Genomic DNA, 144,179 nt, shown 5'->3' with positions numbered 1-144,179 from the left:
CAAAAGAAAAATAATAATTTTCTTTCACTTCAAAAATACACCTCTATTTATGTCCCTGATCTTTTTCTTCTTTCCCTTTTTTTAATAACTGTAAAATGCTTGAATTTTAATGTGAACCTAAAACTGCTCTAAAAAAAAATCTATTTTAAAATGTTTGAATGCTTGAGTACAGGGATTGTGTTTTTTTCATGTCTAAGCTTGATAAACTTTTATTTATTCTATCACATTATGAATAAATTGGAAAATATGATACATTTAGATCTCCCAGTGATTTTAAAAATGGATTCTTAGTAAAGGAGAATTTCACAAGTCCTTTCCAATTCCAAATTTTAACTCTACTGTCTGGAATAAGAGAGATAACTGATTATTTATTCTAATAAGAGAAGTACATTAATTATTTACAAAATACTTTCCACTATAAGGAAAAATCACAATGAATAAATTTGGGAAGAGGAGCATACACAGGTGTGGGGATCTTACATGCAACTCACACACAGCTCCTTGGGTATCAACTAGACTGCAAAAGAAGCTGAATTGCAGCCATGTACAATTTGGGAATACCCTGAAAATTTTAAGACTTTTGAATACTCTTTGTCCCAGAAATTCTACTTCTAGGAAGTTATCCTAATGAAATAGGCATGGATGTGAGTGAAGATGTGATAAGGACAATCAGTAGGGTCTATTGAAAAATTTAAAAAAATATCACACAGGGGATGATTCAGTAAACTACTATAATATTTTCCTATGAGGGAATATTATGTGGCCATCAAAAATTAATACAGAACAATGGCAAATGGTTTTATATATATATAAAGTTAAAAAAAGCAAAAAGTTTAAACAGTATATATAGTATAATCTGTTTTATTAGAAATATATAGTCATAATTATGGATAGATATAGATATAAATAGAACAAAGACTTGAAGGACATACTAGTCAAAGTTATCATTCACCTGGTCTACTGCAATAAACTCCTAACTGTTTTTCATTATCCTTGGCTTCTCATAATCTTATTTCTAGAGTGCAGTCATATAGTTTCCAATCCTATCATGTCATTTCCAGTTAAAAATACTTAAAAGTGTTCCTTCTCCTTTTAGAATAAAGAGCATTCTCCTTCTTGCAATTTGCCATGATTGTTGCCTGCCTAGTTCTCTCTCTCCCTTCTTGCCACCCTCCTCCAGATCTATTGTAACTCCATTGTCTGCATTTCTTACAAGTGCACCCCAAAATTTAGTTCTGCCAGACAAGAGTGAGATATCCTTATCCTCCTGGAACTAAGCATTATTTTCATTCTTCTTGATTTATACAGTTCAACAGTCTTCCAAAACCCCATTCCTAAAAAGGAACTTTTATTTTCTATCATACTAAGAAATAGGCAAAAAGATTTTTCAATCAACCCTGAAGCAAGGTCTTGGCTAAAGAATAAGCACAAAAGCACAAAAGCAGTTGGCCTCTCTCTGAAGGGTTCTCTAGCAAGCTGTTCAGCCTGCCAGAAGAACAAGAGTAGGGCTGCTCCCATTTAAGCATAGAAAGCAGAGAATCTACCTTTTCGTCCCTGTCTCTGAATCACGATCATAGAAGAATGTTGTACATTAGCAACAGTCATATCCTCCCTCATCATATCTAGCATTCACACCAACTGTGTGTCTTTAGTACATCCTTAAACTTCTTAATACATCAGTTTTCTATACCACAAAATGGGAACTGAACTCAGTGATATGTCTATTTCCACATTTTGTCCTGATAGCTGTAACTCTAAAGCTTGCTGGCCTCAGGGTTCACCTTAACTTGGTTTCACCTGTATACAAAATTAAACATGAAGGGCACACATTGATTTGCCCTGGTCCTATAAAACCTTAGGAATGGATTGGAGCAATAGATGCCACAAAGAAAAGGCTGCTGTGAAAAATAGCATGTGGCAGTGGCAGACAAGGCAAAGCATTTAGCCAAATGCATTCAAATCCACAGGCCAAATCTGGGCAGCCCAAATGTTTCATAAATTTGAGTGGCTGGGTGAACCTCTGAAGTTGTACAGGGTGTGGTGCGGGCATGTGTGCATGTGTTTGTAACCTGATTGCAAAAGAAAGCTCCCAAAATGCAAACCACCCAACCCCCCTTGTGTGCCTCAGGCCTACACTGTTCAGGGCTACACTGAGATAAATTCAACAATGGATTGTGAAATGGGGCATCTCAGGAGGCTGATAGGCTAATAGACCCTAATCCTCACAATACTCCACATTAAAATTCCTTTGAGAAAGGCATTCATAAAAGGGAAATAACACGTCCTGCAGGGAGAAACCAAGGTAGACAGTGAACTCTTTCCCTCATAATTTTTCTTACTAGTCTTTCTGATTTTACAGCATGATACGTTCTGAAACTTTTAGTAAAATGGAGGTTTCTCATTTCAGCCTAACTGCTGTTAATCTGTTCCAAATGTTAAAGTTGCAAGTAAGGTCTGGTAACCATCGCTGTAGTGAGTTGATAATAGGAATAGAGCTGATCACCATCTGGTTTGGTTCAGAGTACAACTTGCTGCCTAATACTGCAGAATTTGAGTTGGAAGTCCCCCACATTTCATGAATGCCACAAAAAAAGAATTTAAACAAACAGTACTCCCCAATAGTCATATGTCCTTATTTATTGCTCTATAGGTTTGCTAAATATGGAATATCACATTACTAATTTTGGCAAATTCCAGGGTACATAAACAGGCCAAAACCTCTTAACATAAATTATGCCAGAGCTGCCTAAGGATAATTTGAAAAATTCATGGTGCTGGTTTTCCAAAGTTATGACAGAAAACCATTTCAGAAATAAGAAACAAAATTTGAAATTGGATTCTTATTGCATGCCTCCCTTACCAATGCTGCTGTTGCAGATCTATGAAAATGTACTTGATTCCACCACATTATGAATAAATTGGAAAATCTGATCTTTCTAGAACTACCAGGGATTTTTAAAATGCATTCTTGACTCAAAAGGAGACATTTCACAAATCCTTTCCAATTTCAAATTTTTCTCTTGTAAGTGTTAAAATAATTCTGGGAACAATCTAGCTTTATACAAAGGCACCTTTCTTCTAATTAGATTAAATATTAGTAGGTATTATATTCTCTGAAGAGTTCAAGAGTCCAAACAATGAATATTTAAGGACAAGGACCATGTTGATCTATTCTCCTTGTATTCCCAATGTTCTGAATTACTCCTGGCACATAGGTGTTTACTTAATGAATGGAACCCAAAAACTCTATGTGGGAAGCAGCAAGTCTTTGAATAACAATTTCCTATTTGCTTGAAATTTCTGCAAACCAGAGAATGTAAAATCTCTGTAAATGACAGGCATAACATCTATACTGTCAGGAGATCTCCATTTCCTGAGACTTGCTGCTCATTTATTTAGGGATGCATGCCCCAAAATAAAAAGCAAGACAGAGACACACAGTGAGGGATATAGCCCACTCTGACAGACCTTTTTCTTTATATGGTTGTATGAGTACAGAATATCTTAAGGCGTTCCCTCTACCACAAAGAAATAAAATTTACTTAGACATGACTTTCTCAGCTAACAAAGACTTCAGAAATTCTTTCTGAAATTGTTGTCCTAGGCCTCCAATTTTTTAACTATATTAATAATTTGTCATTTCATTTTAAGAAGACAGACTTTCTAATGTCCTCATTAATACTTCTAAATCTGTAAAGGCTAATTCCTTTGGTTAAACAACTTGAAAATAGTCACAGATCTGCAAGGCTGAAGTAGACATCCTCTAATCCAGCTCTCTGCATCCATTTGTAAGCAGAGCCAGGTAAAAAAAGTATCACAGAAGACACAACTGTAGCACTCCTGTTTATGAAGACCTCTCAAATAGATTTTGTGAACATCTACTGAATGACCGTCCAGGAATCCTGAGTCAGTTCCTTAAACTTCATTTTCCTTCTACACCTTGTGGCCTACCCATCTGCTAAGAGAACATCACTCATCTACTAGCCAAAAGCTAATGTCTGTGAAGCATGGATTGTTGTTGTTGTTTTTTAAAAAAACAGTATGATTTCCATAGTAAGAGCAAGGATGAGGTGAAAGAGCAAACTTCTCTCCCTCTTCCTTCTTTTTTCTCCTTCCTTTTCAATCTTTAAACTCCTTTCTTTTCAGGATCTACACATCATATCTCTATTGGGTATATGCTTTGTCACCCATCAGGCATAATTCTGCAGAGGGAGAAAGTGCCTCTGTGGTACATTAAAACTTGTACCAATAAATCCCCACAGTATCAAGAAAATTTCTTTGTGCCATGATGAAGACACCTTCTAACAGCCAAGAAAGGAAACGCCAGTCCACATGTGCACCTTAAAAGAAATTTCATGTACTTTGTTTTTCCTTTCCATCTGACAGCCCTGAAATCTGGGAAGCTAAGCAGAATTGGGTCTGCTTAGTACTTGAAAAGGAGACAGTTTGAGAATACCCAGTACTATAGGCTCTCCCTCCTCTCACCCCCATTACTACATGCATTGTGGTGGTAGAGAAAGCATGTTGAATTCCAGATAAGCAAGTTCAGCTCTAAACATCTAAAATAGGTTTTCTTAGTGAAATCTATTTATCTATATAGGTGGAACTCGTATATGGTGATGGGTTACTGAACTTGAAGAACTAGAATAAAGTTAAATGTAAGCACTATGGAAAATACTCTGAACTTACCTTCTACTGTTCTCCCCTGCAATAGTTTGCTCTGTTCCTTCATGACTGAATTGCATTTTCCCTCCACTCTATGTATGTTCTACTGCATCCTCAAGACCCAGTTCAAGTCTAACATTCTGCTTGAGGCCTAGTTATTATAAGTCCTGTTAAACTCTTTATCCTCTGTATATTATAATTATAGTCTTAACCCCATGGTTCTGGGTTTAATAATTCTCTACTTTTTTCACTTGTTGGTCTTATTCTCCAATCCACACTGTCAACTCCTTGAGGAAAGTTAAACTACTACGAGCTTTGGTACTACTCCTATTTTCACCACTTTCTAGCTGTGTGACCTTGAGCAGATTCTTGCAAATAAACTGTGCCTGAATTTCCTCATCTCTGAAACAGCTAACAATACTAAGCTTACTTGGTTATTGGTTGATAGTAGAAAATAAATACTTGCTAATGGATTAATATTTCCTTAATAAGATTTGGAAAGTATTTTTTAAGTATCTCAGGATCATCATTATAAAAATCAGTTTCCACTGGACAGCATTTTAGACCTAAGGATAGGATATCAGAAGACCTTGCCTTAGGTGTTGATGTTAAAAAAAAAATAAAAATCTCTCAACTATTATGCTTGTTCTGTCTCTGCCTCTCTCAAATAAAAGAGGGCCAAAGAGAAATCTACTTGAGCTTCGGTGACTGTTTCTATTCCAAATAATGTGGAATTTACCATATCTTAATTTTACTGATTCAATACATCTGCTTAAAATCTGTAAGAGGCAAAGGAGGCATGTTGAGAAAATTTGTTACAGGCAAGGGTCAAGATACCCAAAGCTTTTTTTTTTTTTTTTAATTTTTTTTTTCAACGTTTTTTATTTATTTTTGGGACAGAAAGAGACAGAGCATGAACGGGGGAGGGGCAGAGAGAGAGGGAGACACAGAATCGGAAACAGGCTCCAGGCTCTGAGCCATCAGCCCAGAGCCTGACGCGGGGCTCGAACTCACGGCCGCGAGATCGTGACCTGGCTGAAGTCGGACGCTTAACCGACTGCGCCACCCAGGCGCCCCTAGATACCCAAAGCTTTTGATACACCATTCAAAAGAGGGATGAACAGTAGGACTGTAAATATCACCAAATGAACATGATTAGAGCAAGCCAAAATATCACTCATCTTAGCTGTCCTTCCCTCTAGTGGAGTTCAGAATAGTCCCTTGGGGGTAATCGGCTTAGCTTACTAGAAAATTTTTCCTATTTTCTCTTCTGAGAAAAACAAAACAAAAGCAAATGGCAAGGAAGTTCCATAAAAACTGCTTGCCTTTAATTGCTAAGATGTGAAGAAAAAACTTACAAGCTGTAAGAGTGTTTTCCATTTATGTGTATGAATTATATCATTTTGTTGACTAATGAAGATTAAAATAGTAGGTGTAGTTCCTGTAGGAACACTAAAAGCAACTAGGCACTGTGTTGTTACTATCCTACATATAATATGCTGAAGGAACTACAGGAAACAAAACCAGGGACACTTAGATTGGCCCTTCTAGGAGTACACACCAAAATATTCAAGAGCCCAAGGCATGGAACTAAGTATTGCTGTGATTCAGCAAGCACATGATAAAAAAACTGTGCAATATGAGGAAATGACTACAGGGGAAGGATTTGTCAGCAATAGAACTGGAAAAGTAATTCTCTAAAAAGGCTTAGTTTGGATGTGAATTTAGCTTGGATCTGAAAGGAGAAATTGCCCAGAATTTTCTGAATGCTAGCACTGCTGGAAAGGCATGTAACTCCACCAACCATTGCTAGCCTTCCAACCCACTCGTAACAGTTGAAGAAGAGAATTCTGCAAAGGCTATTCCCGCTATTTTAATTGCATAATGAATCCTGGAGTTGAGGATTATATGAACTCAACTAAACTGAAAAAAAGCCAGATTGCATTACCCTTGATTATTCAACTTTAGAGAAGGGGATTAAAGATACAGATAATCCAAAACTACAACAGGACAAAAGTCATTCATCCTCTATACTATTGCCAATGTGACATATCTTTGAACCATGCCCCCTGCTCAACAACTTTCAATGGTTCCCTACGGCTGATAGGATAAAATCTAAATTTGATGGCATGATATACAAGTCTCATAATTTGGCTACTGTCTATTTTCCAACATCAATTATCACCACTTTCTCTCATAGGCCCTTCAGTCTAGTCATACCAAAATACTTGTACTTACCCAAATCACCTACTCTTCTATGCTTTTATCCATTTACCTGGAATATTCTAGCCTTATACAACTATTCTTCTCAAATCATGCAAGTAATAAACTAATTTACTATAAGAACATCTCCCCCCAGTGAATAAAACAATGTTACTATATATATATATACACATATATATATATATATATATATATGGAGAGAGAGAGAGACATTAAATATAAAAGACATTATTTTGTGTGTGTATATATACACACACAAAATAATGTCTTTTATATTTAAAATTATATAAATTTATATCTCTCTTATATACCATCCAGAGGTAGGATTGGCAAGGCAGCTCTGTTACTCATAACACATAGCTCCCATAGCTCTATATCCAAGGCAGTTGCTCAAATTCTCATCAAATCACGGCCAATGGCAAAGGGGAAAGAGAATATGTATGAAGGCCTTCAGCTTCCTTTTTAAAGGAAGTGACCCAGAGTTGCATAATTTAGTTCTCATATACCAGCGGCCAAAATTTAGTTACATAGACACACCTTGTTGTAAAGGAAGCTAGAAAATCTAGTTGTTAGCTGGGAAGCTTTGTCAGCTTCTAAAGTCCCAGGGTTCTCTTACCAAAAGAAAGGAGATAGGGATTTGAGGTAATTAGTTGACTATGCCACACATCCTTAAAGACGATGCACCATGGTATATGACATATCAAGCCTTTGACCATCTAGGAAATTAAGACTGTGTATGTAGATAGCCATGACCACTGCTAAGTTGAAAATGAAAGATTCAGAGTACAACATCAAGTATCTTTTGGCTCAGTTGAGGGTAATGCTTGCATTTACCTGGATAAAAAATTTAGGCAGTCCCTTCTTTTTTATTTCTTCTGAACTTCTTTTGAAATAGAATGTTATATGTGTACTTGGGTCACAAAATGCAGTCTTGATTTAGAAATTAAAAGGGCAAGTCCAATATATTTACCAACCCTTATCTTCATTTAAGGATAAGTATTTCTATGCCCCAGTCCCCCATGTAGGCTTGGCTGCCAATAGGATGTAGAAAAGGGGATGTGGCTTCCTTGTTCCATTCTTGCTCCACCTCATAAATGCTCTTTCAATGTTTCATCTCATCTGTATCCTGTCTGAGTCATAAAACAGGTTTTCAGATATTTCATTTGAAAGCTTGATCTTGGTCTAGAGATTCATTTGGAATTTTAAAGCTACTACAGCTACTTTTAAAATAGCCCAGTCTCCAACAGACCAGCAGCCCCCTGATCTTCCGAATTCTATCTCTGGTGACTGGTGCAGAATTTTTTCAGTGAATTCTCTGAACCCTCCAATATGAGTTTGCTTTCTCTGTATACTCCTTAATAATGAATATACTTTACCTATTGTAGTCCCTATTTCTGTGTATTCTAATGGTCTATTTACATGTCTGTCTCTCTCAGCCAACTGTAAGCTTTTTGAGGGTAGGCATTATGTTTTTGTACTTAGAGTACTCAATAAATAAGTCCTCAATAAATTTTTAATTAATGGAAATTGTTTCCTTATAAGAAGAAAGAGTACTGGAAATTGTTTCCTTATAAGAAGAAAGAGTACTACTTAAGAAGTATACAGTTTAAAAAAAACAAAAAACTTCTCTTCCTTCCTTAATCTTCTACCCTAGCATTTTCCAATTTCACCACTGGCCTGTTTAAGTACTGTAGTTATAATCCTAGCATTGTATATGACTGAAGTGAATTATCATTAAAGCATAAACTTTACTTTAAGAATATATATCAAGGAATTAATCAAAAACATATAAAAAGACTAGTGTCATGTAATTGTCTAGTATAGCAGTGTTTATAATAGAAAGAAAGGAGAGCAAGGGTAGACAGAAAAACACTGGAAATGATTAAATACTCACTTGGAGTATGAAACAGTTTTTTAATGGTTATAAGTGTACTGTAATAGCATATAAAGTACCTAAAACATAATGCTTTTAAAAAGCAGATCAAAAAATTGAATGTGCATTAGAATTTCAACTGTGAAAATTACGTTTATAGACAAACAATTAGAAGGAAAAATACCAAGAGAATAATACAAATCACATAACAACAGCATGTTGTAGGTGACTTTTTACTTTAACTTCCAAACTTCCTGTAGTAGTGCTAAATTAGTAAGAACTGCTTTCAATTACTATTTTTTAAATTACTTTTAAGAAAGTCCCTCAGATGTCTATCTTGTGAGGCAACTAGCTCAAGAGAAAGAGAGTTTAAAACCAGGATACAAGTTGAAATGTTTGTATTTTCTTGCATTCAACACTGTCAGGCACTGTGGATATAAAGATGAATTAGATATGGTCTGAATATTTGAAGATTTCCAAATGGATAAGGGAAAAGGGCTTTCAAAAGTATAGCAATGATATGGTGTTATGAATCCAAGTATTCGTACAAATATGCAATGTGACTCAGAAGAGAGTGATTAATTCAATTCAGCCAAGGAAATCTTCACAGAAGAAGTAGCATTCAAATAGGGCTTAGAAGAACAAGTAGGAGTTCATCAGATAGAGAAACATAAGCAGATAGACAGAATCCAAAAACAGTATAATAATAAGCAATAGGCCTGGTGGCTAAAATGATGAGAAATAAAAATGAAAACTAACATGTTGAATGCTTATCACACACTGAGCACTTTAAATGGACGATAACAAATTTAATCCTCACAAAAATTATAGGAGTTATAAATTATTGTTCCTATCATTACCAACTTATTGATATGGAAACTATTCTTAGTAAAGTTAAGAAATCTGTTGAGCAAATCACACAGAAAGTGATAAAGATGAAATCTGCATCCAGGTCTGTGTGACCCTAAAGCCCCAGCTTTACCCAATAGTAATAACAATACTGGGGCAAGAAAGGACTTTAATGGTATTTTCAAGAAAGTTAGATTTTGATCCTGAAAAATGCAAAACAATGAGAGGTCCCCAAAGTAGCTTGAGAGGCTAGTGAGATCAGAAGACCAGTTAGGAGCATAATGCATAGCTTAGCAAAGCTCTGAATCAAGGAAATGAAATGGGAACAGAGAAGAGTGAGTCAAGAGGCATTTCAGAGGTAAAACCATAGAACTTAATGACCAGAACTTAGAGAAGAGGAGGAAAGAGTTCAAAGTTTATACATTGGTGACTAAAAAGATAGTAAATAAATTAACAAAGAAAGAGAGCACAGGAATAAGGGGGGAAAATAATTAATCTGACTGGGGCAACTTGAACTTCAAGGTTGTCAGCAGTACATTCCAATCTTTGTGCAGTTATGAGCAGTCTACAGACAGAGGTATCTTCTAGAATTTCTTCTGATGTTTTCACTAATCAGTTGCAATTCTACATTTTAACTGAACTTTTTTTATCTTGGTAGTTAGCACAATTAATAGTTTCAAAAGAAATCATTTTGTAATAATGAAAATTCACTGTTGACATGTTATTTTCTTAATTAGCAAAATTTTAAAAATCCACATTTCAAATTATTTCAAATTTGAAAGTATACAAAAGTATTTAATAGTTTAATAATAATCTTTTATTGGAGGGAGCCAAGATGGCAAAATGCATGGAAGTTTTTTTTTTGTGTCTCACGTCCATGAAATACAGCCAGACCAACCCTAAACCATCCTACACACCTAGAAAACTGGTTGTAGGATTGACACAACAATCTGCACAACCTGAGCCACAGAACTGAGCAGGTACATGGCACAGAGAGGTGAACTTGGGGAAAGAGAAGCTGTAGAGGACAGGGAGGGCAGAGAGAGGATGGAGATGGTGGGGAGAATAAGGCAAAAGCATCCCTCCCCAAAAGCAGCTGGAGAGAAAGCAGAAAATTGGAAACAGCCGCAGGGACTGAACTAAACAGGGCGAAAGGAAAAAGGAGAGGGTTTAAATTCCATTAAGACTGTTAACAGGGGGAGTTCAGAGAGTCTGCAACTCCACAGCTCCATACCTGGTGGTGCTCTGGTGGGAAGGGCCAATCCCCAGGAACAGAGTGGGGTCCAGGAGATTCTTGGGCCACACAGGAAGAAGACATTCCACTGCTGGAAGGGCACTTGATAGAGAGACTGTTGAAGCCACCTGGTCCCAGCAGACCCCAGAAAACAGCCACATTCACTGGTGCTAGAACAGGTCGTTAAGGGTAAAGCCTAGTGCCAGATGTGTGTTGTGATTTTCCATAATCCCTGAAATGCTGCTGCTACACTATCTTGCAAACTTTTTCTGGGGCGGGCTGACACCTGGCCGCAGTCTAGGGGCACCAGCAGCAGCGTCCGGCGAACTTTCCTGGGTGCAGCCGGCATTCTACCATTGCTTGGTGAGACCCTCTGCAGAGGGGCGGAACAGATCAAAGTTGCAGTCCCTCAGAAGTAAGGGGCCGGGGAAAACAGCCGCATCTGAGACAAAACTCAGGAGAGAGGTAATACTTGAGGCTTGGTCACAGACAGCGTAAAAGTGGAGAGTTGACAGAAGCTGAAGACAAACGACAGGTGCATGATTGCTGATCGGAGAGAACAGAGTTCTGATACTAGAGACAGGGTAGCTGGGTGACACCATTTTCACCATTCCCGCGCATGTGCAAACACACCTAGGAGCGCCACAACATTCCAGCCCAGTAAGCTAAGCAGCGCCATCTAGTGGAGAACGGAGCCAACACACTAAGCCCTGCTCAACTGGGCCAACCTCGCTCTTCAAGAACAGAAGTCTCACCACCTGATTAATTTATGGACTATAAACTGCCTCACAGTCTGACTTCTAAGGTAAAACAAGGTAATTTCAGTCACATTTCAGTCTGTTAGCAGTTCCATCCATTCAATATTCTTTCTTTCTTTTTTTTCTTTTGTCTTTTTTCTTTCTCATTTTTTTTCCTTGAATACAGAAAGAGAAAAAATTCCTTATTTTCAATTTTTATTAAAAATATTTTTCTTTAATTTTTTTACCATGTTTTTTACTTTTGTGTAAATTGTTTCAAATTCTATTTTACTTCCATCATTTTACTTAAGTCTACTTTAGTGTATTCATTTTTTTCAAATTTTCAAATGATTTCTTTTTTTCCTTCTTTCCCCCTTTTTCTCTAATCTATCAAGCCACATTCAACACCCAGACCAAAATATACCTAGGATCTAGCATCATCTATTCTATTTTTGTGTATGTGTGTTTTTAATTTTTTAATTTTAATATTTTTTTAATTTTAATTGTTTTTAATTTTAATTTTTTCTACCTCATTAACTCCTTTTCTCCCTTCAAAATGAAAAACAAAGGAATTCACCCCAAAAGAAAGAGCAGGAAGAAATGACAGCCAGGGACTTAACCAAGCAAGATGGCTGAGCCAGAATTTAGAATCACAATAATAAGAATACTAGCTGGAGTCGAAAATAGATTAGAACCCCTTTTTGTGGAGATAAAAGAAGTAAAAACTAGTCAGGATGAAATACAAAATGTTATAACTGAGCTGCAATCACAAATGCATGCTATGGCAGCAAGGATGGATGAGGCAGAACAGCGATATAGAGGACAAACTTACAGAAAATAACGAAGCAGAAAAAACAAGAGGGAGATTAAGGCAAAAGAGCATGATTTAAGAAAGAGAAATCAGTGACTCAATAAGAAGGAACAAAATCAGAATCATAAAGATCGCAGAAGAGGAAGAGAGAAATCGGGGTAGAAGGCTTATGTGAGCAAATCATAGTGGAAAACTTTCCTAACCTAGGGAAAGACACAGACATCAAAATCCAGGAAGTACAGAAGACCCCCCATTAGATTCAACAAAAACCAACCATCAACAAGGCATATCATAGTCAAATTCACGAAATACTCAGGGAAAGAGAGAATCATGAAAGCAGCAAGGGAAAAAAAGTCCCTAACCTACAAGGGAAGACAGATCAGGTTTGCAGCAGACCTATCCACAGAAAATTGGCAGGCCAGAAAGGAGTGGCAGGATATATTCAATGTGCTGAATCAGAAAAACATGCAGCCAAGAATTCTTTATCCAGCAAGGCTGTCATTCAAAACAGAAGGAGAGATAAAAAGTATTCCAGACAAACAAAAATTAAAGGAGTTTGTGACCACTAAACCAGCCCTGCAAGATGTTACGGGGAACTCTCTGAGAGGAGAAATATGAAAATACAAAAAAATAAATAAATAAATACATACATACGTACATATATACCAAAAGCAACAAAGATTAGAAAGGAGCAGAAAACACCACCAGAAACTCCAACTCTACAAGCAACATAATGGCAATAAATGCATATCTTTCAGTACTCACTCTAAATGTCAGTAGACTCAATGATCCAATAAAAAGATATAGGGTAACTGAATGTCTAAGAAAACAAGATTAATCTATATGCTGTTTACAAGAGACCCACTTTAGACCTAAAGACACCTTCATTTTGAAAGTAAGGGGATGGAGAACCATCTATCATGCTAATGGTCAACAAAAGAAAGCTGGAGTAGCCATACTTATTATCAATCTAGACTAGGAGACTGAAGAACATCCTACTAAAGAATGAATGGGCTAACCAAGCAGTTAAACAGGAAATTAAAAAGGATATGGAAGCCAATGAAAATGATAACACCACAACCCAAAACCTCTGGGATGCATCAAAGGCAGTCATAAGAGGGAAGTATATAGCAATCCAGGCCTTCCTAAAGAAGGAAGAAAGATCTCAGATACACAACCTAACCTTATGCCTTAAAGAACTGGAAAAAGAACAACAAATAAAACCCAAAACCAGAAGAAGACAGGAAATAATAAATATTAAAGCAGAATTCAATGCTATCAAAACCAAAAAAAAAACAGTAGAACAGATCAATGAAACCAGAATCTGGTTCTTTGAAACAATTAACAAAACGGATAAACCAATAGCCAGTTTGAGCAAAGGAAAAGGAAGGGACCTAAATAAATAAAATCAAGAATGAAAGAAGAGAGATCACAATCAACACAGCAGAAAGAAAAATAATAAGAGAATATTATGAGCAATTATATGCCAATAAAAAGGGCAGTTTGGAAGAAATGGACAAATTCCTGGAAACATATGCACTACCAAAACTGAAACAGGAAGAAATAGAAAATTTGAACAGACCCATAACTAGTAAGGAAATCAAATTAGTAATCAAAACTCTCCCAAAAAGCAAGAGTCCAGGGCCAGATGGCTTTCCAGGGGAATTCTACCAAACATTTAAGGAAGAGTTAACACCTATTCTCTTGAAACTGTTCTAAAAATAGAAATGGAAGGAAAACGCCCAAACTCTTTCTATGAAGCCAGCATTAATTACCTTGATTCCAAAACCAGACAGAGACCACACTGAAAAGGGGAACTATAGACCAATTTCCCTGATGCACATGGATGCAAAAATCCTCAACAAGATTATAGCCAACTGTATCCAACAATACATTAAAAAAAATATTCACCACGACCAAGTGGGATTTATACCTGGGATGCAAGGCTGGTCCAATATATGAAAAACAATCAATGTGATTCATCACATCAATAAAAGAAAGGACAAGAATCACACAATCTTCTCAATAGATGCAGATAAACCATTTGACAAAATACAGCATCCTTTCTTGATAAAAACCCTCAAGAAAGTAGAGATAGAAGGATCATACCTCGATATCATAAAAGCCATATATGAAAGACCCAACGCTAATATCATCCTCAATGGGGAAAAACTGAGAACTTTCCCTGTAAGGTCAGGAACAAGACATGGATGTCCACTCTCGGCACTGTTATTCAACATAGTATTGGAAGTCTTAGCCGCAGTATTCAGACATCACAAAGAAATAAAAGGCATCCAAATCGGCCAGGAGGAGGTCAAACTTTCACTCTTTGCAGATGACATGATACTCTATATGGAAAACCCAAAAGATTCCACCAAAAACCTGCTAGAACTGATTCATGAATTCAGCAAAGTTGCAGGATATAAAATCAATGCACAGAAATCGGTTGCATTCCTATACACCAACAATGAAGCAACAGAAAGAGAAATCAGGGAATCAATCCCATTTACAGTTGTACCAAAAACCATAAAATACCTAGGAATAAATCTAACCAAAGAGGTGAAAAAGCTATATGCTGAAAACTGTAGAAAGCTTATGAAAGAAATTGAAGAAGACACAAAAAGATGGAAAAAGAGTCCATGCTCCTGGACAGGAAGTACAATTACTGTTAAAATGTCGATACTACCAAAAGCAATCTACACATTCAATGTAATCTCTATCACAGTAACACCAGCATTCTTTATAGAGCTGGAACAAATAATCCTAAAATTTGTATGGAACCAAAAAGACCCTGAATAGCCAAAGTGATCTTGAAAAAGAAAACCAAAGCAGGAAACATCACAATCCCAGACTTCAAGCTATACTACAAAGCTGTAATCATCAAGACAGTATGGTACTGGCACAAGAACAGACACTCAGATCAATGGAACAGAATAGAGAACCCAGAAGTGGACCCACAAACACATGGCCAACTAATCATTGACAAAGCAGGAAAGAATATTCAGTGGAATCAAGACAGTCTCTTCAGCAAGTGGTGCTGGGAAAACTGGACAGCAACATGCAGAAATATGAACCCTCTCACACCATACAGAAAAATAAACTCAAAATGGATGAAAGACCTAAATGTAAGACAGGCAGCCATCAAAATCCTCGAGGAAAAAGCAGGCAAAAACCTCTTTGATCTTGGCTGCAGCAACTTCTTACTCAACACGTCTCTGGAGGCAAGGGAACAAAAGCAAAAATGAACTACTGGGACCTCATCAAAATAAAAAAATTCTGCACAGCAAAGGAAACAATCAGCAAAACTAAAAGGCAACTGACAGAATGGGAGAAGATATTTGCAAACAACATATCAGATAAAGGGTTAGTATCCAAATGTCTAAAGAACTTATCAAACTCAACACTCCCCCAAAAAACAAATAATCCAGTGAAGAAATGGGCAACAGACATGAATTGACACTTTTCCAAAGAAGACATCCAGATGGCCAACTGACACATGAAAAAATGCTCAACATCACTCATCATCAGGGACAGACAAATCAAAACCACAATGAGATACCACCTCACATCTGTCAGAATGGGTAACATTGACAACTCGGGCAACAACAGATGTTGGCGAGGATGCGGAGAAAGAGGATCTCTTCTGCATTGTTGGTGGCAGTGCAAGCTGGTCCAGCCACTCTGGAAAACAGTATGGAGGTTCCTCAAAAATACTAAACATAGAACTACCCTACAGCCCAGCAATTGCACTACTAGGCAATTATCCACAGGATACAGGTGTGCTGTTTCAAAGGGACACATGCACCTCCATGTTTACAGCAGCACTATCTACAATAGCCAAAGATGGAAAGAGCCCAAATGTCCATCAATGGATGAATGGATAAAGAAGATGTTGTATAAGTATACAATGGAGTATTACTCAGCAATCAAAAAGAATGAAATCTTGCCATTTGCAAGTCTGGATGGAACTGGAGGGTATTATGATAAGTGAAATTAATCAGAGAAAGACAAATATCGTATGACTTCAGTCATTTGAGGACTTAAAGAGAAAAAACAGATGAACATAAGAGAAGGGAAACAAAAATAATATAAAAATGGGGAGAGGGACAAAGCATAAGAGACTCACAAATATGGAGAACAAACTGAGGGTTACTGAAGGGGGTGTGGGAGGGGAGATAGGCTAAATGAGTAAGGGGCGTTAAGGAATCTACTCCCGAAATCATTGTTGCACTATATGCTAACAAATTTGGATGCAAATTTAAAAAAAAATTGAATTAAAAAAATTTTAATAAAAATATCCTAAAAAAATTAATAATAATATTTTTTTATTTTCTCAGCTATATGTGAAATTTAAATGAAAATAAACTCAACTGGGAAAGGGAGAGACTGAGTTTGGCTTTATGTGCAATGATGGTTATTTTATTTTTATTTTTTTTTAACATTTATTTATTAATGAGAGACAGAGAGACACAGAGCCATGAGTAGGGGAGGGGTAGAGAGAGGGGGAGACACAAATCTGAATTAGGCTCCAGGCTCAGAGCTGTCAGCACAGAGCCCGACACAGGGCTCGAACTCACAAACTGCGAGATCATGACCTGAGCTGAAGTCAGTCGCCCAACCAACTGAGCCACCCAGGCTCCCCTTTGATGGTTATTTTTTACTTAAGATTTCTAAAAAGTCTAATGCAATAGAGACATCTTTATTTTTTTAATGTTTATTTATTTTTGAGAGGGAGAGAGACAGAGTGTAAGTAGGGGAGGGGCAGAGAGAAGGGGGAGACAGAATCTGAAGCAGGCTCCGGGCTCTGAGCTGTCAGAACAGAGCCCGACGTGGGGCTCAAACTCACAAACTGAGAGATCGTGACCTGAGCTGAAGTCAGATGCTTAACCAACCGAGCTACCCAGGTGCCCCTAGACATCTTTAATAGACAATTTCAAATGCTTTATTTTTTCAGGGAAATAAAAATGCCGAATGAACTATCTGAAATTCCTCTACATCAGGCACAATAAGCAGTAAGAACAGCCTAATTAGGAACTGTTGATTTGGGAATTCAACACTACTGGAGATTTTTCTTCTCTGGCTGAAGGGTTCTTTTGTAGTAGCCTTGAATCAACCTGCTTTAATATATTATTTCCAAAATGAACATAAAGCAGAATTTCTAAAAAGATTTCTTGGGGAAATCATCTTGGGGAGAGATGAAGGAATAAGTCAAAAATAGCATCATCAAATATGGAACATTTAAGAATCAAGTTTATATGCTCCCAGAAATTTTAGGTACCAATGCGAGATTAAGTTTCTTCCTTCTCTTCCTTATTCACTTGAAGTTTAAATGAATTAATATAATAATATCATTTAAGCATCTATAATTCATGGTGCTGAATTAAACCATAATACTCAATGCCATAGAAATATTCAGAGGAAAAAGTACAATATATTGAAAGCAATTATCTCAGATGGGTATTTTAAAAGCCCATAAATCCAGAAGGCTGGGAAGATGGCAAAGTAAGAAGAGCCTAAGCCCTCCTCTTCACATGGATACAACAGGATAACACTCACATCAGCATAAATAACCCAGAAAATGACCAAAAGGCTGGCAGAACAAACTCCACAAAGGTAGAGAAGAGGACACATCAAAGAGGGGAGGAAGGACAGAGACTGGGTGGGCAGCTAAACAGACCTTGGCCATCCACTGGGGGAGGAGAGTCAGGGACACAGAGAAGGGAGAGAAAGAGAGTATCACATAGGGGAGTCTGCACAGGGAAGATGAATCTCCATAACATTTGGCTTTGAAAGCCAGAGGGGCTCAATTTCATCAGTTCTTACAACCCACGGGACTTAAAGCCTGAAACTTTAATTTAATTTAATTTTAAGGTTTATGTATTTTGGGGGGGGGGGGGGTGCGTGCAGAGAGACAGAGGGAGAGAGAATCCCAGGCAGGTTCTGTGCCATCAGCACAGAGCCCAACTGGGGCTTAATCCCATGACCCATGAGATCATGCCCTTAGCCAAAATCAAGAATCTGGACGCTTAACTGACTGAGCCACCCAGGTGCCCCAAGCCTGGAATTTTATTTTTTTTAATTTTTTTTTTCAACGTTTATTTATTTTTGGGACAGAGAGAGACAGAGCATGAACGGGGGAGGGGCAGAGAGAGAGGGAGACACAGAATCGGAAACAGGCTCCAGGCTCTGAGCCATCAGCCCAGAGCCCGACGCGGGGCTCAAACTCACGGACCGGGAGATCGGGACCTGGCTGAAGTCGGACGCTTAACCGACTGCGCCACCCAGGCGCCCCCAAGCCTGGAATTTTAAAAATCAGTGGCCTCCATTCTGGGAGAGACTAGAGGGTGACAGGAAGCCAAGTCCCTACTTTTAAAGAGACAGCATGACAAACAGCCCAAAGACATACAGTGAAGAAGCACAACTTTGAAAAATGTCTGGACATATAGGAGGGAGAATTATTTACTCATCTAAGAGCACATCCTGGAGGGGCAGGGTTCACAGAGGGACTCCTCCAGGGATAAAGGAGCTAGCAAATGCTACCTCCTCTCCCCTGCCTCCTAGCATAAACACACACCCACCTGAAGGAATGTGCAAACTTTACCTACCTTGTCTACACCAAGAGCAATCCCATTTACAATTGCACCAAAAATAATAAAATAACTAGAAATAAACTTAACCAAAGGGGCAAAAACCTACACTCTGAAAACTATAAAACACTGATGAAAGAAACTGGACATGACCCAAAGAAATGGGTCAAGGGTTAAAAGAACAACTGTTGTTAAAAGGGCACTATTCAAAGCAATCTAGAGATTTAAAGTAATCCCTATCAAAATACTAACAGCATTTTTCACAGAACTAGAACAAGCACTGCTAAAATTTGTACAGATACACAAAAGACCCCAAATAGCCAAAGCAGACTTGAAAAAGAAAAAACTGGAGGTATCACAATTTCATATTTCAAGTTATATTACAAACCTATAGTAATCAAAACAGTATGGCACTGGCACAAAAACAGACACATGGATCAATGTAACAGAGGAGAAAATCCAGAAATGGACCCAAAACTATCCTTTCACTTTATGGTGATTTTTGATGAACAGAAATTCTTAGTTTAATCTTGTCATTTATTTGGCTTTCTTGATCTGAGAATTAGTGCCTTTCAATAATTCTCAGGAATTCTTTTTAGTCTCTCTCTTTCTCATTGACTCTCTAATCTCCCCCTAGAACTCTGATTAAAAGTATATTAGACCTTCTCTCTCCATTCTCCACAACTATTGACTTCTTTATCATAATTGTCATTTCTCTAAAGTATATTTGGGATAATTTCTTCAGAAATTACTTTATCAATTCACTCTTCTACTACATCTAATCTGATGATTAATATTTTCATTTTTTTATTTTAATTATTATGTTATTAATTTCTAGAATTTCTATTTAGTTATTTTTCAAATCCACTTGTGACCTATTAAGCTTTCAAGCTTTTGGTTTTTTAATCATATTAAATGTAGTTATATACTCTGAAAATTCCAATGTTTATAGTTTTGGAAATACATTGTTTTGGTTGATTCTTACTTATGATGTCTTGTCTCCTTGGATGTTTTGTGATTTTTTAACCATGAAGGTTCATGTTCTTTGGTGTTCTATCAGTGGAATAGGTTGAGGCCTAGACTGAAGTAGAATTTCTCCAAATGACTTTCATTTGTGTCTGCCAGTCATCTGGGACTGTTTCCAGATGGAAACATTCTAGGTTAAACTCTCCACTTGAGGCTTTTTCAAACCAATAGAGGGCTAGTTTATACTTGCAAATTCTCAAGGAAGTTGTTACTTACTCTTCACTTACTTACTTAGCATTAGTGTTAATACAGGCAAATTTCCTCGGTGTTTCCTTCTTTGTTTCACTCCTGCACATCTCAGCTTTCAGTAGGGGTATCCTACGTATTAGATTTCCTACCATACGGTGGATCCTCAGTTTAACTAATATTCCCATCTCCCAAGAGGCTGTCAAAATGGAAACCCAATATTTCAGGATTCAGCAGAAATCCTCAGAACAAAACCTAGTGCTCACACTTACTTTTATGATTTGTGGTTTACTTTGTTTTTGGATTTGTTTTGTTTTGTTTTGTTTGCCAATTCATCAATGTATTTAAATATATATGTATATAAATGTTTTACCCAGTATTTTTTTCTGTATGTTCAAAGGATAATTTAGGGTAACTAATTGGCAAAAATATACGTCCAGATATCTATCTTCCTTTAATGGCCAAGTCAGCTTTGTTGCTTTCTATGTTATAGTATACCTTCTGTTTTAATTCTCTTCTACTGCTTACAGATCTCTGATGTAGAGTGCAGTTCCCTAATATGGCTTACTATGCTTCTTTGCTAGAGTAAAAGGCTAAATTGATTTAGTGGATATATGTAGCTAAACCACTCCTACAATGTTATTCTGACAGTACATGTATACAGGTACATTACCTTAGGCTTCTAGGTAAGAAGAAGACAGTAAACGACTTCTAACAAACCAAGGTTGCTATATCTATTGCAGAACAAAAGAACTATCAGGGATCACTGAAGTATACAATGCTTGTATTTATTTTCCATGGAGGTGTGTTTTTTTGTTTGCTTGTTTTGTTTTGTTTTAGTTTGTTTCTCCAGATGGTCTATGTTGTTGGAAGGGTATTTTTGGATAAGTAAAGTTGTATTGTACATAAGAAATAATTTTAGGGGTGCCTGGGTGGCTCAGTCAGTTAAGCGTCCAACTCTTGATTTCGGCTCAAGTCATGATCTCACAGTTCATGGGTTTGAGGCCTGCACTGGGCTCCATGCTGACAGAACTGAGACTGCTTGGGATTCTCTCTCTCCCTCTCTCTGCCCCTCCTCCACTCCCTCTCTCTCAAAATAAAGAAGTAAAAACTTATAAAATGTAATTTTAATAGCTAGGGTTGTGCTTACAGTTATCATAAAAACTTATATACTTTAAATCAAATGGACTGAGTTAATCATAATAAGGGATTCGATCAGTTATTACACATGTAATATTCTGATGGTGACTATTTCTGATGACTGTTAGTTCACTAAAGGACTTAAGTTCAGGCAAAAAAAAAAAACCCAAATACTTGGCAAGTATAACTAAAGGAAGGTTAAAGATTAGGAGAAATAAGCAGCTAGGAGGGAATTAAAATCAGAGATAGGGAAAGTGAGGAGACACTTGCCACCTGAGAGGAGAAATAGATGTGGTTCTTCATGTTACTAAAATCAGCAGAATTTACCATACAGGTGATAATAGATCTACAAACATGATTATGGAGATGACTTACTTTTTTATTTGAATTCCAGTTAATTCACATAGAATTTAATATTAGTTTCAGGTGTACAATATAGTGATTCAACACTTCCATACAATAGCCAGTGTTCATCAGAGCAAGTGCACAACTTAATCCCCATCACCTATTTCATCCATCCCCCACCCACCTCCCTTCTGGTAACCATCAGTTTGTTCTCTATAGTTAAGAATCTGTTTCTTGATTTGCCTTTCTCTTTTTTTCTCCCTATGCTCTTTTGTTTTATTTCCTAAGTTCCACATATGAGTGAAATCATATAGTATTTCTCTTCTTCTGACTGAGTTATTTCACTTACCATAGTACTCTCTAGCTCCACCCACATCATTGCAAATGGGAAGATGTCATTCTTATTTTATGGCTAATTAACATTCCATTATACCATAATTTCTTTATCCATTCATCAGTCAATGGACACTTGGGCTGTTTCCATAGTTTGGCTACTATGGATAATGTTGCTATAAACATTGGGGTGCATATATCCCTTTGAATTAGTATTTCATATTCTTTGGGTAAATATCTAGTAGTGCAATTGCTGGATTGTAGGGGAGTTCTACTTTTAACTTTTTGAGGAACCTCTATACAGTTTTCCAGAGTGGCTGTACCAGTTTCCATTCCCATCAACAATGCAAGAGGGTTCACCTTTCTCTAAATCCTCACCAACACCTGTTGTTTCTTGTGTTGTTGATTTTAGCCATTCTGACAGGTGTGAGGTCACACCTCGTTGTAGTTTTGATATGTATTTCCCTGATGATGAGTGATGTTGAGCATCTTTTCGTGTGTCTGTTGGCCATTTGTATGTCTTCTTTGAAAAAATGTCTCATCACGTCTTCTGCCCATTTTTAAATTGGATTATTTGTTTTTTGGGAGTTGAGTTATATCAGTTCTTTATATATCTTGGATACTAACCCTTTATCCAACATGTCATTTGCTAATATCTTCTCCCATTCTGTAGGTTGTCTTTAGGTTTGTTGGCTGTTTCCTATCTGAATATAGGGCCTTTACTTAGTGATATCTGAAATAATTCTTTACTGTCATACTCTATAGATAGGAAAATCATCCAACCTTACACTGCACAAAAAAATAAATAAAGCATCTCCATTTAGTTTTGTTGACTGTTTCCTTCAACAAAACTAAGTGGAGGTGGTTTATTTTTTTTTATGCACTATAATTTTGGATGGTTTTCCTATCTATAGGGTATTACAGTGAATAATTATTTCAAATATCACTAAGTAAAAGCCCTATATTCAGATAAAATCAATGGTAAAGTGGCAAAACCAAAAGCAAATCAATAATTTTCACATTTAGCCTAAAATTTCATGTCACAAAAATGGCTTGTTCTTAATCCAGCTGGCTAATTGAGATGCCTAATCACTTTTCGATTTGGGGATGAATAAAATAGTAGCATGTAATTAAGAAATAACTCTTAAATTCAATCACTAGAAACATGAGCTAACTGCCTAAGAGGTAAGAGAATGAATTTTTTGTTCCTCTACAAAGGAAAACTTATTACTTATATTACATATTTAAAGTTAGAATTACACAATTAAATTCATGGTGTGAATGAAGCAGAAATACAACTTAGCTACTACTCAGATTAGAGAGATATATATTCCAATTTTTCTACCTTCTGAACATATTTATATACAGTTATTGTGCTCACCCTAGATCCACACAAACAGACTTGGGAATTTTAGTGCCACTGAGCTTTATCCTTAGCATAAACTTTTGGGTGAGCCCTACCTTTTCCCTGCCCTGAATCAATTTTTCCCTTAGTTAAACATAAAAAAGAAACTATAAGAGCTAGCCAGATGCTTCAATGCTGAAGGAAATTGTTTTGGTATAATCCAAGAAGAGGAAAAAATCCAGAAAATTTGGATGGTTCAGGCCATTTTAGACCACACCCAGTCTGCTGCATGTAGGCTGTGTGGCTCATTTGGCAACTTTCAAAACAGCTACATGCACCACAGAGCACTGCAGTATTAAATATGTGTGGCCTGATTTGGCTTCCACCTGTTGACTATCTTATTTCATGCAATCCAAATCAGCCAATGTTAAATGTCCTTCTAACTAAATCAAACTGAGTACAAAGCTGCCAGGCAAGCAAATGGCAGAAGAACAGGAATCTTAGGTTGAAAAACACAAAAACTAGTTAGTGACTCACCAAAGAAGACACTGGATTGTACCGTCTTCAACTGATTGAAGTGAAAGTAAATAATGCTAAAAATTTAGCAAACAACACAGAAAAGCAGAAATTGTTTAGAGAGTTAGGAAGGGAAAAATAATCAGTGACACTTAAAACACTTGGTAAGCTAAGGAGGTCATCTTTCACCATAGGTCCCAGTCAGATTCTACCTCTTATATCAGGTTCAGAGCATTTTAATACTGGTGAATTCATTTTTTACTAATGTCTTTTGCTCATTGGGAATTTATATTATTAAAAAGATAATGCTTTTTGGTATAGGATGTTTTCTATAACTAATATAATTTATGTTACAAAACAACATATTTTATTTTTGCCATATTGGGAAGTAAGGTTGTCCAAGATTTGAGTTTTGAACTTTATTTACTATGCACTTCCAACCTATGAAAGCTTTCTGCCCTGCTACTTTTGAAAGGAAAGTAAGGAGCTTTTTGGTCTACATCAAAGTAGAAGATTGGTATTTTTGGATATATGATACCTCAGGTCCTAAAAGACATTTATCTGTTTCAGTTTCTCTTTGGTGTAATCTGTTGTTTCAGAATGGTCTACCTAAACTTTTAATGCAAAAAGAAACAGTTCCAGATTGAGGTATCAAGAAAAAACATACTTATACTTAAAATGGAAAGGGAGCAATAGCTCCTACTCCCATTCTATAAAAATCCAGATCCTGTTTTGTCATTTGTTTTTTAGAAATGAAGGTCTAATAAGTATGAGATAACATTTAAATGGAATATATTTACCTCTTTTATTCATTTTCAAACCAAGGCTCTGCTGGAACATTTGTGTTTCTTATTTTTTTTCTCTCCTTGGCCTTTAACCAGCTTGCTGTTTTCCAAATGATATTTCATTTCTGGGCTTTGTTACAACGTTAATAATCTTATTCATTTCCTTGTTGCCCAGATTCAATAACTTACTTTAAAACCAAAGCAGTGTTTTCAGTGTTGCATCAAAACCTGACATTAAATGAAGCTGTTTATTAATCTTGTTTTATAATGTTATTATTTAGACTTCAGCTCAGGTCGTGATCTTATGGTCAATGAGTTTGAGCCCCGCATCCAGCACTGTGCTGACAGTTCAGAGCCTGGAGCCTGCTTCGAATTCTGTGTCTCCCTCTCTCTCTGCTTCTCCCCTGCTCACACTCTGTCCCTCAAAAATGAATAAATGGTAAAAAAATTTTTAAAAAATAATGTTATTATGTAGATTTGTGCCACAAATTGGCGTTTTTTGTTTTTTTTATTCAACCTCCTCTATTTGATAATATTCTAAATCAAGTCAAATTTGAAAGTGCACAAATATAATCTCTATGAATTACCTTTCTATCAAATCTGGGTAGGTAGCAATACCAAGAAGACACTGGTAATTTTCAGTATATACTTTCATGTTATTAAGTGGATTTTTCATAATGTTTTATATTCTGTTCTGAAAGAGTATTTCCATATGCCATAAAAACTGAATGTTAGAATATTTTACATAGAAAAGCATCTATGTATCTCAAATGAGTTTCTTTATTTCCTATGGCTAACATGATATTTTACAGAGAAAATGATACTATATTACAATAATCTCTAAATCAAAAATTGTCACCTGATAAAAAATGGAATTGCTAAATGACACCTGTATCTCTTTATAAGTTCTCTAAATGAAATTAATAAAAGTATTCTTTTTTATTTTAAACACCAACCAGAACAAAATCTAATGGCCAAAATCTTAACAACTCTATTTTCAGTCAAAATTGAGAGAAATATTTTTCCACGTCTATTTTTTTATGACTATATTAATAAACATTTACTCCTACAAGCAATTTTATTTTATTTTGTTTTTCAAGTTTGTATTTAAATTCCACTTGGTTAACATGTAATGTAATATTAGTTTCAGGTATAGAATTTAGCAATTCATCACTTATATAACACCCACTGCTCTTTATAACAAGTGCCCTTGTTAATTCCCATCACCATTTAACCCATACCTCTGCCCACTTCCCCTCCAGCAACCCTCAGTTTGTTCTCTATAGTTAAGAGTCTGTCTTCTAGTTTGCCTCTCTTTTTTCCCCTTTGTTCCTCTGTTTTGTGAAATTCCACATATGAGTGAACTCATATGGTATTTGCCTTTGACCTCTTTCACTTAGAATAATACTTTCTAGCTCCATCCATGTCATTGTAAATAGCCAGATTTTATTCCTTTTTATTGGCTGAGTAATATTCCAGGGGATGAAGAAGCTGTGATATATACCACACATTGTGTGTGTGTGTGTCTATATGTGTATACATACAATGAAATATTCTTACAAGCAACTTTAAAAATTTTACCCAAATTTTATCTTACTTGTGATTGTAGTTTCTTCTATTTAAGAGTGTCTTATGGTTTGCCTTCCTCTGTTTTTATCTTATTTTTGCTTCCCTTCCCCTAGGTTCATCTGTTTTGTTTCTTAAATTCCACATATGAGTGAAATTATATGATATTTGTCTTTCTCTGACAGACTTATTTCACTTGGTATAATACACTCTAGTTCCATCCACATCATGGCAAGATGTGGCAAGATGTGCCATGTAAATGGCAAGATCTCATTCTTTTCCATAACAGAGTAACATTCCATTGTACATACATATCACATCTTCTTTATCCATTCATCAGTCAATGGACATTTGGGCTCTTTCCATAATTTGGCTATTGTTGATAGTGCCACTGTAAACATTGGGGTGCACGTGTCCCTTTGAATCAACATTTTTGTATCCTTTGGATAAATACCTAGTATGCAATTGCTAGGTTATAGGGTAGTTCTATTTTTAATTTTTTATGGAATTTCCATACTGTTTTCCAGAGTGGCTGCACCAGTTTGCATTCCTACCAAGAGTGCAAAAGGGCTCCCCTTTCCCCACAGCCTCACCAACACCTGTTGTTTCCTGTGTTGTTAATTTTAGCCATTCTGACAGGTGTAAGGTGGTATCTCATTGTAGTTTTTCTATTTGTATTTCTCTGATGATGAGTGATGTTGTGCATCTTTTCATGTGTCTGTTAGCCATCCAGATGTCTTCTTTGGAAAAGTATCTGTTCATGTCTTCTTCTCATTTCTTCACTGGATTATTTGTTTTTGGGGTGTTGAGTTTGATAAGTTCTTTATATATTTTGGATACTAGCCCTTTATCCAATATGTGATTTGCAAATATCTTCTCCCATTCCATAGGTTGACTTTTAGATTTGTTGATTGTTTTCTTTGCTGTGCAGAAGCTTTTTCATCCTGATGAAGTCTCCCAGTAGTTCATTTTTGCTTTTGTTTCCCTTGCCTCTGGAGACATGTCTAGAAAGAAGTTGCTGTGGCCAAGAACAAAGAGGTTGCTATCTCTTTTCTCCTCTAGGACTTTGTTGGTTTCCTGCCTTACATTTAGGTCTTTCATCCATGTTAAATTTATTTTTGTGTATGGGTAAGAAAGTGTTCAAGGCTCATTCTTCTGCATGTTGCTGTCTAGTTTTCCCAACACCATATGCTGTCTTTTTTCCTAAAGCAGCAGAATACACATTCTTCTTGAGTGCACATGGAACATTCTCCAGAACAGATCACATACTGTGACACAAATCAGCTCTCAAAAAGTACAAAAAGATTGAGATCATACAATGTGTATTGTCAGACCACATGCTATGAAACTTGAAATCAAACACAAGAAAAAATTTGGAAACATCACAAATACTCAGAAGTTAAAGAACATCCTACTAAAGAAAGAATGGGTTGACCAAGATATTACAGAGGAAATTAAAAAGTATATGGAAGCCAATGAAAATGAAAATATGACAGTCCAAAACCTTTGGGATGCAGCAAAGGCAGTCATCAGAGGGAAATATATAGCAATCCAGGCCTCCCTAAAGAAGGAAGGTCTGAAATATACAACTTAACCTTAAACCTAAAGAAGTTGGAAAAACAAAAGCAAATAAAGCCAAAACAGCAAATAAAGCCCTTCCAGGAAAAGAAGGGAAATAATAAAGATTATAGCAGAAATCAATGTTATAAGGAGGAAAAAAACAGTAGGACAGATCAATGAAACTAGCAGTGATTCTTTGAAAAAATTAACAAAATTGATAAACCCCTAGCCAGGTTTATCAAAGAAAAAGGAAAGGACCCAAATAAATAAAATCATAAATGAAAGAGGAGTGATCACAAACAATACTACAGAAATACAAACAATAAGAAAATATTATGAGCAATTATATGCAAACAAATTGGGCAATCTGGAAGAAATGGACAAATTTCTAGAAACATATAAACTCCCAACACTGGAACGGGGAAATAGAAAATTTGAATAGAGCCATAACCACTAGAGAAATTAAATCAGTAATCAAAAATCTCCCAACAGGTGGGTGGAGAGAGGATGGAGACTGGGGAGGGGGGGAGAATACGGGAAAAACACCCCTCCCCAAAAGCAGCTGGAGAGAAAGCAGAAAATTGGAAACAGCCACAGAAACTAAACAAAAAAGGGAGAAAGGAAAAAGGAGAGGGTTTAAATTCCATTAAGAGTGTAAACAAGGGGAGTGCAAAGGCTGCAACTCTGCAGCTGGATACTTGGCGGTGCTCCGGTGGGAAGGGCGAATCCCCAGCAACAGAGTGGGGTCCGGGAGGTTCTCAGGCCACAAAGGGAAAAGCGGTTCCACTGCTGGAAGGACATTTGGTAGAGACTGCTGAAGCCACCTGGTCCCAGCAAACCCCAGAAAACAGCCATATTTACTGGTGCTGGAACAAGGTCGTTAAGTGTGAAGCCTGGTACCAGATGTGTGTTGTGATTTTCCATAATCCCTGCAACGCTGCTGCTACACTATCTCGTGAGCTTTTTCTAGGGCGGGCTGGCACCTGGCCGCAGTCTCAAGCCACTGGCAGCAGCAGGGTCCAGTGAGCGTTCCTGGGTGCAGCCGACATTCAGCCATTGCTCATTCAGCCATTGCTCGGTGAGATCCTCCCGCAGAGGGGCAGAACGGGTCAAAGCTTCAGTTCCTCGAAGTAAGGGGCCGGGGAAAACAGCCGCATCTGAGACAAAACTCAGGACAGAGGTACTGCCTGGGGCCTGATCACAGAGAGTAAAAAAGCAGGTAATAGACAAAAGCTGAAGACAGAGGATGGGTGCAGGATTGCTAATCTGGGAGAACAGACTGGGTAGCTGCGTGGCACCATTTTCACCGCTCCCGATCATGCGCATATGCACCTACAAGCACCACAACAATCCACCCCAGTAGGCTAGCAGCGCCATCTAGTGGAGAGCGGAGCTATTACACTGAACCCCGCCCATCTGGGCCAACCTCACTCTTCAAGAACACAAGTCTCACTGCTGGCTTAGTTTATGGACTATAAAGCACTACATACACTGACTTCTAGGGGAAAAAAAAGTAATTTCAGTCCTACTTCAATCTGTTAACAGGTTCATCTATCCAATTTTCTTTTTTTTTCTTCCTTTTTCCCTTTTATACTTCTTTTCTTTTTCTTGAATACAGAAAGAGAAAATATTCATTTTTCTTCCAATTTTTATTAAAAATATTTTTCTTTAAATTTTATTACTATACTTTTTACTTTTGTGTAAATTTTTTCAAATTCTATTTTACTTTCATAATTTTTTTTTAGTCAACTTCAGTGTATTCACCTTTTCAAATTTTCAATTTCCTTTTTTCTCTTTTTTGTTTACTTTCTTTTTCTTGAATGCAGAAAGAGAAAAACGTCATTTTTACTTTCAATTTCTATTTAAAATATTTTTAATTTTTTACTATACTTTTTGCTTTTATGTGAATTTTTTCAAATCCTATTTTACTTCCACCATTATATTTGAGTCTACTACAGTGTATTCACTTTCTCAAATTTTCAAACGATTTCCTTTTTTTTTCATTTTTTGATCTTTTTTTCCCTTTTTTGTTTTTTTTTCTTGAATACAGAGAAAGAAAAAATCCTATTATTTTTAATTTTTATTAAAAATATATTTCTTTAATTTTTTCTACTATATTCTTTAAATTTTGTGTATATTTTTTCAAATTCTATTTTACCCCATCATCTCATTTTAGTCTACTTCAGTGTATTCATTTTTTCAAATTCTCAAACAATTTCATTTTTATTTTTCCTCCCCCCCTGCTTTTTTTTGCTCTAATCTGTCAAACCATTTTCAACACCCAGGCCAAAAAACACCTAGGATCTAGCATCATCTATTTGATTTGTGTGTGTGTGTGTGTGTATGTGTGTTTAATTTTGAATTTTAATATTTTTTGATTTTAATTTTTTTAATTTCAATTTTTCTACCTCATTAGTTCCTTTTCTCCCTTCAAAATGACAAAATGAAGGAATTCACCCCAAAAGAAAGAGCACGGAGAAACGACAGCCAGGGATTTAACCAACACAGGTACAAGCAAGACGTCTGAACCAGAATTTAGATCATGATAATAAGAATACTAGCTGGAGTCAAATATAGATTAGAATCCCTTTCTGCAGAGATAAAAGAAGTAAAAAATAGCCAGAATGAAATTAAAAATGCTATAACTGAGCTGCGATCATGAATAGATGCAGCAGTAGCAAGGATGGATGAGGCAGAATAGAGAATCAGCGATATAGAAGACAAACTCATAGAGAATAATGAAGCAGAAAAAAAGGGAGAGATTAAGGCAAAAGAGCACGATTTAAGAATTGGAGAAATCAGTGACTCATTAACAAGAAACAACATCAGAATCATAGGGGTCCCAGAAGAGGAAGAGAGAGAAATAGGGGTAGAGGGGTTATGTGAGCAAATCGTAGCTTAATTTCCTAACCTGCAGAAAGACACAGACATCAAAATCCAGGAAGTACAGAATACCCCCCATTAGATTCAACAAAAACCAACCATCAACAAGGCATATCATAGTCAAATTCATGAAATACTCAGGCAGAGAGAGAATCATGAAAGCAGCAAGGGAAAAAAAGTCCCTAACCTACAAGGGAAGACAGATCAGGTTTGCAGCAGACCTATCCACAGAAAATTGGCAGGCCAGAAAGGAGTGGCAGGATATATTCAATGTGCTGAATCAGAAAAACATGCAGTCAAGAATTCTTTATCCAGCAAGGTTGTCATTCAAAATAGAAGGAGAGATAAAAAGTTTCCCAGACAAACAAAAATTAAAGGACTTTGTGACCACTAAACCACCCTGTAAAAAATTTTAAGGGGGACTCTCTGAGGGGAGAAAAGATGAATATATATATATATATATATATATATATATATATATATATATACCAAAAGCAACAAAGATTAGAAAGGACCAGAGAATACCACCAGAAACTCCAACTCTACAAGTATCATAATGGCAATAAGTTCATATCTTTCAGTACTCATTCTAAATGTCAATGGACTCAATGCTCCAATAAAAAGATATAGGGTAACAGAATGGATAAGAAAACAAGATCCATCTATATGCTGTTTACAAGAGACCCACTTTAGACTTAAAGACACCTTCATTTTGAAAGTAAGGGGATGGAGAACCATCTATTATGCTAATGGTCAACAAAAGAAAGCTGGAGTAGCCATACTTATATCAGACAATCTAGACTTTAAAATAAAGACTGTATCAAGAGATGCAGAAGGGCATTATATCCTAATCAAGGGGTCTATCCACCAAGAAGACCTAACAATTGTAAACATTTATGTGCCAAATGTGGTGGCACCCAAATGTATAAATCAATTAATCACAAATATAAATAAACTCATCGATAGTAATACCATAACAGTAGGAGACTTCAGCACCCCACTCACAGCAATGGACAGACCATCTAATCAAAAAATCAACAAGGAAACAATGGCTTTGAATGACACACTGGACCAGATGGACTTAATAGATATATTCAGAACATTTCATCCTAAAGTAGTAGAATATACATTCTTCTCCAGTGCACATGGAATGTTCTCCAGAATAGACCACATACTTGGACACAAATCAGCCCTAAGTAAGTACAAAAAGATTGAGATCATACCATCATACCGTGCATATTTTCAGACTACAACACTATGAAACTCGAAATCAACCACAAGAAAAAATTTGGAAAGGTAACAAATACTTGGAAACTGAAGAACATCCTACTAAGAAATGAATGAGCTAACCAAGAAGTTAAAGAGGAAATTAAAAAGCATATGGAAGCCAATGAAAATGATAACACCACAACCCAAAACCTCTGGGATGCAGCAAAGGTGGTCATAAGAGGAAAGTATATAGCAATCCAGGCCTTCCGAAAGAAGAAAGAAAGATCTCAGATACACAACCTTGCCTTATGCCTTAAGGAGCTGGAAAAAGAACAGCAAATAAAACCGCAAACCAGCAGAAGACAGGATAATAAATTTTAGAGCAGAAATTAATGCTATTGAAACCGAAAAAACTGGAGAACAGATCAATGAAACCAGAATCTTGTTCTTTGAAACAATTAACAAACTGATAAACCAATAGCCAGTTTGATCAAAAAGAAAAAGGAAAGGACCCAAATAAATAAAATCCAGAATGAAAGAGGAGAGATCACAACCAACACAATAGAAATAAAAACAATAATAAGAGAAAATTATGAGCAATTATATGCCAATAAAATGGGTAATCTAGAAGAAATGGACAAATTCCTAGACATATACACTACCAAAACTGAAACAGGAAGAAATAGAAAATTTGAACAGACCCATAACCAGTAAGCAAATCGAATTAGTAATCAAAACTCTCTCAAAAAAACAGGAGTCCAGGGCCAGATGACTTTCCAGGGGAATTCTACCAAACATTTAAGGAAGAGTTAACACCTATTCTCTTCAAACTGTTCCAAAAAATAGAAATGGAAGGAAAACGTTCAAACTCTTTCTATGAAGCCAGCATTACCTTGATTCCAAAACCAGACAGAGACCACACTGAAAAGGGGAACTATAGACCAATTTCCCTGATGAACATGGATGCAAAAATCCTCAACAAGATATTAGCCAACCCGATCCAACAATACATTTAAAAAATTATTCACCACGACCAAGCAGGATTTATACCTGGGATGTAGAGCTGGTTCAATATCCACAAAACAATTAACATGATTCAACACATCAATAAAAGAAAGGACAAGAACCATATGATCCTCTCAATAGATGTAGATAAAGCTTTTGACAAAATACAGTATCCTTTTTTGATAAAAAACCCTCAAGAGAGTAGGGATAAAAGGAGCATACCTCGAGATCATAAAAGCCACATATGAACGACCCAACGCTAATATCATCCTCAATGGGGAAAAACTGAGAGCTTTCCCTGTAAGGTCAGGAACAAGACATGGATGTCCACTCTTGCCACTGTTATTCAACATAGTATTGGAAGTCTTAGCCGCAGTATTCAGACATCACAAAGAAATAAAAGGCATCCAAATCGGCCAGGAGGAGGTCAAACTTTCACTCTTTGCAGATGACATGATACTCTATATGGAAAACCCAAAAGATTCCACCAAAAAACTGCTAGAACTGATTCATGAATTCAGCAAAGTTGCAGGATATAAAATCAATGCACAGAAATCGGTTGCATTCCTATACACCAACAATGAAGCAACAGAAAGAGAAATCAGGGAATCAATCCCATTTACAGTTGTACCAAAAACCATAAAATACCTAGGAATAAATCTAACCAAAGAGGTGAAAAAGCTATATGCTGAAAACTGTAGAAAGCTTATGAAAGAAATTGAAGAAGACACAAAAAGATGGAAAAAGAGTCCATGCTCCTGGACAGGAAGTACAATTACTGTTAAAATGTCGATACTACCAAAAGCAATCTACACATTCAATGTAATCTCTATCACAGTAACACCAGCATTCTTTATAGAGCTGGAACAAATAATCCTAAAATTTGTATGGAACCAAAAAGACCCTGAATAGCCAAAGTGATCTTGAAAAAGAAAACCAAAGCAGGAAACATCACAATCCCAGACTTCAAGCTATACTACAAAGCTGTAATCATCAAGACAGTATGGTACTGGCACAAGAACAGACACTCAGATCAATGGAACAGAATAGAGAACCCAGAAGTGGACCCACAAACACATGGCCAACTAATCATTGACAAAGCAGGAAAGAATATCCAGTGGAATCAAGACAGTCTCTTCAGCAAGTGGTGCTGGGAAAACTGGACAGCAACATGCAGAAATATGAACCTAGACCACCTTCTCACACCATGCAGAAAAATAAACTCAAAATGGATGAAAGACCTAAATGTAAGACAGGAAGCCATCAAAATCCTCAAGAAGAAAGCAAGCAAAAACCTCTTTGATCTTGGCCACAGCAACCTCTTACTCAACACATATCCGGAGGCAAGGGAAACAAAAGCAAAAATGAGCTACCGGGATTCATCAAAATAAAAAAATCTGCAAAGGAAACAATCTGCAAAACTAAAAGGCAACCGACAGAATGGGAGAAGATATTTGCAAACAACATATCAGATAAAGGGTTAGTATCCAAAATCTATAAAGAACTTATCAAACTCAACACCCCCCCAAAAAACAATCCCGTGAAGAAATGGGCAACAGACATGAATTGACACTTCTCCAAAGAAGACATCCAGATGGCCAACCAACACATGAAGAAATGCTCATCACTCATCATCAGGGACAGACAAATCAAAACCACAATGAAATACCACCTCACACCCGTCAGAATGGGTAACATTGACAACTCAGGCAACAACAGATGTTGGCGAGGATGCAGAGAAAGAGGATCTTTTGCATTGTTGGTGGGAATGCAAGCTGGTCCAGCCGCTCTGAAAAATAGTATGGAGGTTCCTCAAAAAATTAAAAATAGAACTACCCTATGACCCAGCAATTGCACTAGGCATTTATCCACAGGATACAGGTGTGCTGTTTTGAAGGGACACATGCACCCCATGTTTATAGCAGTACTATCAACAATAGCCAGAGTATGAAAAGAGCCCAAATGTCATTCAATGGATGAATGGATAAAGAAGATGTGGTGTATATATACATTGGAGTATTACTCGGCAATCAAAAAGAATGAAATCTTTCCATTTGCAAGTCTGTGGATGGAACTGGAGGGTATTATGTTAAGTGAAATTAGTCAGTCAGAGAAAGACAAAAATCATATGAGTTCACTCATATGAGGACTTTAAGAGATAAAACAGATGAACATAAGGGAAGGGAAACAAAAATAATATAAAAACAGAGAGGGGGACAAAACAGAAGAGACTCATAAATATGGAGTGCAAACTGAAGGTTACTGGAGGGGTTGTGGGAGGGGTATGTGCTAAATGTTTAAGGGGCACTAAGGAATCTACTCCTGAAATCATTGTTGCATTATATGCCAACTAATTTAGATGTAAATTTAAAAAACAAAAAATAAAATAAAATAAAGTCACCCTGTCTCAAATGAGGATCATCTAATTCTAGGATGGGAGATCTGTCCTCCTAAACAGAAAAGCACACTAAAATTTACCAAAACAAGATAGAAAGAAAGCATTCACACCAGAGGTATCAAGTTTGCATTCATAATATATATACATTATACATATATATATGTATATATATTATATATAATGAATGCAAACTTGATACCATTCATTCATATATATCATATCATATATTCAGATATCATTCATATATATTCATAATATATACATATATATATCCCAACAAACAAGAGCAAGAGCCCAAGGCTGGATGCCTTCCGAGGGGAATTCTACTAAACATTTAAGAAAAAGTTAATACTTATTCTTTGAAGCTGTTCCAAAAATAGAAATGGAAGAAAACTTCCAAACTCATTATACAAGCCAGCATTACCTTGATTCCAAAACCAGACAAAGACTTCACTAAAAAGGAGAATTACAGACAAATTTCCCTGATGAACATGGATGCAAAAATTCTCATGATACTAGCAAATCTATTCCAACAATACATTAAAAGAATTATTCATCAAGATCAAGTGGGAGTATTTCTGGGCTGCAGGGGTGATTCAGTATCTATAAATCAATCAATATGATACATCACATTAATAAAAGAAAGGATAAGAACCATATGATCTTCTCAATAGATGCAGAAAAGGCATTTCACAAAATACAGCATCCTTCTTTATAAAAATCCTCAAGAAAGTAGGGATAGAAAAAACCCTCAACATCATGAAGGCCATATATGAAAGACCCACAGCTAATAATTATCCTAAATGGGGAAAAACTGAGAGCTTTCTCCCTAAGGTCAGGAACATGACAGGGATGTCCACTCTCACCACTGTTGTTCAGCATAGTACTGGAAGTCCTGGCCTCAGTGATCAGAACAAAAAGAAATAAAAGGCATACAAATCAGCAAGAAAGAAGTCAAACTTTCACTCTTCACAGATGACATTATATTCTTTGTGGAATACCCTAAAGACTCCACCAAAAAACTTCTAGAACTGATCCATGAATTCAGCAAAGTCGCAGGATATAAAATCAAAGTACAGAAATCGGTTGCATTGCTATACACCAATAATGAAGCAGCAGAAGGAGAAATCAAGGAATCAAGCTCATTTGCAATGTGCCAAAAACCGTAAGATACCTAAGGATAAACCTAACCAAAGAGGTAAAAGATCTGTATGCTGAAAACTACAGAAAACTTATGAAAGAAACTGAAAAAGACACAAAGAAATGGAAAATCATTCCATGCTCATTGATTGGAAGAATACTGCTAAACTGTCAAAACTACCCAAAGCAATCTACGCATTTAATGCAATCCCTATCAAAATAACACAAGCATTCTCCACAGAGCTAGAACAAACAATTCTAAAATTTGTATGAAACCAGAAAAGACCCTGCGTAGCCAAAGTAATGTTGAAAAAGAAAACCAAAGCTGGACGCATCACAATTCTAAACTTCAAGCTGTATTACAAAGCTGTAATTATCAAGACAGTAGGGTACTGGCACAAAAACAGACACAGAGATCAATGGAGCAAGATAAAGAACCCAGAAATGGATCAACAAATGTATGGCCAACTAATCTTCAACAAAGCAGGAAAGAATATTCATTGACTTTTTAAATTCATAAATGTGTGCTGAATTATACTAAATATTTTTTTCTTCATCTATTGAAAAAATACTAGCATTAATACATTCTATATAATTAGTTTTGAAAAAATTACAGTTGTCATCAATTTAATACAGACCCAAATTTCTGTGACCCTACTTTATCTAAAATTGTGGGTTTAGGTGGCATTACTGACTCACATCAGCTTCAACAGGAAGAGACAGACTAAGGGAGAGAGGGAAGGCACAATCTTCTCCTCAGACTCCAAAAGCAGAACCCAATGATTCATATACCACCCATTTTTGGTTGTCATCATTTAATGTCCATGTTACTTTCATTTACCACCATCTTCAAATCATCAGTCCTTCTGTGGATCACCTCTCAGAGTACCATGACCCATTGGATCCTGAATATCCACCAAGGACTTAGACTGACTGTATCAAGACCTTTTTGACCTGCAATCAGCATTAGTCATGTACTTGCAAAATCATAGTCTGGGGCCAACTGCAGGCAAAACTCTGTGCTAAGCCCTATGGATACCAGGATAAAATGAGTAAGACATAACACTAACATCATAAAGCACAAGTCTTATGTGAAAGAGAAACCATGTCTCCTTAACTCCACAGAATATGGTTTTGCCTCCTAGAGCTGCTAGAGCCAGCCCTAGAAGGCCCCTCCAATTCCAGTGATCTTTCCTGAGATCTCATTTGGCATGATCTCTCTGCCATGTCTAATGTAGAGCACTTTATTGTTGAAGCTCTCCTTTAACTTTTATTATATTACTGTCTTCTGGTTCTCTTCGGACATCTCTGAATTAGAGAGATGGACTGCTGAGGAGGAAAAAGCATGAGCTTTATTGTAGATCTTGCTTTGAATCATTATTCCACCATTTACTGGGTCACTGTGGGCAAATTATTTCTTTCTGAGCTGCAACTTCCTCATTCTAAATAGGTTAGGATTACTACATGAAATGAGATACAGCATATAAAGTTATTCGTTCAATGGTGATTGCTCTGCAATTGTTATACTTCCTTTGTCTTCATCCTCTATTTTTTCTTCTCCCATCCCCCAAATTTTATTTAATTTTAATTTTTTAAAATTTTATTATTTGAGTATAGTTAACATTCAGTGTTATTTAGTTTCAGATGTACAACACAGTGATTCAACAATTCTATTTAGCTACTTAATGCTCACCATGATAAGTGTAGTCAGCATCTGTCACCATATGTTATTACAACACTATTGATTATATTCCTTATGTTGTACTTTTCATCTCTGTGACTTATTTATTTTATAACTGGAAGTTTGTGCCTCTTAATCTCCTTCACTTACTTTGTCAACCCCCCACCCCTTTCCTTGAGTTTCTTTAGAAACCACCAGTTTGTTCTTTAGAGCATTTATGACACAAATCAAAACCACAATGAGATATCACCTCACAACAGTCAGAATGACTAGTATCAAAAGGACAAGAAATAACAAGTGTCAGCAAGGATGTGGAGAAAAGGGAATCTTTGTGCACTGTTGCTGGAGAATGTAAACTGGTGCAACTACTATGGAAAACAGTATGGAATCTCCTCCAAAGGTTAAAAATAGAAATAGCAGAAGATTGAGTAATGCTACTCCTGGGTATTTATCCATCCCCCAAATTTTAATAAGCCTTCAGTCCCTAACTTTCTGCTCTCCTCTCTCTATATTCTCTCTTTTCCATAAGAATTACATGGAAATCCATGCTTATATTATTTCCTGTTCAGCCATTTCCCAAATATTCAAGTTTATGATATTAAACATAACGGTCTCCATTTCAGTATCTACTTTTAAAAATGTAAGTAATAATTAATTTTTAAATATCCATCTAAAATTGAACAATTTGAAGAGCCTGGGAGGGCATGTGCTGGAGAATGAATAGTGATTATCAGAAATCAGAGGAAAGTCCTCCAGATATAGTGACTGTCATTTGTTTTATAACTCAGCAGAGCACTGCAGATCATCATGAAGGTAGTACTCATTACTTAGTTTTGAATCATCTATTTTTGGTCCTTTATTACCTAATTTATACTCACAATTAGTCACTGGTTAAAGAAAGATGAGACACAAGAAAGTGCCTGAATACATATTAAGACATACTAATGAATACAAACATGATAAATGTCTTCAAATGATCTCCTTCAGATCTATTCAATCTGTCTGATAGAAATTTTTTCAAAATGCATCAGTATTTCTTGTACCTCAGAAAGCAGTGCTAATAAAATAAACTATAATGACTGGTATTTCCAAGTTGCCTTTATTTTACCCAGAAATATAAACTACTAACATCTATGACACATTTGTTTGGGTATACTAATAAGTAACCTAATTACAAAAATGTTTTGGTAAACCACTTCATTACATGCCAGAGAAAAACTGGAAGATAATTTTCAAAACTCCTAAGTTTAAAAATGATATATTATTGTGAAAATGATCACTCATTCATTAAGGTTAGGAATAATCAGTAGTGCCTACATCACTACTATGATGTACAACAATCACTACCTACATCAGTAGTGACCAAAGTGTATTTGTCAGAATGGTACTTGTGTGGAATTTTTTAATTTTAAGAATAACGCCTTTATTGTTTTAGGGAAAAAAAAGATGCACATTTACTTTAGAAAAGTACCTGAGTGGCTCAGTCAGATAAGTGTCTCTTAATTTAGGCTCAGGTCATCATCTCGTGGTTCGTGGGACTGAGCCTGGAGTTAGACTCTGGGCTGCCCACCCAGAGCTTACCTAGAATTCTCTCTCTCTCTCTCTCTCAAAATAAATAAATAAACTTTAAAAAAATACAGTGAAAAGGGCCAGGAAGAAACTAGACAAGACCACCAATATTCCATCACCCAAAAATAATCATTGCCAACTTTTATTGAACATCTTTACAAATGTGTACACTATGCAGATGAGTACTTCAGATGGGCAGGCATATATATAATTTCAGAAAAAAAACAATCATGATTATTTTTAATTTTTTAAATAAATGGAAGGCATTACTGAAAGTCAGGTAAAAGTTTAACCTCCACAGAGGATATGGTTACTAAATAAAAGAACTCTCTAAAGGTAAGAAAGAAATTATAAAAAAAATCTTTGCCATCACTTTTGAAGCAATGTGCTTTACCTTTAAACTGCCTCCTTGCAATGAAAGATTAGAGTTATCACATTTTTCCTTGTACCTAATCTCCATCTTACCCTAATTTTTATTATATTTTTCTCTTTAGATCATCAAAGCTTACATTTATACTTTGTTCATTTATATTTTATAATAATCGTCAGTTGCTTTAGTTCTATATTTTTAAAATAAGAATAAACATTCTACACCACAAGTATTTAAGATTAGATGAGAATTACATAGAAATACCTTATAAATTGTAAAGTGCTAGAAAAAATATTTGTCCTAAAAATTAATATTTCCCATCATTCTTTCTCTGTACTTAATGTTTCAAAATTCTCATCCTAGAGAAAAAGGTTTACTCAACTCACTTTACCTCTAGAAAGTTATTCTCTCCTAGCCTGATGCATAAATTGTTGCCCCTACCTCAAATCTAAACTATCATCCAACTTTCAGTATCAAGACCAAGTCTTTCCCCTTCCCCAAGATCTACAGAACTTTCAACCTGCAGGGACGTCTTCATCTAAAGCTGTATAACACTAACATATTATATCACTAGGCAATAAGAATTACTCTTATATTGTCTCACAGGACAGTTATTTGATGTTTATACTAATAGAGTTTTCATTCTTACATGCTGTCTTTCAAACTAAACTGTAAGTGCCTTAAGGGCAAGATCTCAGTATTAGATTTTTGTCTCCATGTGCCTTCTGTTTCATATATACTGGCAAAACCAGTGCTTCCAGAGACCAGGGAATATAATTCTGCAACACAATTGGAAGTATACACAAGATTTTAAGTTAACTTACTAGATATTTAACTAAACTTTGCCTCAGAAATGGCCAGTATTCAAAAAATAAAATGAAATACATAAATTACAATGAAAATAACCTATAAATCTTCAAATTACAATGAATATAAATTGTCAACATTAAGGAGTTAATTATCGGGTTTTTTGCATTAAGAATCAGTATTAGAAGGTGCTTCTGTGCTTTTAATATTAAAAAGGTACTTCTTGGGATACCTAAAAATCTTTATGAACATCAAACATCACAGATTTATGTGGTAGATGTAGATGGGTTTACAACAGTGGCTTGTGAGCAAAATGGGTTCTGACTCTAATATATACATGGAAGTTGTTTTTAAAAAGAAATCCCAGATACTAATGAGTTTACTTTTATTTTCTATTCTATTTACCTTATAAAAAATGAGGGAAGAACTTCTTTAATCAGTTCATTTAGATTTTCACTTGTTTTAAGTAAATAAAGGCTTATACAATACTATAAATAATAATGATGATTTTTCTTTGACCAAAATATACAAAAATAAGCATTATTCTACTTAAGCTAATTTCCTATATTAAAATTCTACTCATGTCAGGGCACCTGGGTGGCTCAGTCAGTTGAGCATCTGACTTGTGAATTTGGCTCAGGTCACAATCTCATAGTTTCATGAGTTCCAGCCCCACATCAGGCTCTGAGCTGACAGAGTAGAGCCTGCTTTGGATTCACCCTCTCTCTCTGCCCCTCTCTTGCTTGCACTTTCTCTCTAAATAAATAAATAAACAAAAAAAATATTTAAAAAGAAAAGTACCATGTCAACTGACAAGATATAATATTTAGTTTTTAACTTTTGGATTTTAGTATTATTATACAAGTTTATTATAATGCAGGTGTAGTCAATTATAGGTAGTGTAATCATGGCACACAATAGAAGTTGCATGTGGTGTTCTTGCAATATATGGATCCATGTAATAAGAAGCTACTGCTTCACTGCCAAGAAGTCAAGTTTAATTTGCTTTCTTTTTCTCTCCCTTTTCAACTGGCCAAAATACAAGTTCCACTGCAAATGCAACAACCAGCAAACACAGATGCCATCATAAATACCTAATGCTGCCAACCAGGAAACCCCACGTTGACAAATAACAGAACTCCCCATAGCAACTGGAAGATGTTCTGGTCAGCAGAAAGTCTGAAAGCTATATTGTAAATAAAATGCAAGCATCCTATATAACTGAAATATAAGTCTGTTTGTTTTTTACCACTGACATTAACTATTTACTATTAATAGGTAATTTCATGGTAACTCATATTCTTAGTGGGTTGAGAAATTTTTATAAACCTTTCATTCTGCAGTTTTTAATACATAACTGCTATCAAGGAGGTCCAGCTGTGCCTTAAGTAAAATTCACCATACTCAGTTAAAAAAAAACAAAAAACAAAAAACTACACTACTAATTAAATTCATCGTCTGGTAACTTAATTTGAATGTTAAACTTTAGCAACTGTGTGACACTCTTCACCAACATCAGTTGGCTTGGAGACAAAATAGGAAATTGGCAAATATTTATAAGCATCCACTGTGGCAACAATATATGTCAGATGCTATAGGGAAAGGAAATTGAAGACTAGACCTCAACTCTGCAGAAATTTTTCTGCCGGTTTGTAGAAATCACTTATATAGGACACTAAAAAATCAAAGCAGTATTTCATCATAAAATCTTGTCCTTTGTGAGATCTTGTAAGAAACATCATTTGCTCAACAATTTCTCTAAATTCTGAACTTCCCAAAGCAAAAATTTCAAGCATTGCATATCAACAGATACAAAACTAGAAAATAGAGTTGAGATAAAATAGAGGTTCATGATCTCCCCAAAGCTTTGGTTTTAAGACCAAAATATTTTGTGTTGAATTTTATAAAATCTTTCCTCATCATATTCACTATGAAATGTCAGGGCTGAAAAGTGACATCACCAAGATGGCACAGTAGGAGACCCCAGATTCCATCTCCCCACAAAGATCAACAATAGTCAGCTGTCTATGAAAAAAATCAGCTCTGGGAGAGATCAGAAGTTCACTTAAGAAATTGAACAACACAGTAGAAGGAAAAACTTGAGAATAACTACACAAAAAGGAGAGAAAGAAGATCTTCATTTTTTCATCTGATCTTCATCAGATGATGCCAGCCTCATCTCCTCAGGCTGACACTGCTCCTTGCTACCAGGGAATTCACCAGCTAGAAAAAGTTCCCCTCACTGGGAAAGGGAGAACAGGGTGAGTGATCAGCTTCTGCAGCCTTTCAGGGCACTGCACAAAGAATCCACTTCAGCTTCACCCACCTAGACATGAGCAGAGCTGAAATGGACAGCTATGGCTAGGAACAAGGAAGAAGGGCAGGGGCTAGCAATATCAGCCGCACAGTGGGAGTGACCATGGTTCCTAGTGACCTCCTCTGCAAAGGACCTCAGGAGTTTTTGCAACTGAGGAAACCAGCACAGCCACACAGACTCCCTGCAGATTTCACTGGTTTTCACCCCACAGGTTTTCATGTTCACAGAAGCCAGATACCTGAGTTCTTCTCTCCACTTTCCCATTCCCTCCCTACTAGAGCCTGGGACCCACACCAGTACCCTGCTGTGGCCTCTACTGCTGCATGATTCCAAGATGCCAGCCTAGACCACCATGGCTGATCCCCATAACCGTGCAAACACTCAGGGCTAGCTCTTCCAGCTGTGCACCTGCACACTTCCAGCCTGACTCCCATCACCAGCCTCCACTGCAATGCACACACAACAGTCAAGAACCTACAGTCACGGGAGTTCCCCTTTGACAGCCAGGGGTCCCACAGCTGCCAGTGCATCCACATTTGTCCTTGGCCTTTGCAGTTTCCCCTGGCCCCGGACACTGTGCATGTGTCTGCAACCAGCCCCTGTCACTACACTAGAGCCTGCAGTTGACCCTCAGAGCCAAATGTGGGTACACCACTAGCTCTAACCACTACCACTATCTGCTCTGGTCCCTAGCCACTAGGGCTGAGAGTGCTGCTGAGGAACCAGAAGCCTTTGCAGCCTTTGTAGATTCCCCACATTGTTCATTAAGAATCACATGGTTGTTATGGGCTCTAGCAGGCTAAGCCATTGAGAAAGCATGCCCCACAGGGCTCAGAGCCACCACACATACCTGCATTTGGTGCCCCAAACCAATAGATCCCACATCACATTCCAGGATGGTCCCCCAACACAGGTGAAGGTCTTTCCTTACCAAAGTCAGTCCATAAAGTCTGGAAGAGGTGACTCCTTCCTCAAACGTACAGACACGTATGCAAGACTACTGGAGTCATGAAGAATCAGGGCAACATGACACCATCAAAGGAACACAGTAAATTTCCCATAAATGATGTCAAAGAAATGAAGATTCAGGAATTGCCTGGTAAAGATCAAAATAATTGTTACAAAGATGCTCAGAAAGCTACAAAAGAATATAGACAATTAATAAAATAACATAAAAACAAAATGATAAATTTTAACAAAGAGATAGAAAATATAAAAAATAATCAAAGAGAAATTTTGAAACTGTAGAATACAATGACTGCACTGAGGAAGTCAGTAAGAGCTTCAACAGAAAACTGTTGAACTGTAACAACCTAGCAAATGAAATAAACAGTGAGCTCAAAGACAGATCATTTGAAATTATCCAGTCATATAAGGAAAAAGAATGAAAAAGAATGAAGAAAGCCTACAAGATTATGAAACACCATTAAGAGAAACAATTTATGCACCAATGAAGTCCCAGAAGGAGAAAAGAGGGAGAAAGGGGTAGAATGCTTATGTAAAGAAATAATGTCTGAGAACTTCCTAAACCTGGAGACAGATTAGACATCAAAATCATGAATCTAATAGGTCACCCCAAATTTCAATCTAAAATAATTCTCTCAATACACCTCCAAATCAAATATATCTAAAATCAATCTAAAACAATCCTCTCAATACACATCCAAATCAAATATATCTAAAATCAAAGACAAAGAGGGGCTCCTGGGTGGCTCAGTCAGTTGAGCGTCCTTCTCCGGCTCAGGTCATGATCTCCAAATTCGTGGGTTCGAGCTCTGAGTTGGGCTCTCTGCTGATGCCACGGAGCCTGGAGCCTGCTTCGGATTCTGTGTCTCCCTCTCCTTCTACCCCTCCTTCACTCACAATCTGTCTCTCTCTCTCTCTCTCTCAAAAATAAATAAATATTAAAAAAAAATTTTAATCAATGACAAAGAATTTTAAAGGCATAGGAGGAAAGAAATTTCCCTCATGCAAGGGAATCCCTACTAGGTTATCAGTGGTTTTCTCATCAGAGAACTTGCAGACCAGGTGAGAGTGAGAAAACATATTCAAAGTGCTAAAAGGTAAAAACTGCCAGCCAAGAATACTTTACCTGGTAAAGTTGTCCTTCAGAAATGAAGGCTAAATAAACACCTTTCCCAACAAACAAAAGCTTCAGGGATTCATCACCACCAAAACTGCCTTCTATGAAAAGCTGAAAGGAGTTCTTCAAGCTGAAACAAAAGGACACTAGTAAGTAATATGAAAACACACAAAAATATGTAATAAATTGTTAAAAGTAAATGCATAGCTAGATTCAAAATACTCTAATACTGGAATATGATGGTGTAGTTAACAACTTAAAAATATGATAAAGGTTAAAGAAAAAAGTATTAAATATAGCGACAGGTACAAAAACTTGTTAATAAACAATACAAAAATATGTAAATTGTGACATGAAAATATATGTGAGAGGAAGGAGGAAAAGTGTGCAATTTTTACATACAAGCTAAGTTAAGTTGCTATCAGCTTAACATTGACTATTAAATCTATAAGATGTTTTATGTAAGCCCCAGGATAAGCACAAAACAGAAACCTACAGTAGACACATACAACATAAAAAGAAGGGAATCAAAGTACACCACTGCAGAAAAGCATCAATTCACAAAGGAAGATAACAAGAGAAGAAAGAAACAAAGGAACTACAAGGAGCCAAAAAAAAAAAAAAATTAAATTGAATTTAAAAAGATGGCAATAGTAAGTCATTATCTATCTATAATCTCTTTAAATGTAAATGAATTAAATTCTCCAATCAAAAGGCACAGGGTAGATAAATGAATTAAATAAATAAATAAATAAATAAATAAATAAATAAATAATTTTAAAAAGACCCAACTGTATGATTCCTACAAGAGACACAATTCAACTTCAAGGACACACAGAAACTCAAAGTGAAAGGATAAGAAAAGATAATTTCATGCAAAAGGAACCCAAAAAAGAGCAGGGATAGCTTTAAAATCAAAACAGACTTTAAATCAAAATATGTAACAGGAAACCAAAAAGGTTATTATGTAATGACAAAAGGGTTCATTCATCAAGAATATATAACAATTATAAATATATATGTACCCTACATCAGAACACCTAAATATAAGCAAATACTAACAGATCTGAAAAGAATAATAAATAAGAATACAATAAGAGGGGACTTCCATATCCCACTTTCAACAATGGGTAGATCATGCAGACAAAATATTAATAAGAAAACAGTGAACTTAAATTGTACTTTAGACCAAACAAACATAACAGAAATATACATAACATGCCATCCAACAATATCAGAATACATGTTATTTTTCAAGTGCACATGGAACATTCTCCAGGATAGATCTATAGGTTAGGTCACAAAACAAATCTCAGAAAATTTTAAAGACTGAAATCATACCAAGAAGCCTTTCCAAACACAGTTAAATGAAACTAGAAGTAACAGAAAAAAAGGCTGGAAAATTCACAAATACATGAAAATTAAACACACTACTGAAAAACCAATGGGTCAAAGATAAAATCAAGGAGAAACTAGAAAATATCTTCAAACAAATGATATTGGAAACACATATCAAAATGTATGGGATACAGCAAAAGCAATGCTAAGAGGAAATTTTATAGCAATAAGTGCTTAAATTAAAGAGAAATATCTCAAATAAATAGCTTAACTTTACACCTTAAGGAACTAGAGAAAGTTAGAATAAACTAAGCCCAAAGTTAGCAGAAGTGAGAAGATAGCAAAGATCGGTACAGAAATGGAAGATCAATAGAGAAATGGAATAGAGAATAGAAAATAGAAATAGAGAAATGAAATAGAGAACAAAAATAATTTTAAAAATCAACAAAATTAAGAGTAGGTTTTGTGAAAAGATAAACAAAATTCACAAACCTGTAGGTAAGCTTACCAAGAAAAAGTGGGGAGAACTCAAATAAATAAAATCATAAATGAAAGAAGAGACATTACAACTGATACCAGAGAAATATAAAGAAGCATAAGAGACCACCATCGACAATCACATACCAACAAATGGGACAACCTAGAAGAAATGGATAAATTCCTAGAATTACACAACCTACCAAAACTGAATCATGACTGGAAAATAGGAACAGATCAATTACTAGTAAAGACACTGATTCAGTAATCCAAAACCTTCCAACACAAAGAAAAGTCCAGGACCAGATGGCTTCACTGATGAATTCTATAAAACATTTAAATAATTAATCCTGACCTTCTTAAACTCTTCCAAAAATTTGAAGGCGAGAGGACATTCCCAAACTTACTTTACAAGGCCAGCATTATTTTGATATCAAAGCCAGATAAGGACACCACAAGACAAGAAAACTACAGGCCAATATCTCTGATGAATATACATGCAGAAATTCTTAACAAAATATTAGCAACTGAATTAAAAAACGTATTAAAAGGACTATACAGGAAGGAGGGGCCAACATGGTGGAGAAGTAGGGGGATCCAAAGTTCCCTTGTCTCTCAAACAAAGCAGCATTGAAGCTAAAGGACTTTGGATTCCGAGAGTCCAGGAGACAAAGAGACAGTCACTTCCAGGGCCCCACCAGGACAACCTGATGAGCCATACGTGTGTGACTGCCAACTGGAGAGATAAAATAAACGGAGGGAAAGGATCCCCTTCTGCAGAGAGACAAAGGGAAGAGAAAGAGAGGGTGGGGAAGCATGGGACTGTATCTGGACAAGAGAAAAACCTCAGACCAGGGGGGAGAAAGATCCAATCTCTAACTGAGGGGCTTTCTCAGGACTGGGGCCAGCTGCCCGGATCGCACACCTGGGGAGGAGGGAGCCAGTCCAGGGCTCTGTGGCTAGGTCAGGGGCACACTCCGCAATAGGAGAAAGCAACCACCTCCCTGGAGTGCTGTGGGGCAGGACAAAGCCAGCCTGTGCCTGCCAGCCAGGAACCACATATGGGGTTGCACAGAGTGGCGCTTCCCCAGTACTGGGGTGTACAGAGTGAGAGTTTAAGTCCCAGCCAAGCACCAGGGCATGGGAGTCCATGGAGCAGGACAAACCACCTCATTTGAGCCCATGGCACAGTGAGGATGGCTCCAATAGAGTTGTTTGGGACACCTGGCCCATGGAGTAGAGGCTGGGGTGTCGCCATTTTTCTCCCCACAACCACCAAGGTGGGGCTTCAGGGATCTGACCTCAGGGCCCACAGTGAAAGCGGGACCCGCCCACACCAAACCCCACCCCTCCACACATGGTAACTGTGTATCAACAGGAGCTGGATTGACAATGAGGAACCAGACAGCCCCTTCTCCAGACCAGTGCTGTTGCATTGCCTGGTTTCATTCTTGGACAATTCTTATTATATATTCTTCCTTACTTTTCTCCTTCTTATCTCTTCCCTCCTCCAGTCTGGTTTCTCTGGTTGTTGGTTTGTTTAAGCAGACATATTTAATCCATTCTCTTGATACATGATCCCCACCTCCTTCTTTATTCTCCTTTCCCTCTCTCTAGATTAAGCCATATAGATTCTCTGTCTGGAAAATATTATTTTCTTTTCTTTTTCCCCACCTCCTTCTTTATTTTCCTTTCTCTCTCTCTCTGGATTAAGCAGTATAGTTTCTCTGTTTGGTCACTTTTTATATTTTCTTTTTCCCCCACCCCTGTCATTTCTCTCTTTGTATGGGATAGGGCTTCTTCCATCAGCACTGCCTCCACCCTGTTGTTTAATTGTAACTGCTGTTTCTGGTTTTTTGTTTTTGGGGTTTTTTTTTGCGTGTTTTTGTTTTCTGTTTGTTTTTTGTTTGTTTGTTTGTTTTCCTTTCCAGGGCTACTTCAGTGCACACCTACTGGAGGGTTCAAAACATCACTATGAGTAGGGAGATAAAGTAACCAAAGTCACAACAACAGAGAGCAAGTAACACTCCAGAAAGCACCTCCTGAAGGGCCAGGCCCTGGACAATGTATGACCCTCTTTAACATAGTAGTGCTTAATGGTGCAGGGCACATAACAAGCTTTGAAAACACATAAAGGACAGAAAACTAGCCAAAATGATGAAACGGAAGAATTCTCAAAAGAAATTCCAGGAAGAAATGACAGCTAAAGAATTGCTCAAAACAGATACGAATGATATAACTGAACATAATTTTAGAATAATGGTCATAGGATTAATTGCTGGACTTAAAAAAAAAGCATAGAAGACAGCAGAGAATCTATTGCTGCAGAGATCAAGGAACTAAAACATAGTCATGATGAATTTAAAAATGCTGTAAATGAGGTGCAAATAAACTAGAGGCGGTAACAGCCAGAATTGAAAAGACAGAGGGGAGAATAGGTGAAATAGAAGATAAAATTATGGAAAAAGATGAAGCAGAGAAAAAGAGAGCTAAAAAACTTCTGGATCACAAGAGGAGAATTAGAGAATTAAAAGACTCAATGAAACAATAATAACCATATCATAGGAGTTCAAGAAGAAGAAGGAGAGAAAGGGGCCGAAGGTGTGCTTAAACAAATCATAGCTGAGAAATTCCCCAATCTGGGGAAAGAAATAGACATTGAAATCCAGGATATACAGGGAACTCCCTTCAGATGTAACTTGAATTGATCTTCTCCATGGCATATTGTAGTGAAACCAGCAAAATACAAAGATAGAGAATTGTGAAAACAGCTAGGGATAAACAGGCCTTAACCTACAAGGGTAGACACATAAGGGTAGTACCAGACCTATCTACTGAAACTTGGCAGGCCAGAACGGTGTGGCAGGAAATTTTCAATGTGATGAATAGGATCACAAATGTGCACCCAAGAATCCTTTATCCAGAAAGCCTGTCATTCAGAATAGAAGAAGAGATAAAGGTTTTTCCCAAATAAACAAAAACTGAAGGAATTCATCACCACTAAACCAGCCCTATGAGAGATCCTAAGGGGTACTCTGTGAGTGTTGCAAAGACCACAAAGGACCAGCGACATCACTACAAGCATGAAAACTACAGATAGCACAATGACTCTAAACCCATATATTTCAATACACATAGACCAATGGAATAGAATAGAGAACCTGGAATTGGACCCACAAATGTCTGGCCAACTAATCTGACAAAGCAGGAAGGAGCATCCAATGGAAAAAAGACAGTCTCTTTAACAAATGGTGCTGGGAGAACTGGACAGCAACATGCAAAAGAATGAAACTAGACCACCTTCTTATACCATACACAAATAAACTCAAAATGGACGAAAGACCTAAATGCGAGGCAAGAAACCATCAAAACCCTAGAGGAGAAAGCAGGCAACAACCTCTTTGACCTCAGCTGTAATAATTTCTTACTTGACACATCTCCAACAGCAAGGGAATTAAAAGCAAAAATGAACTATTGAGACCTCATCAAGATAAAAAGCTTCTGCACTCCAAAGGAAGCAATCAACAAAACTAAAAGGCAACTGACGTAACGGGAAAAGATATTTGCAAATGACATATCAGATAAAGGCTAGTATCTAAAATCTATAAAGAACTTACCAAACTCAACACCCAAAAAACAAATAATCCAGTGAAGAAATGGGCAGAAGACACGAATAGACACTTTTCCAAAAAAGACATCCACATGGCCAACAGACACATGAAAAGATGCTCAATGTCACTCATCATCAGGGAAATACAAACCAAAGCCACACTCAAATACCACATCACGCCAGTCACAGTGGCTGAAATGAACAAATCAGGAGACTATAAATGCTGGCAAGGATGTGGAGAAATGGGAACCCTCTTGCACTGTTGGTGGGAATGCAAACTGGTGCAGCCACTCTAGAAAACAGTGTGGAGGTTCCTCAAAATATTAAAAATAGAACTACCCTATGACCCAGCAATAGCACTACTAGGAATTTACCCAAGGGATACAGGAATGCTGATGCATACGAGCACTTGTACCCCAATGTTTATAGCAGCACTTTCAACAATAGCCAAATAATGGAAAGAGCCTAAATGTCCACCAACTGTTGAATGCATAAAGAAGATGTGGTTTATATATACAATGGAATACTACTTGGCAATGAGAAGGGAAGGGAAAGGGGAAAAATAGTTACAAATAGAGAGGGAGGGAGGCAAACCACAAGAGACTTAAATACAGAAAACAAACTGAGGGTGGACGGGGGTGGGGGAGAGGGGAAAATGGGTGACAGGCACTTGTTGGAATGAGCACTGGGTGTTGTATGCAAGCCAATTTGACAACAAATTGTATTCATTTAAAAAAAAAACGTTCACTAATTAAAAAAAAAAAGGACCATACATCATTCTCAAGTGGGATTTATCCCGAAAATGCAAAGATGGTTAAATGCAAATCAATCAATGTAATAAACCAGATTAGTGTAATATAGGATAAAAATTACATTATCATCTTAATAGGCACATAAAAAAGCAATGAACAATTCAAAATTCTTTCATGATGAAAACTGTCAACAATCCAGGTAAAGAAGGAAATATGTCACACAATAAAGGCCATATTTGACAAACACATAGCTAACATCACACTCAGCAATGAAAGACTGAAAATTTTCCCACTAAAATCAGAAACAAGACAAGGGTGCCCACTCTTACCACTCCTATTCACCATAGTGCTCTAAGTCCTAGCTAGAGCAATAGACAATAAAAAAATAAAATAAAAGGCATCCAAGTCAAAATGGAGTAAGTAAAATTACCTTTGTTTGCTGATGATACGATCTTATATTTAGAAAAATTGTAAAGACTCCACCAAAAAAACTGATTGAACTAATAAATGAATTCAACCAAGTTTTAGCACACAAAATCAACATATAAAAATCAGTTGCATTTCTATGCACTAACAATGAACTACTGGAAAAAGAAACAAAGAAAACAATCTTCTTTAAACTAGCACCAAAAATGATAAAATATTTAGGAATAATCAAGGAAGTGAGGGATCTATATACCAAAAATTATAAGACAATGATGAAAAAAAACTGAAAATGAAAGTAAATGGGAGATAGTCCATGTTCACATATCAGAAGAGTTAATATTATTAAAATGTCTATACTACCCAAAATGATCTATAGATTCAATGTAATCTCTACCAAAATTCCAATGGAATTTTTCACAGAAACAAAAAAGTTCTAAAATTCATATGGAAACACAAAAGGCCCTGATTAGCCAAAGCAATCTGGAGAAACAACAAAGCTAGAGGCATCACACTTTCTGATTTCAAACTATATTACAAGGCTATAGTAATCAAAATAATATGGGACTGGCATAAAAACAGACTAATAAATCAGAAAGACTAATAAATCAGAATAGAAAGCCCAGAAACAAATCCACATATATGGTCAACTAATATTTGACAAGAAACCAAGAATACTCAATGGGGAAGATAGTGTCTTCAAATAAATAGGACTCAGAAAACTGCAAAAGAAGGAAATTGGACTCATATATTATACCCCTCACAAAAAAATAACTTGAAATGGATTAATGCTTTACACATAAGATCTAAAACCATTAAACTCCTAGAAAAAAAATAGGGAAAAGTCTTCTTGGCATCAGTGTTGGCAATGATTTTCTGGATATGACACCAAAGGGACAAGTAACACAAGCAAAAAATCAACAATGAGACTACATCAAACTAATAAGCTTCTGCACAGCAAAACAACAAAATAAAAAGGCAACCTAAGAGATGGGAGAATGTATTTGCAAACCATACATGATAAGGGGTTAATATCCAAATTACACAAGGAACACATACAACTCAATAGCAAAAAAATACAATTTAAGAAATGGGTAAAGAATCTGAATTTTTCTAAAGAAGACATATAAATGGCCACCAAGTACATGAAAAGGTGCTCGGTATCACTAATCATCAAGGAAATGCAAATCAAAACCACAATGAGATACCACTTCACCTGGCAGAAATGCTATCATCAAAATACTAGAAATGATAAATGATGGAGATGATGTGGCAAAACAGGAACCTGGTGCACTATTAGTGGAAACGTAAATTGGTACAGCCTCTATGGAAAACAATACAGAGGTTTCTTTTTTTTTTTTTTATGTTTTTTAATGTTTATTTATTTTAGAGAGAGAGACAGAGCACGAGCCGGGGAGGGGCAGAGAGAGAGACAGAGAAACAGAATCCAAAGTAGGTTCCAGGCTCTGAGCTGTCAGCACAGACCCCAACATGGGGCTCGGGTCCACGAGCTGTGAGATCATGACCTGAGTCCAAGTCAGATGCTTAACCGACTGGGCCACCCAGGCACCCCTAGAGGTTTCTTTAAAATAGAACTACCATATGATCCAGCAATCCCACTTCTGGGTATATATCCAAAGGAAATGAAATTACTATCTTAAAGAGATATCTGCACTCCCATATTCAGTGCGACATTATTCATAATAGCCAAGACATGGAAAGAACCTAAGTGTCCACCAATGGATGAATGGATAAAGAAAATGTGGTGTGTATATAGAATTTGGCTATAAATAAGGAGCAGATGCTGCCTTTTGTGACAATATAGATGGATCATAAGGGTACTATGCTAACTGAAATAAGTCAGAGAAAGACAAATGCTGTATGATCTCACTTATATGTGGAATCTAAAAATGTCAAACTCACAGAAACAGAGAGTATATTGATAATTACCAGGGCTGGAGGTTGGGGGAAAAGGGGAAATATTGGTCAAAGGGCACAAACTTTCAATCTAAGATGAATAAGTTCTAAAGATCTCACATATGGCATGGTTATTCTAGTTAACAATATGTATTGTATACTTGAAAGTTGCTAGAATAAATCTTTTCTTCATAACAACAACAAAATGGTAATGACATGAGGTGAAAGATGTGGTAATTAACCTTATTATGGTAAGCATTTTGCAATATATACATGTTTTTCAAATCACTACATTGTACACCTTAAATTTACACAATGTTATGTCACTTAATTTCAATAAAGCTGTAGAAAAAAGAAAAAGTAATGCTTTTTAACATTGCCTAGTTGAAGAGACCTATAGACCTCAACATCTTACACAGTGTTTTATCAGTAAAAATATTGAGGTCTATAAATAAATTTTAAAACTTATTTTTATATGCTTCATGTCCCACCTGAAAAATTTAAGAGGCCAAATAAAAGGCTTTTTTCATTTATATTTTACTAGCATTTGAAAAACTTTACCTACTTGTATGTTCAGACCTCTAGCATCAAAGCTTACTCAATGGCTAGGTCTTCTACAATTATATTTAAAAATTTATTGAACACACCAAGATTAATGGTTGCTGTTTGTGTGTGTGTATAACTCATTATTTCTAATATCTCTCCAACATTTCCATAATTGTTTTGGTTGGTATTAACATCTCAAAATCAGCCTTAATGTCATTATGAGTTCAGGTTTTAAAAACTGTACTTCCTGAACTTGATTTGTTATCCAGTTCAAGATGGCTAATTAGGTAAATTGCTTAATTTGGAACTATTAACAAAAACGTTAAGAAAGCTGCATTTAAAAATGAAGGAGATGAAAAAATCCACAATTATAATATCTAGTTTGATTTTGATTAAAACATCCCTATTTTCTGGGGTTTAAAATAACATTAAATCACCCCTACAGTTTTTATACTTTAAGAATTATAAAATTTACTCTAGGTGGCGTACTTCTATCAGCTTCTAGGAGGAAAAAAATATACACCATAATTGAAAAGCAAGCTGTTTCATTTCTGACCAATGACTGTTAAGAATATGAATTCCAAAATTAGCTCACGAACATTTGAGATCTGTTAATAGAAAATTAAGTGCAAATTTAAAGTTATTAAGCTAAATTAGGATATAATTATTAACACAAAATATACCATTATGATTCTCATTAGACTAGTAAATACTTCTTTGTGGGAAAATCTTTATTTAGAGAAATCTCATCATATATACCATGCTATTTGAAGTTCTTTGTAGCAAGACAATTTGTATAGCCTTTCTTCGATGATTTATTATTTTAATATTTTATTTTCAGACAGAGAGAGAGTATGAAGGGAGGAGGGACAGAGAGAGAAACAAAGAATCCAAAGCAAGCTCCAGGCTCTGAGCTGTCAGCACAGAGCCCAATGCGGGGTTCAAACCCACGAACTGCAAGATCATGACCTGAGCTGAAATCAAATGCTCAACCGACTGAGCCACCCAGGTGCCCCTGCTTTTCTTCAGTGATTTTTATCTGAAAACTTCCAACTTTGATTCCCTTCACAAGAATTATGGTCATTTATCCCAGTATTTTTGTTGTTCAGATTGGAAGTGGGGGGGTTACACTGGGGAATTAGCAACAATGGACTGTGTTGTCTCTGGTTCTCTCTGGCATACTAAGTATGACACATAAAACATACAGTGAAATTGGATCCAGAATCAGTTGTCATTAGAGTCCAATTCTTGAAACTAGTGGCTATAGTTACCAATCTGGAGAGCTTCAAACTGATTTCAAATTGATATGTTATGGTACACATTGTTACCTAGATTTTTAAAGAACATACTTTTTGAAAAATCTTAACTTCTTTGGTCATTCATCTGATACAATCACGTATTCAAGTAATTGTTACCCATGTTTTCACGTAATAGTTGCCTGTAAAAGAACTGAACTCACACAAGATTTCTTAGTAGGTTCCCTTTCAAGCTAGTTAAGCATAAGCTCAGATTTCTTCAAAGCTAGTGTCCATTCTCTACTTGGAAAAATTCAGTATTGGACTTCTGCAAGTAGATGTTTCCCTATCAGTAACTTATTTGCCAAATTACTGTTTCCAAGTTGTTTTGATGGCAACAGTTTGTTGAGGTAGAGGAAATCTTCCAGGACCTAAAGACCTGAAAATGAGTTGTGTTATTATGCTTGTTTTCTTAAACAGTAGACATGCAATTGACCCAACTGGAATTCACTCATTTGTGGCTGAAATGGTTTGCTGTGATACGGTTCTAATTTAACTTTTTTAAGCACCAAAGTCTAATTATTAATCAGATTTTCATATTAAGAGACAATGAATGCAGAAAAGAGAACTTAGTATTATTCTTGCTTTCTACTATGATCACTATAATACAAGGTCATGGTCTACACACCCATTATGGTTATTATAATTGAGTGCAAAAAGAAATATAAATATACATATATACAGAGAAAGAAAGAGGCGTATATATGAACATCTGTGTGTGTAGATACATAGAATTTCTTTTTAAAGAACACTGACCCACTTCTATCACCTTTCTCTCAAAAAAACGTTTTTAAGCTATTGAATGCAACTAATATAAATCAAACAAATAATAGCAGTATTTCTACAAATATACTAATTTTAAAATTACAAAAAGAAAAATATTCCATTCAATATATAAAAAAAACATGTATACCTCAGTTCTTTGTTTTGACAGGGAAAATAGGGTAGCAAAAAAATGAAACGGGAAAAAGAAGGGAGGGCGGTGGGAAGCAGAAGAGAGGATAACACTAACAGCACTATACACAAATATAATGAAAGAAACAAAGAAAATAATACAAATCTCCGCAGAACCACTTGCTTCTTCCAGTCTTCCAAATAACCGAGTCAACTGTAGAAAAATGGTTTTCAACTATTAGTGGGCTTCAGGAATACCTGATGGGTGTGTTAAAACACAAATTGCTGCACTGTATCTTGAGTTTCTCATTTACTAGACAATTTGCATTTCTAACAAGTTCAAAACTGACCATACTTTAAGAACCATTAACTAAAATCTCAAAAGCCTATTTATCACTCCTGGTCATTTGCAATATCCTTACTTACAGTTGGAGAATTTCTATAGCTTGCTGAAAATGGCTCCAGTTTATATTGCTAAGCATTGTTTTATTCCATTACTTATATGGTGTGTGTGTGTATACACACACACACACACACACACACACACACACACACACACACATAAAATCTCATTGGCAGCCTTATAATATTGTTTGTATGATATGCGATTAGAGTTTTGAGGTTATAATTTATTTTACCAGAAAACAAAGTGAAGCCAAACTACTTCTGGAAGCACAATTTGTTAAATAAATTGTATCATGATGTACATAGTATTTTTCTTTTGAATTAAAAGAAATATGTACTATGTGCAGGTTATCATGCTAGAACCTGGAATGAAGAGTGAACAAAAATAGACATGGTCTCTGACCTCCTGTAATTAAAGAATCTACTAAGGGAGACAATTATCTGAAAATATAATTAAGGTGAGTAATGCTCCAAATGAAAGATATATGATAAAATAAAAGTATACAACAAACTGTTTTTCCAGAGTAGCTAAACATTTGACATTTCCAAGTTGCTCCACATTTAATCATCAGTACATAAAATTATGTTTTTAGCCATTTTAATAAGTGCTAGTGGTATGTCATTATAGCTTCAATTTGCACTTCCCTATTAACAGCAAATGATGTTGAACATCTTTTCATATGCATATTTGCCATGCCCACAGCCTCTGTGTCTGTTCTTTTGCCCATTTTTTTTACTATTGAATTCTGAAGTTCTTTATATATTCTGAACAAATGTTATTAATTGAATAGATGATTGTAAGTGTTTTCTGTCTATGTCTTGCCTTTTCATCTTAACAGGGTAGTTTTCAGAACAAGTTTTTATTTTTGACAAAGTTCAATTTGTTAATTACATATATATAATATACACACACACACACACACACATATATATATATATATATATTGCACCTTGGCTGTCACTTGAAGAATTTTGGCCTAACCTGCAGTCAAAGCAATTTCTTCCTGTTTTTTTTCTCCTAAAATCTTTGTATTTTTACCTGTTACATCTAGATCCATAACCCATTTTGGGTTAATTTTTTTATAAGGTGGGAGGTCTAGGTTGAGGGCCTTTTTTGCTATGATTGACTAATTTTTTTCAACATTATTTGTTGAATATTCAATTGTCCCAGACCAATTCCTCCATTGAATTGCTTATGTACCTCTCTCAAAAATTAGTTTGCCATATTGGTGTGGGTCTATTCTGTTCCACTGCTCTATCACTCTGACAAAACCACACAGCAATTATGTAACAATAACACACTATTTTTTATATAATTTATTTGAGAGAGAGAACACACAGGAGTGTAGCAGGGGGAGGGGCAGAGAAAGAGGAAGAGAAAGAATCCCAAGCAGGGTCCACACTGTCAATCCAGAGCCCAACACAGGGCTCAAACCCATGAACCATGAGATTATGACCTAAGCCAAAATCAAGAGTCAGATGCTTAACAGACTGAGCTACCCAGGTGCCCCAATACCACACTATTTTGATTACTCTAGCTACATATGTCAATATCTGGTAGTCTGATTCCTCCAACTTTATTTTCATTTGCAAAGTTTAGACTATTCTAGTTCCTTTGCTTTTTTCATATAAATTTTATAATGTACTATCTACAAAGAATCTGTCTGGGAGTTTGATAGAAATTGTACTAAACAAACAAACAAAAAAAGGAACTGTACTAAACCTATAGACCATTTGGTGGACAATTAACATCTTTACTGTCTTCCAATCCATGAATATGGTATGTCTCTCCATTTATTTAGGTCTCCTTTGATTTCTTTCATTAGCATTTGTAGTTCTCAGCAAACATATCCTGTGTACACTTTTAAAACTTGTACTTAGTATTTTTGAGCAATTGTAAATAATACTGTGTTTACTGCTAACATACAGAAATATAATCGATTTCTGTTGACCTTGTATTCTATGATCTTGTAAAACTCAATTAGTTTCAGGATGTTTTTGGTGATTTCCTGGCATTTTCTATGTAGACCATCAGATTACCTGTAAATACAGACAGCTTTACTTCTTCCTTCCCAATCTGTATGCCTTTTATTCACTTTTCTTATTCTACTGCACCAGCAAAGATACCAAGTACTATGTCAAAGAGAAGTGATGAGAGTACACATCCTTGCCTCATTCCCAATCTTAGGAAAATGGCATTTATTCTTTCACCAAGTATAATGCTAGATGTAGGGCTTTAGTTGTTTTTTTTTTTATCAGATTGAGGAAGTTTCCTTCCATTGCTGAACTTTTTTTCATCAAAAATGGGTGAATTTGGACAATTTTTTTTATAACAACTGATATGATCATGTAGTTTTCCTTATTTTCTTCTTCATACAATGGATTACACTGACTAAATTTCAAATATTGAAGCAGGCTTGCATATCTGGAATAAATTCCACTTGGTTGTGGAAACAATTCAGATGTCTTTCCACAGTGAATGGGTTACCAGGCGGGGATAAAACCATACAATGGAATACTATTTAGCAATAAAAAGGAACAAACTATTGATACAGCAACAACACTTACAGATCTAAAGGGCAAGATGCTGAGTATAAAGTCAAAAAACCTGGTCAGACTTCAAAAGGTTACAAGTTGTATGATTCCACTGATATAACATCCTTAAACCTACATTACAGTGCCAAAAAAAAAAAAAAAAAAAGATCAGTGGATGCCAGTCATTAGGGTTAGATGAAGGTATAACTATTAAGGAGCAGCAAGAGACTTTCTTTGTGATGTTAAGTTCCATATCCTTTGTGTGGTAATAATAACATGATTCACAAATATAACATTTTATAAACAGAAGAAAAAGAGCTTGTAAATATTGTGAAATCCAAATAAGGTCAGTATCTGAGTTAATTGTGTTGCTGCATGCTGCAGGGTCAATTTTCTGGTTTGATAATATACTGCAGTTAAGATAATAGGAAGAAGCTGGTACATGGGAACTCCCATATATTTTTGTAACTTCTTGTGAGTCAAAGTATTATAAAATAAAACATTATTTAAAAAAAAAAACAGGTAGAAAAAAAAAGAAAAAAAGAGGGACATACCCCTTGAAAGAGGAGTCAAGGAAGGCTTTGTTCTATATAGAGGGAACAAGTATCAAGTGTGTGGAAAAAGAAAGCATTAACAACTCCATGTAATTTAAATGTGGCTAAATTGAGAAATCTAGCTTTCTGACTACCATTGTAGTTCAGGAGTCAGGTGATGGTGGCGACAATGAAAATGGAGAAGAACTGACATGAAATGTATAAAGCAGCATAAAATAAATGGAACACGGTTATGGTTTAAAAGACAGAAAAGATCCATCAGATTGGGTGATACAGAACTAACCTATTTCAAAGGAAATGGTGGGGGGTGGGGAATGTCAGACTGGAGCAATTTAAAGAATGGGGTGGCAGGGGGACAGATACAAGTTTAGAAAACTGAAGGAATCTGGCTGTAAAAAAACAAAAACAAAAACAGAAATGGGTTTTGTAGCTAGAGGAGGACTGTGAAAAGGAGGGGAGATATTTTAAAAAGTAACGAAATGGGCGTATTTGAGTGTTAACAGGAAGAACCTAGTTGAAATGAAGGAGAAGAGATAATAAAGAAAAGAAACAACTTAAGGACAAGTGTGAATAAAAGAGATGATGTGACGTTTTGGGGAAGGCAGGATGCTCTATGGTAGAAGGGAATATGGCAATTCATGAAACTGAGGTAAGGCTGAAGTATTAAAAATGAGGGAGACAGTGGTGGGAAATAGTTCAGAAAAGGGTAGGTCTACCTCTACTGTAAGAGAAAAAGAGGTGAAGGTGGGTACAAGAATGTCTGATACAGGGTATATTTTTATCCAGTGACTTCTCTTTTTCTCTGTGAAATAGTAAGAAAGCTCTATTAGTTTGCTAGGGGTGCCTTAACAAAGTACACAGAGAACTGATGTCTTAAACAACAGAAATTTATTTTATCATAGTTCTAAAGGCCAGAAGTCCAAGATCAAGGTGTCAGGAGAGTTGATTTCTTCTGTGGAATCACTCCTTGGCTTGTAGATGGGCATCTTCTCTTTGTCTTCCCACGGTCCTTCCTCTGTGTGTCTGTGTCCTAATCTCCTCTTCTAAAGATATCAATCAATACTGGATTACGGCCCACTCATTATGACCTAACTGGCTCTCTCCAAATAAAATCACATTCGGAGGTACTGGGGGTTAGGGTTAGGACTTCAACATAGGAGTACTGGGGGGACACAATTCAGTCTGCAACAAAAGGTTGCTTTGTCAAGAGTGCGAAGGGAGATAGGATACATCAGAGGTTCAAAGTAAAAGGCTTGAAATAGTTTTAAATAGTCTTAAATACTTCTCACAATGTTACATGAAGTAACGGCTTAAATGGTCAATTGAGTTTTAAGTTCAATTTAATTCAAAATGAAATTATGACTTAAAAAAAGAAATTATGACTATTATTCCTCTAAAAAATTGTTCTACAAGTCAGAAAATCTGAATTCTAATACCTGCTCTGTTAATAAGCAATGTTTCTTGGCTATATCTATCTTTTAATTTTGTCACTCTAAAATAGGAAGAACATTTCACAGAAAAGGCATATGAGTGAGTACACTAGAAAGAACACTGACTTGGGAACTCCCAACATCCTAGTCCTGCTCTGTCACAGAAGGGCTTAATTTTTCAGAACCTCGCTCAATTCCTCATCTTAAAATGGAGTATAACTAAATCATCTTTCAAGTCCCTTCTAAAATCCTACAGTTCTATGAAATGAAGTAAAATGAAGTTGTTTGAGAATAAATGTGGCACTGGAAAAAAAAAGATTCTTTGAAATATTTACCAATAAAAATTATATGCTCCCAGCATACTGAACATTAGTCTTCCAATTCTATCTTTTCTACATCCTCCTCTGCTCCCAAGTCAATACTATCCTATAAAGTTGGCTTAAACAGTGTGTGCTGAACTGCAACAAAATATTACTTCTTTTGTTATATATGCTTCTCTACTTTAAATCATTACATTATGAAACACCATTCCCAGCATGTCTAAAATAAGAGTTTTGCATATTAAAAAAAAAAAAAGCTGAATGATGGATATAGTAGTCAGAAATATGCATGGCAAAAGTAACAGAAAATCCAAACATCTAAACAGAGTTTATTTTTCTCATGTAGTAAGTGTAGAGGTTGGCAAGTGTTCATGTTGGTTCAGGTGTTCAACATGCCATCAGGGACCCAGGCTCTCCCTAATCTTTCTACAAAACCATCTTTGAAAGGTAGCTTTCATACTCCTATTTATTGTTTCATGGTTGTAAGATGGCTGTTTTATCTCCAACCATGTTGCTGACACTCATGTCCTGAAGGAAGAGAAAGAGGCAAAAAGCCTTACTTCACAATGCTTTGACTTTTTAATTTGAAAGGAAGCCCTTCTCAACAGGCTTCTGTCCATTTTCTTAGCCTTAAATAGGTCACATGCTCACACTTTAGATATCTACACTTCCACTACTCTGATGGCCATGAGTCACATGCAATTATTTAAGTTTAATTTAAACTAAAAATTCAATTTCTCAGTTCTACTGGCCATATTTCAAGTGCTCAATAGCCACGTACAGCAAGTAGCTACCAAACTGGACAGTAGAAATACAGAATATCTCCTTCACTGCAAAAAATTCTTCCTTGGCATAACACAGACCATAAGAAATGAAACCACTTCTGTTTTAGATCATTCATAAGGTTAAGGTCCTTATCTCCTAGAAGAACAGGGATCTCTGCTCCTACCTGAACAATGTAAGATACTGTTAACAAGGAAAAGGTGGCACTAAAAGCAGTTGGCAAACATCTGCCACGATGGGATTATCTGTACATTTAAACTGAGGTTTATAGATTATTACACATCAATAATGTATTTCATAAAAAATTCTTAACAAGAAGGTATTAAAATTAGAAAAATAAAGTGAAACTTAGGCTGACAGTTATAAAAGGCACTAACTTACACAAGTATAATTGCTAAAGTAAATACTACTCTAGTGACTAGCAGGAGAGAAAGAAAGGTAATGGAATAATATACGGGCACTACTTTCTTTATAGGAAACACATCTTAAATGGCTGATTATGTTGAAAATGCAGTTACTAAATTTATGGGCAAAAAACACTGTATCTTGTGATAACAAAGATTAGTTGATAAGAATTGCCTTTATATGAGGAGAGTTATTTCACATGTGCTCACTTCTTATGAAAGAATAAAATGAAAAAGACTGCAAAATAAAAGAATTAGACCAGATATGGAGAATAATTTACTAACAGAATTTTCAAAAAATTTAAAAAACTGATGTTGACAATAATTTTCTTCCTAAAGACTTCCAAGTTGTCAATTCCTCTATGAACCCCATTTGCCTAAATCTAACAATGACAAGTATGGAAGAGCTTCTGTATACAATTGGTAAACTATGTATTTATATTTATATATGTAATTATACATGTATATGATACATACAAAATGTAACGCATATATGTAAAATGCAAGCTACTACTAATAATACATGCCTTGAATGACCAATTGCCTATTTTAAAAACAGGTGTCTGAATAGTGTTTAACTCTCAAAGTTCTTTCTATTCTATTGAAACATGCAAAATATTGTTGAAGCATATGATTGTTTATCATGAAAGGAGAAAAAGGAAAAAAAAATTCTAATTATTACTAAGAAGGTAAAGAAATATCAGAAATAGAAATTTTTCTCCTGAAGACAGTTAAGATTTTCTTAGACACTTTAGATTTTCTTGTCCTGCCACTGAAACCCTTTTAATTCCTATTCTCTATGATCTCTTAATATTCTTTTATGCAATTTATACTTGAAAGTTCAAAAAATGTAACTTTCATAAAGGCTAAATTTGAGTATTACAGTATACATGAACCTTAAAGCTTTTTATAGGTAAAAATCTCAATTATGTCCTACGGTAAAACAAAAATTTTACAAAGAGATATGACTGAATTTTGGAGAATGACATATAAAACAAAAATTTTACAAAGAGATATGACTGAACTTTGGAAAACAACATATTTTAAGCAATATTTATCAGAATAACATAGCACATAAAACAAGCCCACCGGAATGCACAGCAAAATCCAACTTGACACTAGAAAGAGAATCAAAATAACGTGCGAGCATTTTCCTTGTCAGCTGTGAATGCTATGTATTTCTTATCACAAATAAAAAGAATTTAACTAGAAACTGAGTTCTAAAACAACATTTTCTCTGAGTTTAACAAAAAGAATCTAGAATCTTCATATGCAAGTTTAATAAATCATCATAATTTATTTGTGAGATTTCTACATCAGATTGTGGCTTAAAAGCACTTATATTATGTGTGATATGAAGAGAATGATGTACAATCAATATAAATCTTGTTAAATCTCTCTTCCATGGACTTTCTCCATCTTCCTGCTTAGCAATAAAAGGCATTTTTAGGTTTATATAAACATTCTTTACAATTGCCCTCTTAACAAAAAATCAGTATATAAATAGCACTAGGCATTTAGTAAATAAGTCACAGGCCAGTAAGTTCAATTGTGCAGTTGTGAAATGTAATGTGAAAGAGTTTGAAACCTTAAGACTGAGTGATCTGCAGCGTTTCCAACATGTCTTCGACTGCCTTAAGAGAGTATTTGGTTTCCTTCTTACTTCGACCTGCAAACTAATTTTTAAAAAAATGCAATTAGGCTCAATTTCATGGCAGGTTCAAAATCACAATCTTACCTTCACTTTGCTAATGAGAGTTAACGTTATCTATTTTATCACTAGCGTGAAATCAAATATCTTTTCTCCAATTAAACAAAATTGGGGTTTTATTTTTTGCTTTTATTTCCCTTACCTCAGGAGACAGATCGAGAAAAATGTTGCTATGGCCAATGTCAGAGAAATTACTGCCTATGCTCCCTTCTAGGATTTTTATGATTTCAGGTCTCACATTTAGGTCTTTAATGCATTGAGTTTATTTTTGTGTATGGTGTAAGAAAATGGTCCAATTTCATTCTTTTACATGTAGCTGTCCAGTTTTCCTAGCACCTTTGTTGAAGGGATTACCCTTTATCCACTGCATATTCTTGCCTCTTTCATTGAAGATAAATTCATCATATAATCGTGGGTTTGTTTCTGGGCTTTTCATCCTGTTCCACTGATCTATGTCTCTATTTTTGTGCCAGTACCATATTGTTTTGATTATTACAGCTCTGTAGTATAACTTGAAATCTGGAATTGGGACACCTCTAGCTTTGTTATTCAAGATAGCTATTCAGGGTCTTTTGTGCTTCCATACAAATTTAGGATTATTTCTTCTAGTTCTGTGAAAAATGCTTTTGGTATTTTGATAGGGATTGCATTAAGTCTGCAGATTGCTTTGGGCAGTATGCACATTTTAACAACACTTGTTCTCTAATCCATGAGTATGGAATATCCTTCCATTTGCCTGTGTTGTCTTTAATTTCTTTCATCAATTTGTGAAGTCCAATTTCCTCAAAATTTAGACTTTACATTTTCATTAAGTTTCATCTTTAGTTGAAGTGTATTAAGAATTCACTGCAAAATTGACTGATTTAAGTGTTTATGTAGTGTGATAACCTATAAAAACATACATTTCAAAACTAACCTTTCCAGACAAGAAAACTTTTATGAAATAAAAAGCATAATTTATAAGTAAAAAATGTGAACCATTTCTACTTGTCAGCCCTCTAAACAGATATTTACAATTTCAACAAAAGTAAAATGTAAATGTAAAGTAATTTCTATTAAATATTTTAAAGTTGCAAGATATCTCTAAAATTATTTAAAATAAGTCACAATCTTTAAAAAAATTTTGGAATTATTAGTTGATTAGGTGGTATGTTTCAGCAGCAAAGAGCTGTCAAAACTCTATGCTACATATTAAAATGATGCAAACGTTTTAAAATATGCATTTCTAGTTTGTGAAGTTGTAATTTACTTTATAAAACCATTGGATTTCATAATGAAAACAAAATACAATGCATTAAAAATAGTATCTTTGCACACTTAAAAGCAAATTCATGGCATATTAAATTCAATATAGTGCACATAATCAGTGAGGGAAACACTGCTGAATACCCCATGCTGATTTCAAAATGAGTTTTCTAACTACACTGACAATTCTCATCATTTATCAGTTTGACTGACTACTACAGATTTACTACAGAAGTGGTCCTTATGGGGTAAGGGAAGGTTTATTATATCTATATTACCCATTCCCCCTGGTTAAAGTATTGATTACCTCTGTGATTAGCAAAATATAATATTTTCAAATTAACATTCAAGCACTCAATACATTTTCAAATGACTGATCTTCCCTAAAAATATCAATGCTGTCTTAAGCACTTAACACTTGATTTATGATGTGCTCCTTCTCTTTTGTAATTAACTTAATTTGGCAAACTTCTCATGTCCTGTTAAGAAAGATTAAGTGATTGAGTATAGGTAAAATCACAGAAGCAATAGAGTTCAGAAATTGGTAACCTGCTTCTGACCTCACTGGCTGCAGGTTAACATTATGATTCTCCTACTTCCTAAACCATTAGTTTCTGTGGTTGAATCTTGATTTGATAGAGTAAATAAAGGGGATTTCTAGAAGAAATGCCAGGGAAAAAGAAAAGCTCCTCATAAGAATCAAGATTACTTTACCTTTCATATGACATTACTAATTTAAGGAATTCAAATGTTAAGTATACAACTCATAATTACAAAATATGGTAACAGCAACACAACATTTAAAACTCTGCCTTTTCATAATTTCCCATGGTGACTAAAGGATGTAGGGTGTGTCATTACTCCTATAATCCAGTTGATACATTCACTTTCGCAAGGACTTACCAAGAACAGAAAGCCTTTTATTTTACTACTGCCTATCCAAAGTAAACAGGAATGGCCCTAATCAGATACTTGAAGGCCTAATTCTAAGAAAAAGCTTTGATGGGTTGGAGAAAAATAGGATACCACGTAGTAACATTCACTCCAATTTGTTAATTAGCAAAATAGAAATGAAAAATTTCTGTAGAGCTGAAGTCATGACCAGTATTTTAAAATACAGAACTTTTCTTGACTTGTACTCAAACATAATAAGAGTAAATATAAATTTGTGATTTTTTAAATTAGCTAATTTTAAAAATCACCTAAAGATTGTGTGTCAATACTACTGACAACCAGTGCAATTTAGAATAAACCAAACTTATCTGTGTCAGAACAAATAAAAAGAAAGTTGGAAATATAAATCTATCACTTCAAATTTTGCCTGACATGCAATTATTTTGTCTATTCCAGAATTATATGGCAATTTAACTGATTAAGCCGGAATCCTATTTTTCCCTCAAATCATGATTTAATTTTCCATTTCCCAAAAGGATAGTAACAGAATCACCTCTGCAATCATAAATAACATATGGATTGCTAGCACAGACAAATTTAACAGTGTACCAAAGAAGCATTTATCTGGAAAATTATTGTGAGTAGGTTCACATTAAAGTTTTTCATGAGCATTAATCAAACTTGCCTGCCTGTACTGAACATGCTAAACCAATTACCTAATTGAAGAGTAAGTAGTAGCCATATTCTGTTTCATTATTAAGTAGAAAGAAAGAAGGAAAAGCAGTTCTTAAAATCTCATTTTCTCTAATTTATAAATGCCTAGAAAAACATTACAATAAGGAGTATTTATTATATACTCTATACTTGTTTATATGCCGAGACATGAGTCATAAAATTCTCAATTAGATCCCAGAGATTTATCTAATTACTAAAATGTCAATCTCTGAAAGTTATACTTTCCACATTAATCACAAATTCTGCATTTTTGTTTTCATACAGTTAGATTTTGCTTAAATAAACTCTGTTTTCATAATTCCCTATGATCTTAAAGATAACTCACCAGAAAGCACATTCAAATCATAAAACTGATTTATCAAATTCAAAGGTCAATAATTTATCCACTATGACAACTGGGATAAATTGGGCTAAACTTTACCTTTACATAATTTGTGGAAAATAATATGGGTGGACAAAGTAATAGGATAAATAAATTGGAACACTGGATGGATAAATCTCAGAAACCTTATACTGAGTGAAACAAGCCAGGCACAAAAGAGTATGTAACCTATGATCTCATTTATATAAAGTTCTAGTACAGGCAAAACCAATTTATAGTGATAAAAATCAAATCAGTGCTTGTCTGCAGTGACAAGTGGGGCTGACTGCAAAGTGGCAGAAGGGACTTTCTCAGGTGATGGAAATCTTGAATGAGGTGCTGGTGGGAAGGGAATATACATTTGTCTAAACTCAACCGTACATTTGAAATGTGCGCACATTACTGTGTATAAGTCATACCTTAATAAATCAGATAAAAAGAAAAAGACAAAATAAATGAAAACAGAAGGCGGGGACTATGGGCTTATACAACCGTGTAATAAAATGCCAAATGACCACATAGTTATCTTCCCATTAACAGGTGAAGTATTACATCCCCTGGATCTGGGTTGAGCATGTGACTTGCATTGCAATGGAAAATTAGCAATATATGACATAAATAGAGACTCAAAAAACCCTTGCACACTGGAGTTTGGCTGTTTGCTCCTCATGAAACCCTGAGACGACCACACGAACAAGTCCAAGTTAGTCTGCCAAATGAGAAACACAAGGCCTAGCACTTCCAGCTGACAGACAGCAAGCCAACAGTCAGATAAATTTAAGTGAGGCCATCAACCACTAGCACAGCACAGAAATATAAATAAGCCCAGTCGAGACAAGCAGTATTACTCAACTGAGCCCAAGCTAAACAGCCTACCTATAGAATCATAAGCAAATAAGTTAGTCAAATCACTAAGTTAGCAAAAGGTAATGGATACAAATATTTACAGAATCTGATTCACAGAAAGAACCCAGAACCTCTGCAGAAAAAGCAAAAAATATGCAAGCTTTAAAACCACCAAGAGATTTTATTTAAAGCCTGTTACTAGTATCTAGAGGCAAATAAATTTTGCATGATGGGTATGATTCCTAGTTGAGGAGTACTGGAAGTTGCTATACAGAAATCTGACATGAGGAACTGAGAAATTTGTTATCTTTCCTGCAGTGGTATCTAAAATGATAGAAACTGGCAAAAGTTCTTTTTTCTATCCTTTCCTACAGAGTCAAGAGAAGGCAAATCATGTCTTCAGTAAAGATCTGTAAAGTATCTCTGGGGACTGTGGAGTTTCTGATGCAAAACTCAAATACTGAAGAGTACCAGTGACACTCTTAGAGCTCTTTCCAAAGAACACTGAGACTTTATACGTCTATAAATAGAATGGAATTAGTGAGGCAAAATTAAAAAAGAAAAAAAAAAAGAATGGCAGGAAGAGTAAATATTACTAAAGAACAGGGTTTGTTTCTATGAACAATGGCTTAAAATACTGAAATGATAGATTCATGTCCAGTGATGCATCTCATAAGGCAGAGAAAAGCATGCTTGTCTGGTCTTGTATTACTGAAGAGACAGGAAGAAAGAAAACACAAAAAACAAAATAAAACTCTGAACGTAGTTGCTATTTAGAGCTAAAGCTCTGAACTGAACTGAAAAGAGACACAAGTGAGGGTAAGCTATCAACTATTCACATGAGAAAATAATTAAGAAGACAGTGAAAAACTGTATTTATACCTTCAGATACACTTATACCTGACATTTCTTTATAGAGGAGTATACATACAAAACAGCTGTCATTAATAAGCTATGTCACCTCGGGAAAGTTATTTAATCTTTCCATGCTTTAACTTCTTCATTTGTAGAACAGTCAAAGTACCTAGCTTGTAACAAATTGTCTGTAAATATTTGCTCTTGTAGCTATTATTGTTGTTATAATTGCAATGAATACAGCAGGCATCATAAAGAAAACTTGGAGGATGTGATTAGTAAATACAACGTAATGAGGATTAGTGTGACTTGGTGAATACTATTTATTAACTCCTTTAATCCTCAGAAAACTTCAATTGTGTCCATTTTGCAGACGAAAAGCTAAGCCCAGTGATAGTATACAACTTATCCAAAGCCACATAAATAACAAATGTCAACGCCAAACTTTGAAAACAACAATATGGATCTAGCATTTGTGTTCTTCTCTTAACTCCTACATGGTACTAGCATTCACAGAATGGGACTCATGACCAAATACAGAGATGGACAGAAACTCTCTGGATACCTACACGAGAGGAAATATACCCTTATTTCACATCATACATAGAGACCAATTCAAAATGGACTGTGGATCTAAATACAAAATGTAGAAGAAAAAAAACCTCTAAAGACACACAAAATTATCTTTATGACTATGAGTAGCAACTGATTTCTTAAACAAAACACAAAAAGCACAAACCACAAAAGAAAATAAACATATTTAACATCAGAACTTTTATTCATCACAATCATTTGAGATAGCAAGTAAAGAATTGAAGAAATTTGCTACACATACAACAAAAAGCTCATAATAAGAAAACTGTTTCAAAAAAACAAAATAAAAAGTCATAAATCAATGAAAAAGCTAGACTTCATGAAAGAGGATATCCAAATGGCCAATAAACATATGAAAAAGTGTTCAATCTCACTGGTCATCAGGGAGATGCAAAATGAAACCATGAGATATGACTATACATATACCAGAATGGCTATAATTATAAAAACTGACAGCACCAAGTATTGGCAAGATGTGGAACTATAAGAACTGCCAAACACTGCTGGTGGGACTATAAACAACTAATTTGGAAAACAACTTATGACTCAGTATTTCCACTCAGAGGTATATACCCACCAGAAGTACATGTATACCAAAAGACTGTGCAGGGATATTCAGTGCAATATTATTCATAATAGCCCTAAACAGAAAATAACCCAAATGCCTATCAATAGCTAACTAAATTGTAACATGTGCATACAATAAACAATACAATGAAAATGAATGAACTACAAACATAAAGAGGGATAATATCATAAACATAAGAGTGAAATAGCCTAGACAAAAATGATTATGTACTATATGATTCCAGAAAGTTCAAAAACAAGCCAAAACAATGGGATTATAAATCAACACTCCTGAGGTTGATAGGAGCAGAAATTAAGAGGATATACTATGAGGGCTCTGGGTGCCCTGGGAAACAAGAAATGTTTCCATTTCTTGACCTGGATACATTTACCTTGTATAATTTGTTGAAATGTACATTTATGACTTGGGTTCTTTTTTCTATGTATGTTATAATAAAAATTGGTTTTAACAATGTAACCATGCCATGTCAAAAAAAAAAGCACTCTGAGCAGCTAGTTGTTTCTCAAAAATATCTTAAAAACAAGGATGTAGTTTGCATGCCACCAGTTTTATATTATCAAAGTCTTATCTTTAAATACACACACACACACACACACACACACACACACACACACACACTCAAGGCCTACTACTATGTGTGGAACCCATTATGATCTGTGCTATCTCAAACTAACTGCATTTGAAGAAGCACAGTCTAGCTAGTATTTATAAATATTCTGACTTACAATATGCCAACAGAACTAATAACCTCTATTATATATAATAAAAGTACACAAAAGTAACTTTAAATAATGTGATCATGGGGGCACTGAATTTTTTAATCTCCCCAACCTTATCCAACCAGGAGTATAAAAACAAAACAAAAAAAACAGCACCAAAACCAAAATAATAGGAAACAAGCCCAAAGAGAACACCTTCAAAACAACTACATTACAGGCAATCTTCAAAAAAAAAAAAACCCTATAATATGATTTTATTATCAACAGTGACAAGACCTACAAAAGATCAAAAGCTGTATGGTAGGAGCATGGTATGTATGTATGATAGGTATGGACAACTTACTACTACTCTACAAGCCACACAAATGAAAAAAGTATGAATTGGCTGAATCCGCAAATGGCCTACAAAACTAGGGCAGTCTCAAAGGCTCCAAATCAAAGATAGGTCTTAAAAGCTGCATGCAAATGTGACATTAAACAAGTCTAACAGTCTACAACCTCAAAATCTCTGAAATACCCAGCAAACATCCTCTTCTAGGAGGGAAAAAACCTCACACTGAAGGATAATCACCAGAAACTAAAACTGAATTGAACAGGGCAGAAACAATAGGGGTAAGAGGGAGAGAAGGTCCAGATAAAGGGGAAGGGTGGGGGTGATGAGGAAGGTAGTGATGCCTACAGGCAAAAAATCCCAGAAAGAATGAATGAAAGGAAGAAACCTAACAACAAAATGCAACATTTAAAGCTAAGAGCAACAACTCAAAATTCAAGATCTACAGAGCTCAAGGGCTGAAGCCAGAAATCTTTCTCAATCAGACCTAGTTCTAAGAAAGACTGCATATACACAGAGGTCATATTTAAGTTCTCTGTAACAAAGAGGGAGCCATAAAAAGACGAGCTGGGAGAGTTATTATATCCTAGCTCTGACATTCTCACTCCACAAAAACCTCCTCCTAATAGAAACTATCTGATTTAACAAGAAAGAAAGAAAAAAAAAAAAGAATACAGACTAACTTCATAAAAAAGCATTACAGAGAAAAAAAAAGAAAATACCAAAAATGACAGAAAAGGATTTGAAAGAAAATGAATGATACAAAAAGGTGATGAGAAAGGAAATCCAATAAACTTACATCCTGGAAAAAAAAAAAAACTTTAGTAATTAAACAGAAAAATTATTTAACACTATAATTCTAAAAGCAACTCCTCAAATTAAGAGGATTAAATCCACATACTAAATGGGTCTACTGTGCATTTGGGAAAACTGACCCAATAATAATCAATAAAACATACTGTAGTAAAACTACTGGATTTTAATGATAAAGGAAAAATTCCTTTGGACATCCAGACAAAAAATCTAAGTCACTTAGGGAAAGAAAATCAGTATGTATCAGACTTCTTGACAGCAATATTTTATCCTAAAACACAATGAAACAGTATTTTTGAGATACTTAAGTAACGTAAGCCAAAGGTTGTATAAAAAGCCCAACTATCCTTCAAATACAAAGACTACTGAGAGATAAGTTTATAAACATGCAAGATGTAAAAAGGTATGTTTTCCCATGAACCCTTCCTGGAGAATCTCATAGAGACAGCTTCAGAAAACTAAAAAAAGAGAAGTTTCAGATAAGCTCTGACAAGTAAGCAAAGCACAAAACCTTTGTTATATAATCTGATTAGTTTACCTTTAGGCTTTTCTTCCTCCCTTTTAATGACTTGAGATACCTCTAATTAATAATACACTCAACTCACATACCCAATCTGCTTCTGAAATACATTATGCAATTTGTTTACCTTTCCTGAATTTTTAGAATTACTTTTTATTTGCCAAATGCCAAACTACTGAAATTTCCAGATGGTAAGGCTAATTATAGGATCAAAATAGTAATGGACTTCTTTTGTAGAACTGTATTTTTTTTTGTTTGTTTTTTTTTTTTAAATAGGCTTCACGCCCAGCACAGAGCCCAATGTGGGGCTTGAACTCACCAACGTGAGATCAAGACCTGAGCTGAGATCAAGAGTCAGACGCTTAACCAACTGAGCCACCCAGTTGCCCCAGTAAGACTTTTTTTTGAAGAAAGAAAAAGAACAAGTGATCCTACAAGTTAATTCTACACAGTTAAAACACATCTGATTAAGACCCAAAGGCATAAAAGTTCAATGACAGACATGTTGCTTTGTAGTCTGCTGAAACAAAAACAAGTAAGAAATACATTAACTGACCTATAATGAATGACAACATAAAATGATCAATACTGACCTGATAAGCTCTGTTTATTTGACTAGCTGCCCAACTAGCATATTTCATGTTGTCCTTTTTTGTTTTTGCACTTGCTTTTGGATTAGAAGCAATATGACTTGCCGACTAAAAACAAAAAAGAAACATCAAAAAATTCCTTTCTTCTAGCCAAGATAATCAAAAAACCATGTAAAGGTCATAATTGCATTGGGATAACAAAGAGTTTTTTAAAACTGTACCAAAACAAGTTTAAAAATAAAAGTAAACTGGAATAGTTTTCAAAAATGAAAAAATATTTTTAAATATAGAATAAGGTAACAAAAAAAAGAATGAATATCTTACATAATATCTAATTTATTTTATTAGCTGTCTACCACAACTCATAAAGGTAAAATTAAATACTTAAGTACTGTAGAATATCACTTAAATCACTTAAATATTGTAGGAAGATTGCTGGTCATTATTATTATGTTATTAAGTTATTATTTCTAGTTATTTACCACAGTATTACTTCAGCTATATCCTATGTCAGAATTATAGAATTATTGAATACTCGTGTAAGAAGGAATCTCAAAAATAATTTAGTCCAACTTCCTACATTAACAGGTGAAAAAAACTTAGGAGTGATGTGACTTGACCAAAGCAAGTTAATGAAAGCCTTACAAAAAGAAAGAGATCTTCATTTTCCAATCTACTTCTCTTTTCACTACATCCAGAGTTTCCAAACTATGTTCCACGGCACCAGTTAAAATCACTGCAATTTGATCCATCCTAATCTAGGATCCAGGAAAGAATATGTACACCCCCAAAATTATATGCTTACTTTTAAGTGTTTATATACACATTTCTTGGGAGAAGATCTTTTATATTATGCTTAAATATGTCTTAATCTTACGAGGCTCTGTCCATGTTATTAAAAACAAATTAAGCCTTTCTTTCATACTTAGCCTGTGTTATAGGCTCTTTCCCTCTATCACCTCCTCTATCAATCAGGAATTTATATGCCAAAATCTTATATTTACACCTTTATGTCTTTCATGTCACCTTTTTCGGTATGAATTTCAGCAAACAGAGCAATTAAAAGAAGGCCTCTGGACTCAACTGCTTGAGCTGATATCCCAGGTCAATCACTCAGTAGGTCTGTAACTATCCTTCCACAAATTAATTAGATCTCTCTGCATCTTAGTTTCACTTTGTGTGAAACGGTGGTAATAACAGTATCTTCTCAAAAAGGTGATGTGAAGATTTAATGATTTAAATTTTAAAAAGAGCTCAAAAAAATGCTTAGCACATAAAGTGTTACGTGTAAACTATTAATAATCTATTGTTATATATATGTTTATTAGTATTTCATTTATTTGGTAAAAAGAGTCACCGTTACTATATTGTATGTCCAAGCCACTACAATTGGCACTGGTAGATCCAAAAAAAATTTCTTGAAATTCCTCTGAACTGTTTTCTAATTATATTTTGTCATTCTTTTCCTGAAAATTATTTCATTTATGTTTCTTCCTGCCTCTATCTCTGCAACGAATTCTCTTTCACTAAGCCTTAACAAGACATTCATCCAAAAGTCCATGAAAAGACCAGGATAAATTAAAATTTCAAAGAACTAGCTTATTAAAAAAAAAAAGTTTTCTGATTGTAGAGAGAGGGGCTCATTTTATGTATATTATAAAGCTCAGCAAATTCTTCCTCTATTTCCCATAGCCCTTGTTAATTGACTTTTCTAAGCTTGTCATCTGGCATACATAAACCATAGAAATATTTAATTACATGCCTCCCACAATTTCCAAGCTCTTCTTCTGTACCATATAAGAAGTTTATATTTGACAATAGAGATTTTATTTTCTAATGTCTGTTACTCCATAATTTAAAAATATGTCATAAAATTTAAGGTAAGAAAAACAAAAATGATGGACATAAACCCAAGAATATCAAAACAATTAAGATATATACAATATGGTTTTGTATCTGTTACTATTTAATAAGGGCAGACTTAAATTCTGATAAAAGATTTTTTAAAATAAAATGTCAAATATCTAGGATATATGAACTTTCAAAAATAAAACTGCCTTATAACCTATTGCTCATATTTACCTAGAGGGGAAAAAATATGCTATCAACAAAACACAAAAAACAAGACAGAAATGAATGGATGGGATAGACTTAATGGGTTTAAATGACAGAATTCAGAAAATAACATTAAACATGCACCTCTACTCACCATGTAAAGCCCAAACAAAGCTCTCATATTTCTGTTGTTCAGTTTCAATGCCTGTGCAAAATACTTTCGTGAAAGTTCGAGGTTTTCAAGTCCACCTTGAGTATATTTAACCTGTTAAAAATTGCAAAGTGCTGAAATCTGTTTATTTTACTACTTTGAAATACAGCATGTTTCATCATACCACAGGCATGAGTAACTAAAACAGATATTCTGTAAACAAATGCAAGATGTTAAAAGAATTCATCTTAAAGTTGTTAAAGTTAATCTAAATTTTAAAACATAACCTCCCCTGAAAAGCCTATTCTGTGAACATTAAGATCAGAGTAGTTTTTAAAACAAAATGCTGTCATTAAAAAAGCCAACGTAATTTCTATTTCAACTGCCTTGCAAATGCCTCACAACTTCATATTTTCTATCACTAGCATTCTAAATCTACATGTAAACACTGAGTCATCCTTTTCTAGCCACCTTGACATTTCTTAATAATAAAATCCTTCCGACATAGCATTCAACTGTGTACCATTATTCTTACTAGTGAGATAAATACTTGCTACTTCCAAAACTACTGATCTTAATATGAATTTCCTAGAATATGGAGTTAAAAATCATAATTTTTATAAATGTCTCAGAAGCCATTAAATGGTGACAGCTGTGACATCATCGTTCATAATTAGGAAATAAAATAGTATATAATAAAAAAAAATTTCACTGTTTGAAATGCTTTTATTTTTAAAGTCATATTCCTATTACAGTGTTAAAAATTTAAAACTTTTACTCATACAGTTAATTTTCATCGGATGTGTTAAATATTTATATACTTGCCTCATACTAAATAGGACATATTTATAGTTCTAAAATAATACGTAACACCCACAAAAATAAAATCATATACAACTGTTGTTTCTGAAAACACTTACTTCAGCATACTGCTGACAGTATAAGTGGTTGTGTGGATTAGTCATCATTAGCTCTTCTAAGCAAAAGGCTGCCTTAGCATAGCTGAAAAAGGAGTAATCAGTTTTAAAAGTCAGAAATATCATCGTAGCTAAAATAACTTAAAAATAATTAAAAATAACTTAAAACAATGATTGAAAATAACTTTAAAACAATTTTAGTGATGTTAGACATTTTATTCCCAAAATTTAAATAGCTTTACTAATAAAATACTTGTTATGCTGAATTCATAAATACAAATAACAAATGCTTAAATCCTAAAGCAGCTTATGAACAATCAGTAGATACCACCTTCTTAAAACTGGGTCACCATTATGACATCCAAACGTTATTCACACACAGACTTCACGACTCTGGACTGGGCTACATATAAAATAACATCAAGTCCATTGATCACTGAATTAAATATTCAAATAGCTAAAGTGTAATGAGGAACATTTTATTAAATATTATCTATTCACAAAAATCCTTATTGATACATACTTACTAATATATTCTATTACAAAGACTTTTTATTACTTGTTTGTCAAATACAAAATTATAATGAAGTTATATATTTTTAAACCCATGAAAAATAGATGAAGTTAGTGGTTTTGATATGCACTCTACTATTATTTCATCATGTGGTAAAGGGACAAGCATCTTGCTAAAAACCTGAGGAGAGAACTGCTACAAAGGGTTCTGGAAAAATAGTTTTACACCACATGACTGTAATTCCCCTTAATGTATTTTATATGTTTAAAGTGATGTGCATCCTCAGCATTTATAGGAAATCCTAAAGAACACAGGTGTTACAAGATTTATTCCCAGTGAAAAGGTGGTAATAGTACCTAACAGAAAAAGGCATCTCCAGTTATTTTTGGCATTTGTCACCAATGTACAAAGCTACCTATCTTTACACTAAGTCTGATATACTGTTCAAAATACACATGCTGCAGTTTCACATATATGTAAGTGACCAATAACAGCTACCTTTTATTACATGCTCTTTATGTATCATGCACTTCTCCAGGTATGTTATATGTATTAACTCATTTAATCCTCCCCAAACCCTAGGAAGGAGGAAATTATTATTATCATTTTATAGTTGAGAAGGCACAGAGATGCAAACTGAAACCTAGGCTGTGCCACTCCAGACAGCCTACTCTTAACCACTATGCTTACTGTCTCTATGCACTACACACAATGAAAAACCATGGTAATGATGGTAGTGATGAAGATGTCAATGATAACATAAAAACAGGTACAACAATCAAACCCAAAGGGCCTCAGAAACCAAAAGCACCCTATAGATGACCTAAATATCACAGCGTTTTAGATTTATGTATACATACTATTATCAAGGATCCTACAGCTGTTTAGTCCTTTTCATTTTTATATCCAAAACGCAGCACTGGTTCTTGACATGTGATAGGTATATAATAAATCACTAAACAAATAACTGAATAAATATCTAGAAAAAAGTATTATGACTACCTATCTAATATCATTCTATGAGAGATGAGGAAAGTTTACCTTAAACACTCAACTTTACCAAAAAGACAGTTCCCTTCTAAATGTGTTCCTTTTATCAAGATGATGCAAAAATTCATATTAATGCTAAGAATAAATGTTCTTACAGATTTAAATAGGCTGAGCACAACTCTCATTCTGGTTCTTATACATCACAGAGTAAGATAAAATAGGCAGGTAGGAGTTTCTACTGAAAACTGAATGCCAAGGTATTTTTCTCAAAATTATTTAATATCACAAAGAAGAGGGTACCTTCCCCCTGTTTTACAAAGTATAAAATCATACTAATTTGGTGGATAAAGTATAAAATCAAATAAACTTAGAGCTGAAAGAAGCAAAAGACAGTCTAATACAGTTTTCACAGCAGCAGTTCACTCAAGAGTATTAAACCATATGGAAAGTAACTTGAGTGACTATTTCCTCAATTCTCCCAAGAATGGTACCTAGCCAATTTCATTCCAAATGCATAAAAAAGATAATTCAACATACAATAACTCAATGGTTAGAGAATTAAAGTTATTTGAATCTATTTAAAGTAACTACTAATAGTATGTCAGTGACTAAATAAAGTTTTCCAAGTTCTTCCGTTCCTCACAAAAGCATTTATATAGATCATATTTATCCCTGCATTGCTTTATCAACTTCATGATTTTTCCTTATGGGTTACTGATAATACCATCTGTTACCGAATTTTATAGTTAAGGCTGGACCTACATATAGTCACAATTATAATTAGTTTATATTACTAACTGCTTCTTGCTGATATAACATCTAGTTCTGACTATAAATCAAGGGGAAAAAAATCAGGTATCTTTGTTCAAAATACATATTTTCCTTTATAATTTGTATTGGTGGTGCTAATATATACATTTTAACTAATTTTTTATATTTAGAACAAGTAAAATGTCTCAATATGGTCAACTGGTGTGATATATACCACTACAATCACTAAACAGGAACTATAATCAGAAATTTATAAATCAAATTTATAAATAAGAAGCAAAATTAAATGTAACTTTTTAAAGATATAAAAACACACATGGCAGAATTCCATATCCTCTTTAACCTCTCTAACACAATGAATAGGCTTACATGAACATTCTATTTTGGAAATTTATTTGGAGTAAAAACTCTAGATCTAGAGTAGCAATGCTGCCTGTGACCTATTCTACTTAAAAGAGCTTATAACTACTACTCCTAGGCAGAAAGAATGCCAAAATGATAAATCTATCCAGCAACTCCTAATTTGCTACATTTTGCCACTATCCCCACAAAACTGTAGAGACATTCTACAGAAGTTTCCTCTTCTACCAAAAATAAACAAACAACAACAACAAACCTAACTACCACAGCAACTTCCGCAAACAGGTTAAATGAATTAAATGAACAGATTCTGATTTTCATATAGTTTCAAAAAATCTGGAGATATTTCCACTCACCCTAAACCTGAATATTCCCTCTGTGTTCAATTAAAAAAACTAAATGGTCATTTTGTAAATAACTAGCTTTAAGACCAGAAAGAGTTCTGTGATACAAGATAAAAAGGTAGGCTGAACAACTGAAAAATCCCAAGAAATCGAGAAACACAAAGACAGAATAAGTACCTAAAATGTAATTTCTTCTCAGGGGAAATGATAATTTTCTGTCTTTGTATTTCTTGATTTCTTGGGATTTTTCAGTTCATTTCTCTTAAGTATATGTATATTCAACTCTATCTCAATGAAGTCTTTAGATTCAAAGAAAAACTGAATGTGGCTATTACAAGGTGAAGCTAATAATAATAATAATAAACTTAATTATGGGTTAAAAATAGAGTATGATCTATTTTAGAACTAAATACAGAAATATAATAAATACATACAAAAAAGTAACACCGAGAAAGAAAACAGAAAACCGAGGTGATACATTTATGTAGTTCTTAAAGGACATGAAAGCAATCAAAATTGAAATACGTATAAAAATATGAAATTTTTGTAAGTTAAAAGAATCAATGTTAAAAAGATACATATCAAACAAGGATATACTTTTGACAGGACAAAGGTTCATATCATTTATATAGTATACATGTTGCCAAAGTGAGCACTCACATCATTTGTATAAAAAGCTATTAAAAATTTATAGAAAGTTTTAACCAATTTCCACTTCACAAAATTTATGAAGACTAAAAAGAATGATAGCAGCCAGTGTTAAGGGAACACTAATAATTTCTGATGTGAGAGTAAATTTCTAGTGAACAACATTTACCAAAACCACTAAAAATGAGCATATAATCATGTAATTTTACTTCTAAGAATTAAGACCAGGAAACAAAATAATTAGCATAGCATTACAGCAAAAATGAAAAAACAAAAACAAAAGACCAAGCTTTCCATTCCCGTAGGAAACTGGTAAAGACTACTAGAGCACATTAATAAGATGGAATAATAGAAAGCTACTAAAATATTTATTGTGATAAGGAATGTATGTCAAAACATAACAAAGTAAAAAGAATAAGCTATAAAAGATAATTCTATTTTAGGTTTCTGTTTCAAAAGGTACAGAGGAAAAAAATCAAATATAAATTGTAGATAAGTTAAGAGGATGATCCAATTAGGATTTTGGTCTCTGTCTTCACTCTTTGTTGCATTTTCCAAACTTTCTTCATTAGATATTTAATTTAAATAAAGTGCCTTGATTAATATGAAGTGTTTTTAAATGCCTTTAATCTCAAGATCTTCAAAAGACGCTAAAATATTTGAAATAACTGTCATCTGTTTTAAGGACAAAATAAAACGAATGTTAATTGTTGTACTGCACTCCAAAAATTCAGGTTCATGTTAAACTATATACTGTACACTTTATAAAGGCTGACTTTAAAACTATGAAAAATGGAACACCTGAAATTAATATAGCACTGTATGTTAAATACATGGGAATAAAAATAAAAATAAATTTTGAAAAAAAGCTATGAAAAGTGGAAACATCACCATTTAAACCAAAATGTACTGTATCACTCTCACATACATAAGAAAATCTTGAGTATTTTTACATATGTGATCATAGAATCATACATACATCTATATGCACATAATTCAGGACATAATTCTCCAAAGGAAACAAAAAGAATCTGACAGCTAGAACACAGCTGAGAGAAGAGAACTGAAGAATGGTTCCCAGAATACAATAGACATTCATTAAATGACAGCTATTACTTTTATTTTAGCTTCCAGTTTTACATGCAGATAACTACCTTAATTCTCCATTTCACATCACACACATAGCCCTGAGTAAAGGCAAGAGGTAGGTGCCTTAATTCTATTTTATTTCCTGTTTCAATTATTTATAGTATGAGACTGAGGTTAACTATTCATACACAGTAAAAATATGTGCATGAGAATCTGAGGCTATTCTCTCAGAAAGAAGAAAAGAAACAATGTGATATACTTCAGATTTAGAAGAACTAAGGGAAAAAAGAAAAAAAATCCTGCCTGTAGATAGAGGTTGGCGTTAATGCTGCAATATTAGAAAACTTGCACTAAGACTAGGCTAATCCTCTCACACTGGGATTTCCTCCTGTCACTGCATCAATAAAAAAAGCTAACAAAAACATTAAATATCCAATAAGTAAGTTCCTACAGCATTCAACATTCTTGATTATTCTTGGTCTTTTACCCAGGCAACAGAATGCTTCTAACTCTGGAAGAGTTGATTCTCTTAATACTAAGGCTAATAAATGCATACAATTGACAGAATTTTTAAACAGCAGGGTGTATAATACTCTTTGTATATAAGAACAATTTAGACTCTAAAAATTCACAATTTTGAATCAGTAAAAATAGCCTTAGTTCAGCAAAAGCAGGTCTTTCTAATTCCAAAGAATCCATCTATATTTGAAAGAAAAACTTATTTCTCAGACAAAATAACTTAGCAAAACGCAAATGACTTAATTAAAGCAATTCATATATTACAACCAACAAATCGTTGATTTGTTAGGTTTCATTTATTTATTTTGTTCATTTAAAATGACACATGACTCAAAACTTCTCACCAATCCTTCAGAAACCACTACATCCTCTGAACTTCTATAATAGTGATAAAAACTACACTCCTAACAAAATTTATAACTTACTCATGTTCATTGATATAAAGTTCTGCAAGTTCATGCCAGGCTTCTTGGTCTCCAACAAATCTGGTGAGAGGAAAGGGAAAGAAAATAAGTGTGTAGATATTCTGTAAATGAACAGCATGGAGGCAAAAAGGAAAATCAAATGCAAATTCCATTTTAATTAAAAAAGATTTATCAGAATAACAAAACACAATCCTCTTGTAAGACACTCACTGTTCCAGATACTCATTCAGTTCCCGAATGGCCTCCACATTTTTCCCCTGGGCTTTTCGAATGGCAATCTTACGCTTTCTTGCAGCCTATGGGTTGACATTAATAAAGGATTAGGCCCTCATGATTCCCTGGGTTTTTGTAAAGAAGGTAATTTGACTGTGCAAATTATTATCTCAATGCCAGTGAAATTCCATTGTAGAAATACTGCTTACTGGGAGTTTATAAACATACCCCATGACATCCCACTGGGGAATTCAAACATTCTTCTAACAATCACATATGCTTTACTTTTGATGTACACAATGTATGCATCATTTCATTCAAATAAATAACCATCCAGATTCTGATAATTACAAGCCAGCAGGGAATCCTAATCTTTACCCAGCCTAAACTCCTTTACCCTGTCTCATTCATAAGATTTGTATGTTAAGAGATAGAGGGATAGTGGAGATTAGAAAAAAAAAATCTCACCATGGCCACTTGAATGTCATTATAAAATACAGCTCCCAATAACTTTTTTCAGTTTTAAGGAAAAAACCTACCTGTAAGTCTTTCAAAAGAAAAGCACAGAACTTGAAAAAAATATTTTATAATAAACAAAACTTTAAACTTGCATTTTAAAGTTTTTTAAACAATAAATATAAATATCAGTGCCATTTATGCATTCATCAAATATGCACTAAACATCTATCGTTTGACAGGCACTGTGCAAGATAATGAAAATATGGGGATAAAAAAGAATAGATAATTCATTACAGGAGCAATGAAAAAAAGACACATCAAATAAAAAAGACAATGATAGAGATATCTAGGGTGTTGTGGCAACATGGAGGATATCCTAACACAGGCTGTGGCAGAGTGGAGGAGGTGTAAGGGCAGGAAGCAAAGAGGTTCCCAGATGTGATACCTGTACTGAAACAGAAAGAGCAAGTAGACATTAAAAAAGCAAAAGAGGAAATTGTGTGGAGGACAAAGCACAGATGAAGGAACACAGAAACAAAGGCACAGAAGACACCAACAGTATGTGTAATCAGACAGCAACATTGTGTATAATCCAGACTATCTATCTGAGGGGGGAGTTAATAGGGACTGGAGAGCACTATATAAAATATTAAATTTATATCTCTTCCATCTCTATTTAATTCAATGCAGATAGCTAAACAATAAAACAAACCAAAACTATGGCCAAGTTTATGAATTATGAACATGATTGCGATTGTTTTACACAATACATACTCTATAAAAATGCAGACAAGGGAAGTAAAATGAATGGGACCTCTTTAGACTAGTAGAGCTACCTTTCATAGGTGAAAAAGGTGGAGGTTTTGCTTGAAAGAAGTGAAAGTAAAAAAAAACTCAGAGAAAATCAAGAGATTTCCAATAAATAAGACCATGAGTGATATTTGTAATAACAATGATAAAAAACATGTTGGTAAGAAAAAATGAAATGTGTTAAAATGTATATCCTTGATTATTAAGCTCATGCTGAAGGCTTAATACAATACCTGCCATATGGCAGGTATTCAAATATTTTTGGAATAATTTCACTATGTACAATAATGAACGTGCTACAATAAATGTACCATTTAAAAGGCCTCAAGAATTCAGAAAGAAAAGTAAGAGAAAAGCTCTAAACGTAACTCAATCTTAAATACTTGAGGAAGAATATTAGACTTCAAATGAGAGCCTTCTTCCAAGTTCTTCTGAAAACAGGTGATGGATAACTTAACACATAACTAAGAAACAAATTTCTTTTGGATATATCATATCTAATGCCACCAATCCAACATCATTTGAAGCATATTTTAACTGTTTATTCCTTTCATCTATCATGATACTACTTCCTCTACAGGCAATATGGTAGAACGGAGTCCATGTTTTAAAATAAAAAAGATAAGAAATAAATACCAACTCTTGGCACTTACCAGCTTTCTAACCAAAGGCAAAATACTTAACCTTCCCAAATGTGCATAATACCCCAATCTCCAAGTACCAATGTAAAGCAACTAACACAGTACACAGTATATAATGGTATTGAATAAATAGTATCTTCCTTCCTTTCTCCTTTATTCTATGCTTAACATTATGTTAAGCATAATACAATTCTACCTATGAGATCTTTAAAAGCCCAGAACAGGTTGCTTCATTTGATACTAATATCTTGTCCAATCTTTATAGGATTTGCACCAGTTGAGATATTACAAAGATGTAATGAAATTTGTTGAAAATATTAGATTCAAATGTGACATATCAGACAAAAGGTCTAAGTATGAACATGAATAACAATGAATACTTCCATGGTAAGAAGTATGGTATGAACATTGTAATGGATACCATTATGTACAATATAAGTTTCATGAAGAAGGGTATACTAAAAACACCCATCTAACTTTAATTCTTTTTCTTGGTGATTTAAGAGCAGAACCATCTCTCTACTGTTGAATATACACTGATATTTTTAGGTCAGCAGCATGCTGCAAAATATAGTTTATAAAGCACTGCTGTAAGGTTTCAAAGATAATTCATGTTTAAAATGCCTTTTAAAAAACACACCTTTTATAAATGATGGAAAACAGATTTAAACAACTTAAATGCAGCGGAAGAGACAGAATTAAGAGTAGAATCTGAAATTTCTGATTCCCATTCTAGAACCTTCTAGACTTCCTGAAAGAATCTGAAATATTACAGGTTAAATAACTGTTACTATTATTTTGAATTATGTGTATTTGTAGTAGGTGAAATGTCATAATTTTATAACAATGTAAAACAAACAGAATTCAGTATTAACTCTGTAACGGAAAGTTTTAAATATAAGGCTTTAATTAATCAATTTGGGAAAAGTGCCCAAAAATCTCTACTATATAAGCAATATATTGATTGATCACGTAAAACCTAAGATATAGCATTTTATTTCCTAATAGTATAAAGTCTAAAACAAACTTTTAAGTGGTAACACTTCAACTAAGGCAAGGACAGTCTTCCTAATTAAACTATGTATGACAGCTTAAAGAAATACCTATGTGGCAACAACTGTCATATAGGCAATGATATATTATTAAGTTATATACTATGCAACAGTCTTTTCCATGTTATTTCTCCTAAAAGAAAAATAATACCACATGCTAGCATAAGAACCCATCTTTTTTTATCATGATAATTTTAAGTGAGCATTAAGCAGGGATTTCATTTCTGGCCAAGATGGGAGTAACAGGGATCAGATTTACCCTCCTGCCTGAACCAATCAAAGAACTAGACTATATACATGAAACAATCACTTTTAAGGCATAGGACAAGAGGCACAGTGATCCCTGAGCGGCTGGAAACAAATGAGGTGAGCCCTATTTTTATTGTCCTGGCTTGCTACCTTGAGGGAGTTTCATGGAATGAATCCTGTGCAGGAAGAGAAAACAGGTTGAGTTCAGTAGACTGTGAGTTCAGGAAAAGGAGCTGAGTATCAGGAAGATCAAAGGCTAGAGTTTATAGACATAGTACTAGAGAAAAAAGAAACAGAATAAGAACTCTAGATTCCCCTTGAATCTGAAGGGTTTTCCTGGAGTATTCAGCCTTGTACTGACCAGTGCATGTGAGTGAAAACACTACCCAAGCCAAGGAAAGAAAGAATCACCAGAAAGGCTTAAGGGGAAGTGTCTTGAGCTCACACAGGGATGGGAATAGTGCCTATTCCCACCAACCAGACTAGAAAATGCCATGATTCCTGTGGCAATGGACAGAGTGCCCAGAAGGATGTAATGAGGTATCATTAGCCCTATATACATTGCTCTGAACCTCTCTAACAAAGACCCAAAAGGATCAAATTGCTTCCAAGTAACTTGTATACCACAAGAAAGCTCAAGATTATATTACAGGAATACAAAAATGGAAAGGAGTAAAAACTTTTGAAGATGATAGTTTTGTTCACAATCTTGATTGTGTGATGGCTTCACAGGTATATCCAAGTGTCAAAACTTACCAAATTGCACACCTTAGTTAAATGTGTCCAGTCTATTCTACATCAATTGTATGTCAACACAGTTTTAAAATAGCATTATTTGGACTAAAAGTTAAGTCAAGTCTTGAATATTTATCAATTTCCATTTATTTCTTTTTTATACTTTCTTTCCTAAAAGTATGCCAATGTTCTGAATTTTTCTAAATGTCTTGTTTGGAAAAAGCTTTGCAAATGTCAGTTTGAGTCTTAGAAATGAAAACTGTTCGGGGCACTTGCGTGACTCAGTCGGCTGAGCCTTTGGCTCAGGTCACAATCTCATGGTTTGTGAGTTCAAGCCCCCTCATTGGGCTTGCTCCTGTCAGCCTATCAGCACAGAGCCTGCTTCAAATCCTCTGTCCCCTTCTTTCTCTGCTCCTCCTCTGCTTACGCTCTCTCTCAAAAAAGAAAAAAAATAAAAAAATATATATGTTAAAAAAAAAAAAATGAAAACTGTTCCAGGGGTGCCTGGGTGGCTCGGTCAGTTAAGCGTCCGACTCTTGATTTCAGCTCAGGTCATAATCTCACAGTTTGTGAAATTGAGCCTGGCATCAGGCTCTTCATTGACAGTGCAGAGCCTATCCGGGAGTCTCTCTCTCCTCTCTCTCTGCTCCTCTCCTGGCTCGCATGTTCTCTCTCTCTCTCTCTCTCTCTCTCAAAATAAATAAATAACCATTTTTTTAAAAAGTGAAAACTGTTCCACTTCACAAGTGATTTTAATAACAGCAGTTAGAAATTTCTATTATAAAATGTTTCTATAATAAAATATAAAGTACTGATGACCACCAACAAATCTTCATCAAACTTGCTACATGCTTTATGTAACACTACATACAAAGAGGCTAGCCAGCAATTCTTCCAAAAACACTTGTCATATCTTAAAAAAATAAGCTACAGTGGGGAAGAAATGCCACCTAGGAAAAGATTAAAGGATTAAGATCTACCAGCAAAATACACTCTAGACTCCCTTACTGCAGATGCTGGGACCTAGGAAGAAACAGACCACTGACCTACAGAAGGAAAGCAGAATTCTAGGTTCTTCCAAGGTTTATGCCCACTACCCTAAGAAATGTGGCATTCTGAAAGCATCTTCATCTTTGGCACAGAGGCAATTACATCTAATTCCGAAACAAAACTTCAAATATTTGATAAATCACACTATGCAGTTTACAATTCTTGGCAAAATCTGATCTTTCTGAAATATGAAATTAAATTAAAAAGGGAGTAATTACTATACCTCTTTTCTGAAAGGCATATAAGTTTGACAAGTATTCATTGAAGGCCTACCATATGCTAGGCATTAGTCCATGCAATGGACATGATTTCCCTCAAGGAACTTTCAAAGGAAGAAAAGCCTACTTTTATTTTGAAAGCAAACAAACAAAAAAACTGGTGCTCAGGTAAGCCAAGGGATAAAAGCTCACAGTGAGCCTAATCCAATACTTGGCTTTGATAGGTATATTTGAGAGTTACCTTTCTAAAAACCATTCACATCTAAGTAATTTTATTTTTTTTAAAATTTTTTTTAACGTTTATTTATTTTTGAGACAGAGAGAGACAGAGCATGAACGGGGGAGAGTCAGAGATAGAGAGGGAGACATAGAATCTGAAACAGGCTCCAGGTTCTGAGCTGTCAGCACAGAGCCCGACGCGGGGCTCGACTCACGAACCGCGAGATCATGACCTGAGCCGAAGTTGGAAACTTAACCGACTGAGCCACCCAGGTGCCCCAGTAATTTTAATTTTTTTGTACTCTCATTGCAAAATATTCTTTCATCCATTCCCTATCCTTTCCAGTTCTACTTGTCCTAGGTTTAGATCCCTATAATCTCTGGCCTAAGACCGAGCAGCCTCCAAATTACAAATTATTTCATCTCATCGCATCTCCTTCAAACTATCTCCCATATTATTATTTTTCTATTATTTTAACGTTTATTTATTTTTGAGAGACAGAGAGACAGAGTATGAGTAGGGGAGGAGTAAAGAGAGAGGGAGACAAAGAATCGGAAACAGGCTCCAGGCTCCAAGCTGTCAGCACAGAGTCCAATACAGGGCTCAAACTCACAAACCATGAGATCATTACCTGAGCTGAAGTTGGACACCAAACTGACTGAGCCACCCAGGCGTCCTTATCTCCCGTATTATTAACAAAGTTATTTCTAAAAATATCTGGTGGTATTTCCCTAATCAAAATTTGACTTCATTGTGCATTTTCTAAGAATAAAAATTAAGTTCTGGAATGTAACATACCAGGTTGTTCACAAATAAGGCCATCTTGCTGCATCTCCAGTCACTCTGTACAAAGAACCAATTCAGAGGTACAAAATATTGTTCCTCAGAACCCTAGTTTTTCTCAGAGGTCAATGAGTGCGGAAGAAGAAAGAGGTTAACTAGGTAGAGCACAGTACCATGCCCTCTCTTCAATAAGAACAGAAATAAAATTTCATCTAAAAAAGGTATTAAAGGAGGAAGTTCAGAAAGAGAAGTACAAATGGCTTTTTAAGTATATGAAAAGATCCAACATCATTCATAATGCAAATTATAACAAGATAACATTTTTTACCAATTAGACTGGCAAAGGTTAAAAACCAAAAAGCTGATAGTGTATACCATGTGGGAGAATACAGGAGAAGCACTCTCATACACCAGAGAAATGAATAAGGATGCTAAAAAGCCTTTGTGGAAGGAAATTTGGCAACATCTATCAAACAACTTTTTTTTTTTACTTTAGAGAGAGCACCCGTGCACACATAAGCAGGAGGGGGGAGGGAGGGAGAGAGAGGGAGAGAGAGGGAGGGAGAGAGAGGGAGAGAGAGGGGGAGAGAGAGAGAGAGAGAGAGAGAGAGAGAGAGAGAGAGAGAGAGCGCAGTTTCCATGCTCAGTGTAGAGCCTGACACGGGGCTCAATACCAGGACCATGGCATCCTGACCTGAGCCGAAATCAAGTCATTTGCTCAACCAACAGAGCCATCCAGGCACCCCTATCAAAGTTGAAAATGTATAGACCTCCAGACTTAGACTGCAGAGTAGGAATCCATCCTACAAATGGCATTCACTGCAACACTGTTCCTGGGAGAAAGATATCAGAATCAACCCAAGGGTTCATCAAACTGTTTTAATTTAACTTAAAACTGTTTTTCAAGACAGGGACTATACATCATACAACAAAATGCTATGTAGCTAATCAAAGGATGATGTAAAGGATGTGCTGATATATAGAATGATCTTTACACTGTGTTGTGAAGTAGAGTATGCCATAATTTGCATTTCAAATCACTCTATCAAAAGGGATACACTCATGCATACATGCATGTGTGTTCACAAGGAAAAAGTCTCTGGAAGAATACATTAGAAATGTTAACAATGTTTCCCTAAGTGAAGGAGGACTTGAGATCAGGGGTTAAGAGGAAAGACTTAGTTTTCACCATATATTCTTTTGTATTGTTTGTAGTTTTAAACATGGGTAGGTTTTACATCTTCAAAAAAAATATTTAACAAATTTTAAAAAATAGATGGGAGAAAAATAAATTTTAGCACCCTCCCAGAAGAAAATGGAAAACTTCCTTTCTAATCACTTTTTTCTTTCTTTCCTCGGTAAACTTTGTACTTTAACAGTGTGAAGGTTTCATTCTTAAGATATGAGGACTTTCCCCAGCCCATCATCTTTGCTTCATTTCAACCACACTCATCCTTCAAAGCCTGCAAGGCTCAAAAAATCACCCAGCAAGTCACTAAAGAATACGAATTTAATAGTCTATTGTCAAAGTCCACAATCTGTTCATATCATTCTGCATCCCTAAGTGCAAAGTCAAGCGGGTGTCTAATTTGTTCTTCTATTCCCAGCACCAAGCATACTGCAGGCACTCAACAAATATTTTTTGAAAGATAAATGAATGCAGGGCTCCTGGGTGGCTCAGTTGGTTAAGCATCTGACTTCAACTCAGGTCATGATCTTGCAGTTCATGAGTTTGAGCCCCATGTTGGGCTCAGTGCTGACAGCTGAGAGGCTGGAGCCTGCTTCGGATTCTGTGTCTTCCTCTCTCTCTGCCCCTCCCCAGCTCATGCTCTCTCTGTCTGTCTCTCTCTCTCAAAAGTAAATAAACATTAAAAAAAAAAAAGAAAGATTAATGAATGCATGTGAGAGGGAAGGAGAGCTCCTTAAAGCTTGACTGAACAAGCTAATTTCTATACTGGATATCTAGGAACAGAGGCACAAGACCAATGAAAGAGTCCTATGATCACTTTTAGACAATGCAAAGAAGAACTACAGTGTAAAAGCTTGAATTATAACTATGGATGAGGATGAAACCAGATTTTCCCACCTTTAAGGTCATACATTAAAGCTGCTTTGAAAAAAGAAACTGAAGTCTTTTACACTGCCACTTAACTGTTTAATACAAATAAAGTCTTCCCGTACTAGACTTAATTAGTTCTAGGTCTTTCATGGTTTTGTTATCTCCCTCAGTGTCTACCACAGTGCTTTCTATGGATACATAAACAGAAACGGTCTTTATTCTTAGTAACACCAACATTCTGGTGGTTCATGACAGGTACTCAATAAACATTTACAGAAGGACAGAAGGGACCAAAGGGACATTAGATAAAGATAATATTTAATGAAAAAAGAATACATTTAAGCAAAGCTGAATTTAGTTACTTTGTTCTAAAGTGTTTACCTAGCAACTAAGAGATTTAGTTACTACCACCCTCATACATAGTCTATGAGTAAAACCATTTGGATATCTCTTTTAGTCAGTCTTAGAGCCATAGAACATGGAAAGTACTACAAACACAGAAAAATAATTACATATTATCTTAAATCCTGAAAAAGTGAAATAATTTATTAAAAATATCCCCCACTTAAAATGACACATAAGTAAAATGTTTGACCCATAATTCCAAGAAATTAAATTATAAGCTATCGATTTTTAACTGTTAATCAAAAAAATTGTTTTGAAACTTTTCAGAAACGTGAGTTTGTATTTTCAATATATGACTGCATTAAAAATGAATACCTTTGAAACTGTGGTAAAGTCTTATAACTGAAATAAGTACATGAGAAAATCTGTAAGGAAAGAAAAACAGTGCCATTTTCTTAAAACAGGTGGCAAGTAATTATGATAGTTAAGATTTAAAAAAGTATTCAAAACTTTCCCATTTTAACTCCCTTTTTATTGGAAATATCTAGATAAATAATAACTCTGTTTTTGTTTTTAATAACAGATAGGCTTGCAGCTCTGTCAAAACTTTTCCCTGAACTTTCTATATGCTGAGAATCCTCATAAAATAATACATCCTTGCCATTCAAATATCTACCTCTACACTCCATTCCCCCAGCCCCTCCCAAAAAACCCTAGGAAGTTTCCAGAGAAAATTTCCCTGGGATGGGATAATATTAACAGCAAAAATCTAAACCATTTCACTACATAGATATATATTACCACCATGTGTAACTTACGAAATGTTGTCAATTAAATCTCAATAAAGTTGAAAAAAGCTTATCATTCAAGCAACAAACATAAGAATTACTACAGGGTATCAGAAGAGATAGCAGAGATTGGGGGTTTATGACTAATGAATGCCTGAGATAAATGCTAACTAAATATTGGACAGTTCAATATTAAATAATTCCCCAACATGCATAATTTACTTAAAACAAATCAAGTAACTAATGTTTAATATTCAGTATTTCTGCATCTTATAATCCACAATCATACATCAAATGACTTTTCAAAAATGTGTATTTTGAATTAAATGCTTGCCAAAAAGAGAAAACCTTCATGTATTTGTATTATGCTAATATAACAATTTCCCCTCCTCTAAAAGGACAAAACAAACTCAAACTGGTTTTTGGTTGTTTTTTTTATTTTTATTTTTTTATGTTTATCCATTTTTGAAAGAGAGAGAGACAGAGCACAAGCAGGGGTGGGGTGGAGAGAAAGGGAGACACAGAATCTGAAGCAGCTCCAGGCTCTGAGCCATCAGCACAGAGCACGACGTAGGGCTTAAACTCACAAAACCACAAGATCATGACTTGAGCCAAAGTTGGATGCTCAACCGACTGAGCTATCCAGATGCCCCATCAAACTGGTTTTTGTTCAAAATTTCTAAAAATATTTTCTTTTAGCAGGCATATGTATGCATGGACATAATAAAAAATTAAAATGCCTGATATGTTATCTAAAATCTCTCTAACTTTTCATTGAGTAAAAGATAAATCTGAGGAAAGCCATTATGCAAAAGTAGTAAACTAAAATGTTCTCAAAATTAAAAAAAATCTTCACCAGAGTATTTTAAAAACAAGTAACATTACATAAGTATATCTGGAACAAATGCTCTGCACAATACACTAATATATTTGTTCAAATCAGGATACTTAAAGATGTTATCTTATGGGAAACACAATATATTTTTCTTCTTTATGTGTATATATGTATACATGTATGTTATACTTACATATATATGTTCTTATCTAGGTATAAGGCCGAAAAAAAACAAAACACCTTTATTAATTCTATATACCAATTACTGTCATGACTTCATTTTTCATTGAGACAACTAAAATATAACTACCAAAACAAAACAAGTTAGTATATCATAAACTTAAAAATATTACAAAACCACTGAACTCTGCTGGGCTTTTTTGCAAGCACATATAATTCTTTCTTTCTAAATTTCCAATAGTTTCTTTTTTTTTTTTTAAGTTTATTTATTTTGAGAGAGAGAGAGAAAGACAGAGAGCAAGGGAGGGGTAGAGAGAGAGAGAATCCCAAGCAGGTTCCTAGCTATCAGGGCAGACCCCAACATGGTCCTCGACTTCAGGAACCGTGAGATCATGACCTGAGCCGAAGTCAGACACTTAACTGACTGAACCACTCAGGGGTCCCTCCACTAGTTTCTTTTTAATAAGGTATCTTATGAGTCAAATTTTACAGAAGAGTTTTAAATCTATTTTAAAACTGTGGTCCAACATATATATTTTTTTCAGGTTTATTTATTTAGGGAGAGAGAGAGAAAGCAAGTGAATGGTGGAGGGGCAGAGAGAGACGGAGAGGGAGAATCCCAAGAAGGCTCCATGCTCAGCACAGAGCCCTAGGCAATCCCACAACCACAAGATCAGGACCTGAGCCGATTTCAGGAGTTGGACACTTAACCGACAGAGCCACCCAGGCACCCTCAACATAAATTTAAAATAAGAAGCTAAAACCTGGCTTCATATGTATTTTCACATTATTTCAAAAATGAATAAATTTCACCTTTTAAAATAAAATTTAGACAGTCAGCTAACTTACAGTGTTAGTTGGATCTTCTTGTAAAATTCGATCATACAGTTGTATAGCATCATCGTATCTATTTAAAAAAAAAAAGAAACACCAAGAATCATTACCTTAATATTTAGTGACAAATAGTAAATACAGAAAAACATTAAACTGGCAGGACTTTAAATGCATTGACAATTGGAATCCAACTCTCTTCTGATCTTCATGTAACAGTAGTAATTTGCTAGAAATTTTTTACAGAAAAGCTTCATGTATAAAGCATTTATAAAAAAAAAACTGACTTCAAAAATATACTGATTCATGAACAAAGAAAAACAGAGATGAACAAAAATACATGGATTCAATTTGGCCTAAATACAAAGGTAAAAACTAGCAGCACAGAGAGATACCTTTGTGGTCTTAGATATACCTAGAATTACAGCCAGTAAGGCAGAAGAGCAAGTTTAATTTTAAACAAATTCACAAGTAAATGATCTACGATTTAATTCTCCTTTAATGAATACTTATGATAGCTTTTCTTAGTTGAGCTCGTTCAGTTCAATTCATTAAGCACCTGTTAAATATACACTTGCAATACACTTTAGTGAGTTACAATCTTATAAGAAAAATAGTTGACAATTTATCAAATGAAAAAAATAATCAAACATGACAGCATATAACTAACAACCCAAAATGAACATTATGTCATAGGGAATCAAGGGGAGGAACACATCAAAAATCACATAAAGAACATCATATAGTCTTACAAATGGTAATCTTGCTCAGGATGCAAGAAAATAGCTAAGTGATCCTGAAATTCCTTCCTAACAATATCCACAACCCCAACTCCATTCCAAATCAATTTCTTTATTCCAGATACAGATCTTTAGAGAAAACAAAAACAGTATTTAAAAACTTTCACAACAGTGTTTCTAAAACTAGAAACAACAGCTACATTCTTAAAATCTACTAATAAGTTTCCTAAGAGAGTTTTTTAATTTTATATTTTTCTGTTAATGATATTCAATATATAAATATTCTAGATCATTATGATGACACATCTTTTAACTGAATACTGCCCCACAATTTTAGTGCCCAAGCCTCTTTGTGATTATGATCATGCTAGTAGGTAAGAATATTTCAACTGTAGCAGACAACTGAGAAAAAGAAAAGCAGACTTAATTTGTAAATGGGTCCATACCATATGAAGGCCAAACAGCATCACTGCACATTAAGTCAATTAGACTTAAAAGCAGTTCAAATAAAATTAGTTTGGACCTCAAATACATGCTAAAATAGTAAGTATGGCTAGCCTCGAAAGAACCTGCAATTAAATGGGGAAATCTAAAATAAAATCATTAAATATTAATAAAGCAAAACAATGAAGTATATAAAGATAAAATTAATGCTATAGAGCAAGGGTTCTATGACACAGTACATAAGACACGGTACATAAGAATCCCCTGGGAATCCTTCTCCAACTATGTAAACTCTGGGAAATACAAAGAAAATGACATAGGAAGGTAGGAAACCATTCCTTTTACTAATATAATGATAATCTGAATTTTAGTAGTCTTCTAGTTTTGGGGAGTATTTTATTAGAAAACTTACATTGCTTTTACAGCTATATAAAAACTATATACATAAGACATTATTAATACCTAGTTTTATATTACATTGAAGTTTTACTATAATAAAAATGTAGTAATTTATTAAAGAAAATTTTAATGTTTATGTATTTACTTTTAAAATTTTTTAACATTTATTTATTAGTGAGAGACAGAGAGAGACAGAGCATGAGCATGGGAGAGGCAGAGAGGGGGAGACACAGAATCCGAAGCAGGCTCCAGGGTCCAAGCTGTCGGCACAGAGCCTGACACAAGGCTCAAACTCACAAACCCTGAGATTATGACCTGAAGCGAAGTCAGACGCTTAACTGACTGAGCCACCCAGGTGCCCATATGTTTATTTACTTTTAAGAGAGAGAGAGAAAGAGAGACAGCGTGAGTGGAGAGGTAGACACAGAATCTAAAGCAGGCTCCAGGCTCTGAGTTGTCCCCACAGAGCCCAACGTGGGGCTTGAACTCACGAAACATAAGATCATGACCTGACCCAAAGTTGGACACTTAACCAACTAAGCCACCCAGGAGCCCCCAAAATATTCAGTTCTGTAAAAACTGAATGTGGTGGTTAATTTTTTTAACTGAGTGTGATGTATTAACTGGCCATGAGATACCCATATTAAATATTATTCCTGGGTATGTCTGAGGGTGTTTCCAGATGAGATTTGCATTTGAATCTGTATACTCAGTAAAACAGACTGCCTTTCCCAATGTAGGTGGACATCACCCAATCTCTTGAGAGTTTGAGAAGAACAAAGCAGAGCAAAGAGTTATTCATCCCTTTTTCATGTCTCACTACATGAGCTGGGACATCTCATCTCATCTTTTCTTGCCCTCAGTCTGGGATTTACACCATTAGTTCCCTTGGTTCTCAGGCCTTTGGACTTGGACTCAGAATTACGGCACCAACTTCCTGGCTCTCCAAGTTGCAGATAGCAGATTCTGGGACTTCTCAGCCTCCATAATTGCTTCATAATAAATATCTCTCCCTCTCCCTTTGCATCCTACCTCCCTCCTCCTACCCCATATATGCATACAAATACCCTCTAGATTCTGTTTCTCTAGAGACTCCTAATATACTGCAGGTCTACAAAAATTTACCTTTAGTCAGCAATGTTCTCAAACCTACTTGTCAATTCTCCTGCAGGGCTTCCTTTAAAGAAAATTCTGGATTACACCACTAACAAACTGATCTCAGTAAAATGGAGACTAGGCAACTACGTATTTTTTTTTAAAGGGCACAGATCACTCTAATTCACACAATCATATATGAGAATCAATGGTTAATGGCCCCATGTAACAAAGACACATAATAGCCACTCTTTCAGGAGAAAAAAAATTAAAAAACACAACAGCAAAACTTTACTAGGTAAAATGATTATATGAGTTTCAATTAAAGAGCAAGGTGTAAAGAAATTAAAGTTCACTAGGTATCTTAGAAAACTTGACTTAAGAATAAATTATTGTTACCATATCAATTTTTTATACAGTTAGAAAGGGGGTGGAGGGATAGGAACTATTAAAATGTGTCCTTTGGAAACTAGTACCTCTCAAACCTTTACAAGATAATTTTAAAAATCATTCATGTTGGATTCTGGGATGTGTTTGGCTATTTACATATTTTAAGAATGGTCTAAAAATACTAGATATACTATAGTTGAAATAAAACAAAAAGGGATATTAGAGTAGAACACTAATTCAGGAACAATCCTTTGTAGATTTCTTCCATTCCGTCCCCTGATTCAAATTACTTTCTGTTAACCTAAAATAATACTATTTTATTTATTTTTCTTTATGCCCTTTGCTTGCTTACAGAGAAGATCCAATGAGATTAAAATGTACATATAAACAAACACGTAAGCCAAAAGCCAAGGAACAAAAGGGTTAAGAAAAATTATATCAATACATCTTGCTTATTAAAAGCTACTGTAACTAGGTACAAGTTACCTCTTACTTAAAACACCAAATTAAAAAAGTAAGGGGCAATAAGCTAACCCTAAAATTCACATATAATAAATTCAAAGGACTCAGAATAGACAAAATCCTCTTTGGGGAAAAAAAAGAAGGAAGTCAAAGTCCTCATACTTACAAATTTCAGAACTTACCACAAAGCTACACTATCAAGAGTGTGGAATCAATACACTGTGGTATGTGATAAACATATAGATCAATGGAACAGAACTGAAAGCCCAGTAATCAACCCTCACATTTACATTCAATTAATTTTCAACAAGGGTGCCAGACAATTAAATGGGGAAAGCAAAGTTATTTCAACAAAGATGCTGGGACAACTGGATATTCACACGCCAAAGAATAAAGTTGGGTAACTACCTCACACCATAAAAAATATTAACTGAAACAGATCAAAGACCTAAATATAAAAACTAACAGCAACATAAAACTCTTAGAAGAAAGGACAGGTGTAACCTTTGTGACCCTGATTAGGCAATGGTTTCTACATGACACCGTAAGTACAAGTGACAATGGAAAAACAGAACTGGACTTCATAAAAAATAAAAAACTTTTGTAATCAAAGGATACCATTAGGCAAGTGAAAAGACAACTCACATAATGTGAGAAGTTTTACAAATCATATTATCTGACAAGGGACGTGCATCTAGACTATATTTAAAGAACTCTTATAAGTAACTCCCATCTAGAAGCAAAGAATATGAATAGACATTTCTAGACTATATTTAAAGAACATCTAGACTATATTAGCATCTAGACTACATATAGCATCTAGACTATATTTAAAGAACTCTTATAAGTAACTCCCATCTAGAAGCAAAGAATATGAATAGACATTTCTCCAAATGGCCAATAATTGTATGAAAAGATGCTCAAGATTTCTAGTTCCTGGTTTGGCACTTGATGATTCTGAAAGTCATCACTCCCATCCTCACAAGAAAAAAGCTAAACAAAGTGAACAAACTAACAACTCTTTTTAGATCCATCAGAAAATTGACCAAGTAAACCACTGCCCCTAAAATTAAGAGATAGATCAATACAGATAAACATAGCTTAATGGAACATAAGATCCCATCAAAAACTGTTAGAGCTAATAAATGAATTCAGTAAGGTTGCAGGATAGAAAATCAAGATATAAAAATCTGTTGCATTTTAATACACTAATAATAATGTATTAATAAGCTAATACACTAATAATATACTAATAATAATCTATTAATCTCATTTACAAGTCATCAAAAGAATACACTACCCAGGAATGTACTTAACCAAAGAGGTGAAAGCCCTGTATGTTGAAAACTATACCACACTGATGAAAGAAATTGAAGAAAATCAAAAGATATCCATGCCCATGGATTGGAAGATTATTGGTAAAATTTCCATACTACTCAAAGTAATCTAAAGATTCTGTGCAATTCCTATAAAAATTCCAATGGCATTTCCCACAGAACTAGAAAAGTCCCAAAATTTGTATGGAACCACAAAAGACCCTGAATATCCAAAGCCATCCTGCACAATAAGAACAAAGCTTAAGACATCATACTTCAAACCATATAAAAAAGGCATAATAATCAAAGCATTATGGTATTGGCATAACAAGAGACACACAGATTAATGGAACGCAACAGAGAATCCAGTAACAAACCCAAACATAAATGGTCAATTAATTTACCAAGGAGAGATAAGAATATACAATGGGAGAAGGATAGTCTCTTCAATAAATGGTGCTGGGAAAACTGGACAGTCATATGCAAAAGACATAAAACTGGACTACTATCTTTATACCATATGCAAAAATCAACTCAAAATTGATTAAAGACCTCAACATAAGATATGAAATCGTAAAACTCCTAGAAGAAAACATAGGCAGTAAGCTCTCTGACAAGAGTCTTGGTGATAATTTTTTAGAAGGAGCAAAGGCCGACAAAAACAAAAATAAAGAAATGGGACAACATCAAACTAAAAAGCTTCTGTAAAACAACAACAAAAAAACATTCAACAAAATGAAAAGACAACTTACAGAATGGGAAAAAATATTTACAAATCATCTGATGTTTGCAAATATCTGATAAGGAGTTAATATCTAATACATATAAAGACTTTATACAGGGACACCTGGGTGTCCCACTCCTTACTTTGGCTCAGGTCAAGAACTTGCGGTTGTGAGACTGAGCCCCACATAGGGCTCCACGTTGGCCAAGGAAGCTGCTTAAGATTCTCTCTCTCCCTGTCTCTTCTCCCTCTGCCCATCTCCCCTGCTGGCTCTCTCTAAAATAAAAACAAAACAAAAACAAAACAAAACAACAAAACAAACTCACAATCGCAAAAAATAAAAATGCGGCTAAGAAGAGGCAGAGGAATTGAAAAAGACATTTGCCGAGGAAGACATACAAATGGCAAACAGGTATATGAAACGGTGTTCAGCATCATTAATCAACAGGGAAACAAAAATCAAAACCACAATGAGCTATCACCTCACACATAATAAAATGACTATTGTCAAGAAGACAAGATATAAGTGTTGACAAGTATGCAAAGGGAACCCTTATGCACCATGGGTGGGAATGTAAATTAGCAGAGCCGCTATGAAAAACAGTATAAAGGTTCCTTAAAAAATTCAAAATATAACTACCATTTGATCTGGCAATTCCACTTCTGGGTATTTATCCAAAAGAAATAAAATCACTATCTTGAAAAGATATTTATTTCCACACTCATGTTCACTACAGCATTATTTAAAGTAGCCAATACATGGAAACAACCTAAGTATCCAGTGACAGATAAGTGGATATAAAGAAGTCTGATATAATGGAATATTATTCAGCCATAAAAAAGGAAGAAATTCTGCCATTTATGAAGTTGGATGACCTGGGCATATGCTAAGTGTAATAGTCAAAAACAAAGACAAAGACAAATACTGTATAATCTCACTTACAGGTAGAATCAAAAAGAACACAAACTCATAGAATCAGAAAACAGATTGGTGGTTGCCAGAGGTGGGCTGTGGGGGTGGGCATACTAGGTAACAGTGGTCAAAAGGTACAAACGTCCAGTTAAAGTCCCGGGAATATAATGTACAGCATGGTTACCATAGTTAACAATACTGTTGTGTACTTGAAAGCTGTTGCTAATAGAGTAAATGTTAAAAGTTCTCATAAGAAAAAAATGTTGTAACAATGTATGCTGATGGATGTTAACTAAACTTATTGCGGTAATCATTTCACAATATATATGAATATCAAATCATGATATCATACAACTGAAACCAACAGAATGTCAATTGTATCTCAATTAAAAAAATAATACCTTCTATACCTTGAATGCCTGTATGGATACTACACATATGTCATTACTAATTCCCAAAACAACCCTGACAAGTTGGTAATATTCCTGTTTTGCAAAGGAGTAAAGCTAAAAGGCTTAAACAAAAATAAGTTAAATAATGTGTCAGGTAAACAGCTAATAAATCCTACAAAGAGGATATAAAACTGTCCTTACTCCAGAACATGATCCCATTTCTCTAGGCCAGAGATGGTAAATGAATTACACTCCTATGTCAAATCCTATTTATTGGGAGTAATTGGCAAAACTTATGCTGAGAAGCACTGACACTATTCTGAAACTCAGTAGCAAAAAATCTTGCACAATTAACAATGTTGCCATGTAGTAGGTAGGCCCTACATCTATACCCATGTTTACCATTTTAAAATGGGATCACACTGTTTTTAAGATTCAGTTACCTTTCCATGGCTTCAAATCTCATCCCAGTTAGTCTCTTGACTCTATGACTGCCAGGGAACTGTCTTCTCAACTCCTGAAGACAAAACTGAAAAAATAATTGGTAAAAAAGGCTTAAATAGTAGTAATTACATTACATGTACCAAATGGGCCACAAGGAATGGCCTACAGTCTTCAGTGTATCTTCTTAAATCATTTCATCTGTGTAATCTAATGACATGAAGTGAAATTAATTGGTAATAAATAATGGGGTAAAAGAAGAAGTCTGAAATTACAGTGCAAGTAACAATCAGTTCTCAAAATCTTAACTGGGAAAATGAGCAGGTCATGGAGTACACTAATAACTCTTGAGATATTGCCATATTATTCCTCCTTAAAAATGGCTTCTGGGGTGCCTGGTGGCTCAGTCAGTTAAGCATCCAACTTCAGCTCAGGTCATGATCTCACAATTCATGAGTTCAAGCCCTGCTTTGCCCTCTGTGCTGACAGTTCAGAGCCTGAAGCCTGCTTCAGATTCTGTGTCTGCCAATCTCTCTGCCCCTTGCCCTCTTGTTCATTCTCTCTCTCTCTCTCTGTGTCTCAGAAATAATAAAAGAACTTTAAAAAAAAAACTGCTTCCATAATGTGCCAGACCCAACTTACATGCTTATAATAGCTTCCAGGTTTTTTGCTTCTAACTATTGCCTAAGTATTCTCTTTATAAAAATTAAGCTCTTTGATAGTATTCTCAAGTCCCTAGCAAATAATATTAACACTTTGTTCAATTTTTCCCTGTTGAAATCATGTATTCATCAATCATCTTGTCAGTACACATAACCTGATTTGTGGTCATAAAATGCAGACACCAAGTCTATGGAGCCAATCTCCTTTGGGAAATATACATAATTCATCCATTAATTTAAATAATCAAATACTTACTGAGCACCAACTATGATCTCACCAACATCTGAATGCTAGAAATGTCGAGGATTATAAAAATGGTCTATTCTAGTGCCCCAAAGCATAAGTGACCAAAAAAATACATTTCATTAGTGAAGAAACTATTAATCAGTAATAAAATAAGTTTTAATATGATCTGCAAGTATTGCTTCCAAGTATGTGGCTAAAAATCTGCCACACTAAGAAAAACATTACAATTAGTTAAAAATAAAGATGATGTTCATTTCTTTCTATGACACCACACAAAACTCGTATTATTTGGTCAATCAAGCTGTGTAGAAATTCTGAATCGTTAAAAAAAATACTAAGTTACAAAAAAAGTTAGCATTTAATTTGACCTCCTGCTTTGGTTATCAATATTATATAATTTGATCTCCTAATTTGTCAAATGGCATTTAGCTACTTAAAATAAAACCTTAATATCTCCCTTAAGATGTAAGCTGCCACCTCTGTGAATATTACAAAGACTATACCTCATAGGTTCTGAAGGTAATCCAAAAGATTTTATGGAATATTTATTTACCACTAACAGTTCCACTAAAATTAGGTGTAGAGACAATATCACATAATTACCTTGGAAAAAATAATGCTAATTCAGATATGAGTATGTTCTCCTGGTATTTCAACTTTCAGTTTGCATGTATTTTTTTTTTTTTTTTTGGCTTAAATGAGGAGATGATACTTAAGAACTCAGGATTATAAAACAATAGAATAAAAGAGCAGAAACCTCTACTTCTTGATTTATAAAATTAATATAACAATAGTGTCAAGCACAAATCAAAGTGAAGATTAAATAAAGCCTGCTATAAAAGCATTTATAGCACAGTGCCTACCACATGAGTTATTCTTTTATTTTAAAAGCTATACTTAGTATTTTAAGTCATGTTCTATGTATATTAGGATTTTCTAGTAATTTAAGAAAGAGATACATTTACAGCACTGCAAAAGAGTATTTAATATTCGATTTACAATGGGGTTACATCCCATAACCCATGGTAAGTCGAAAATACTGAATGTCAAGAATGCATTTTTAACACACCCAACCTATTGAACAGAATAGCTTAGACTAGCTTGCCTTAAATATGCTCAGAACACTTACATTAGTCTACAGATGGACAAAATCATCTAACACAAAGCCTATTTTATAATGAAGTATCAACTACCTCATGTAATTTATTGAATACTGTACTGTAAGTGAAAAACAGAATGGCTGTAAGGGTACAGAATGGCAATAAGTTTATCGATTGTTTACCCTTGTGATCACATGCCTGCTGGAAGGTGCAGCCCATTGCCACTGCCCAGCATCATGATATCACCTACCACTAGCCCGGGCAAAGATCAAAATTCAAACTTCAAAGCAGTTTCTACTGAATGTATATTGCTTCTACACCATCGTAAAGTCAAAAAATCCTACGTCAGGGAAGCCTGTTGGGCATCCGACTTCGGCTCAGGTCATGATCTCGCGGTCCGTGAGTTCGAGCCCCGCATTGGGCTCTGGGCTGACAGCTCAGACCCTGGAGCCTGTTTCGGATTCTGTGTCTCCCTCTCTCTCTGACCCTCCCCTGCTCATGCTCTGTTTCTCTCTCTCTCAAAAATAAATAAATGTTAAAAAAAAAAAAAGTTAAAAAAAAAAAAATCCTAAGTCAAATCATCCTAAGTCTGTGACTGTCTGTGCTATGAAAGTCATTCCACAATCCAAAAGAAAAACTTGTTTTAAACCATCTGCTGCTAATTTTTAAATCTATAATATAGCATAATTCAACTCTTAAGTGTATAATCTTCACCAACTAATTTAACTCCTTCAGTACTGTTAAGAAGATTTAAGAACGTTCGCTGTCCCCAAGTACCTAGTCAGTCTTACCTACTCTTAAGAGTAGTAATGAAGGGGTACCTGGGTGGCTCAGTTAGTTGAGCACCTGACTCTGGCTTAGGTTGTGATCTCACAGTTTGTGAGTTCAAGCCCCACATCAGGCTCTTCTGCTGTCAGCGGAGAACCTGCTTCAGATCCTATTCTCTCCCTCCCCCTCCTCCGCTTACACTCTCTCTCAAAAAAAAAATAACTTAAAAAAAAAAAAAGAGTAGCACTGAAAACTAGCTATAAAAGCATTCAAATACAAGCCATATACTAAGTCTTAGCTACTTATATATACTTCATGAAGCAAATTTAAAATGAAATAAAATTAGTTTAAATACCTACCAATGCCAAGTCATCCCGACCATAGTCTAGGGCTGCAATCATTACTTGTTCATATATGATCCAAACTATAAATATAGAGAGAGAGGAAAAAACTGAATTTAATGTCAAAATCTCCCAGCACAAATTAGAGATTTTTCTTGTTTCTAATATTTTAAAGTCACTTATAACTAAAAATTGATATACCATATTATATCTGGAATTAAGAAAGCATCCTCATATACTTTCAGTAATATAAAATATCTTAGTATCTTATAAAGTAAAAAGATCTCCCGTTGTTTAATACCTGGGCTCTTCTAAAACATTCTTTATGAGGTACATTGTGACCAGGTCAGGACGATAGCCCTGTGGGCATTAAAACAAAAAGGCCTATTTGATAGCTCCACTACAACCAGGAATTAGAAATCCTTCTGAAAATGATATATCATTGACTTCCTGAAAACTCTTCTTAAAAAGGGACAAATCATAGATTGAACAGCAGGAAAACATAATGAAAAGATGGTTTTTAAAAGAACTAAAAGCCATAAATAGAACATGAACTAAGCATGAATAAGAACTCACTATCATCTCCAAGCTTAGAAGCATATTCATTAATTAATTCCTCTCCAACTTCCACAATTTGCTCACTATTTCGTGAGTTTTCTTCTCTCCATTTTCTCATTTTATCTCGCATCTCTGAAAAAAATAAAGTTGCTATTACATACATATTTGATCAAAGCCAAAAAATTGACAAGGAAGTTGAAATCAACTTTTCAGGAAAATAAGGCCATATTTAAAATTTTTTTTATGTTTATTCATTTTTGAAAGACAGAGAAAAACACAGCACAAGCAGGGGTGGGGCGGAGAGAGATGGGGACACAGAATCTGAAGCAGGCTCCAGGCTCTGAGCTGTCAGCACAGAGCCCAACATGGGGTTCGAACTCACGAACCGCAAGATCAGGAGCCAAAGTCAGACACTCAACCGACTAAGCCACCCAGGCGCCCCGGAAAATAAGGTCATATTAATGTAAGTCTATGGCATGTCAAAGTTCATAAAGCAGAAAATCAATTTAACAAGAGCAATAGACCCCTTACAAGATTAAAAAGACATCACAATTGATGTCACAACTATAAAAGTAACAAATGGCATGAGTCTGCCACAAAGATCCCCCATCCCTTGAAGCAACTATGGATCTTAATTTTTTTGAAGTTACAGACAACTTTCAGAATTTGATAAAAGCCAGGGATTATTTTCCCAGAAAAAAAGAAACACATAAAATTATGCATAGAAATCTCAAAAATCCAAGGTGCTCCTGAAGCTCACCTACTCACTCAAGAATGCAAAATTTCATACTCAGAGGATCATATTTGGTATCAGCACTGACAGGATATTCACCACAAAACTTCATTAATAACATTACAACAGTACATATAATGTATAAGGATACACAACCGTGCAGGAAAATAAACCACATAAAAAAATCAGAATAAAGGAAATCTTTCAGGACACACATAATAATAAATGGAAAGAAGAAAGTAAGGTAAAAAGCACCTGCAAACAAAAGTGTTACAAGAACAATTTTGCATATTATAAAATAAGAGTGAACTGAAAAGTTTTTAAAAGCAGCATTTGATAATAGCAGAAATAACTGAGAAGAAGAAACAGTACCTAATCCAGTAAACAGAAGATCACTTTTTCATATAGTTAAGATAGAAAAAACTCTCCAATTCACAAATCATATATATGCTTTCTTACTTCTACCTCTGAAAATCTAACACACTTACTCACCTATAGACAGATGCAGAATGGATTTAAACAGTTACATTGTTGCTGAACACATAAATTAAATAAACAATGACAGGCCCCTAAAGAATAAGTATAAAAGAAGCACAAGGGATTTTCTCTACTTTTATAAGCATTATCTGAATCCCTAAAGCTCAAAGTCTAAAAATGAAAATAAAAATTGTAAGATGAAAACAGATCTTAAATGGTCTTAGCAAATCAAGTTAACACAGTTAATTCCTTCTACTGACAACTAGAAATCAGCTGGACTCTCACTCTCCACAGGGTCTGAACTAAATCTGACAAGGTTGAAGAGGAAATGAACAAACAAAAAAGCAGGTCATTCATACTCCACAGGTTAAGGGCTCAGTCCCACAAAACTGCCCCCACTTTAGACATCAATCACAAGTCAGGGCCACCAGTACTGCTGACCAACTCGCTATAAAGTCTGGGGTTCTCACAACCTCCTCTGCAGGTTTGCTAGAATGAATCACAGAATTTAGATAAGAACTCACTTACTATTATGGTTTTATTATAAAGCATATAATTCAGGAACAGTCAAATGGAAGAGATACATAGGGCAAAGTGAGGGGGGAGAGGGGAAGCAAAGGAAATTCCATGCTTTTTCTAAGCTAATCACCATCCCAGCACCTTGATGTGCTTACCAACCTGGAAGATCTCCAAACCCTGTAGTTTAGGGGGGTTTATAGAGGTTTCATTCCATGGGCATGAGTGTTCTCCAGATCCTCTCCCCTCCCAGAAACTCAGGGAATGAGACTAAAGTTCCAATCAGGGATCCCGGTCTTTTGGGTGACCAGCCTTCAATCTGAAGCTATCCAGCCACAGATCATCCCATTAGCATACAAAAAGATACTCATTCTAGAAACTCCAAAGGTCTTAGAGGCTCTTGTGTCAGAAACTCAGGAATAAGACTAAATATAACAAAAGATATTCCTATCAACCCTACCATTCAGGAGATTTCAAGGGTTTAGGAGCTCTGTGACAGGAACTGGGGACAAAGACCAAATATATATCCCTTATTATATCACAACATAACATGTTATCTTTAGATCCACAGCATGGGTTCTCAGAACTCATTCAAACACCATCCCCCTATGCCATGGTTCACTTATATAGTCTTAAACCCATTTTCACTTTCAACCTGGCAGATTATTTTAAAAGAGTAAATGCCTTGAGAATATAAATTACTTAGTGTTTTATAGATATGTTCCATTACACTGCACCCCTTGCCCATATGCTGACACCTAAATTAGGCTAGCATTCAAAGGGCCAAACTATCTTTCTAGGTCTTACCTTGAAAAAATTACCTTCACAAAAAAAAAAAAAAAAAAAAAAAAAATATATATATATATATATATATATCCATAAATACAGATCTTTAGCCTAGAAGTGAAATCTCAGGGTATGTTCCATGAGATCTGGGACCCTGCCTGTCTTATTTAGCACTGTATCCTTAAGAATTGGAACAGTGCTTGGTGCAAAGTACTCAGACATGTATTTAATTAACATGTCATTTAGTATATAAACTAATAGTTAAAGCTAGGTATGGATAAGATCACCCAAAGAAGGCATTTAGCCTTTCAATTTTAGACTCTTTGAAGCCGATGAGACCTTTGAACTTTCTCTTCCCAGAAATATGTACACATTTACATACACTAAATTTTACATATAATTCCAGGAAATTCAAAGGCCACATAAAACACCCCTCCATCAGTCAGGAGTATACTGATCTCAGGTTTAATAACCATTGATAAGATTGAGTGCTAAAAAAAGAACCACTAAGAACACCAAAAATCAAGGACCAAATAGCTGTAGAAAACTCACAAAAGAAAGGTCTGAAAAGAGGAGACCCTTTATGTTATTATGAAACCAAGGAAAGAATGTTTCATGGAAGGAGTGATCCACAACAACAAATACAGTATAGATGTAAAAACAAAACAAACAAACCAACAAACAAAAACCCACATTCATTAGACCTGGCATTAGGTCACCCTAGAAATCCTATTGGAGTGATAGAGAATGGAAAACAAATTACGTTTGTTGAAGGTCTTAATAAAAAGAGAGGAAGTAGAGACAGTAAGCATAAAAAACTAAAATCCTTTCACACATTTTTATAAATATGTCTTCAACAAATACTCATTTAGTGCCTATTACAGGCCAGGCATTGTGCTAGACATCCTATCCATATCCTGGCCAACTATCCTACTTTCAAAAAATTTGACTATATCCTTCTTAGAACTCTTTGTCTTTTACAGAGTTCTTTTAAAGAGTTCTTTTTCTTTTAAAGAGTTTTTCTTCTAAAATTTTTTTTTATTATTTATTTTGAGAGAGAGAGAGAGAGAGAAAGCACACACGCGAGTGGGGGTAGGAGCAGAGAGAGAGAATTCCAAGCAGGCTCTGTGCACTGTCAGCAGCACAAAGCCTGATGTGGGGCTCGAATCCATGAACTATGAGATCATGATATGAGCTGAAATCAAGGGTTGGATGCTTAACCAACTGAACCACTCAGAAACCCCACAACTCTCTTTTCTACCTCTAAACTCATAACTCCTCTGTATAATAAACATCATTAATTTTCAACTGGCCAAATGAGTAAACTATATATTCTACTTTTTTTTAGATCCCAATTGAAGAGTGTTAGACTCACTATACAGATCTTTTATACATGATAAATTTTCCTATCACAAGAATTATAGTACTTTCTGAATAAGTCATTTCCATAGCTTTAATTCATGATGCCATTCAATGGAATTTGGTTATTATTCCAACACTAGAAAAATGATTTACAGTCTTTTTGTGAAAATGTGTTAATGTTTATTATTGTCGTTAACAATTCATTTAGTCAACAAATAATTACTGAGTTCCTCCAAAATGTCTAGCATAAGAACAAGATATGCCTGGTCCCTCCCTTCATTCTAGGAAAGAAAATTCTAAAACTTAACAAACTGAATAAGTACTTCAGTAGTATGAGGACATGGAGTCAAAGGACCAGGGTATATTTTGTTGACTTTACTATTTTTTTTCTTTTTAAAAATTTTAGTGGAGGAGTGGGGTAGGGTGGTCAAGGAAAGCTTTCTGAAGTATGTGACCTATGAAGGGAATTCTGAGAAATGGTAATGTATAATGGTAGCAAGTGTAGGGCAAGAAGGGAGAAACACTCCTGGCGGAAGAAATAACATCTGTCTAGCCCTAAGACAAGAGGAGCATAAGACGTTTAGGGAATTCAACAAAAGTCAGCATAGTCAGCGCATAGAGTAAGGGGGTAAATAGTTTTAAGATACAGCTGGAGACACAGACAGGAGCTAAACCATCTTTTTTATAAAGCACTTAATAGTTTAAAAGCACTTTAATGTTTTCTTTTTTTGTTGTTGTTTACACCTGTGAAGTAGTTAATATTTATTATTCTAAATCTAATTACATTACTTCTCATCAGAATGCCTACAGGGTAAGGTCCAAGTTACCCAGTTAAATCACCTTGTCTGCTGGTAGGTATGACAGTTACACACCTACTTGTTCCTACCATCTAATAAACCTATACTGAACATACCTTCAAAGTAGCACTTTCTAAAAAGTATGAAATATTTGAAAAAAAAATTTTTTAAAAGAAAAAAAAGTATGAAATATTTGAAACATTTTTAAAGTAGCATTAAAAATAACAGCCACCAAAAAAAAAAAAAAAAAAAAAAAAAAGGGGCGCCTGGATGGCGCAGTCGGTTAAGCGTCCGACATCAGCCAGGTCACGATCTCGCGGTCTGGGAGTTCGAGCCCCGCGTCAGGCTCTGGGCTGATGGCTCAGAGCCTGGAGCCTGTTTCTGATTCTGTGTCTCCCTCTCTCTCTGCCCCTCCCCCGTTCATGCTCTGTCTCTCTCTGTCCCAAAAATAAATAAAAAAACGTTGAAAAAAAAAAAAGCCTCACAAATTGAGGGTTTTAAAAAAAAATAAAATAAAATAACAGCCACATGTGGATCCTGAGAAACTTAACAGAAACCCATGGGGGAGGGGAAGGAAAAAAAAAAAAAAAGAGGTTAGAGTGGAAGAGAGCCAAAGCATAAGAGATTCTTAAAAACTGAGAACAAACTGAGGGTTGATGGGGGGTGGGAGGGAGGGGAGAGTGGGTGATGGGTATTGAGGAGGGCACCTTTTGGGATGAGCACTGGGTGTTGTATGGAAACCAATTTGACAATAAACTTCATATTGTCAAAATAATAAATAAAAATAAATAATAAAAATAAATAAATAAATAAATAAGTAAGTAAATAAATAAAAATAAATAAAATAAAAATAACAGCCACATATCTACCACCTGGCTAGTAAATATTCTGACACAAGCCTTTTAAAACTATGTATTTACAGGTCTGTCTTCTCCATTAGACTGTCTTCTCCATTAGAACTCCATTAGACTTCTCCATTAGACTCCGTGAAGGTAGGTACTGTGTGTTATTTAATATATCCAAGATTTAGCACTAAGCAGTTAATACTTTTGCTTAATATAAGTAATTATCCAAATACAGGTAGAAATACTGAGGTTCACAGTGCACTAGAGACCACAAAACCAATAATAAATTATTGAATTCAGTTCAAGTATAATGGGATTTTACTTTTTCCCATACAGGTTTGCAATTCTGTAATACTGGATAGATATATTCACCATTAAATGGTCAATATAACTTTCAGTCCACATGTTATTAGGTCATTGTTTAAACATCTGAAGAAGGCATTCACTAAAACAGTAAGCTACTGAAGTCTGTTAAATGCTGGGAATATAAATTTCAATTACACAAGTTTCATGCCTTAGAGAAACTCTTAGCTGTCCTCTTAGCCATGCTTCCCACTGAAGTTTTTAAGAGAAAAATCTCTCTTACAGAATTGGTTCAAAGTCTGGCTGCTTCCAAATTTAAAGAACACACTCCACCTTAAAGTAGGATGGATAAAGAAACCTACCACACTTGAGCGTATGCCCAACATAACCAGTTCTTTACCCCTTCCTAGGAAGTAAGAAGTAAGAAGAAAATTGTGTTATGTGCATAAATGTGTTTTCAGAGAGAATGGGGCTGCGAATAATTAAGAGAAATCAGAGATCCAGTTATGCAGAGAGAACAAAATGTAAAGTGGCATGTAGAAGAATCAGATTTGTTCATGACTCTTCCATAGACCTTCATAGAGTTGTAACCCTTACACAGCACTGAATACAGGGCCTACAGGCCCTGTATTTCTTGGCTGCAGGGAAGCTTCAGCAAGCAACTACCCCGCTTCCTCTTCGCCGCCCAGCAGCCACTATAAAATGTGTGACAGACCCAGGTCCCTCCCGCTTTATAATGGAAGCTGCCCTGGGCCACTGTACTGGAACGGAGGTATGTGGGTCACTGAGTCTATCGGAACACAAGCGGGGGACCGGGGTGAGGGGGGAGGGGGTGCCGCGGGGGAACACCGTGGATTCTAGTCTGTGACTCGGCCACGGAAGGAGCCGGCCTCAACCTTCTTCTCAACTTGGCCCGTCCAGAGAGAGCTCAAGTGCAGAAGACAAACCGGAAAACCCAGGCCTCCACCGGCAGCAGGTACTGCCGAACCGCTTCCCAGGACTTTTGGTCTTTCCGCACCCGCCCTGCTCCCAGTTACCTTCCCAAGTGACATCGTAAAGCTCTGAGACCTTCGCCATCTTCTCAGAACCTGGAGGCAGGGGGTCAGAGGGAGGGGAAACACCGTCACGTGACCTACGACCGGGCGGTAGCGACTTACGACACCATTTCTCATTGGTCGAGAGAGCGGAGGGGGCCGGATCCTCCCCGCACGTGCACGCGGCTCTGTGGACGGGCTGTTGGAGAAGGGGGCGGAGCGAGCTGGGTGGTGAGCGGCACTCTGGGACTCGGAGGACAGAGCGGCTAACCACCGGAGACGGGAGTTGGCGTGGGATGAGGTGACTATTTCACCGGGGAGTTTTAGTAAATGCTGTGAGTTTTTAATGTGCGCCACACCCGGTTTTTCTTTTTCTTGTTTTTACATGGGTGTATTCATTCTTTTCCCACTCCCCGGTCAGTATCTTGTTCTCTTCAGGTACTGCTGCAATGTAATTTTCTGCTCCAATCCTTTATTTGTCCGCAATCTTCCTACTTCCTAAATGGGATTTGCTTTCCATATCCTTTTGAATTTCGACTAAACTGATACACTCCAATTTTTTTTATTAATCTCTTTGAGAGACTAAACGGGATTCTGCCTTTGCACATAACGTTTGTGTGGCCGAGGACTTCTTAATGTTCACGTGAATGTCTTCGTGCCAACCTGGATCACTGTCTGCCACTCTAGATTTGAAATCTCGTAAGATCAGCCAATTTGTAAGTCCTTATAATTAAATGAATGAAAGAAATACTGAATAAATGTACGAATGAAACCATCAGAGTCCCTGAACGTCGCTCCTCTGTAATCTCAAATCGGGGGGGAGGGGGAAAGAAGCCCTCTTTCCCCACCCTTTCCCACCAAGCTAATTGCTTTCAGAAACTTTTAGACGTAGTTTACTAGAGCTAAGAAGAAATGTCCGGAGGAGAAGCAATAATAATAATAATAATAATAATAATAATAATAAATTCAAACGCATATATTTAGTATTTAAAAATAATGGAACAAAATCGTAAAGAGAGTATAAGTAAAGTGAGGAAAGAAGCCTAAAAATCCCTGTAGTTAAGAGTCAGTGAAGAACAGGCAATCAAGATAGAGAAAGGAGAAAAGAGAGTCCTATCCCACAACCAAGGGAGTACAATTTTAAAAGAAAACACACACACACACACACACACACAACTATCAATGGCACCCGCCACAGACAAGTTATGTAAGGGCAGAAAAGACTTGAACTTATACAGTTGGAGTAGATTCTGAATGAGCTTCATTTTCTGTAAACAGAACTTTTTAGAAGTTCTTCACTAAAAAAAGTAAAAACCCTCCGCTCAGAAATTCACATATTTGGGCCGCCTGGGTGGCTCAGTCACTTAAGTGTCAGACTCTTGATTTCAGCTCAGGTCATGATCTCACCATTGGTGGGTTCGAGCCCACTGTAGGACTCTGTGCTAACAGCTCAGAGCCTGGAGCCTGCATAGGATTCTGTGTCTCGCTCTCTCTGCCCCTCCCCCGCTTGCACTCTGTGTGTGTGTGTGTGTGTGTGTGTGTGTGTGTGTGTCTTTCTCAAAAATAAATAAACACTTAAAAAAATTATTAAAAAATAAAAGACATTCACATATTCTAATTCTTCAATAAAACAACTTGGTGTGATGGAAACAAGGACTCAATCACACAGATTTGAGTCCAGGCTCTATTTAGTAGCTGCGTGACTTTCAGCATGTGTATCTCTAAGCACCAGAGATGCTCATTTATAAAAAGGAGTTAATTATATCTATATAAAAAGAAAATATCTACTTTGAGTTATTATCAAGATTAAAGGATACTGCATGACACTCCCATGGAGGTACCAGTCCTTTGGCTATAAATATAAATACGCTGATGACTCCAGAAATTCTCCCCTGAAACCTAGTTTGGCTTTTTTGACATACTCACTTAGATAGCTAATATGCATCTCTAAGTTAGCATATCCCAAACAGAATTCTGGATTCCTGCCACCATGCCCCCCCCCCAAGTTGCCCTTCCCCACTGCAGTTGATGACACTGTCCACCGAAGTTGCACAAACTAAAATTTTAGGAAGTATTGTTGATTCTCCATCCCCTACATGCAGTCTATCAGCAAATTCTGTATTGTACTTCTAAAATTTTTCCCAAAGTCTATTTGCATCTCCACTGCTACTACTTCAGTCTAAGCCACAACCATCTCTCACCTGAATGCTTATGGCTCTCAAATGACTCCCCCAGACAGTAAACCCATATACTGTAAACACTTTACCACAGTTTACAGGGCTTTACTCTCTCTGGCTCTCTCCTACCATTCTTTCTTCACTAGACCCAAGCTGTTCTCCCTACTCCCTATTCCTCAAACATGCCAGACTCCTATCTGCCTTTAGTCTGGCATTTGCCCATTACCCCTTTTCCTGGAATGTTCATCTCCATATCTTCAAGTGGCTGTCTTCTTTTTGTCATTCATATCTCAGTTGTATTGAAAACTATCTACTTATGAAGAGGCCTTTCTTGACTCTCCAATAACAAGTCGCTCCTAGTTAATGCCTTTTGCATCATTATGACACTTATCACTTTTTCTGTTTACTTATTTTCTGTATTTTTCATTATTATCTAAGTTCCTTGAGAGTATAAACTTTGTCATCTTAGCCTTGTCAGTTGAACATAGGAAAACACCTGGCATATGGTAAATGTTGAATGAGTGAGTTGGATACTCAAAAACATAACAGCTTGTATAAGTGATTGTTAGGATAATATTTCATAGTAGTGAACATATGAATTCTACTCCTTGGTTATGGATGGGAGGTTCTCTCTTTATATTATCTATATTTTCCTAAAAATTATAAACATAGTGAGTTTGGGACCATACCTATCTGTTTAACATCTCCCAGCCACTTAACACAGTATTTGGTATATGTATTTGTGACATACATCTACAATTTACTATTTGTACTAAATTGTTTATGCCCAACATTTTGTTGGATTTCTTGAGGGAAATCCTCAAGAAATTGGAAGCCCAAGGAGGTATCTTTTAAATACTTACAATGGATATTAACAACTACAACTAATTAAGGGAGTAAATATTCTCTAGTCATTTCAACTAAATGCCCTTGTAACTGGCTGCTACTGTCTCTCAGGCAGTAAACCTTATGACATTGTGTTAAAGGAGGTCATTTTCAGAATTTTTTAGCTGGAAATTTGAATGATTTCATTTTAGATTTAAAAGGTATTTATGAATTGTTAAAACTACATTTTTCAAACTTTTTCACCTGCAACCTATATTAAGAAAATACATTTTACATCACACAGTATGCGTACATTATATATAAAACCGAAACAAAATTTACAACCTAGCCCTACAATGTGTCTTGTCCTCTATAGTTTCTATTCAAATTGAGTCAATTTTATTTTGTTTTCTAAAAACACTAGGTGCAACCCACTAATGGGGTAATGCCAGTACTTTGAAAAACAACTAGACATTGTATATGTTTCCTAATCTGAGGCCCTGAAGTGATGATTTGCTCAAATTCTTGCCACTAGTGGGTAACAGAGATGGCAAATACATATGAAGGAGATCAGCTGTTTAGATCCTAGATAAAAGATGATATATTTATAGGAAAAATATATTTAAGGGAAATTTTTTTTACCAATAGTACTTCCTGAAGCGGGAAAATGACGGTGTTTATATATCGTAACATTTTAGATATCTAATAAAACTTGCCCTCCTCAGCACACTCAGGAAAAAACTGGTATGTCAGTGACAAAACTTTTTATTCTTCTCTAACATTTTATAATGTAATTGTAAATGTAAATTAAAAAGAAATATCTTCTATAGATAAAACCATAACCCTGAGAATATAAACATCAAGTGTACTTTCTATAAATTTACTTTTATAAAATATTTTCAAAATGTTATCTCTCACTCTCTTACTTCTTTGGAAAAGAAGCTTTGATTCATGTATGTTAAAAATACTTAATTCAGTTTTTTGACTGAAATTCCCCAGCATTGGTGACAAATACCAAGGAAATATCCAAGCAGTCAAATATTGGATTATACCATGTTAGACACCATGGGAAATGCTATCTCATTTAATGATCTCAGTTAAACAATGAAAAAAGCACATGAATATGGTTTATGATATGCCTTTTTTATTTTGACACTATTGTATAATTTTCATTTTTTTTATAGGCTCATGTTTGAATAGTTAGAATGATAATACATCAGAATGAACTAGATTCAGAAAGGAATAACTTTGAATAAGACTTTATTTTCTTTGAGATGGGACAAGCTTTATTTATCAAGCCTGATTGGCCCACAAAGCACTTTGGAGTGCTTCTCTTTTATGATCAAAGTTTACTTAATTCAGTTACTATCTCAGACATTATGAAAGACTAAAGCAACTTCTTAAGAGTAATAAACCTTATGACATTTATAAAATGGACATCATTTAACAGGACAGAGCATAATATCATTTTAATTGATTTTGCAATATCCAACATCATCATCAAATCATGTACTTAGAATCTACTATCTGTTTTGTTCTGTCTTAATCATAGTGAATTAAAATATCCCACATTATGTAGCACAGTTTATAACTTCTGTTTACTATGACAATTATCCATGAAAGTAAATTTGTATCACTATAACTTTCATATAAAATTTACTATAGCTTTTAAATTGTGTTATTGTTTCTAATTAGTGAATCATAACCACAAATCCCTTTGTATTTAAGGGAAAATATTACTTATTTCATCTTCATTCCGTGTCACTAGATTTTGACTGTGATACATTCACATTTGGAAGGAAGTTTTCCTTAGAGTTTTATTTACCAAAAGCCAGATTAACATGGAGTTGTTTTAGGAACTTTCTGAACATTGTTTTTATTACATTTTTTACAGATTTTGTAATTTTATATGGCCTGTCCAAACAAGATAGCCTATACCCCCTTTGCTGGCACAGTTGTAGCATTTAGGCACTTCTAGTTTTTCCATCTTTGCCATTATTTGCAGTATATATGTTTTAAAATGTGCCAGCAGTTCATTTCACATCCCAATTATATTATTTTAGAAAATAAAGGAGAGTCTCTGGGAAACATTTCCAGTGAGATCACTTTGGTCCTTTCATAGTAGAATTCACAAACTGATAATTACCGCTCTGTGCCATAGTTGTAACAGGGAAGAGGAAAGTACATCCAGAAAGAGTACACCCAGAATTTCTTCCACATAAGCAATAAATTAGAGCTGTTTCTTTTTGAGATTTATAACCATACTTAGGAATCCACTTTTTCAAATGATACTTAGTTAATTTCCCCAAAGTGCATATTCTGTTCTGATACACACATATATCTGTGCGTATGAAACAGTCCTTGTGCAGAAAGGCATTTTTGTAAACATCCCTTTTGGGTACCAAACATCCAGGAGTCTTTACAAACTATTACAGTGACCTGATGGTCTCTAGAGCCCATCTAGACTTCATTTTCTACAATAGAACTATAACTAAATTCTTTACTTGAAGAAATATTTAAAAAAAAGTATTTATTCACAATGAATAAACTGCATTATGGGTAAATTCACATAAAAATATACTGAGTGTTAACTTACATATTTTTGTCTAAGTACATGTTACTCTGTTACAGACACAATTTTTGTTTTTCTACAGTCTCTCTTCTGTGATTTGTTAGCATCATTCTAGCCACAAGTGGCTTAAGTTGTTCATTCAAACCTAAAGCTCTGATGTATCAGCCTTGCCATCAGGGCACAAGTTCATTTCCTCTACTGGTCATCTTTCTCTCTCTATGGTCATGCTGACCATTTTTGGCTAGAATTGACTGAAATGCCAGCAGCAACAGTGGGCACTAAGTGTCCATCTTATCTTACAGATCATAAATTGTATGCTTTTTTGCACATACAGGGGCTTACTTGGGCAACTCCATGGATTTATTTGGGAAAAAGTCTGGTTTCTTGGCAGAATTTCACTAAGAAAACTGCCCACCTCCAAATCCATTCTACCAGCCTCATCCATTTCTATCTCATACCTGCAGAAACAGCACAATGTCAAATGTTTTTTTAAACTTATGTAACATAATTTTTAAATTCTACTTAAAATTATTTTTTCTTAGTTGAAGTATAATTAGCATACTGTTGTATTGGTTTCAGGTATACAGTCCAATGACTCAACAATTCTATACATGACTCACTGCTCATCATGAGAAGTGTACTCTTCATCTCTCTTATCTACTTCACCCATCCTCCTAACTACCTCCTCTCTGGCAGTCACCCATTCATCCTCTGTATTTAAGAGTCTGCTTTTTTGTTTCCTTTTTTCTTTGCTTGTTTGTCTCTTAGATTGCACATACGAGTGGAATCATATAGTATTTGTCTTTCTCTGTCTTATTTCACTTAGCATTATATTCTCCAAGTCCATTTAGTTGTTGCAAATGGCAAGATGTCATTCTTTTTTTATGGCTAAGTAATGAAGAATTATTACTTGTGTATTAATTGTGCATTTTCTTTATCCACTCATCCATAGATGGATGTAACTTGGGTTACTTCCATATTTTGGCTATTGTAAATAATACTGCAATGAACATAAGGATGCATATATGTTTTTGAATTGTTTTTGTTTTCTTTGGGTAAATACCCAGCAGTGGAATTAACTGGATCATATGGTAATTGTATTTTTAATATTTGGGGGAAACCACCATACTATTTTCCACAGTGGCTGCACCAACTTACATTCCCACCAGCAGTGCACAGGGGTTCCTTTTCTTCACATCCTTGTCAACACTTGTTATTTCTTGTCTTTTTGAGCTTAATTATTCTGACAGGTGTAAGGTGATATCTCATTGTGGTTCTTTATCTTAGAACTGTGAGGTAGGGAACAATGTAAGTGTGCTTTAAAGCTGCAACTCAGTTCAAATTGCTGCCATCTCACTGGAGATTTTTTGAGCAATAGAATATTTTAACTTCCTTCTGCCATTATACTTCCAATACAGATTCTTTTTCATCTTTTAATAATGGGTTTGAGCATTTCTGTGGGTGGGGTGGGAGCTGCAGCTGTCAAAGGCGGGTGTTTTCAATTGATGCAGTTTCTAGCAATAGCAAGAGTATAGAATATTAAACATAACCTCTATCTAATCTTGAGAAAACATCAGACAAACCCAGACTGAGAGCCATTCTACAAGAAAAACTCAGTAGTAGTCATTAGAGAGCAACAGTGACATATACTGTTCTTCTAAGCTTTTAGACAAATGCTTAGTCTTAGACATCCATTGACAGATTTTAATGTCCTATATGTGGTGGAATTAAGTGTACAGTCTTAAAAGTTGTGAAAGTCCCCAAAGTAGTTTGTATTAATTACAAATTGTACATACCATGTCATAGAAGGTATGCAGTTTCATTACATTCCAAAGTAACAGCCATGGATTATTTGCCAACACATATGTATGTTGCTCTCTAACCCCAGGTTGCCTATTCTAGCTATGTGATTAAGCAATTTGAGCAAGTTATTTTAACTTCATTGAACCCTACTTTCCTCATATGTCAAATGAGCATATTAATACTTGCTGATTATAACAAGGATTACAAGTAATAAACACAGAATTTCTCACACAGAGTTTGGCATGTGGTATAATACTCTACAATTATATACCAATTATTAAATACTTACTGTGTACGAGGCCCTTTACAAGTTGCTCTTTGTTGATTATTTCATTTAGTTTTTACAACAACCCCACTTTGCACATAAGGGAATAGTTTGGAAAGGTTAAATAACTCGCCCAAATAAATTATGATATGCCCCTTCCCAGAGTTGGATCTTAGTAAAAAGTAGCTTTGTCATTTTGGTACTCTGGGAAGGGAAAGCTTGGGTGGGGAAAGTTTTCAGACGATGCCTATTTGATGCCCATGAAAGAAAAGAGAGTAGGAAGTTGGATTGGACAGAAGGAGCCTCATGCCATGATTTAGATCTGACAAAGTATTAGCCAATTCAATAAAAAAAGCTCCTGAGCAAAGATTACCCATTAGAGGAAACCTACACTGGGCAGAAATGACCAGGCCCCAGAACTACCACATGTTCATTTGTTGGCTAGGGGCTGCCTGCTCAGAGGCTGAGATAAATTTTGAAGGCTTTAATAACTAGAGGCTGTCAGCTTCCTTGAACTCCCTTGCAGTTGAATAGCAAGTTCTTAATTGAAGCGAGATTCTGACGGTGCCCCTCCCTAGCTGCCACAGGAGTTATTATTAATATTATTCCATTCTGGGTGTAATCTTCCATTTTTTGTTCAGAAGTAAGTCTCTTGAAAAACTAGCTAGACCCAGAAGCTGTTTAACATAGCTAGTAGGCATGGAAATTTCATTTCAACTCCACAGAATGTCTTCTCCCCGCATATGATTACTAGGTCAGCAATAGTTGCTTTGTATTGAAGAAAAAACATGGTAGATTATATATAGCCCACAGAGACATGAAAATTTGCTTGTTTTTTTTTTATGAGACACTAATCAGGAATTATTCATTCTTTTCTTGGTATTGGAATTCATGCCACTGCCATTGATAAATTACCTAGAATTTCATATTTCTTTCTTTTTTCAGTAGGATTCCAAATATATACACGTAATTTAGAATTTTTAAACATCTTTCCAAGAATAACAGTATAATTGAAAAATGGCAGCAGTTTTAAAATTCTAGAACTCAAGATCTCCATAAAGTACTGGAGAATTCCAAAGATACTGTACTCACAATGCCCCTTGATAATTCATTGAGTAGCTGCCATACTACCATTGATGATTGCTTGTTAATAAACTTAAGTAAGGCCAAATTTTATTAATACTTTACCACCAAAAAACAAAATTAATTACAGGTCTGAAATATGAATGGTGCATAAATCGAAAGGCCCTCACTGTCAACCTGTACTTCTCCCTTCTGAATGCCAAGATGGTCCTAGTTAGCATTTGCTGCACTGCACAGATGCCCTTCTAAAAAGGGTATTACACGTGCTTCATATCCTGGCCTGCCAGAATGAATGATATAATGAAATCGGTGCCTAATGGGAGAAGGCAGAGTGCTTCCCAGAATCAAATGAATAAGCAAAGTTATTGAAGGACCGTACCTTTTAAAGAAAGAATTAAAGCAACAAAAGAGTAGTGGTGAACAAAAACTTTAGTGGTTATTTTCAGGGAACAGTTACACGGGACACAGAAACTATGAATCTCAATGCACAAATTCAGGTGTGTAAGAACAAAATTTACATTTTTATAAAACTCAATTTCTATTTGAGTATCTTCTTGGAAGAAGACAAAAATTTAATGTCAGTTTGGAATTTGCCCCTGCATTGCTGCCTTCTCCTTTTTCAAGGCTACTCTAACTTAATGTGAAAGTGATATTTAGAATATTGAACAAACCATGGGGCAAGGTCACTGTGATAGGAGCCTTCAAGATGGTCCCCAATGATTTTCACCTCCTCGTTAGCACCCTATGTATGGCCCCTCCCACACTGAATATGGGTGACCTGTGTTACCAGTATTTCAGAAATGATGAAGTATAACTTTTGAAGCTGTAATAAAAGACATTGTAGCTTCTGCCTTGCTCTCTCTTAGATCACTCATTCTGGGGAAGAAAGCTCCCATGTCATGAAGACAATCATGCAGCTTTACAGAGAGATCCACATAGTGAGGAGCTGAGGTGTCCTGCAACTTGCAAGCCATGTGAGTGACACATCTTAGAACTGGTCCTCTATTCTCAGTCAAGACTTCAGACTCAGCTGACATAGTGAGTGCAAACTGATGATATATATTTAGCCAGAACAGCTCAGCTAAGTTTTTCCCAAATTCCTGACCCAGAGAAATTATGTGGGATTACAAATGTTTATTGTTGTTTTAAGCTGCCAGGTTGTGGAATGAAGTGTATACAACAATAGATAACTAATACACCAAACAATCACAAGGGATATAGATACTGGCTGTAGTGCTTATGAAGCATCCTGGAGCCTCCTCTGCTACTTGAGGCATTATCCTTTAGTTTGGGGAGGGTAGGTGATTCTGGGTAAATGTCTATTTATCAGTGAATGCAAAGTACTTTGATAATTTATCAACCAGTACAGCCATACCAGTTCTATACCAGTCATGTTTATGTGGTCTCAAGGCATTGGGAAGCCCACCTAAGTCCAGTTAGCAGTACAGTCCTTGTTTCTCTCCACAAGTGCCTCCAGGTCCTGTGGCTCTCCTAACTACTTCTGGGTAATGTGGGCATTTGAGGTTCCCTCCTTATGCATATTTCCAGTCTTTTATTTTTCTGGGTCCTTTCACCTCCTTGAGATCCTGAAGAGATACAAGGCTTCTCTCCCTAGGAGGCTCCAAACTTAAATTTTATCAGCTCCCCTTGAGACTCCTCTTCCTTACCACTCTGGCCTCCATTCCCCAACCCTATGTGAACAATATTTCAGTCTCAAGGAACATACCCCTTCATCCTCAATGCTTTATTCCCCAGGCATTGTCTTGTGATTTTTCCAGAGGCACCTATGTACATCCTCTCTGATGATTTTTGAAAACCAAAACCAGAGAGATGAGGTTCCTGACTTCCCAGTTTTCTCCCTGACACTCCTTAAGACAGTAAATTCAGGGTCTGGAGGAAGGTGAGGCAAGTTTCACTTTGAGAGAGACAGGCAGAAAAAGAGAATGTCATTTCTTACCTTAAAAATGTTATCCCACTGACCTGTGTCTAGAGAAATTGATATCTGCCCACTAAAAAACTGTTGTATTAGCTGGGGCATGATTATTACATCAAAATTCAACAGGCCCTCGTTATACCTGTTTGCTCTAATTCCATGATGATAAAGCAACACATTGGTTTAATTTTCCAAGTACCTAGACAGGTACTTGAAGGAGTTACTTTCATCACAAAACCTGTGAGGAAATCAAAAAGTATATTGATACTATACTTCATATTTCGTATCTCTTTCCTACAGAGATCCTTGTCTGACTTCCCCAGACTGGGGTTAGGTGCCCTGCTCATATGCTCCATCCAGTATTCTCTCTCCCTAAAAGCACTTATCCCACTGTATTATAATCTTTATATATCATCATTTGTGTCTAGCACTAGACTCTAAGCTCCATTCAACATCTGTGTGTCATGTTCATGATCTGTCCCCAGAGACTCAATAATTATTTGTAGAAAGGCAGAAGCTCCATTAGATCAATCTTACTTATTTGGGGCTTTATGACCCAGTAAAATTTCCAGGAAAAAGGTGAAGGAGTCAATATAAATTGCCAACTTTATATTTTGCTAAGGGAGGACATTAAAAGCAATAACCACAGTTTAGCATCAAATAATTTTATCTTAAAATTGCTATTTAACACCAAAAGAGTTAGATTCACTAAAGAATAGTCCCTGAAAAGGAGTGTTTAACCTCTTTATCAGAGACCAGTTACAACTTCTACCTGATTTGGCACCACATGGCAGACACATTTGAGAACTGCTGAAACTTCTTAAGTCCCTTCCTACTTTCAGATAGATAACTTATGTAGATTTGAAATGATAATTCACCTGTTTCCAAGGGGGCACCTGCTAGATTTTTTTTAATGAAACACTCCCAAATAGCTAAAACTTGTTTCTTGTCCTTACTATCTGTGTCTTTAAAGAAAAAAAAAAGTCACTGAACATCGTGGCACGTGATTCTCAGCTGGGACTTACTAGCCTCTTCAAGAATTTTGGATTCAAAACCCTGAAGGAGTGAACATATTAGAAAGTAAGAGCTACTGTAATTTTGTTTGTCTTCAAAACATGTTCAGGGAGAGGTTGCTCCAGTCTGATCTAAGAAGAAAAATAAAATTATAGTTGAAGGATCATCGCATGACGCAAAACACTTCTGGCATGTTTATGTTGAATATAGCTCTTGTCTCATAAATTAAGCAAAATTAATTTTGATTAAATTGCACATTAAAGCAACATAAATGTATTATTAGTGTTTCATTTTACGAATCAGAAAAGTTCTTGACAAAACAGTGGATATGTAAAGAGCATTTTCATTGGAACTGGAACAGAAGGTACTTTTATCACTTCAAATAGATGTGGTATCGACAAATGGCAAAGACAATAAAGAACACACAGAAGCCATGTTTCTATTTTAAATGTCACTTATTTTGAGAACCCATGGGATAAATTACAGCAGCCTTTGGAAAAGCAGAGACATTAAAATTGGGAGATGGAAAAGATGAAATCAGTGATGATGTAATCTAGGGCCTTGATGACACAGGAGACTTCCTTAAAGATCCTGCCTGCATGCTGTGTCTGTTGTAATGCTTCAGACAAGGACAGATTTCTGAATCTGAATTGTGCCTTCACAAATATCTTTCTCCTTATTCTTATTTTTCTTTGTATTATAACTTTGTTGCTGTCCTGAGGGGGGGAAAAAAAGAGGCCTTAATATTCTGGTTTTAGTCCATTTTTTTCTTACCATAGTATACAGAATAGAATGCTGAAAGTAAAGGCATGTTATTTTATGTTATAAAACAATTTCACAAGTAAATTTCACAGCCTAAGTCCAGCCTCTTAATTAAATAATAGATAAACAAACCCACATGCAGGAATAAAAAATAGAAACCTTGTGAATTATAGATCTCTCTACATTATAAACTCTCCAGATGAATTATGCTATTTTCACATAGTGTTTTTTTGCCTCATCAGAATTCTTCAACATAAAAGAGTAGTACATTGACTCTGGTATGAAACACACCACATGTAAAATAAAACTTATGAAAAGTAATCTGTTTTAATATATTGATTGTTGCAATTATGATACTACTGAATGTATTAACTTAAGGAACAATTGAGTGGCCAGAAATGGTATTTATCATTATTATTAATCTAGCCTGATTCAGTATGAGTGTAGGGCACAAGAGGTCACATTTACACTATATATTTTTAGAAATGTAAAGATAGTCTTGCAGGCTTTCATTTAGTTCATGAATAGCTAATAACACGTTGAGCCATTAATTTTGAACAAAAGTTTTCCCATTCTCAAAATGCTAGGAAATTAAAAAATGATGTTGATAATATCATTTTTTGAGAAGTGTTAATGATAAGAGTTAAATAGTTTTCCTATCAGGAGCTAAATTTGGTTTATTACTTACAAAAATTGTTATAATTGGCAGCATAATATCACTAAGCAGATACTTTAGTGTCAACACGGACAAGATTATCAACCTGAGTTGCATGCTAAGCACAATTAACTGAAAAACCAAAGTTCAACCAGAGTACACTGATTGGATTCTGAGAGTTCTCCCAAGTTTCAGATTATAGTCACCTTAGAGCAGTTACATGAGTTAACTCAAATAGACAATTTTTTAATTAGAAAAGATAAATATATTTTTTTAATTTGAGGGGGGAAGAGGTGTATATTACTCAATGAAGTTATAAAAACCCTTTCTGTTGAAAGACTTAGGTAGCTGAGCTTCTGAAATATGTCTTTGAATTACCAGTGGGCAAGCCTATAAGGAGGCAATTGTTTCTGACGAAATTGTCACCAAGGGGTAGACACTCAAATGAAATTGTAGGCATGCAAATTGTGATCTGAATAAATATATGACACAAATATACAGACATGCCATTTCTCACAGCTACTGCCGAAAAGAAACTCTTTGAAGTTTTTTTCTATTGCAGTTAATATATTAAAACACTGATATTCCTTGGAATCGTAAAACCTTGACTTCATTTCTTACTTTACCAGCTATTCATAACATGATCTGGTGTAGGTCCTCTGACTATGTCATTTGAAAGAAGATAATAATACCTACCTTAGGAGGTTATTAAGAAGATTAAATGTGCAAATGGCTGTGAAACTATAGCACAATACCTGACACATGAATAAAATTAACTTTAAGTGGTTAAAAATAATCACTGTAATGAAGTCATCATGTCATGGACTAGTTCTATTTTGTTTTCCATTCATCATTCAGCTCTAGTAAAGGATGATCTGGCAAATTGTGTAATATTTCCTTGGCGACAGTTAAATAGAAGCCTGAGGTAGATTTGACAATAATATCTTGGAAGAAACAAAGATAATTGCTATTTGTTACATTTTTATCCACACTTCACTAATTCATCTACTTTAAATTTATAAAATCCGCAGGCAGTTGTTCTGAATTTTCAGCCAGATAGCCAGGAAACTCAGATGGTTTTTTAAGTTTATAAAATAAGCAACTGCCTACTCAAAACGAACTTGTCCATGGGGGTGCCTCGGTGGCTCAGTCAGTTGAGCATCCAACTCTTGATTTCTGCTCAGGTCATGGTCTCATGGTTGATAAGATCAAGCCCTCCATCAAGCCTCATGCTGGGCTCTGTGCTGACAGCACGGATTCTGCTTGGGATTATCTCTCTCCTCTCTCTGCCCCTCCCCTGCTTGCACGCCCTCTCTTTCTCTCTCTCAAAGTAAATAAATAAACATTAAAAAAAAAAAACCACTCTTTAACTTGTCCATGAAGATGTGGAATGCAATGAGATTATAATCACATGTGTTCTCACATCTTTTCCCACACATAAAGAGTTTCTTTCTCCTTGGAATTTCTCCTTAATATCCTTAAGAAAAAAAGCCAAGGTATAAGTGTCATTTAACATAATTTTACTTTTTTCAGCTTCGAAAGGAAATGAAAGCAGTTATCAAGAAAAGAGCATATGGGATATTTTAATGACGGCTAACATAATGCTAGTTCAAATAGCTCCTGTGTTAGAATCTAATGTATTTCTTCCAGCTCATCACTCATGCCAATCCTGTTCCTTAATACTTATCTACATAGGATATAAAATAGGTGGGAATGCAAGAATTTGCTTCACATAGTTGGAAATATAATTGTAATTTTAATCCTGTAATATAAAGCAAAACAACAATAGCATGAACAATAACTTCTGGAAACTTTTCCTGTGACACAGCATCTACTGTCATACCATCAATAGCCATAATGAAAATCAAGTAATAACTCACATCACCAGGGAATCATATTGGCCTTAAAATACTGGTCAATTGTGGGAATGTCTCTAGGATGAAAAATAATACTAAGAAGTTTCCTATAACTTCCCTGGTTTAGAACTTTCATGTGTGTGAAGAAAAAAATTCAAGAACAAGAGAGACATACATTCTTATGCTTTTTTCATTTCACCACTTCATTTGGGATACCTGTCAGTCAATCCAATTTGGAGTGTCTATTTTGTTTGGAGGAACGGGTTAGGAGTGGAAAGAAACCTTTTGAGTCCTTATCAAGAGAGCTGGAAAGGTAGAGCAAGTGTATTAGTCAATTTGCCTATTTGTTAATCTCTTCTCTCGTTCCATGGTCCCTGTCAGTGAGTGTCAGGTCACATGACAGATCCCTCAAACACAGCCCACAGCTGATTGTATTAATTATAGGTACTTGACTCGAGCTGAACCAATCAGATTCATCTTCCAAACATTTGGAATTAGAATTTAGAAATTCTATGGGGCGCCTGGGTGGCGCAGTCGGTTAAGCGTCCGACTTCAGCCAGGTCACGATCTCGCGGTCCGTGAGTTCGAGCCCCGCGTCGGGCTCTGGGCTGTTGGCTCAGAGCCTGGAGCCTGTTTCCGATTCTGTGTCTCCCTCTCTCTCTGCCCCTCCCCCGTTCATGCTCTGTCTCTCTCTGTCCCAAAAATAAATAAACGTTGAAAAAAGAAAATTTTACAAGAAATTCTACTTGGCAGCTTTGGGCCACTTAGGGAGACCATGTAAAGCTGACCCTGGAATGGCCATGTATGAGCTTGCGTAAGTGAAACACAGAAATCTCCACAGAGAAAGAAAAAAATTGATTCAGGCGCATAAAAAAATGAAGAAATGAAAGTCTCTTTGGTCCTGGAGGGAGAGAATAGAGAGAATGAAATCAACAGCCTTAGATCTTGATGGCATTCTGTTTCCTTGTTCCAGTCTCTCAAAAAACCTGCCCCTGAGTTTTTAAAATAGTGTTTTATCCTTTAAATGAATTTCCCTTCATTAATTAATTAGTTTGAGTGAGTCTGTATTCCTTACAACCAATGACTAAGGTAAGAAGTAAGCCTGGTCTTACTTGAAAACAAAGTTTTACAGAACTATATTCTTAAAGTTACTATTATTAATTTGGTAGAATGTCTATGGCAGTTTGGGTCTTTTGGTTTTGTTTTTGAAAGGTAGTATGTGTGTTGGGGCGCTTGGGTGGCTCAGTCGGTTGAGCGTCCGATCTCAGCTCAGGTCATGATCTCACAGCTTGTGAGTTTGGACTCTGCGTCAGGCTCTGTGCTGACAGCTCAGAGCCTGGAGCCTGCTTCAGATTCTGTGCCTCCCTCTCTCTCTGCCCCAACCCACTTGTATTCTGTCTCTGTCTGTCTCAAAAATAAATAAACATTAAAAAAAATTTTTTTAAATAAAAGGTAGTACATGTGTAAGTGTAAAGATGTCAAACAAAAGCAGAAATTTCATAAATGAAGGCATTAATCTAATGTGAAGTAAGATAAATATTATTTGATCATACTAAAAAAAACTATTACAAATAGAGTCCAGCTTTACACTTAAAAGTTCTTTTATAATATTTAAAGTTTACATATAGATGAAATATGTGCATCTTGACTGTTTTCTAGTCTCTCTTACCCCTTGTTATAATCTTGGATTTTCCTTTTTGTGTTAGATTTTTATTTTTATCAAATATATGTACATAGTTTTTATTAAGGCAAATTTTGCTGAAGTAACTATAATAATGCCTATCTTCTTCACCCAAACCAAATACTGAATTCTTCTAAATGTATGTTTCCCTGCTATTTCTGTATTTCTAAATAATATTGTTTACTGTTATCTCAGTATAGCAGTGTCATTGCTGCCACTGCTTCTTTTCCCCTTTGCATTCCCTTTTTATATAGGGTTTACTTTTCTCAAACACCCAAATTTATTCAAACACGCAAATACATTTTGCCATCATAGGCCAACTAGAACACAGCAATGCTTCCTTCCATCTCTATAACCTTTCATTTTTTCTTGGATTTAGTAATTACTTAAAGTGTTCATTTGCCAGTTTTTATTATTCATTTGTCTAAATTTACTGTAGTTTTTCAGTACTGTTTTTGAGTGTTCAATCATCAATTTCTTCTTTCTCTGCTTTTAATTTCTCTTCTATACCCTGTTCCAACCTGGACTGTTCTTTACACATTTCAGTTCTGGGGAATTTTCTTGTGTAACTCTTTAGATGATTTCATTCCCTCCATTTTCTTGCTTGCAAGTTGGATCTTTTGTTGGATCCTCTAAATTCTTTGTTTTTCATCTCGTTTCCCATCTCCTTGACTTTTTTGCTCTACTTTTTGGGAAATGTCTTCAATATCATCTTCCAAATCTTCTATTAAATTGGTCTTTGGGCTATCTTATTTTTTATTCCTAAGCCTTCCTTGTTCCCTGTGTTTCCAATAGCATGTTGTTCTTATTTTAGTTAGCAGTAATCATCTGTTACCTTTCTGAGAATACTATGTAAAGTATGTTCTGCTCCTTTCAGTGTCTGTTTTCTTTAGATGTTTCATTTTCTCTTTATCTTGTCTAATGTCTGCCTTTCATGTTGAAGACTTTACTCAATGTCTTGTGATACTCAGCTGTCTGTTTCATATTTAAGTATAAGTCACTAGAATGTTATATGGAAGCACTATGTGTTTATGATGAATAGGGTGTGGCTTTTTTTTTTTTTTTTAATTAGGATCTCTCAATGTCAGTTTCATTAGGTCTTTTCTTTGGGGGTCGTTTGATTCTCCAGAGAAGTATTCTCTTATTCTTCTAACTGGGTGGGTATATGTCTCAACACCTATATTCCAGGAGCAGGGTCCAGAAGGGGGCCAGAATCCCACCAATCAGTATAAAAATTTTGACTTATCTTTTTGGCCTCAGCCCCATTTCCTTTCCCATACCTCATGTTGATTAGTGCTCCAAAGCCTCTGGGATGTAGTAAATTATCTAGAAGCTGAAGCATTGATATCCTCCAGGGTAGAAGGTGGGAAGAAAATAGGGAGGGCATTACTTAGCTTAGAAGTGTGGGGGAATAGATAAAATCTGAGGATCTAGCTACTTTCAACCATTTTCCTTGGTTTTAGCATTGAGTGTCATTACCAACTTCCCCAGTACCCTGTGCCTCAATGTCCTAAATCTTTCCATGTTTCTGTAGGGCAAATTAAACCAAAAAGAAAAATGGAAGAAGAAAAAAAGACAAAAAACATGTTTTTTCTGGGTAACGTCCTATGTGTATACCCACGTTTTAGCTTCATTTACTGAACACCACTCTCCATCTGCTTTCTATCACCCAGAGAATTCCATTTAAATCTCCCATCATCTTTATCTCCCTTCATTTTTTTTTTGTTCTCTTTTTATTCCTTTACTTTATTGGTGCTTCAAGAGAATGAGGAAATTGATGCCTAGTTAATCAGAAGTTTTCTCCTCATTTCATGTAGTATAAATTTAGTTTCCCTTCTAAAAGATGGTTCTGCTCATCCCTCTTGCCAGGTCCTGAGTTTATCCCCAGGGTAAAATAATTCAACATGAAAAAACTAGCATGAAGAATTTTCCTGAATTTACATAAAGAAATTTCAATTACAATGTTCTATAGTTTTCCTTAATAAAAAGCAAATTAGCCAACAGGAAAAAGCACACCATAATGGTGGTAGCCACAGTTGGCAGAGTTGTGAATTTTTAGCCAGTGAACACACTGGCTCAGTGAGTGGAACAATGATTCAGTTAATATGATCAAGCTGAGTGATGAAGCTCCAGGAACATCCCCAAAGAAGGAGAATGCCATGTGTTTGCCACTGATCCTATTAATGTGCTTTGCTCTTTAAACTGCAACCTTAAAAATAAAGTACAAAATTTTAGTTTACCAGAGTCACTCTTCACTACTAGAAGTCATCTGAACTTTTAAACATTGGCCAAAGCTTTCAAATTACTTTATCAGAGTTAGGAAAATCTGGTTGTAAACTATATGCTAAATAATATCAGATTAGTTAGGAGAATAGCTTAGTGCAGTTTAACAAATAAGTCTGTCCTTTCTTAATTTCACCCCACTTCTGCCACCATATGATAGGTACAACCATTCTGCGGTCTTTGAAAAAACACTGTGTAACTGTGGGCTTAGGCCTAGGTCATTCTTCTAGATAAACCTTATAATTTAGGCTGACTTTTTGAGTCTCCCAAATCCTTGTGCACATAAACTGTCCTCTGCTATTCTATAGATGTCACATAATGTAGTTAAATGGCCACTGTATGAAGAACAAGAAAAGTTTTAGACCTAGTCCTGTTTTCTAAATTTCTGTGTCAGTTTCCCAGAGTTGTGTAACTCAAACAATAACAGATGTATGGAAATGCCTTGTCAGTTATAAAGAAATATGTATAATTCATAAATAAATTTCACCAATTTTAGTTTTTAGAGCGATACTGAGTGATAATTTTAGGAATGGGAATTTTAGTTTTTGTAATAAAAAGAATTTCAATGGATTAATTTCATGGGCCTAACTTTTAATTAAGATTTTATGACTTCAGAGCCACCTGAGTGGCTCAGTCGGTTGAGCATCCCACTTCAGCTCAGGTCATGATCTCACAGTCCATGAGTTTGAGTCCCACGTTGGGGTCTGTGCTGACAGCTCAGAGCCTGGAGCCTGCTTCGGATTCTGTGTCTCCATCTCTCTCTGCCCCTCTCCTGCTCATGCGCTCTCTCTCTCTCTCTCTCTCTCTCTCTCTCTCTCTCTCTGTGTGTCTCTCTCTCAAAAATAAGTAAATGTTAAAAAAAAAAAAAACATGTATTATGACTTCAGAAAAGAAAAATACCAGAAGGCCTTTTCCAAGTTTTGCATTTTCCTTTTAACTAGCTAGAGTGTTTTTTGGGGGGCCAAATTGTGACCCCCATCCTAAATTTATATTTTGGAGCTCAACCTCCAGTACCTCAGAATGTAACTTTATTTGCAGATAGGACCTTTAAAGAGGTAATTAAATTAAAATGGGTTTGTTAGGGTGGACCCTAAGCCAATATGACTGGTGTCCTTACAAGAATAAGGGGTTAGAACATAGAGAGAACACAGGGAGAAGATCACATCTTACAAGACAAGGAGAGAGGCCTAAGAAACAACCCTGTAGACACTTTGCTTTTAGACTTGCAACCTCTAGAATTGTGAGAAAATATAAGCCACTTTTGTTAAGTGAGCCCTAGAAAACAAATGAACTGTTTTAGAGTAAAAAGAAGGAAATGTCAGTCATGTCCCAGACTAACATGCATCCTTTCCTAGAAATTTCACTAATAACCAAAAGATTATGTCTTAGGATCCGAAAAATATTGGTAATTTTATTAATTTAATGTTATATTTCACACTATTCTTTATTGTGTTTAGTTTAAATTTTACTAATAGATAAATTAGCAATGTTTTATACCTTATGAATAAAGCTGCTGTATAGTCATGCATTCAGTAGCATCATCAGAGTACATATGATATTAGCTTTGTTTTTTTTGTTTTACCAGATGAAATTTACTGAGCTAAAAGCTCGAATACAGCTAGTATGCAAGCCATTCTCCTGGCAATTTATATACATATATATAAATTTATGTGCCTGTATTTATATATACATATATATAGTCAGTAAATTAGAAAGGTCTAGGTGGGAGATACAAATTTAGAAGTCACTATCTTTGAAAAATAACATAGTTCCTCATTTATATTTAACACCACTTGAATTTTTGAAACTGGTAGTTCCAGCATGTTAGGTTATTAATATTTAGGTTATTTTTTATTGATAAATAAAAATATTTCAAAAGCCTGAATAGTTGACTGATATAATCTTACTTGCTCCAATTTATGAATCATAGGAAAAGAGGACAACTGTATGTTATTTGGCCTAAATATAACAAATGTCAAATATTATCTCCCTGAACATTGAAATATAATCTTCCTGTATATTTATCCCAGGATATTTAATATACAGGGAGATTGTATTTGATATAAATAACATAGAGTAAAAGGAATATTATCTTGGCACATCCCAGTTATGGGATTTCTGGTTACTTTTTTCTTAGTTAAGAAAAACAGTAAAGAGACATGGAATGTCCTATATGAATCTTAGTTATTTTTGCCATTTGGAATAGTTTTGCAGAATGCTGGAATTGCTTGGTCTTCAAGCAAGTTCTTTGGACTGAAAGGAGGTATTCTAGAATCTAGAAAGCCATTTTGTTTTATTATGTAGAAAAATAAAATATGTAGAAAATTAAAGGGTGTTAATCTATTTTTTGAATAAAGACTCATAAGTCAAAGATAAAATAGGAATCTAAGAAAAGTAATAGTAACAAATGAACATAAGCTGTTTCCTGTAAACAGCATATATTCCGACTTCTCTCTTGTTCCTATTTGTGAGTTGTTTGTGCTTTTTCCTAAGACCAACCCCTGCACCTGATCGCCCAATTTCATGACTTTTTTTTTTCAATTCAGGGTGTCATTCCAGTAATTTTTCCCTCTCCTGCTTTATTGTTATTTTTCTTTCTCATGGATTATAAGCAAAAAAACATCATGGCCTCTCACATCAGTCTTTTGTACTTTCCTTTCCCCAGCTATCTTTTCTCAAGAACACAAATGGCATTCACCTTTCTAAATACATACACTGGTTCATTTTCTTTCCTCATCTTACTTAGCTTCAGAGCAACATTTTAATTCTTTTTTTTTATTATTATTTGAGAGAGAGTGTGTGTGTGCAAAGTGGGGGAGAAGGGCAGAGGGAGGGAGGGAGAGAATCTTAAGTAGGGTCCACACTCAGTGTGGAGCCCAACATGGGGCTCGATCCCATGACCCCGGGATCATGACCTGAGCAGAAATCAAGAGTCTCGACACTTAACTGACTCATACACCTAGACACCCCAAGAGCAGCATTTTAAACAGTGACTTTCAGGACACTCTGTCTATTGGTTTTCTTCCTACCCTACTGGCCACTTCTCAGACTCCTTTATTGGGTCCTCAAAATCTTTTTGACCTAGCAACATTAGAATGCCTGAAAGCTGAGTTACTGAATATCTCTGTAATCTCATCAAGATACATAGCTTTAAATGTCATCTGCTGGTGACTTCTAAGTTTATATCCCACCCCCTATTTCTCTTCTCTGAATTCAGACTCATATATATAACTGCTTACTTGACATCCTTAATTGGATGTCTAAACAACATTTCATACTAAATATGGTTAAAATTGAACTCTTGATATTCCATTCTTCAATCTGCTTTCAAACCAGTGTCTCCAGTAGTCTCCCCTTCCTCAGTAATGACGACTACATCAGTTCAGATTTTCAGTCCAAAAAATTTTATCTTTCTCTCATACCCCACATCCAATCTGTCAATAACTTTTGGCTTTTTCTTTAAAATATATTCAGAATTTAACCTCTTCTCACCACACCTGTCTCTCACCTGGATTATTGCAACTGCCTTCTTATGGTTCCTGCTTAACTCCTTGTTCTCATATAGTCAATATAAAAGCCAGAGTAAGCCTTTTAAAAGATAAGTAGAGCCTATCATTTCTTTTTTTTAATTGAGTTTTTAATTCCTGTATAGTTAACATACAGTGTTATATTAGTTTCAGGTGTACAGTACAGTGATTCATCTATTCTGTACATTACTTGGTGCTCATCATAAGTGTATTGTTTAATTTCCATCACCTGTTTTCCCCACCTACTTTCTCTGGTAACCATCAGTTTGTTCTCTACAGTTAAGAGTCTGTTTCTTGGTTTGTCTGTCTGTCTGTCTGTCTCTCTCTCTTTGAATTTTTCCTTTGTTCATTTGTTTTATTTCTTAAATTCCACATATGAGTGAAATCATATGGTATTTGTCTTTCTCTGACAATATTTCACTTAACATTATACTGTAGCTCCATCCATGTTGTTGCAAATGGCAAGATTTCATTCTTTTTTATGGCTGAATCCTCTGAAAATATATTTACTATATCTTCTTTATCCATCCTCTGTTAATGGACACTTGTGCTTCTTCCATAATTTGGCTATTGTAAATATTGCTGCAATAAACATAGGGATGCATGTATCCCTTTGAATTGGTGTTTTTGTATTTTTTTGAGTAAATACCCAGTAGTGTGATTACTGGATCATAGGGTAGTTGTATTTTTAGCCTTTGGAAGAACCCGCCCCCCTGTACTCTTTTCTACAGTGGCTGCACCAGTTTGCATTGCCACTAACAGTACACCAAGTTCCCTTTTTCTCCACATCCTGGCCAACACTTGTCATTTCTTGTAGATATTATCATGTCGTTATTCGGAAAACTTCCAACAACTTCTATCTCATTCTTAATATAAGGCCTTATAGCAGCCTGCTATTTTTCTTGACTATTAATTCCTCCTTGCCTCTGCTCCAGCCCCATTGGCCTTCTTATTCTAGCCTCTTGTTCATGAAACATGCTAGAAATAGTAAACCTCAAAGCTTTTCCCCTGGATTTTCATTTTGCCTAAAAGACTACTTCCCTGTGTCCTCCCACCCCTTTATCAAGAGATACATTTGGGGAGAACTGACATCATAACAAGATGAGCTTCTAATCTATGAATTTGATAAATGTTTTCACTTACTTAGTTGTTCTTTCATTTCATTAATTAATATTTTGTAGTTTTCAGCACACAGATGTTATACATTTTAAAAGTTTGTCTCATGTTTTGTGATTTTTATGCTGTTTTAAATAATTTCTTTCCATTTCAAATTGCAATTGTCCATGGCTAGTATTTAGATATAGTTGATTTTTGTTGATATTTTAATGTTCATTAATTTTTGAGAGAGAGAGAGGGAGAGACAGAGTGTGAACAGGGGAGGGGCAGACAGAGGTAGAAACAGAACTCTCCAGGCTCTGAGCTGTTAGCACAGAGCCCCATGCGGGGCTTGAACTCACAAACCTCAAGATCATGACCTGAGCCAAAGTCAGATGCTTAACCAAACAAGCCACTCAGGTGCCCCGATTTTTGTTGATATTTTATCTGCAAGTTTACTCTATTCACTTATTAGTTCTAGAGACTTTTTGCAAACTACAGGATTCCCTATGTTGGAGATCATGTCATCTGTGAATAAAGAAAGTTTTACCTCTTACTTTATGATCTGGATTAATTGTATTTCTTTTTCTTATTTAATTTCACCTGCTGAAATCATCAAGGCAATGTTAGAGTAATGAAGGGAACTCCCTTGCCTTGTTCCAAATCTTAGGGAGAAAGCATTCAGTCTTTTACCATTAAATGTGATAGGTAACTCTAGGTTTTTTTGTAAATTCCTTTTATCAGGTTGAAGCAGTCCCCTTCTGTTCTTAGTTTGTTGAGCTTTTATCATGAATGGACGTTGAATTTTGTCAGATTATTTTTTGATAGCTATTGAAAAGATCATATTGGTTTTCAGGCTTTTGATATTGTTAATTCCCATATCCTTCATAAAGTATGTTTTAGATCTTCAAGAGGAGCAATGATACAGATTTTGATCACAGGGACCTTTTTTCCATTGGACAACTTTTAGAACTAATGATCTATGGAACATACTGGGAAATGCTAATATAGAAAATAAATGTATAACATGGACATAATCCTTTTTAAACTCATAGGATTATTAATGAAGGGTAACCAACATAATGTAGATAAAGCATTTAGCTTAGTGCTAAGCACATAATAAGTGCTCAAGAGATATTCAAACATTAAAAGCTAATTCATATTTTAATTTGACCATGAATTCTGCATTTATTGTATGCTTATTCTTTCAATGTCACCTTTAGTAGCATTATAAATATTAACATGAAAACTAAAATGACTTGTTCAAAAATTATTGTTCCCATTGGTTTTTCTTACCCTATAAGGAAAATGTATGTTCTATCAGAATTCTAAAAAGAGTCATTATCACAGCTCAGATTCACCAGATTTTAACATTACCCTACAGAGGCCTGACTAAATTAAAAGGTGTACCTCAGCACCACATGATTATTATTTTACAAGTTGAAAATAGCTTTTGTGAAATTACTTCCAAGAGATAAGCATGCCTTATGAATGCTGATTCATAAACACTTGTTCATAAGGATTAAGGCAACACAACAATTCACCCTTTCACCTTCTCATTTGCCTCATCACACATTTGGAAAAGCTTCAACTGTGTGTGTAATCTTGGAGATCAATATCTGGGCTTTAACCATCAGTTCTACCAAAGGAAATGAAAACATTTCTAAAACTCATGGAAAACAAGGATATAATTGTTGAACACACACACACACACACACACACACACACACACACAAGTAAATACAGCTTTACCTTTGACTTGGAGAGTCCCAAACTTATTATTTGCAATAGTGTTATACAGCCACAGATAACTTTATTGAGCAATCACAGGCTGAGTTTTCATTTGGTTGATGTAAAGGATTTGTTCTTTTTAGTGTAAAAATTGTCAGGAAAGGAGAAGAACCAGACAATTACAAGTGACACACCAAATATCTCTTTCCTGTTACAAGTTTTGCCTTAAAACTAAGTAATTATGTGGCTCTGATGATTTGCCATCCCTGGGACAATAGTTTCCTGACATTTCAGGACAGCAGTTTATAATAATGCTTACATGTGGGTTTCATATTGCATGTTGTTAAAAGAATCAGTGGGTCTAGACTGGAGTTTATTTTTTAAGTACATGGTAATAATCTGCTATATTCCAAACAGAAGGGCGTCTATGCCTAACTCAAAACAAGAATAATTGAGTACCAGGAAGGAGCCATACTGCCTATGCTATTAGGAGTGGGAAGGGGTGAGTGGTGAAGCAGAAAAAAGATACATCAGGCCTTCATTCCTTAAGATCTGGAAATACATTAAGCAAAGCTGTTTGGATCAATAAACAACTATGTACCTGGTATGACTCTGCCTCAAAGTGGTCATAAAAGCCAGGAGACCAGTCTTACAGTCAAGATACCAAGGTTCAAGCCCCACCAGTGCCACTTAGATAAATTACCTTAGATAAATTTACTAATTTCTCTTGAGTTTTCTCAGCTGTAAAATTCTCATCTTAATCGTAACTCATAGTTTTATGGCAAAAATAAAGTAACATGCAAAATATTTTATAAACTACAGATCACTATAATATTAAAATCTCTTTCTCAAATGTAAATGCTTAGAAAAAATTGCTATAGTCATCTTTTAACAACATCAAAGAAAGAAAAAGGGCCAAATTGTTTTATTTTTAAATCCAAGATCTAAATGGCTATAAATCTATTTCTTTGAAATATATATCAATATTTCTTGAGTTATGTAGTTGATGTAATGAATCTATAGTTTCTAACATTGTTATTTTTCCTCCCTGTGGTTATAAGCACTTATAACGTAGCCCATTGGCATCTGGCCAGTCTCCCCAGGGCTTGAAAATAATTGTTAGTGGCTTGTGATGACTTCAGCTAATGCCTTAAAAAACATAAGAGGAAAGAATTGGAAGTTACAAATTGGAAACTTCTCAGTTGAGAAAATTACCTATTTTCTCATATATTTTAGGGCTGTCTCTGGTCTTTCATCCATTTGTAGTCACCTAGATGAATCAGGTTACAAATGAGTTTTTCAAAGAGAATAAAAGTAAATAATAACACTTCAATCTAATCATTTGGATAGCTGAGATATTCTTTTAATTTTCTCATACCTAATGTATTTAATAAACATCTTTATCTTTTATTTTTATTCATAATTATAGTTTATTTCTTTTGGCTTCTTATTTGAATCCTACAAGAGTATCCTAAGATACTTTCAGTAACCTTTAAAAACATTATTCCCCTATGGATATCTTAGCAACAGAGTGTTTTGAGTTGCTTTAAATGCTGGCTTCCAAGTGCCACTATACAGGATGCCTAATTTCATTTATGAGTATAAAATCCATACTTTGGTGTTCATCTAACTTCTAAGTAAATCCTTTTAAAGTGTTGCTATGTTTTTAAAAAACTATCAGAGCATTTCTGTTGAATGAAGCAATGACCCTTTTCACTGAATTAAGAACTCTTTAAGTAGGGTTCTTCTGAATTTACAAAATATTATCTCAAGAATATCCTTCTCCAGGCTCTTAAAACAGAAAACTACTTTTTAACTACCATGTTATTATATGCTGGACAAACAAAATGCCACATTTTCATTGCAGTCATGTGGATTTTAAAATTTAATTAGTGAGATTTAATTAAATGAGTGCATGGCTTCTATTAATATTTTGGATAACTCTTCTAATCAGTGAGATATCCTTAGATGAATGTTTTTGCTTTTATTATGCCTTATTAAAATGGTTAACGGTTAACTGTAAGACACATGCCAACAGTTTCATTTACATTAATGACTCTGTCTCAAGTAATTTCGTTTTCTTTTTGGCCACTTTTCTCTCACTCTATGCAAACTTTTAGTTTTTGTTTCCTATTTCATAAACATCAGATCATAGTTGGTTTCACTATTCTTATATTTCTTCTTTCTTTATTATCCATCCTTTCATTCTCTATGTAGAAATTACAACATAAAGTTTACTCCTAACTTTCTCTAAATGAACTCATTGGTCACAAACATTAACCAATTTAAACAAAACACCATGAAATGATAATATTGTAAGGGGTGCTGCAGGTATCGCACAGGCTTAACATTTTTAAGTAAAAATTAGTGTAGCCAATAGATGGCAGAACCAGTACTCAAATCCAGGTCTTCAGACTCTGAGACCTACACTTGAATTCCCTCCTTGACTTCTCAAAAAAGAACCCTTATTCTTTCCTTAAAATTTTTAAATGTTTATTTTTGAGAGAGACAGAGCATGAGTGGGGGGAAGGGGCAGAGAGAGAGAGAGACAAACAGACACACAGAATCCAAAGCAGGCTTCAGGCTCTGAGCTGTCAGCACAGAGCCCAACGCGGGACTCGAACCAATGAACAGTGAGATCATGCACTGTGCCCAAATGGGTCGCTTAACCAACTGAGCCACCCAGGAGCCCCTATTCTTTTTTTATCACATATGTAATACATGGTCATTTGTAAATCTTAGAACTTAGTCAAAAAGAAGAAAATAAACAATAGCAAATCATAACCACTGTTATGGTATACACCCTTCTTGGTCTGTGCTGCCCAATATGGTAGCCACTAGCCACATATAGTATTTAAATTAAAATAAAATAGATAAAAATTCTATTCCTCACTTGCTCTAGCCATACTTCAAATACTCGACAGCCAGAGTAGCTAGGGACTACTGTATTAGCAGAGATATGGAACATTTCCTTCATCATGGAAAATTGAGGGGCACCTGTGTGACGCAGTCGATTGAGCATCCGACTCTTGATCTTGACTCAGCATGATCTCATGGTTCGTGAGTACAAGCCCCGCATTGAGCTCTACTCTGATGGTGCAAAGCCTGCTTGGGATTCTGTCTCTCCTTCTCTCTCTTGAATCCTACAAGAGTATCCTAAGATACTTTCAGTAACCTTTAAAAACGTTATTCCCCTATGGATATCTTAGGGGATATCCTCTTTCTCTCTTTCTCTGTCTCTCTCTCTCTCTCAAAATGAATGAACATTAAAAAAAAGAAAATTCATCCAACAGTGCAAAAGTGTAGACTTTTCATGCATAAAGAAATGCATGCATACACATGTACCAAGGTGTGCATATAAATATGTGTACATATGTATGTGTGCATAAACATATAAATTCATATTTTTAAGTATAAATGAGTCACACTGTTTGTAATATTTGTAATCTGATTTTTTTCACTGAACACAAACATTTCCCATGTTAGCATATGTAATCTGTATAATCACTTTAAAGAAGAATTGTTCATTGTAGTTGTATATCATAATACATTTAATAAGCTCTTCCATTTGTACTTTTAGATGATTAGCTTCATTTTAATGTGATACACAATGCTACAATGAACATCCCTATTTATGCAACTTTATACTTTTATCTAATTCCCTTAGGATGAATCTCTAGAAGGAGATTTTTTAGATGGAAAAGGTATGCACAACTTTAAGGCATTTACTATAAAGACTAACTTTATCTCAAGGAAAAAAAATAACTACATCTTCACTAGTTATGTGAGAACTCACCTGTTACTCCCTACCCCTACTAACATAGGTATTAGTTTACTTTCTTTTTAAATTCATGAAGACTTAATTTACCTTATTTTTGGTTCATCAGTCCTCTCTGATGCTTTACATCTAAGAAGGAGAATATCAGCTAAATAAATTGCATGGTGAAAAGAGTATGAACTAAATTTGGAAAAAGTTAAAATGAGTTTGAGTTATGTAATATATATAAAGCTGTAGGAATTATATATGTGTATTTATATAAATTTTTAGAAATTATGTAAGTATAAAATATAAATGCAAAAGTATATTAAATTATATATGCTTATGTACATAAGTCTTCACACATGTCAACATTTATAATTAGGAATAACTTTCACTTAATACTTTAATAGGCTGTTATTATTTTCTGCAAACATCTTAATTATGACAAATTTGCCACTACACAGACCATTTTGAAACCACAATAATACATTCCAGGGTGTGTTATGCTGGGAAATTGCCATTCTGGGAAAAATGAAGTCACTTGGCCTTTAAATTGGTGCGTCAGAATGTTCAAGGAAAGTAATATCTAATGAGAAGGCATGTATTACAATAGCCACTTAATTATAATTCATTAAATTTCAGTTCCAGTAACACCTATTTATTCCGTGAGATTTTTTTAACTTGTGTTCTCTAAATAAAGGATTTTACTAGTCATTAAATTTATTTTCTTTAAAGTACCAAACTTAAAATATATGCCACAGGCTATAAAACAGACCAGAAACAAAGCTTTTTCCTAACTGGTAGATTCTGACTAGTTCATTCCAGTTCCCTCGCCTGATGACTGATGATCTCTGCACTCTGAGCTCATACATTCTCAGATTTTGTATTTTATACCTATCCTATCACATGACCAGCATTAGTCCTTCAGTACATTAGTTCAAATTAGTTTTTCAAATGATATAATCATCACCTGAAAGCCCTGAGAGAATGGAATGCAAGACAGGTAAAGGTTGATGAGAAAATAGATGCTAAGGGCTATAAAGGGCAGAGCTCTATAGTAGGAGTGAGGTTATTGTAGTGAATGAAGGGAGGGCTATTTCTAAAAAATTAATGTTTTTACACGAAACTGGCTCATTTTGTGAGATTTAGGATGAAAAGCATTACAGTTTTGTTGACATTTAATATGGTAAGTTTCAGGGAGAAAGTGAGATGGGGGGGTGCTTTGATGCAGAAAGGAAAGTATATTTGGTAGGAAGATATGAAGAGGGAGATATTCCAAGAATAGAGATTAAATAGTATGCTTCATAGGCGGCACCTGGCTGGCTTAGCCAGCAGAGCATGTGACTCTTGATCTCGGAGTTGTTAAGTTTGAGCTCCACACTGGTCGTAAAGATTATTTAAAGGTAAAATCTTTTTTTAAAAAAAGTATGCTTTAATACATTTAGGTTTGCAACACAGTCACTTGAAAAGGAAATGAATATTTATGTAAACATTCTATGTTTCCAACTGTAACACCAAGGTGATTAAGGGAAAGAAGTTTTTCATAAATAAAGGCAAAAGATCCTTGTTATATAAATGAAAGTATTTAGATCACAGATATGTTAACTCCTAAGACCAAAGATGAAATTCAACACTTTCCCAAAATAGAATTGTGTCTTGGAGAGTTACATTACAGCTGAACCACTCTCGTTGATGATTAGAAACTTAACCTCCAGAGTTGTCTTCTGATGTATATCAATAGCAATTTGTTAGACAAATTATGAAGGATTCCAGAAACTGTGACTATTGATTCAACATATATATTTTTTTAAAGCCTCTATACAATAAATGATTAGTAGCAATCTTATAAGGTGTATGCATTACCTTTCAGTGCACAGGTTTAAAATTTATCATTCCTTTGAGTGATGGTTTATTTTATTGTTCATGCTCCACTTGTGCTAATCTATTATCTAAGGATAGCTTATGAAGCAACCCTGGAACACGAAGTAATTTTTCCATGTGCACTTAATTAGTGTGATTTCTAGAAGTTCCCACAAGTGCATGTGATGTACTTTTAAGTAAGCAATCTCTCAGAGGGAAAAAGTCATAGCAACATGCAATTGAGAATAATTGGAACATGATTTTGTGTTCTTATAATAATTATGCCATAAGTATAAGATGAGGACATTAACATTTGATTCAGAACGTAAGAAGGGCATAATAATAAATCACTTAGAGAAATTTTAGTTTATAAAAGCTTAATGCTCAAGAATAGCATATAAATTCTCATTTTGATTTTTTTTTAAAAATTAACAATGTGCCTCTTAAAGTTCCTTTAGGAAGATAAACTTTACTTGTGATTTAAAATTCTTCCAACCCACAGTTTGATTTAAATATATTTCTAAAAAACTGTCATTACAGAAACCTTTGTTTGTTCAGAAGAAATTAGAAGTAATTGAGAAAAATTTTACCCATCTTCCAATTTTGGACAGGCAGTAAATGTCTTCATGATACTGAGTAATTCAAATAGATACAAAGAACAAAGATGCAAATACCTTGTGTGTTTGGGAGGTGAGGGATTAGAAAAGGATAAGCTTAAAGTCTTCAGAGAGGAGATATGACACCTAAACACTTTCAAAAAATGAATGAGAGGTGGTTATGCAGATAGTCGTAAAAATTAGTAAATACTGAGCTCTTCCCTGTGTTATGAGACTCTGTTCTAAGTGCTATGTGCATGTTAACTACTTTAGTCCTAAGGATTCTATGAGGTGGAAAATATTATTATCTTCTTTTTACAGTTAAGTAGGGCATCTGTCTTAAAGACTCTCAGCTAGTAGACTTAGAAGCCAAAAGTCAATCTGAGAAAGTCTGACTCTGAGTCTCTATTAAAGGCAGAAGGAATGGCCTTTAGTTTCTCCCCCACTGAATTCCATTCTGTCAAGAATAGTTAAATTAATTAAAGCTCCTCATCTCTACCTCTTTTCACCCCTTATTTATACTTTCCACAAATTCCTCATTTTCTTGGTTTTTTTTTTTTTGTTTGTTTTTTTAGAACTTTCGTGTATGGATAAACCAAAACTCAGAAGTTTAGGGAAAAAATATTTTCCTCCTCAAAAACCTTTTTAAAAAGCTATTATAAATCAAAGGGCTTCATGTTTTATAACCGCTGTGACTGAAATAGGCAGAATGCCGATTCCATCTTTTTGTCTCATTCATGCTATAGCAACCCTAATCCTCCCTGAGACAATGGGGGCCTCTCAGTCAACAGGGAGTAGGGCACAAATAGGAAGGTAGGAAGACAAAAATGTGTTTAGAGAATTCTAAATATTAAAAAATGAAAGTAGTTTCAGGTT

At 35.2% G+C, this 144,179-nt stretch overlaps 1 protein-coding gene and 1 long non-coding RNA gene across 3 annotated transcripts; one reads left to right on the top strand and one right to left on the bottom strand.

The window, feature by feature from the left end:
* Positions 1-60,860: 60,860 nt before the first annotated feature.
* Positions 60,861-111,897, bottom strand: EMC2 (ER membrane protein complex subunit 2). 2 transcript variants are annotated; one of them, XM_047841835.1, is made up of 12 exons: positions 111,829-111,897; positions 104,991-105,104; positions 104,433-104,497; positions 101,299-101,384; positions 93,999-94,056; positions 82,723-82,808; positions 82,513-82,572; positions 76,856-76,937; positions 75,939-76,049; positions 73,733-73,837; positions 64,515-64,602; positions 60,861-61,032 (listed from the first exon to the last, which is right to left on the bottom strand). In XM_047841835.1, the coding sequence occupies exons 1-11, from the start codon at positions 111,866-111,868 to the stop codon at positions 64,516-64,518; spliced, it is 894 nt and encodes a 297-aa protein (XP_047697791.1). In that variant the 5' UTR covers positions 111,869-111,897; the 3' UTR covers positions 60,861-61,032; position 64,515. The 2 variants fall into 2 exon arrangements, with proteins under 2 accessions (XP_047697791.1, XP_047697790.1); XM_047841834.1 differs by having other exon boundaries at positions 60,861-64,602.
* A 147-nt stretch (positions 111,898-112,044) lies between these two features.
* Positions 112,045-123,742, top strand: LOC125156121 (uncharacterized). The gene is made up of 3 exons (XR_007148478.1): positions 112,045-112,160; positions 121,417-121,524; positions 123,457-123,742. It is a non-coding gene; the product is annotated as an uncharacterized LOC125156121 (long non-coding RNA).
* The last annotated feature ends 20,437 nt before the right edge of the window (positions 123,743-144,179 follow it).

This window comes from Prionailurus viverrinus, chromosome F2, assembly GCF_022837055.1.
Source record: "Prionailurus viverrinus isolate Anna chromosome F2, UM_Priviv_1.0, whole genome shotgun sequence".
Taxonomy (NCBI): domain Eukaryota; kingdom Metazoa; phylum Chordata; class Mammalia; order Carnivora; family Felidae; genus Prionailurus; species Prionailurus viverrinus.
The sequence above is the reverse complement of the archived record's forward strand: the minus strand, read 5'-3'. Positions and strand labels throughout refer to the sequence as shown.

Bases quoted from the DNA above. Each gene is read 5' to 3' on its own strand.
- EMC2 (XM_047841834.1), bottom strand. From the start codon at position 111,868: ATGGCGAAGGTCTCAGAGCTTTACGATGTCACTTGGGAAG. The intron at 76,938-82,512 runs GTAAGTTATAAA...CTCCTTTTTCAG, and splicing joins CTTTATATCAATGAACATGA to CTATGCTAAGGCAGCCTTTT. The intron at 76,050-76,855 runs GTAAGTGTTTTC...AATTTTTAACAG, and splicing joins ACTGTCAGCAGTATGCTGAA to GTTAAATATACTCAAGGTGG.